At 37.5% G+C, this 137,274-nt stretch overlaps 18 protein-coding genes and 1 non-coding gene across 40 annotated transcripts; 12 read left to right on the top strand and 7 right to left on the bottom strand.

Moving 5' to 3' along the window:
• The first annotated feature begins 468 nt into the window (after window positions 1-468).
• LOC116206261 (DNA primase small subunit) lies at window positions 469-5,969 on the top strand. Of its 6 annotated transcripts, XR_004156651.1 has the most exons (18): window positions 469-771; window positions 949-1,084; window positions 1,165-1,215; window positions 1,304-1,479; window positions 1,772-1,849; window positions 1,936-2,047; window positions 2,541-2,625; window positions 2,712-2,763; window positions 2,844-2,905; window positions 2,981-3,096; window positions 3,198-3,316; window positions 3,807-3,875; window positions 4,036-4,093; window positions 4,296-4,369; window positions 4,725-4,773; window positions 4,867-4,946; window positions 5,335-5,571; window positions 5,786-5,969. XR_004156651.1 is itself a non-coding variant. In XM_031539081.1 (17 exons), exons 1-17 carry the CDS (start codon window positions 484-486, stop codon window positions 5,395-5,397), a joined length of 1,668 nt encoding a protein of 555 aa, XP_031394941.1. In that variant the 5' UTR covers window positions 469-483; the 3' UTR covers window positions 5,398-5,604. The 6 variants fall into 6 exon arrangements, 5 of the variants coding, with proteins under 5 accessions (XP_031394941.1, XP_031394942.1, XP_031394943.1 ...); XM_031539081.1 differs by lacking the exon at window positions 5,786-5,969 and having other exon boundaries at window positions 5,335-5,604; XM_031539082.1 differs by lacking the exon at window positions 5,786-5,969 and having other exon boundaries at window positions 4,842-4,946; window positions 5,335-5,604.
• Window positions 5,970-6,113: 144 nt separating this feature from the next.
• LOC116206263 (ethylene-responsive transcription factor ERF061-like) lies at window positions 6,114-7,673 on the bottom strand. The gene has a single exon (XM_031539087.1). It carries the CDS (start codon window positions 7,355-7,357, stop codon window positions 6,434-6,436), a length of 924 nt encoding a protein of 307 aa, XP_031394947.1. The 5' UTR covers window positions 7,358-7,673; the 3' UTR covers window positions 6,114-6,433.
• Window positions 7,674-24,103: 16,430 nt separating this feature from the next.
• LOC116205279 lies at window positions 24,104-28,257 on the top strand. Of its 6 annotated transcripts, XR_004156488.1 has the most exons (7): window positions 24,107-24,347; window positions 24,451-24,549; window positions 24,660-25,074; window positions 25,916-26,043; window positions 26,263-26,882; window positions 27,684-27,821; window positions 27,983-28,257. XR_004156488.1 is itself a non-coding variant. In XM_031537829.1 (6 exons), the coding sequence occupies exons 2-6, from the start codon at window positions 24,472-24,474 to the stop codon at window positions 26,731-26,733; spliced, it is 1,011 nt and encodes a 336-aa protein (XP_031393689.1). In that variant the 5' UTR covers window positions 24,106-24,347; window positions 24,451-24,471; the 3' UTR covers window positions 26,734-27,202. The 6 variants fall into 6 exon arrangements, 3 of the variants coding, with proteins under 3 accessions (XP_031393690.1, XP_031393689.1, XP_031393688.1); XM_031537829.1 differs by lacking the exons at window positions 27,684-27,821; window positions 27,983-28,257 and having other exon boundaries at window positions 24,106-24,347; window positions 26,263-26,451; window positions 26,533-27,202; XR_004156486.1 differs by lacking the exon at window positions 27,684-27,821.
• Window positions 28,258-44,324: 16,067 nt separating this feature from the next.
• On the top strand, window positions 44,325-49,957 carry LOC116205609 (endoglucanase 6-like). Its single transcript, XM_031538241.1, has 9 exons — window positions 44,325-44,728; window positions 45,146-45,358; window positions 45,659-45,859; window positions 46,822-46,911; window positions 47,272-47,436; window positions 47,622-47,906; window positions 48,022-48,370; window positions 48,688-48,738; window positions 49,071-49,957. Exons 1-9 carry the CDS (start codon window positions 44,516-44,518, stop codon window positions 49,370-49,372), a joined length of 1,869 nt encoding a protein of 622 aa, XP_031394101.1. The 5' UTR covers window positions 44,325-44,515; the 3' UTR covers window positions 49,373-49,957.
• Window positions 49,958-53,806: 3,849 nt separating this feature from the next.
• LOC116206476 lies at window positions 53,807-53,908 on the bottom strand. Its single transcript, XR_004156706.1, has one exon. It is a non-coding gene; the product is annotated as a U6 spliceosomal RNA (small nuclear RNA).
• A 2,717-nt stretch (window positions 53,909-56,625) lies between these two features.
• LOC116202781 (protein phosphatase 2C 51-like) lies at window positions 56,626-60,912 on the bottom strand. Of its 2 annotated transcripts, XM_031534398.1 has the most exons (4): window positions 59,413-60,912; window positions 57,859-57,964; window positions 57,654-57,713; window positions 57,023-57,153 (listed from the first exon to the last, which is right to left on the bottom strand). In XM_031534398.1, exons 1-3 carry the CDS (start codon window positions 60,190-60,192, stop codon window positions 57,664-57,666), a joined length of 936 nt encoding a protein of 311 aa, XP_031390258.1. In that variant the 5' UTR covers window positions 60,193-60,912; the 3' UTR covers window positions 57,023-57,153; window positions 57,654-57,663. The 2 variants fall into 2 exon arrangements, with proteins under 2 accessions (XP_031390257.1, XP_031390258.1); XM_031534397.1 differs by lacking the exon at window positions 57,654-57,713 and having other exon boundaries at window positions 56,626-57,153; window positions 59,413-60,907.
• Window positions 60,913-67,065: 6,153 nt separating this feature from the next.
• Window positions 67,066-70,751, top strand: LOC116203492. The gene is made up of 6 exons (XM_031535238.1): window positions 67,066-67,342; window positions 67,881-68,035; window positions 68,263-68,480; window positions 68,994-69,603; window positions 69,718-70,227; window positions 70,310-70,751. The coding sequence occupies exons 1-6, from the start codon at window positions 67,167-67,169 to the stop codon at window positions 70,414-70,416; spliced, it is 1,776 nt and encodes a 591-aa protein (XP_031391098.1). The 5' UTR covers window positions 67,066-67,166; the 3' UTR covers window positions 70,417-70,751.
• Window positions 70,752-70,911: 160 nt separating this feature from the next.
• Window positions 70,912-75,336, bottom strand: LOC116203493 (mitochondrial inner membrane protein OXA1-like). The gene is made up of 7 exons (XM_031535239.1): window positions 75,180-75,336; window positions 74,334-75,032; window positions 73,667-73,742; window positions 73,444-73,575; window positions 72,574-72,681; window positions 71,684-71,738; window positions 70,912-71,574 (listed from the first exon to the last, which is right to left on the bottom strand). Exons 2-7 carry the CDS (start codon window positions 75,005-75,007, stop codon window positions 71,315-71,317), a joined length of 1,305 nt encoding a protein of 434 aa, XP_031391099.1. The 5' UTR covers window positions 75,008-75,032; window positions 75,180-75,336; the 3' UTR covers window positions 70,912-71,314.
• Window positions 75,337-76,171: 835 nt separating this feature from the next.
• On the bottom strand, window positions 76,172-78,359 carry LOC116203495 (mitochondrial inner membrane protein OXA1-like). Its single transcript, XM_031535243.1, has 3 exons — window positions 77,721-78,359; window positions 77,071-77,146; window positions 76,172-76,968 (listed from the first exon to the last, which is right to left on the bottom strand). The coding sequence occupies exons 1-3, from the start codon at window positions 78,251-78,253 to the stop codon at window positions 76,912-76,914; spliced, it is 666 nt and encodes a 221-aa protein (XP_031391103.1). The 5' UTR covers window positions 78,254-78,359; the 3' UTR covers window positions 76,172-76,911.
• A 261-nt stretch (window positions 78,360-78,620) lies between these two features.
• LOC116203494 (putative RING-H2 finger protein ATL21B) lies at window positions 78,621-81,039 on the bottom strand. Of its 3 annotated transcripts, none has more exons than XM_031535240.1 (3): window positions 80,869-81,039; window positions 80,026-80,766; window positions 78,621-79,259 (listed from the first exon to the last, which is right to left on the bottom strand). In XM_031535240.1, the coding sequence occupies exons 1-3, from the start codon at window positions 80,903-80,905 to the stop codon at window positions 78,778-78,780; spliced, it is 1,260 nt and encodes a 419-aa protein (XP_031391100.1). In that variant the 5' UTR covers window positions 80,906-81,039; the 3' UTR covers window positions 78,621-78,777. The 3 variants fall into 3 exon arrangements, with proteins under 3 accessions (XP_031391100.1, XP_031391101.1, XP_031391102.1); XM_031535241.1 differs by having other exon boundaries at window positions 80,038-80,766; window positions 80,869-81,034; XM_031535242.1 differs by lacking the exon at window positions 80,869-81,039 and having other exon boundaries at window positions 80,026-80,858.
• A 7,427-nt stretch (window positions 81,040-88,466) lies between these two features.
• On the top strand, window positions 88,467-92,346 carry LOC116205414 (putative E3 ubiquitin-protein ligase UBR7). Of its 2 annotated transcripts, none has more exons than XM_031538025.1 (6): window positions 88,467-88,621; window positions 88,818-88,974; window positions 89,357-89,515; window positions 90,342-90,602; window positions 91,050-91,718; window positions 91,800-92,346. In XM_031538025.1, exons 2-6 carry the CDS (start codon window positions 88,885-88,887, stop codon window positions 91,884-91,886), a joined length of 1,266 nt encoding a protein of 421 aa, XP_031393885.1. In that variant the 5' UTR covers window positions 88,467-88,621; window positions 88,818-88,884; the 3' UTR covers window positions 91,887-92,346. The 2 variants fall into 2 exon arrangements, with proteins under 2 accessions (XP_031393885.1, XP_031393884.1); XM_031538024.1 differs by having other exon boundaries at window positions 88,501-88,742.
• A 1,172-nt stretch (window positions 92,347-93,518) lies between these two features.
• Window positions 93,519-95,619, top strand: LOC116206060. The gene is made up of 3 exons (XM_031538800.1): window positions 93,519-93,703; window positions 94,383-94,534; window positions 95,398-95,619. Exons 1-3 carry the CDS (start codon window positions 93,634-93,636, stop codon window positions 95,413-95,415), a joined length of 240 nt encoding a protein of 79 aa, XP_031394660.1. The 5' UTR covers window positions 93,519-93,633; the 3' UTR covers window positions 95,416-95,619.
• A 72-nt stretch (window positions 95,620-95,691) lies between these two features.
• LOC116206059 (NAD(P)H-quinone oxidoreductase subunit S, chloroplastic) lies at window positions 95,692-96,629 on the bottom strand. The gene has a single exon (XM_031538799.1). The coding sequence runs from the start codon at window positions 96,567-96,569 to the stop codon at window positions 95,859-95,861; it is 711 nt and encodes a 236-aa protein (XP_031394659.1). The 5' UTR covers window positions 96,570-96,629; the 3' UTR covers window positions 95,692-95,858.
• Window positions 96,630-99,283: 2,654 nt separating this feature from the next.
• Window positions 99,284-102,983, top strand: LOC116203439. 2 transcript variants are annotated; one of them, XM_031535165.1, is made up of 8 exons: window positions 99,284-99,662; window positions 100,408-100,561; window positions 100,658-100,769; window positions 100,858-100,940; window positions 101,328-101,391; window positions 101,545-101,662; window positions 102,201-102,355; window positions 102,689-102,983. In XM_031535165.1, the coding sequence occupies exons 2-8, from the start codon at window positions 100,425-100,427 to the stop codon at window positions 102,770-102,772; spliced, it is 753 nt and encodes a 250-aa protein (XP_031391025.1). In that variant the 5' UTR covers window positions 99,284-99,662; window positions 100,408-100,424; the 3' UTR covers window positions 102,773-102,983. The 2 variants fall into 2 exon arrangements, with proteins under 2 accessions (XP_031391025.1, XP_031391026.1); XM_031535166.1 differs by lacking the exon at window positions 99,284-99,662 and having other exon boundaries at window positions 100,653-100,769.
• A 1,510-nt stretch (window positions 102,984-104,493) lies between these two features.
• Window positions 104,494-108,071, top strand: LOC116203441 (nucleoside diphosphate kinase III, chloroplastic/mitochondrial-like). 3 transcript variants are annotated; one of them, XR_004156255.1, is made up of 8 exons: window positions 104,494-104,736; window positions 105,695-105,844; window positions 106,465-106,502; window positions 106,591-106,641; window positions 106,819-106,986; window positions 107,077-107,183; window positions 107,395-107,617; window positions 107,699-108,071. XR_004156255.1 is itself a non-coding variant. In XM_031535168.1 (7 exons), exons 1-7 carry the CDS (start codon window positions 104,649-104,651, stop codon window positions 107,477-107,479), a joined length of 687 nt encoding a protein of 228 aa, XP_031391028.1. In that variant the 5' UTR covers window positions 104,494-104,648; the 3' UTR covers window positions 107,480-108,068. The 3 variants fall into 3 exon arrangements, 2 of the variants coding, with proteins under 2 accessions (XP_031391028.1, XP_031391029.1); XM_031535168.1 differs by having other exon boundaries at window positions 107,395-108,068; XM_031535169.1 differs by having other exon boundaries at window positions 104,497-104,736; window positions 105,707-105,844; window positions 107,395-108,068.
• Window positions 108,072-109,190: 1,119 nt separating this feature from the next.
• On the top strand, window positions 109,191-112,737 carry LOC116203440 (nucleoside diphosphate kinase 3-like). Its single transcript, XM_031535167.1, has 7 exons — window positions 109,191-109,426; window positions 110,703-110,840; window positions 111,439-111,476; window positions 111,580-111,630; window positions 111,804-111,971; window positions 112,062-112,174; window positions 112,386-112,737. The coding sequence occupies exons 1-7, from the start codon at window positions 109,342-109,344 to the stop codon at window positions 112,507-112,509; spliced, it is 717 nt and encodes a 238-aa protein (XP_031391027.1). The 5' UTR covers window positions 109,191-109,341; the 3' UTR covers window positions 112,510-112,737.
• A 2,666-nt stretch (window positions 112,738-115,403) lies between these two features.
• On the top strand, window positions 115,404-118,723 carry LOC116202547. 5 transcript variants are annotated; one of them, XM_031534131.1, is made up of 7 exons: window positions 115,404-115,768; window positions 116,009-116,075; window positions 116,181-116,239; window positions 116,347-116,436; window positions 116,519-116,658; window positions 117,889-117,946; window positions 118,166-118,723. In XM_031534131.1, the coding sequence occupies exons 2-7, from the start codon at window positions 116,009-116,011 to the stop codon at window positions 118,352-118,354; spliced, it is 603 nt and encodes a 200-aa protein (XP_031389991.1). In that variant the 5' UTR covers window positions 115,404-115,768; the 3' UTR covers window positions 118,355-118,723. The 5 variants fall into 5 exon arrangements, 3 of the variants coding, with proteins under 3 accessions (XP_031389991.1, XP_031389992.1, XP_031389990.1); XR_004156092.1 differs by lacking the exon at window positions 115,404-115,768 and adding an exon at window positions 115,801-115,847 and having other exon boundaries at window positions 116,771-117,946; XR_004156091.1 differs by lacking the exon at window positions 115,404-115,768 and adding an exon at window positions 115,801-115,847 and having other exon boundaries at window positions 116,771-117,946; window positions 118,169-118,331.
• Window positions 118,724-121,705: 2,982 nt separating this feature from the next.
• LOC116202546 (UDP-glucose 4-epimerase GEPI48) lies at window positions 121,706-126,288 on the top strand. The gene is made up of 9 exons (XM_031534129.1): window positions 121,706-122,213; window positions 122,955-123,004; window positions 123,131-123,266; window positions 123,928-124,029; window positions 124,309-124,536; window positions 124,620-124,698; window positions 125,117-125,199; window positions 125,555-125,646; window positions 125,931-126,288. The coding sequence occupies exons 1-9, from the start codon at window positions 122,031-122,033 to the stop codon at window positions 126,022-126,024; spliced, it is 1,047 nt and encodes a 348-aa protein (XP_031389989.1). The 5' UTR covers window positions 121,706-122,030; the 3' UTR covers window positions 126,025-126,288.
• Window positions 126,289-127,109: 821 nt separating this feature from the next.
• LOC116202545 (UDP-glucose 4-epimerase GEPI48-like) lies at window positions 127,110-134,656 on the top strand. The gene is made up of 9 exons (XM_031534128.1): window positions 127,110-127,733; window positions 131,378-131,427; window positions 131,569-131,704; window positions 132,368-132,469; window positions 132,764-132,991; window positions 133,075-133,153; window positions 133,515-133,597; window positions 133,910-134,001; window positions 134,309-134,656. Exons 1-9 carry the CDS (start codon window positions 127,146-127,148, stop codon window positions 134,400-134,402), a joined length of 1,452 nt encoding a protein of 483 aa, XP_031389988.1. The 5' UTR covers window positions 127,110-127,145; the 3' UTR covers window positions 134,403-134,656.
• Window positions 134,657-137,274: the final 2,618 nt, after the last annotated feature.

Below are 137,274 nucleotides of genomic sequence, written 5' to 3'. Positions count from 1 at the left end.
CGTTTTAGTTTCTTTTGTATGAAATCCTGAATGTCATAAAAACAAGTACTTCAAGCATTCACATTACCAAGAGAACCAATAAAAATTGAGCAGCCAATAATCGTGTCGAGTAGTGATGATTAGGGAGAGTAGTTGCCATTTTATTGATCTATTACACGCACGGCACGACATATATATATGATAGATATATATATATAACCTTGCAAAATGTTAGATATGAAATATCATGCACTGGTTACGTTCACAAAAAAAAAATATATATATATTATTGCTATTGGTTAAACATAACTATAACTATTTTCCCAATAATGAAAGAAAGATGTGAAAATTAATCCGAAAAACTGGCGGATCTCCGTTGGAATTGTGGAGGTCTTCCGTGCTCTGGTTTTGTGGACTGAAATTAAAACTTCAGGGACCAAAATGTTCTCTTATAAAATTGAGGGCGCAAACTGCAAAGTGGCCCCCATAGCTCAGTACGTTCTCATGGACCCGGTGCACAGAAGAATTGCCCGGGCTGATATTAGATTAAGGGGTTTCCCGCCAATATTGCTCTATGCTTCTCCCAGTTCGCGCCATGAAATTCCTCTCGTCCAGGTCGTCCCCTCTCTCTCTCTCTCTCTCCCCTCACCTCGGCGATCCCGACCTTTCACTCACTCACTGCTTCCATCTCCTCCCTCTCTCTCTTTCTTCGACTCTCGGCGACCTCTTCATGCGCCGCAGCTGCTCCCGCTACCGAAGCGGCCGTCTAATTGCTTGGCTGAAGTGAAAGAGGTAACGATTTTCCCCCTAGGGTTCTGTAATTTTGTTCACTTCCAGCGTAATTCTTGTGTAATATGTCCAAGCAGGAGAGCAATGCTTGCTATTGTTTCAGTTTAGCGGATTGATTTTAGACTTCTGAGAATCTCAGGCTAGTCAACTGCCCCCATACTTCCTACTGTGTATCCGCAGACAATGACTCGGGAAGAATGCGAGAATGGTCCTGCAGACATGTTGATCGACGGGAACAAGGCGAGAGCTCCTCGAGAGAAGCAAGGGAATTCTGTTCCCGACAAGTTCAACTCCAATTACCTCAAATTCTACTATGGTAATGCCCCTTGAAATAGCTCCTCTAGTTTCGCCTTTGATATTCTGCTGCGTCATAATGAAGGAGTTGATGTTTTGCAGGAAAGCTTTTTCCTTTCTCTGATATCTTCAAATGGATGTCCTATGGAAATGGTAATTTGATCTCTAGATATATTTTGTGTAGCCGAGCACAGCCCAACATGTGCCTTTGTCCTTATCTTGATGTGTTGTTTGTCTTCAGATGGGAAGCATCCTGGCTGTGATCAGACCTACTTCGGGCGTAGAGAGTTCTCTTTTACCTTGGATAATGACATTTACTTGCGTTTCCAGTCCTTCACCAGTGCAGCTGAGCTTGAGAGTTCCATCCAAGAAAAGTGCCCTTTCAAAATAGACATCGGACCAGTTTATAGCGTCGATGTAAGGCATAAGATTCCTCTGGCATTACATTGATACCTATGTTTCAGGGGCGAGGGACTGTCATTATTGAAGTCTTGTTCATTGGAATGTATATAGAGTGTCACATATTCGAGAGTAGCAGCGCTCTTGCAATTCCTAAAATGAAATTTATTGCAAGCAATAATGTGGATATCATTTTGATGAAGTGATAATTGATGCTCTCTTATACAAAATCTTCGAATCTATTTAAATGCTTTTGCTCTCACTTTCTGGTATACCGTTTCTCCTTTTCTGAGTTAGATCTGTTCTGCAGCCTGCTAAGAGGCATGCATATGCACAATCTGGTGATAATGTTTTCACTCCAGTGGAGAGGGAACTCATTTTTGATATAGTAAGGAATTTGCTCTTCAGATTCTTTTTCTAAAAAATCTATCTCAAACTCCAGTTTGCATTCTGAGCTATGCTTGTTCCCTGCAGGATATGTCAGATTACGATGATGTCAGATATTGCTGCTCTGGTGCTGATGTTTGCTTGGAGTGCTGGCCATTGATGACTGTGGCTATTAAAGTAATTGATACTGCCCTGAGAGGTGCGTGTCTCATCTCTCATGCACTTCTGCACTCAAACACTGTCTTAGGTATTTAGTATAATATCATCCTTTGGTAGGATAGAAGATTGTGGTTATTGTATTGAACATAGAACTTGGCTGCAGACTATATAGAACTTAACATCGAACTTCTTCTCATTGCCATCTTTCTGCCTCGGGAAACCATATAGTCTGACTACTTTCTAACTTTCATTGACAAGCCAGTTAATTGTGCCACAATTCTCTCATCTACTGTAGTCTTATTCAGTTCAAGTTGTATTCACTGCACGTACTTGGGAATTCCAATGATATGGACTAATTCTTCGTTGCTATAGATTCTTTTTTTTCTCTGACTAAACTAACCCATGTGCTCCTCCTGATTAGGTAGTTTCAATCAAAAGGAATTCACAAACTCAGGACATTTATATACATGAAAAACTTTCGACTACTGTGACGGTTTCCACTACTAATTTTTAATTTTTAATTCTGACTGTAGATGATTTTGGTTTCAATCACATTCTCTGGGTATATAGTGGCCGACGTGGTGTTCATTGCTGGGTTTGTGATAGAAAAGCAAGAAGGTAACGCTCATATGCGCTGATGCTATTTCTACAGTCCTTTTGATCTAAGATGTGAAGCTCTGATAGTATAGGTGCAAATGATGCAGGTTATCCAATGAACAGAGGGCATCCATCGCCGATTATTTCCGTGTATACAAAGTATAAAACTATCTCAAAAATCTTTTATGTAAGCTTACTTTCATGGGTTTAAGAAGGTACTAAACTTGAAAGTGTTTCAGGGGAATGAAAATAGTGATAAAAAGGTTTCCTTGACCAGTCCTGCTCTGCATCCTTTTCTCGCGTAAGTTGTGAATGTGTTCTTTTTCGCTTCTGGGTCAGATTTTTCTTCCTCTGCTAAATCATTTTTTGTCTACAGGAGGTCATATACTGAGGTACTCGAGGGTATCTTTGAGGAAAAATTGCTTTTAAGCCAAAATATATTAGCAACAGAGGAGAGATATGAGAAGATCCTAGATATGATTCCTGACGAATGTATATGAGTTTGATCAACGCCCTTTACATTTTTACTTCCTTTTACATGGTTCCATTGCATTTCATCCAATTACTGATCAGAAAGCCTATTATCCTTCCAGCTGTTACTGCTGAACTGCGAGGCAAGTGGCAGGAGAAGCGGCAATCATCCATTTCAAATGACATAAATGTGGTTCGCTGGGAGCAGCTTAAACAACTGCTTCAGTCAGGAAAACATAAGGTATGAACTAAATTTTATAAAGCTTGCTGGTGTGTGTTTCAAGACAATTGTTGAAAGTGGATTATTAATGCTAAATGCAATATAGTTTTTGTATGCTGAATACATTTATTCTTAGTATTATGAGCTGGCAGGGAGATTATTCATAACTATACTTAACAATAAAATGCTAGGAAAACCCGACACACGACGAAGATATTTTGTTGCCGTTGGAAAAAGTAGTAGTCCCACTCCTATTAACATAGGAACTGGTAGTGGAATGAAAGGTATAATCCATGAAAATTGATATGTATATTCCATAATAAAAACCAGAATTTTTCATTGTCTCAATTCATGTGTGATGCATTTCACCAGAACTATGTGCATATTTGCAAACTTATCCTCATGTGATCAACTTTCTTTTCTATTCCATGATCCTCCTATTAAGCCACAAAAAGAAGGAAAAACAAAATTGAATGCCCTTCACAATCTCCAAAACTTCCGTGTCTTTCAGGGAAAGGGGCTGCGGAGGTACGTTGAAGAGATTGTCTTCTCCTTCACCTATCCCAGGCTTGATATGGAGGTAGGTGACACTACCCACTTTCTTATTTTTCCATCTTCTAGAAAATTATTTTCCCGGAATATTTTCTTGATTTAGTCTTAGATGATGGCAAGAGTAGTAGAGAAACTGAATTGATCAATGTGTGCTCAATTTTGGACCCTATTTGATGTTTATTTATCAGGTCTCAAAACACATGAACCATTTACTAAAGGCCCCTTTCTGCGTGCATCCAAAAACAGGTAAGCTTTTTGCAGTTGATGATCATATCCATGAAAAATCACAAAGTGCTTAGTGTATAAGGGCATCTCTGTCAGAGATCATTTAATTTTTCAGATGTCTACTGGTATTTTGTTTTTCAGCAAATTTTCACTGGTTTTTCCTCTTCACCACGTGAAAATTCAATACTTAATTCTGATACAACCAAGACTTGTTTGTTCCCAGGTCGCGTTTGTGTTCCTATTGACCCCAATAGTTGTGAAGAGTTCGATCCCACTGCAGTGCCAACCCTTTCCATGGTATATACGCCTTGCTTATTTGTTTGTAAATTATCTTCCATTTCACCAGAATATTCTGTTTCTTATGGGCAGTGCCTAACAACTCATGTAGGTTCAAAGCTCTCCTGAGATGATTTGAGTGTTTGATGCTGGCATAAAACTATTGATGAATTTCATTTTTGACCTTATTGGTGGAGTAATTAATCCCAATGTTTCACCCTCTGGATATGCTTTAGCATATAGATGATATGTAACTATGAATCTCTATGTATAAATTCTGATTTTATTTTATAGGTCACCTTTGGTTCTAGACAGTAAAGGTGTTTTTTGAATCACGCAGTTACATCTCATTCATAATTCTCATGTTTGATTGCAGCTTCTAGAAGAACTCAACCAGGGAGGCGTGAGAGGTGACGTGGGTGATGGTATGTATGCAGTACATACAATCTGGGCAGCATCTTTTTGCACATGACTTATGTTTTATGATTAACAGCTGGCGATTTTCCATTTGACCCCAGATCTGGACAGAACTTCACTTGGAAAGTCAATTAGGTATTTCAGATCATCATTTTTGCAGCCTCTGCTGAAATCTTGCAAGGTATACGTTCTTCTGTCTCAATACTCAATTGTCCCTTGGAACTGTTTTAATGTCTACATTATTCGATCTTTTGTAATGAAAATGCTCAACATTGCCATAAAGTTGTCAATAGGAGAATCTACATTTATTTATATACACCATAAGCCTATTCTCGAAGTATGTATATTATTGCCTTTGAAATTGTTCCTTCTATAAAGTTATAAATTGCTAAATTGAAGCATGCAGACCTCAAATTTTTTTTATATGTAAAATATGTGAAAATTCTCTTTGCTTATGCTTTTTTATGCTGCAAATTCTTCATATTGGCTCATAATTTTCATGTGCCTTGCAATATTGGAAAGGGAAGCAGTGGCTCTGGAGCATTAAACACTTTTACTTAATAATGCAGGAGGAGATGGAGAGTTCTTATAATGCAAAACTACAGCAGATGAAGAATTCTCTGAGTTGGTAGCCTTTCTAAGTTGAGCTATGAACCTGATGAAGCACCATCCTCTCCATTGATGATCATACTAATTAGTAGTAGTAACCTAGTGCTTAATTTATGCGCACTTTGTGATCATCTCAATGTGATGTTTGTCACCGTGATGATTAGACATGGAATTCACTGAACCTTTGTAAGGACAAGGTACTAATCAAAATCATTCGTCTTTGTCTGGAATTTTGAAGCTTGCACAGCATCATATTGATAAGTAATTATTAGCATACATAAATTCAATTGTACCTGGCATAGCTTCATCCCCTATATTCCTTTTTTGTTGTCAGGATCTGGCAATACTCTCCATGGGTGGTATGATAAAAAGGCTTAATCTTGTACCACTTTTGATATATTATTCTTTCAGGAAAGCGAACGGCCTCTGTCAGCAAGAGGTATCGCTGTCTTCCGTTGAACTTGGGACCACGTGTATCGTTGCACGTTGCTTTCTCGCCATAAAGAGTGTGAGGATGTGCTGTCGAAGTGATTGTTAACTTTCGCAATCGAACTGATGAGGTACAAATCCGGCCATGGAATACTTTGAGGTACACATCCTCGTTCACTGATTCTCAAGCCTTTTTCATTAAGTCTCTTTGAACTTTTTTCTTGATCTACTTACCACCTAATTGTTTGGGAGTTTCTTAAGAGTAAAAAAGTGTTGAAAGAGAGCTTGCGGTTTTACAGCTCGCAAAGGATTTGTAGCACAGGACCCTCCCCATAAATTTGGAATTTATTAATAACAAGAACATTCTTACGGTAATCTTAGAACTAGCAGTATGAATTAGATACGATAAAGATATGACTTTAATGCCCTTAATTTAGCTTGATAGGGGAAAAATAAAAGGAAAAAGAAATATGAAGAAGGTAGTTTCAGTGTAAACAAGATAGCATCCTGAATGTTCACTAAAGGTCTGTCTTGTGTACTTTGCCCCACCTAACAAGTAGTTGAGAAATGCCTTGAAGGAGAAGCTTCAGAAACAGTTTAGAGTTCTGATGCTTGGTAGATTTATCAGCCTTAATTTGCAATAACTTCCCAAATCAACTCGGGATCGAAAGATGGCATTTTTGCAAGCGAGCAGCCTTCGGGTCCTGTTTCTTCCCCCATCACCGTTGGACAATCAACAGATACTGAACCAGGTGAATTAGCACTCCTCCAGAACTCATCTTCTGATATAGACTCGGCCATCAACTCACTTCCCCAATCCTCATTAAAAACTGTTTGCTGTGTTGTAGAGGATGAGGATGAAGCCTTGATCTTTGTAGCTCTGTTACTCTCATCCTTGCTGCTCGTACCATTGGTTTTAGCACCTTTTTTTGCCCTCTCCCTCCTCACCTTCTGACAAATAGCTTGAATCTTAGCATCCACAGAGCCCTTGAGAGCGTTCAATCTCGAGCAATCAGTGAACCCAACCTTGCTCAGGTCCTTAAGGTTTGGGAAGTTAAGTCGTGCATACTCTCCCCGTAGCTTGTATGCAGCCCTGTCATAAGCATAAGCAGCGGCTTCGGCCGTGTCGTAAGTTCCCAACCAGACCCTCATCCTGTTCTGGGGCAGCCTAATCTCAGCCACCCACTTGCCCCATTGCCTCTGCCTCACTCCCCGGTAGAGCTTCTTCTTGTGGGGACCATGACCACTCTGCATGTAAGTGCTTGAACAGACTGAGGTCTGAGGCGGGGATGCTGCCAAACAGGAAATACTAGACCATGCATTGCTCTGTCTGTTATTTTCACAGAACTTGCGAAGGAGGTCTCTCTGCAGGAGGTAAACAGAGGAACCGAGCTGCTCGGGATTAGGAGGAGCACCTGAGGAAGGTGCCATGGGGGCACAAAAGGAGAAAATCGAATCTAAGGTGTTGGTGCCACTGGTGATTATGAGCTGTGATAGCGTGGATCCGATGTCAGCAGCAGGTACAGGAGGTGCCTGAAGGTGATTATGTTGCATTCTTTTCGTTTTCTAGTTGTTCAGGGCGAATATCGCTCTATGACTGGAATTAGCAGCGAATAAGGAGGAACGAGGCACCAAAAAAATCCGTCCTCTTCCCGGGGACCTGATTAGAACAAGCTATAGGCGGAAGAATTAGTTTAGGGACAGTCCTCATCAAAGGAAGGATTGAGAAACAGGGAAATGGGCTTTTGCATGGAGGACTCTTGCTTTGGATGGGGAATGAATATTGCGGAAGGTGACCATTTGAGAGAGCGAGAGAAGAAGCACTCGTGATTTGTTTGGCTTCGTCGAGAGGACACAATCTAATTTACCATCTCGGTTGGCTATTTATAGCTGCATAGAACGAGAGAGAGAGAGAGAGAGAGATTTATTGTGGGATGAAAGTGATGGACCCTGTGGTTAATAGGTGGCGTCTCGAGATGGTCTTCCCAGGAAATCCGACACGAAGGAGCAATTTTCTCGGATATTTGACTTATGAACAAGAGCTCGGGGCGTGAGCTCAACTGCATTTCTAGTGCATCCTTATGAAAATTTCCCCAACATTTAGAGTAAACACGCCGAACTGTACCTAGCAATTGGTCGGGATGAATGCTAAAGGCAATATGCATTGTGGAGCAGTTTTAAGATGGACCTTGTCTCTGAAATTTTAGGACCACACATGTTCCTCTATGAGAGCTTTGGCTTGGACCATCCCATTCCACGTCCTGATAGTAAAGTGGACCAATGTAAATTTGCCGGATTATATCTAATTATCACCGTCGAGAAGTCCTAGAAGAAATACCATGCCAATGCGTCGCGATTACCATATCCACGCGATTATGCATCAATTTAAGTAAGTATTTCTCCATTGATCTATTATATTATACTGCCACATAATGAAACGAATGCACGAAACAGACACCATTCGATACCTGTGAAGGTAAAAAACTGGTTTCCATTTTCAAATAATTCGGCTGGGTTTTCACACGCGCGAATCACAATCTGTATCTGGCACGGCCCAGCCGTGGGCGGGGTCCTCCAACTGTCCGTACCCCTCTCTTGCCTTTTTTTCGTTTTATTTTAAAAATTTTAAAAAGTCACGTTTTGTATTTATTGCAAGAGAGAGTCGGCTTTCTCTAGCGAACTTCCACCTATACATCTGCTGCCGTATTATATCTAATTATTATTATTTTCATATCTTTTCCCATTTAAAAAAATCATTGCTTTTTTCATATATATTCCCACTGAAGGGTACCTGTCGTTACACAATCAAAATAATAATAAAAAAGAATTAGAGATGAAACTAAAAAAAAAAAAAACAGTGGTATATAATGTGGGATTAAGAAGTTGAGAGAGGAGAAACCAAAAATAAGACACTTTAATTATTAAAAAAAGTTATTTTCGACTTTGTAATCATTAAGTTGGTCTTTATGAAATCAAACTTCTATTGAAATAATAGTATGTATATATATTGTAAAAAAAAAAATTGTTTCATTTTAAGGTCACTTGCGGGTTCTCCAAAATACACGGTACAATTAGAATTTACTTGACCACCAAAGTTGTTCAATGGGTGGAACGTAAGTATGAACTGATGGTTCGAGATCATGAGTAGCATAAATAACAGGACACAAATAAGATATATATATATATATATATATATATATATATAAAGCACCAAACTGATTCTTAGGACTTCTATTACGTACCATTTTTCGTGTTTTGTAGAATAGCAATTCTATCGCAAGTAACCCCTGAGCTCGCACGAAAATGCCGAGCGCGTAAGGGTCCAAAACCTCATGTGAAAATCGCAAAGTCACTCAGTTTAGCATAAGACTCGGACTGACATAGAAATGCTAATTAATTGAATATGCATTATTAAAAGACGCCTCAAAACATTTTTCTTTGGGGAATGGAATCTAATTAAATTTGGTTCTCCAAATTATTAAATGCTACATCTATAGTAGGACCATACTTCAAATCGCAGCATGGTTGGGTAAATTTCATTTATTCGAAGTCACTAGATTGATTAGGAAAAATAGAAAAAAGAGCCAACGGAATCCACCCCAAGGCATGGAGGACTCGATCCTTTTCTCCTTTTTACATAATATCGGTTAGATATCCGAATCCGCGTTAACAAGTCCTATTCTGATCCAAAAGCGGGCAAAAATCTTGTCCCATGCAAAATTAATGAATAATAAATACAATTTCACATATGTGTACAGGCAAACCTTCTGAACTGTTGGCCAAAATTTGTTTATCAAAGATGGGAGAGAGATGCTACTTTGTCCCTCTCCTAATGTCACCAGGATGTGGGCCGAAAACCCTAAAAACGTTTTATATATATATACACGCACGTACTTTATACCGTACACGCTACTCATTAAGATTCATATCTCATTGGAGTTAGACCGTATAGGAGTAATCCTTTGGATTTCCTAGACCACGTACGGATGACCCACTCATCTCGCAAGGTGGACTAATCGATGTGCAAGCAAATTGGCCTTAACATTACTTCATCGTGTACCAAAGGAAGGAAAAAAAAAATGTACGCTGGCAGAAGCTAAGAACTATTAGGATCAGCTGTCGAAGAGGTTTCACACGGCTTCTCAATTAATGATTAATTTATTCGAAATTTTGGTGAGAGAAAAATAGTAAAAATTTGTAACTTTTGTAACATGTGAGCAGTAGTACTGGTTGACTGATGTAATGCGTAAATGTGACCCCATTCGGTAATCTTGTTTTCCCAACACATGAACGGTTGAAAATCATTGCCAATCCCGGCCCTTTGTCTCATGAACGATTATATATTCATTTGAATCGGGAAAAAATAGATATAAATGGATGTCCACTTCCGTCCATCAACTTCTATAGTGGAAGACGTATCCTAAGAAAATGTTTTCTTGAACTCTTTCTTATCGAAAGCATGTCCTCGAACTGAAAACGATTTCTCCGAAACAAGAGGATATCAAATACTCAAAGCTAGGGCTATTCATGTAGCCTGTGATAACGCCGCTTCATAGGTTAGTACGTACTTATTAACTTTGTATGGGCATGGAAGGAGAGAGGGAGAAAGGCCTTAACAATCAACCACTCATTTGATTACGGCTTTGAGACCTCATTTCTCTTTGTCATCAAAATCTCATGGGTCCCCCATATATATATATATATATATATATCATGAAAAGGAGGAGTAAGAAATTTATGCATATAGATCTTACATTGATCTTTTGTTGGAGGACAGAGCTCGTGAGAGGACACACTGCACTCTTTCAATAATGGAGCAAAAAGACTGACCTTCTTTGTGTAATTTTGCATGTGAGCATACCTAACTCTCTTACGTTGATCTCTCAACTGATCTCTTAGTCAAATTCGGACAGTACGCCACTAGATCTTTTGGATTCGCTTCAAATGGACTCAGATTCGGAATTGAAGATCGGCGAGAGTTATAGTAGGATATACTCTTAATTAGCTCAGATCTCATCCTTTATTGCTAGCTATATGGTTATCGCTACTACACTCAGTAGAAAGTAATAAAGAATACAGCCTTTCGACATAGACCGATTTGGTTGGTTTAACATCTCTTCCTTTTAATTAAGGTTTTGGGTTCGAATTTTGTCAATGGTGACAATTCACCAACTGAAAAGAGTTTTATCCATCAATGGTTCGACTCTATTCAAACATTAATCAGTCGGAACTTATTAACAATTAGAGAATTATAATTTACAATGTCTTTCTTTTTTTGGCCACAATTGCAATAGACAGTTTAACTTGGCCCATAACTCTCAAGCCACAGTCAATATATATATAATCTTATGGATGCGCGACCAGCTGATGTCCAAGCCACTTTGCGCACCTTTGATTAATCAAGCAATCTCGACGAGTCAACAAGTACATTCCGCACTCGAGGTTGGAGAGTTCACAAGGAATAAGTCTTGAACTTGGATGAATTTTTATTTCATCATTCAACCTCTGGGCCAAATCCTTGAAGTTGATGCATGAAGAAAGGATGTCACTCACAAAAGAGAGTGAAACATAGAAAAATGAAAAATAAAAGTTAAGAAGAAAACATTACAAATAATTCTATAGTACTGATTCCTTTTTGAACTGAAGAGATATGATGCAATGATATACGTTTTTCATCCTTTATCCTAGAGGTGACCTTTTATTACACGGTCTAGGTCAAGTATTCGTGATTACATTGCACATGCTCTTTTATTAATTTTCTTATCATTTTATACTAGGCTTATACATCTATTTAGTATATGAAGAAAACTGCTAAGGTACCAATCGTTTATTTAATTATTATTTATATAATAATGATTAAGAAATTGATTGTACCAAGAGGTAATTGGTAATTGATCCCACACTTTTCGATATATTAACTAATAAATACTTAAAAAAAGAGAGAGAAAGATCCTACAAAAAGGAATTATTCGGCAGTACACGGGCTCGGTCGCACTAAAGCATCTCCAAGTCGCCGACTATATCCAAGTGGTCCTATCTCCACAGACTGACACGTAGCCTCTGCTTCCACTCATTTTTCTTCCTTCCTTTGAGCTTACCCACACCCACGTGTCACTTTATCACCGCCTCCCACGAAAAGAAAGATCCTCAAAAATCACGGGATGGAGTATCCTCCCCAGTCAAGCGACAGTGTTTAAGCAGATTTTCTGCTGACGTGTCCGTATATCCCGTGCTGTGCTGTGCTGTGGGTGGACACGTCATCAGGAATCTGCTGTCACCTTATCGCCAGCATGGCGGAACGGGATAAGGGCCAAATGGCCTCATATACGCAGTAGGCCATCTCGCAGGCCCGCCTCATGAATTGTGCTGCATCTTTTTTTTTTAAAAAAAAAAAGAGTAAAAAGAAGTTCACGGTGGCCAGCATAGCAATCACCATAGGGCATAATCATATAAGTCTTAAGTTCATCGCGGAATATTTGATTTGAGTCATAACTACATCAGAAGTCAAAATTTTTATCCTATCATTGCAATCCTAGGATTATCTCCAGTGGCACATTGGTTACGTCTCTCGACGTCATCTGGTGTATAGAGAGCACGCCTCGTCTCTCTACCGTTGGAGACGTCTCCACGCATCTGAAGACGCTTCTCTCTATAGAAAGATTAATCAACGATTAAACGTGGAAGCCGTAGACCCCACACGGCAATTTTTGTCCCCCCTTTTTTTTAAACTTTGGCTCTCTCTCCAACGGATAGAGAGAGATATGGGAGCAGAGGTCAAAGCAAAGAAGTGAGAGAGAGAGAGAGAGAGAGAGAGAGATATGAGAATGTTGATAATCGATGGTGAAGGCGTTCATGTAGAAGGTCAAGATCGACTGAGCTCTCTATCAGCGAAGGAGATGATCGACTGAGATTTACAGTGGAGTTGTGAAGATGATGATGGTGGTTTTGGGTTATGGCGACAGGGGATGGAGAAGGCAAAGATGATGGGGTGATGAGAAGCAAGGGGTGGTGATGACAATGGTGGAGACGATGATGGTAGGAGTAGATGAAAATGATGATGGTGAACAAAGAAGGGGAGGGAAAGTGTTTGTGTCTGGCAGGGGAAGGAGAATTGAATAAGGTGATATTAATTTTAATTATTATTAATATATAATTATATATTATTTATATGTAATATTAGTTATATTTAGGGGTATTTACCTAAAATGACTCATGATTTGCCCGTTTTATCAAATCTATCATATGCTTTTTTTTTGTCAAATTTATCCCATAGTTTACTTTTTGCATCAAATCTATCCCAACGTTATCTTTTCCGTTGACAGCTAACGGCCGTGCTGACGTGGCGCATACGTGGCAAGTGTGGCCCACTATCTCTCCACGTGCCACGTCAACACGGCCATTAGATGTCGACGGAAAAGATAACGCCGGGATAGATTTGATGCAAAAAGTAAACCATGGGATAAATTTGACAAAAAAAACATATGATAGATTTGACAAAACGGAAAAATCATGGGCCATTTTAAGTAAAAACCCCTTATATTTATTTATTTAATATAATATGTATGTGAGTCCTCAACAAAGATTTGAAAAGAAAGACAACCATTGGAGTATGAAGTCTCTTTTTCTTGAGCGTGACTCTGTTTGACGTGGCGCCTAGGTGGCAAAATAGAGCCCACTTCAGAGACTTGGAGGAGTATTGGAGAGAGTGCAATGAAACATCCTCAACCCTGTAGTCATATTCATAGTACTTTTTTTTTAATAAGTAGTCAAATTACTAATTTTATAATTGGGTCGATAATAAATGAAAAAGTATTTTTCTTATTTACTCTTAATCTTGAACCTCTTACTTGACACTTAAAACACTAGTGAGTTACGGCTGATTTACTATATTAGTGAACATTGACTTACCCTGAGATTGATAGCAGAGTCTTGTTATTTTATCATCCATATATATGGTAAAATTGATTCCGCTTTGCATTAAATAGGGTTATGGTTAGTAGGATTGAAATGATCAATATTTATAATTATATGACAATAAAATATTTAATTGGATATTACATAACTTATATTGAAAATAATTAATTGATCATATAGAGGACTAAACTATAAACTCTTGGGCATGTAAAAGAAATTAAAATATATGAAATTGAGTATAAAAATTTATAAATTAGATTTGTAAGAGAAAAAATACTAAATAAGTTAATTAGTCCAACTTCATTGAAATTTATTATTCAAAGATTATTATGTGAAATTTAAAAATTTGTTTGAAATTTTTAATAATGTTATTGTTCTTAAGAAGCAAATTATATTTAATAATGTATACAATTATTATATAAATGATAAAAATGTATGAAATAATGAATCCGAGTATAATACAATGATAGAACACTGAAAAAATTAATTTCTCATACAAAAATTTCTCAAAAAAATTAATAACAAATCACTAATTCTACAAAATTATGACCATATAACTAAAATTGACTCCTATATCAATAAATGATCTCTCATCGGTGAATTTCTTTTTAAGAATTAAAAGAGTTGACGTAATCATGTGAATTTCATTTATTTAATTGGATGTTAACCTAATTTCTGTTATAAGATTAAAATTGTTATTCTCATTATGAACTTATGATAATGTAATAAAAATTTAAACAAAGATGCTACAAAATTTGCATATTTAAAAAATGTGTAATGAAGTAGATGTATAAACTTATTATAAGGATGTCATCTATAACAAATCTCTTCAATGTACTTACTATTATATAATACATTAATTTAGACCGTTTGTTGCAATAGGGCCGACAATTCGTATCGTGTCGTGTTTATACGTGTCGTGTCTAAACGGGTTCGTGTTATCAAAGTCATAACCCGTACACGACACGATTATTAAACGGGTTAGGTTTTGGAAACCCGTACACGACACGGTTATATTCGTGTCAACCCGTACACGACACGTTTAAACCCGTTTATCGAAACGTGTCATAATAGGTACACGAATACACGACACGATTAAACCCGATTACCCGTACACGTTTACATGACCCGTTTATCCGATAAACCCATTTACCCGGACACGTTTACACGACCCATTTACCCATTCAATCCGGTTACCCGGACACGTTATACGACCCGTTTATCCGTTTATTTCCTCCATGCATTGCACAGTTGCACTGCAGCTCAACAAAATTTCAAACACCATCCAAATTATACTGAAAGCCAAACACAAGTCTCATCCATCAAAAACAAGTCCCAGTTCTCAATTATACTCATCCAAATTATATTGAAAGCCAAGCCTATTGCCTCCGAAATTTCGAAATTAGGGTTAACCTAAGGATATTTTCGTAAATTCAGTTAGATAAACGGGTTAATGGGTTACACGATTACAGTAACACGATTAAACACGGTTAAATAAACGGGTTTAATCGTGTATAATCGGGTTACACGGGTTCAACCCGCTAAGACACGTTTATTAATCGTGTCTAAACGGGTTGGACCCGTTTAACCCGAATATCAAAAATACCCAACCCAAACCCGTTTAACTCCGTGTCGTGTCCGTGTCGTGTAATCGTGTCGTATCAAATATTGCCGGCCCTATGTTGCAATATATATATATATATATAATCATGCAAAATCAGTCTAATTTTATTATTTAATGAGAAATAGTGTAGTAATATATGAAAACGAACTTGTGCAACGCACGGGATAGAAAACTTATTTGTCGGGAAAATTTAATCCTTCTTTCAAGTCTTTTTCTTTTTCCTGGCCCACCTTCTTCAAGTTGTTGCTTTCGAATTTTCTAAAGTGATAGAGTAAATTGACCGAATTAGTTTTTGTTTTACGAAAAGAAAAGAGAATTTCATCATGTTATGTCTTTGTTACCCACTAAATTATCGGCTAAATTTGATTACATAATATAAATGTATATGGAAAGTATCAGCGCCTACGGCTCTCAACGTCATGGACTATTAGCTAGGAGTGTTCATACGTCCACTATAGAAGCCAAAATGGCTGTTCTGTTTTGAAAGTTTTGATATATTTACGTTTAGATACCAAATTTTCTCCAAATGTTGATTTTACTGAGACACTCCCTCGTTAAAATTAAAGGTAAGAAATTTACCCAAAAAATGGTAAGCTATTTCCACCCCAAAAAATAAAATAAAATAAAGGTAAGCTAGTAAAGACTGTGTAGGTAAGGTATTGCATATATGTTTATTTCGCATGAGCATGTGGATGATTTTGTGGGTCGTCATGACCATACCTTGAACGAAATCTTAGCTTGCATTTGGTTTTCGACTTGGATAAGTTATCCAACTCAATTTGATTTTGTGCAGTGATTGCAAGTGTTGACAAATATATTGATATATGAGAATATATATATATATATATATGTATATAAAGATGTGAAAGTGGATTAAGAATTTATTATTAAAAATTAATTTTAAAAATGATTAGGAAAAAGTATGAATGAGAAAATATTATTAAATTGAAGTTTAAAAATAATTATGAAAAAATATGAGTGAGAATGTATTATTAAATGGAAGAAAACTAACAAAATAATGATTATTATATTATTAAATTTAGGGAAGAAGATAATTGAGTTGAGTAAAGTTGAATTATAATTTAAAAACCAAAGAAACAAGTCTTCACTTCTTTCTTAGAAAGAGTAAATGGAAAAATATCAAAGAAAAAGATCACAATGAAATCGAAGAAGTGCAAGAAATACATATAGATGACAAACTAAACCAAGCTTAATTAATCTATCATCCTTGGCACATTGAATTGAGAAGAGAGATTTGTGGCCGCATCGACCAAAAGACATGATGGGTGAGAAAAAATAAGTAAAATTCTTTTTTCATACAAATTCATTTCCCGTCTAGCTCTAATAAGCTCATCTATTCATTTGTTATAATTTTATTGACGACTTCTATTTATGTTTCTTTAATGTTTTTTCACGTCATTTGACGAGATAGAATGACAAGATTTCTTAAGTGAGATATATTGCTCACCCAGCTAAATAGGTTGAAAGTTGCAAGACCCAGAACCGGATCGGACCAGTCGGTTTGATCGGCAGATCAAAAACCGATACCATCTCTGGTCCGGCCTACCTAAATACTCAAGTGGCAGAATTGAACCGTTATACCTATTGAATCAGCTGGTTTTTGAGTAAAATTCCATTGAACTAGACAATTCTATGTATTTTATGAGTTTCCTATTTAGTGGCAAAATTGCTAGGTTGTGTAAAGATTTGAATTCATGACCTCTTGCTTCCCATACTAGCATGTTACTAATCAAGCCACCACTACTTTCTTATTTTTTAAACTCTACTTTTAAGTACTTATTAAAATTCAATACTTATTTTGAAGTAAGAAATATTAAATGTAAATATTTTCTTACACTATCCTTATATTTTTTTGAAATTATCATACTTCTATTTTAATTATTAAATTTTTTTAATAATATAAATATTTATTTTATTTTAATTAAACGTGCGGTACGACTCATCAAACTCTCGGTTGGACCCGTAAACCTATGAACCAATACCCATTTCGATTCACCATCCGATGCGACTCAGATAATACTGGTGAGACCCTTTGACCGATTCAAGACCATTTAATTCCAGTCTGGCTATCACCGATCCAAGCTAGAGTTTAGGTTAATCATATAATATATAATTAAATTATATATAAGACAAAGCGCACCCAATCGTTCAATCCGGTAGATGAGATCTTAAATAATAAGGAAGTCAAACATTATATTTGGGAAGAAATTATAGGAGACGATTGGAGCGACGATGAGTCCGAGCACAGGTCTATTGTCTGGTCTCCTTCATATCGTCCCGTCCCGATATATATGAGCTGTCTTTGCAATGAAAATCTTTGAAATCCTTCCTCAAAAGCCTGCGTTGACTCTTAATTACTTCTTAAATAATTATATCATCGGGCAGAGATAGGATTTGACATTAATGAATCTATCTATGGATCCATCGATTTATCCATCCATATATGCATTTCTTTTGATGTGGCATGATCACTTGGTATATTAAATACGACTTATTCTTTGAGGTGGATTTTGAGATGGTTATTCAGTTCGAGACTGTTTGACCATTCTTCTTGAGAACTGGTCAAACAAATGAGAGAGCTTATTTCGTGCAAATGAATGTGATATTGTATAAGCATATATCGAGAAGGAAACTCATGCACTGCATTGATGATTTAGCATCACGAATTCCCACATTCTCTTTAGGTTAGCATATCTTTTTCTCTTTATTTCTTTACTAACGGTTTAGGTTACTTGTTCCTTAGAGATATCAGTAAGGTCTGTGTTTTCTGCCTTTGTACGTAGCAATTAGTTCGCAGCGTCAACTTCGGCCCCTTTTCCACCAGAAAAATAAAAATTGGCATTCATTAAAAAAAACAAAAAAACAAAAATTTGGCTCCTCTGCACCGAATGCAGTTCACAGCGATCTATTTATTCAAGTCACTTTCGGCTATTCGTCAACGGTTTGTGATCACTGATCTAAAATCTGTGGATAATATAGTCGAAAGGTACTAAACAATTCTACTTCTTTTGTGCAAAATTAATTAAAACTATTGTCCAAACATTGATTTCCCGATTTGCCTGGTACCAACCTCAGTCTTATTCGCACAACTGTACGAGCTGATTCATCAAAACTCTCAAGTTTCCACATTCCTCCAAATGATCACCTTTTAAGAGGAGATCGCCCGTATTGAGCTAAACATAATTTTGCGATACGAAATTTTCATGGTACGCCTTGCGGCCTTGGGCATGTTGCGAGCGTAGAGACCCTTCAGCATGTCCAAAGGGTGAAGAAATTAGGTCTTGCTAACATAAACGCTCTACTCTAGCTAGTAATTAACCTCCAACTATGGTATGTGGAGCCAATAACCATTAGAAATCTATAAGCATTTTGTGTATTTCTCTTTGAGTTTCTTTTTTTTTCTTTTTCTTTTGAGTAGTAGGGCCCCACATGATTTCTTGTAACTTGTGATTGGATAATTGTAAAAGGATTGGGGGCGGTTTGACAACTCCTAGGTGTCATTTTCCAAATCTTATCCGAGGCTCGATTTCTAGAAACTCTAGGAATAAGTCTCCGGCCCTCACAATTACGAAGCACAGTTCATACTAAACCTGGAGTATATCCGCCGGTGACAAATTGAGTTATTAGTGAACAAATTTTACTTGCAGTACAAGGATTTAAAATTTATTAGAAGTATTTTGTGAATAACGTTTAAATTATTTAATACTTTTGTGATTACAAAATACTAATAAGTCTTCGCCCTCTCAATTATGAAGCATAGTTTGATCTAGAGTAATCAAAAGCAAACTTTGAGTATATATGGTCCAACGGCAAATTGATTTATCATTGGATGAATTCTACTTGCAGTGCAGAGATTTAAAATCAAATCAATTAGAAATATTTTGTGGACAGGTCGAAATCCACTCCTAAAAGTTATTTAGTGCTTTCGTGATTACAAAGAAATTGGTTGCAACTGAACTGACATGATCTCATTGATTAGTTATCCTCCAATTACGGAGCCCTTTAGTCAATTTGATCATGCACGGGTTCTTCTTGTTAATTCTCCCATTAAAACACTGGATTTGGGGGAAGTTGACAAATTCTTTGTGCATGACCGACTTGCACCGCCGACTGACCCCATGCAGATGCGTCCCTTCTGATCGCGATGCTTCTTAATTAATTACAGGTTATTGTCAGAAAAAAGACATAGTAGAAGCTTCTGTCAGCTAAACAAAAATTTAATGCACAAGATCAATTATTATAATTCGATAATTAAAATGCAAATTACTATATATATACTATATATATAGTTGTATCACATGCAATAAATAGGATCAGAAAAATAAATGTCAATATTATATAAGATTTTAAATGTAAATGTTTAAATAAGATTTGTGGTTAAAGTATCATTTATAGGAAGAATCAGTAAAATTCTTGCATTAAATGTATTAAATAGTAAAACAATTAAAAACTATTTATTAATTATTTTTAGTCATTGTTAGTAAAGAAGTATCGTGTGTGTGTATATATATATATATTTATATGTACATATAATTTTATAATGAGGGTGTCCGAACTTCGTCTGACTAATTTCACGATCTACGTGAACACTTTGCAAGCCCACGGAATAGGTAAGTCCGAGCACAGGCTATGCATAGCCTAATAGGGAGTATTCTCCTACATGACATCCGGGAGGTGATTTGAACCTGAGACTTTATCTTGGTCGTCACACCCTTTAACCATCAGGCTAACCCTATTGGGATTCAATTATAATATGGATTTATAAAAAGTTCTATTTTTTTATCTATTTAATTTTTTATACTACCGAAATACCATGCACTTTTTGTATCTAATAATATTTAGAGTTAAAAAAATACTATAACTATATTTAATATATTTGCAGCAAATCTATATACATACATATAATAAAAGAGAATTGGTATATATATTATGCATTAAATATTTTAGTGCAACTAATTAATCAATTTTAATTTTATTTTCAAGAAACTGCTTTAAGTAAAAGATCTTATATCTTTTACCATGATAATAACCAAAAAATATTTTAGATAAATTTTGTAAATAAGGCTTTTGCTTGTGTGTTATAATTGCAACAATTAAGTATATGTATATATATAACATCAATAATATACTATGATTTAAAAAATGAAAAATCTATTTTCATATTTTTATACAACCTGAAAATCATTAATATGAGATTTATAAAAAGATACAATTTACTTATGAAAACATTTGATGCAAATTGAAATTACAAATATTTATAAAAGAAATCACTTGGTAAAAGAATTAATTATATATTTCTCGCAGTTGAATATTTCATTATTTGAATTCCCAAAATACAATTATATTATGACATAAATCTTTCAATTAGAATTTGTTAATTTGATAATATTTTAACACAAATTTGAGCAAAATAAACACCATTGAATCACCTATGCATTGGACAGAAAAAGTTTAGTATCTATATATTACTAAAATTCACTTGGGTGTATAAAATGAAAGCATAACAAATGCAATAAAAATGGGTGCATAATAAATGCTATAAGAGAAATTAATTAAAATTAATATGAGTGTTTAAGAAATATACATCCCTTACTTTAACTTGGGTGTATAAAATGGGTGCATACTAAATGCAGTAAAATGTGGCATAAGAAATGTACCTCTCTTACTAAATACAAATAAATTTGAGAATGAAAGGAAAATAAATGAATGCATTAAAAACTAAAGAAACGAAAAAATAGTAAGTTCGGTTGAATAAAAGGAAATAGCGAGTAATTAAAATAGTAGTCCTTATAAAAGAAAATAAAAGTCCTTTCAAATTAAATAAATTTGAAAATAAAGATAAAATAATTTCCGGTCGAATACAAAAAGCAAATAGTAAGTAATTAATCATTTAGCTTTGTTTGATTTTCGGATAAAAATTTTTACTCTACCTAACTCAACTTTATTCTTCCCCAAATTCTACACTACAATCATTAATATTTTGTCTTTTTTTTCATTTAATAATAATTTTCTACTCATACTTTTTTAACCATTTTTATAATCAATTTTTAATATAAATTCTTCATTTATTTTCACATCTATACTGACATACATATATATATATTCACACATCCATATATTTGTTAACACTTGTAATCATTACACAAAATTATATTGAGTTGGATAATGATCCAACTCGAAAACTAAACGTAAGCTAATTGAAAAACCAACTCTAATATGCCTTCTTTCAAGGGAAATAATAAATTACTGCCTTATAGAAAATAAAGAAACAAAAAAAATAAATGTTCACCTTCCAAATTGAACAAATTTGAAAATAAAAGGAAAACAAATTCTGGTCGAGTACAATAGTAAATTGAAAGTATTTAATCATTAAATGTCAAAGTGTTATTAATTAAGAAAGAAAATCAACAAATTCCAAACTGCCCATTTCATAAAATAAAAGTAAGAAATTTTAAAGAAAATAAAAGCATGTTGTTCTTTTTCATGGAAAACAATAATAGACTGCCTTATAAAAAACTAAAGAAATGAAAAAAAATAAATGTTCGCTTTTCAAATTGAATAAATTTGAAAATAAAAAGACAATAATTTCCTGCCAAATACAAAAAGTAAATAGTAAGTAATTAATCATTAAATAACACAGTACTATTATTTAAGAAAGACAAACTATGGACGATAATTATTTGGACGAATAACAAAGAAACAAACAATAAATTGCCGCCTTCCAATTTGAATAACTTGTAAAATAAAAAGGAAAAAAATATTATGATCGATTAGAAAAAAACGAATGATAAATGCACGAGTAATAAATGTGTCAACTAAAAAATTAAAAGGAAATAGTAAGTAATAAAGAAACGAAAAAATAGTAATTCCAGTAGAATAAAAGGAAATAGTAAGTAATTAAAATAAAAGTCCTTAAAAAAGGAAAAAAATTTCTTCCAAATTGAATAATATTGAAAATAAAAGATAAATAATTTTTCAGTCAAATACAAAAGTAAATAGTAAGTAATTAATCATTAAATAACAAAGTACTATTAATTAAGAAAGATGAACAGAAATTTTTTGGATGAATAACAAAGAAACAAATAATAAATTGTCGACGGCCGATTTGAATATATTGGAGAACAAAAAAGGAAAAAAATCATGATCAATTAGAAACAACGAACAATAAATGCACGAATAATAAATGCTCACCTTACAATTAAAAAGTCAACTATATATACAGAGGCTCACACTATAAACGAACCCGCATTATATCTAAATTTCGGATTCATATTCGAATTACATCTAAAATTTGCGTTATATCTAATTTTTTGATCAATGGCTTCTGCCATGAAATATCTAAATAAGTGAGTTCTCACTAATTTCAATAAATTTTCAGATTCAATCATGTAGTTTATGTAAGTAATCATCTATCTATATATAATTAAAATTTACCTGGGTGCATAATAAATGTTTAAAAAAAATTAAAAATTATAGAAAAAGAAAATGAAAAAACAAAGATAATATTTAAAAATTTTCAATATATGCAATTAATGTATCTAATCTCCTATTCACTATATAATAATTAAAAGAAAATAAAAAGAATATGGAAAAAATTTTAAACAAAGAATAATAATTAAAAATATTTAACAAATGCAATAAAATGTACCTAAATCTCTTACTAAATGCAATTAAGAAAAAAAATTTGTTGTAATTTCTTAATCCTATATAAATCGTAAATATATATAAACAATTAACCTAACGCAATATTATAAAAATTGAGCCCAGGCTATAGAAATTGATAGAAAAGTTTTGATATTCTTACGAAAATTAATGAAACATATATATGTACAAGCATATTGAAAAATAAAATTTAGAATGTTAAAAATAAGAATCATGAATCATAGAAAATATTATTTTTTAATAAATTCTAAAACAATAAGAATCTATCTATATGTAACTAAAATTTACTTGGGTGCATAATAAATGCTCTAAAGAAAATTTTAAAAGTATGGAATGAGAAAATTAAAAATAAAGATAACAATTAAAAATTTTAATAAATGTAATTAATGTATCTAAATCTCCTACTCACTATATATAATAATTTAAAGAAAATTAAAAGAATATGGAAAAAAATAAATAATAATAAAAGAATATTTAACAAATGCAATTATATGTACCTCCCATTCAGTTAATTCCACGCAATGGCCTTTAAAATATTTCAACCTACGTCTGACATATCTAAAAAGATTAATTTTATAAATTAGATGATTATGATCATTTCAAAATAATCTCATACATACGCTTCAACATGCATGAAATCATGGAGAGCAGTTAAACTTCCATTTCTTTTGATGAAGGAAGATCACGTACCTGGGGGGTAATAACTTACTAATGTCTTCCCGCACGACATATATTGAAAGCTATTCGAATTCGTCAATGGAAATTGCACTAACTTTTCAGTGTTCCAAGTCGAGTTTTCAAGCCAAGTTTCGCGAGTCCAATGCTCTTCTGCAGTTAAGTCAGCATGGTTCAGTTGCACCGTCCCTAGACTGACCTTGTAAGGCCGTAGATGTTCTTCCCGAAGTCGAGAGATAAATGGTTCTGTGAGTCATTGGTGCCGCCGTACCACGGGAAGTTCGCCTAAGGTCAGACAATCGTTTGATAAAAGGGCTAAAAGAAATGGGCCCAATTGGCCCCGACCAAGCCCATCTATTCTGTGCCGTCAACACCTCTACGTCGATGGGGAAGAAGACATGACCCAGGCCTATGTTGACTGTACAGACGACCGTGGAAACTTCGAAGCCGGCAAATTCGAGGAGGCTGCTTCTGCTTCACTCCCCGAGACATGAATCAACGCTTCTTTACTCCCTCCGAACACACTCAATCTTCCACATTTTTTTTTTTAATTTCTTTGTGATAAGAGAGCTGATTTTACCCAAGTTGATAGATATTGTCGGAATCTGTTAACTCCACCGGTGTCTCCAAGGACACTGCTTCATCAATGTAAGTTTATGCAGACCTCTCTTCTTCTCTATCGCCGATCCTGATTCAGTGACAAAGCTTTGTTTTTGTGACCCTTTCTCCCTTAATTTGAACTTGAACGCAGTCCTCCTCGTACTACATAAACATGGCGGCGCTTTGTACCCTGTTGCTGGGTTGTCTTGTGATGGTGCTGCTTACTGGTAGCTCTGCTGCCGACATAGGGGTAAGCAGTACTTATGCCTTGGGAGCTCGCTGTGATCCGGGTTAAGCTAGTTCATGCCTGATTGGTTTGATTGTTCATGTGATGAGATCTAAAGGGGTGTTCTTATTTAGGTGAATAAAGATACTCTAGACCCTAGTTTGCATTCGAAGAAGGCTGTAGCTTCGACTAATGGCACCGATCTATCTGCTGGAGGGGGCAAGGTGCCCAACTCAGATGCCAAGTCTAACAAGGTCAATATAGTCGGAGACACAAATAATGGTAAGGTCAGACCAGAAAATCGAGGTGGGGATTTGGCTTCCGGTGGGAAGTCAAAGGGGAAAGGAGGGGTTGAAAAGAAAGACGAGAAGAAGTTGAGGAGTGGGGCTGGATCGACTGAGGATCCCAAGGGACATGATAGGGAAGGTGATATGGGTTTGGTGACTCTGCCGAGGAAGGAAGGCCCATTGACCGAAGAATGTGACCCTTCTAGTAGGTGCACTGCTGAGAAAGGCAAGCTCGTTGCGTGTTTGAGATTCCCCGGAAATGGTACAGCACATCTTTCAGTCTCATATACTCTTTTTTTTTTTTATGTATTTGCTTCGCTAACAAGAAAACAGGCCTTGCAGTCAATTGCGTTCAATTTTAATGCTAGAAATTGATAATGTCTCTTGTTATATCATTCGGAAAACTTGGACTGTCTTGTTGTTATTAACAGCCAGCCTGTGCCAGACAATAGTTAATTGGGTTCTGAAGGTGCATTGCATTGAAAATCAGATGCACGGCCAGTGCAATTCATAGGGAACTGTGGAGGATGCTGATCCACTTTAGGAGGCACTTTCTATGCTTCAATGATGCTTACTTAGAAGATTTTTAATTCAGTCAGTCATTCAATCTGAGCAATCAGGCACATCAAGATTATGTCTATCTGGTGTTCGCATTTTATAGAATTTGATACTCGCACAAAGGAGTAATTAAAAGCTGGAAACATGTATGGGGGAAATTTGCAATATCTGGGGCATTAAAAATTTGATCAGAACTGGTTCGCCTTCATGCCATGGGACGTATATGTACGTAAGTAATTCCTGTAAATGCATCTTCATGTCATTGCTTCATGGATTTGTCAGTGTTGATTATCTTTCTCGGCTGCTAAGGAAAATAAAGTGCTCTGCATTAGAATGATGTTTGCGTTGAGTCCCGAAACTTGTTCCTTTCTCACACTGATTAATAATACTTTCTGACTAGAAAAGAAGATTTCTACTTTCTGACTGGAAACGAAGGTTTCTATGAGATGCATCGTCTTTTCACTGCAATATGTTACTGCATTTTTTTTCTATATGACTTGGTCTGTGCTTGATTTTAAGGCTAAAACGAGTTTTTGATTTCCCAGATTCTCCGAAACTGTCACTTCTCATTCAGAATAAAGGGAAAGGTCCACTCACAGTTACGATTTCTCCTCCTGATTTGCTTGAGCTCAAGGAAAACAAAGTTCAGATGAAAGAGAAAGAAAATCATGAGGTAATTTTAAGTAAAAACTTTCCCAATGTCTCTTTAAAATACCATTATGGACTAGATAATGTTAGTACATTTGCATTGGCTCAAGCGTGCATGTTCTTAATTAATGAATTATATGATCAATTGAATTAACATTTGTATCTTTGCAAGCCTACATTTTCAGTTGATGATTAAGGTACCAATTCGTGGGAGCCCCGAATGGATGATTGTAATATGATGCAGGTGATGGTTTCTATTGGAAAATTAGGATCTCGAAGCTCAATCTATCTGACAGCAGGAAACGATAACTGCACCCTCGACTTCAAGGACATGATCCTGCATAGTACAAGGAAGGACTTCCATGGGCTCATGAGTTCCCAACCCACCAACTTTCTCAGACAAAAGCCAATGACTGCCTTTATATTTTTTGCGGCACTTATTGTTTTGGCAACAGTCGCAGTATTTATTGGAGTAAGAAAGAAACATTTTCTGAGCGGTGAATCTAAATATCAGAGACTCGATATGATGGAGCTTCCAGTTTCAAATGTGGTTAAACCCGAATCATCAGATTTCAGTGAAGGGTGGGACGAGAGTTGGGGAGATGGTTGGGACGACGAGGAGGTACCCAAGACTCCATCGATGCCAGTTACTCCAAGCGTATCTTCCAAAGGGCTCGCCCCTCGTCGCGCCACCAAGGAAGGTTGGAAAGACTAGAGTTGCCCCAGCCATCACAAGAATTCTGACTGCTGTGTTATATCCTTATGAACCGGCTAAGGTGAAATTGTTGATCAGTGTGGGCACCATCAAAACGAAAATGAGATCATAGGCAACAAGAATCAATGGCCATTCAAAATGTTTTTCAGGTAATAGATGTTGATCTCAGTTTGAGTATGTCGGTCTCAGTTTGTAGCGAAAATGTTATTTGGATTTACAGTTTACACATGGCGGTGATAAGTCTGCAGCTTGTTATCTTTACTGATATAGTGAGTCTTCTAAATTAAGTTGATAGTTATACTCCCACTCATGAGAGGGGATATTTCTTTACTGATATAGTGAGTCTTCTAATCTCTTTGGAAACATTTGATGCAATGTTCTGACCATAATACTTTGAGGCCGCCTCCTACTTTCATTTTTTTGCTCCTGTATTTGCTGGTACAGCCTTATTACTTAAGCATGTTCAGTGTCACCCCGCACTATTCAACGTCTCGACTGAAAATGAAAATGTGTTCTCTTTTTCTTATTCCGGAATCAGATTTCTCGTCATAGAACTTGGGACGCCGTTCCTTTGATGGTGTGCTTCGCTAGATGACTTGGGCATCAGTCTTGTTAAATTTAAGTTTTGATTCTGAGTCCCTTACCTGTACGAACCAGCACTGGAAGTGTTACTGCTGCATATATATATTTATCCTTTGGTTTACTTTAGATGATATTTTCAGAGTCTCCCCGTATTTTTTCAAGTTTTATCCTTCTTTACGGTTCTTTCTACTCCTATTCGATACTTGTCACTGATCATTCTCAAAATCTAACCTGGGAAGCTCCGGATGCATCCTGTGTTAGCTATTTTTTGGTATTCATTGTTGATTTCTGTCGAAAAGTCTATGAAGAGAACTATAGAAAGCATAACCATGTTTCCCGCCATTGCGCCCCTGTATTTCATGGCATAGGTTGTGGAAGGCATCTCGCATGGTCCTCTTATCTCTATACACCAGCTAAATATATTTGTTGCGTTGTCGACCCGTGAAATTTTGTTTCCCGCAAATGTGAGCTACGATTGATCCCTGCATTTCGGTTTTAGTCTGAAGGTGAGTTTGTTGAATATCTGGAATTGGTGCGATGTGGTCACGGGTCTCCATTTTTGTTGTCGTTACTGATGGAAGCTTAAGAATGATTGGGCAGCTTCATTAATTTAAGCCAAATGTAATTTGGTTTTACTTGGTGATCTTGGTATTTGTTCACATTTCAGATTCTTCCATGATTATGTCCTTCACATCAGGATCCATTTGGGGGTTCCGCAGGTCGTTGCCACCATTGGCGTCCGGAGAATTAAGCTACTAGAATTTGTGTACTTTCGTGTTTCACTCTCCTTAACTTTAAAATCTCATATCCACATTAGTTCGGATTCGGTCGATTAGAACTGCATTTCAACTCATCCTGATTAAGATATAATTATTGCAGCTGAGTTGTTACTCATATTGTGTTTGATTACTCCAAATAATTAATGAATTTAAAATTTCAGTACTTAATTGGATTAAGCTTGTTTGATAAATACAAAATAAAAGTAACTTAGCTTAATGAGTAAGTCAAAGAAGTGCTAAATGAGTAAGTAAATGAGAATTTGATCATTCAGTGGTTTTTTTTAGGCTAAATTGCTCGACTGAGGGCAATTTTATCATATTTATGGTGGTGTTCTCGAACTTTTTCATAATTTGCAAAATCAGTCCATTCGCATTTTCTCAGTTGTGGGGGGCGGTCACCCGGGGCTTGAAGAGAGGGAAGGAGGGAAATCGAAACAGTAATGGCCTCGATCTTGGCCACCACCGCTACAGAGGAGGTAGTCGGCGTCCTCTGTGCACGCCGGCGGCCTCCTCTGTGGAGGTGGTAGCCGGCGATGGAGCCGCCAGCACCTCGGCCCTCTCCAATCCGAAACCCTCGATCAATTTTATTTTTTTTTGCAATTTTCAATTTTAAAATTTTTTGAATTTAAAAAGTGAAAATAAAATGTGGGCAAAAGGGAAAAGATTTCAAAGTATTGGGCATTTATGTAAATATAATTTTAGCCATAATAATTTTTACCCAATCAAACACTCTTCACTTAATGAATTAAGAATTTATTCTATTTAGATCTTAAATTTTCAGTATTTAATTTTTAGTACTTAAAATTAAGTCCGATCAAATATGTTAAGTCCGATCAAATATGATCTCAGTCTATACTTTTTGCCGACGTTACCCATCGTCGTCAAAATTCATTTTCAAGGAGTTTTCTGCAAATTAATAATGAAAATTGTTTGTGATAGTGACTGTCAGGATGATGAAGTAGACATTGCCATAAACTGGGGGAGGACCCAACCCAAGTGGACCTACTATGGGCAATTGCCCCCCCAGTCTTCAATATAATAGCTTGCTATTAAATATTAATTAGATGAAAAACTTTAAGAATTTATTCTATTCTTTGCCCAATTTCCGTAAAAAGGAATTTATGAATCATCACACGTTAATTAAGATGCCCCCGCGAGCTTTAGTGCGGTTCACTTTCATACTCAAATAATTGTACCAAAAATAATTAGTGATGTTTTGAAATCGTATATCATGTGAACGCTTATCATCTCCTATGATCGGATGAACCTATGCATGCATGTTGGAATAAGTGATTTTGTTAGCGAACCTTAAGTGGAAGAGATGTAATTCGAATAGTAATATATATATTGGTAAATCATTAGCGATTCAAATAGCTGAGTTCGAACTATTGCGAAGGCGCATGTCTCTCATTTAATTAACTCAATGCGATGAGCTTTAATAATAAAAATAAAAAAGTATTCCAAGCTGTGGCACAAAGTTTCAAATATTTGATATTATTAGAAAAATTTAGCAAAGTTAATAAACTTACTCAATAAATAACAACCAACTCCATATGACAAACTAATGCAAATCATCAATTCACAAAAGCTTGAATTATTTTCCAGGCTCCTACTCACTTTTTCCTATGCGGGTGCCATCCTCGAGGACCGATCCCAACCTTCTGCAATCAGCAATTTTTTTTTTTAAATACATTGTGGGTTATGTGAATTGAAATTGATTAATCCCTAAAATAAACCAAAATCGGGAACACGCACGCCGCTCTATTAATTTTTACATTCAATAGTCTTTAAAAAAATTTCTGCCTAGCTCATAAGAATCATTAATAAGAACATTCCAAATGTCATTTTCCAACTTAAAAAATGCAATCAACTTCACACCCCAACATGCCCCTGCTGCCTATGCCATGAGATCGATAAGGCACCCCCATGGAACCTCGAGAATATCACAACATGCATCGAGCATAATAATCATCATGTAACGTCAAAAGGTGGTCTTCCCTCCCATGATACCCCAAATACTATTATTACCTTATCCCACACTTATTCTCCTTTTTTTTCATATATATATATATATATACCGTAGGCTTGGTTGTATGAAGACAAAGCTGCATTGCATCTTCTCAATAAAATCTTATAATTCCAATTCCAGTGTGTTTATATTCCTCTACGTTGTCTTTTCCCACTGAATTATGTCTTTTTATTTTTTTGGAAAGTTAATTTGCCCTCCACTGCCAAATTATGAACGTCCAGCAAATCAGGGAAGAGAAAATGGCGAAGCCTGCTACTTGGATAATAATTAACATCCCACAATCATATTACTACATGTGCAATTATATAACAGGTGGATGTTATACCTATTTGGTCCAATATACATTGTCATAAGGTATAAAGGGATGCATAAAATAATTATACGTGAGGAAGACTCGAGATGATAACGCTAGATGTAGGACACATTATTATTCAAATATAATCGTCCTTCTCAACACAAACGTTATACTCCAATGGAATTCTTGTTGATAGGATTCCATTCATTATCATCATCGCTCTTCGGAGGGGAGTTGATGAATTTAAAGTGCAGTACGAAATTCTTCAGTGAAATTCATACTTTGTCATTTTCACTGTTCTAAAAGATCGGTTAATCTTATAAGATCAAGGTGTGATTCATCATTTATTATTCAGAACTTTCCTCACACATAGATATGGAATAAGATCACGATTTTTTTTTTTTGGAAAGACGAACTTAAACACCGATTGTTGGAACTGCTCTTTGATATTGTCTAAAATTGTGGGATTGATAAACCCTACTCACCGTGCAAATAAAATAAGCTTTATCATATATGAACTCGTCGTTTGTTATTCTTTTTCCGACGTTATGAAATCGGCGTAATTTTATTTGAAGGATGATTATAAAAGGAATGGAACAATAATCCCTTTTGCGAATAAAGCCAAATTTCAGCCGGTGGTTAGGAGCATGTGAGGCGCAGGGCTCCAGACCCACGGCGTGGCGAAATATGAGTGGACCACGTCGACGAAGCACGTGCGACTCCTTGCGCTTTTTTCTCTCAATTAAGCTGATGTTATAGGAGATGTTTGGTTGGGAAGGACACGTGGTGGGCCCGGCGGAAGAAAGAGAAAAGGCTTGTCAGAGGACGCACGAGCAATCACATGACCGAGATTTTAATGCTCCCTCCCGGAACGGGGAACTCTGTCCCCACACCTCCGGATTTTGCGGGCCGAAGATCACCGTCGATTGACATCAGACCGGCCGGGTCCCACTCTCCGGAGGCCCAAAGCAAGACTTGCGGACGGATGATTGACGGCTGAGATCTGCCGTTGCTCGACATTCTTTCTTTTACCGTATCTTCGAGTTCTATTCGGCCGCTAATTGCTAGCATCAGCACAGGGTAGTTAATCTCCTAAAATCCTTTTTTTATTTCTTTTACAGTTCTTGTCGGCCGACATGGATGACCTCTTGTCCGGATACCACGTGTCATAGTCATCAGCTATCGGATGATTGTGATTTAAGTTTTAATATTAGATAATAAAAAAAATTATTTAACAACAATATGTTAACGGTTCACAATAATTGTGAATGTATAACATAAAGAAGTTGGAGAATCTTTCATGCATGTATTCACTACTTACCCATGCATAAAGTTAAAGATGTTATTAATTCGACTTCACAATAATATTGGTTAATCAAGCATAAGATTTCTTGGGCTTAAACATAACGGCTGGCAGTTTACTAGTAAAGATAATTAGATTATACTTCTGAAATATAGCCTAGCAACCAAACCCGACTAAGAAGTCACTTGTCTTGAACTCCCTCTTCTTGATCAAATGGCAAGTAGCAAAGAACACACTACAACATGAATGTCATCAAAGTACAGTTTTGAGTCGCTTTTTGATTGTCTTTCGTTGTTTTTTTTGTTTTTTTGTTTTTTTTCGGATGGGTCTTCATAATGCCATAAGTTAGCCCGTCATGATCAACAGCAAATGAAGGATAAAGGAAAAAAGAAGAGCATAATTTATTCAGTTTGGCAAGTTGCACAAAAGTTACAAAAGGAGGGGTTGGGGCCCGAAATCCGTTTGCAGTTAGTGTTGGAAGTTAAGATTAGGGGGATCTTTGTGTCGGCATTTGGATCTTCGGTTTTCCATCATAAATCAGTCTTTATCTTATTTACCGTCCTTAACTTATCATGGCTAAAAAAAGGTCCACCACAAGACGGGAAAATTTCGTTAAATTACCACGAAGAAAACGACAGAGGAAATTTGTGCAAAATATATATATATTATATAACGAGGACAAATGTGATGGGGCTCGAGGAATGGGTGGGTTAATGCCCGGGAGTTTCAGTTAAACTTTGGGGACTGTATCTCTCGGGATAAATGACTTGACGATGCGAGAGTTCAACTTTGAGCGGCAGGTGTAATGTATTCGGTGAAAAATCCACATAATTTTGCTCACCTATATATATATATATATATATAATTTTGAGGAAATAGGAGGACACATCTATTTGCTTCATCGATACATTTTTTAATTTCGATCCATTTTCACAAGTTTTCAATTTTGACCCCTTTTTATATAACAAGATACATATGTTATATGTACCCACGTACTTCTGACTTGAGGGTAATTTTACGACCCCAACAGAAATTATTCTGGATGCTCGTAATATGGAATTAATTAAATGGGGTGCATGGTATTTTGAAATTACACTATAATGTTGTATTACATTTTTGAATCATTACGACCTTTTGCTTTATATGGTTGGACTTGATCGATAAATAGTAAAATGAGGTTTGTATTATTTTGAAATACCCTTGTATAAACATATAATTTATCTTTTATTTCAATGTTCTTTTTAGGACTAGAACATCGATATCAAACATTGTTTACCATGCGTATTGAGGAATTTAACACTTATTCATGGATACTCACAGTGACATGAGCTAAAATTAGCAGTGCACTATAATTTCTAAATTTTATTTGTTTCTCAAATGAAAAAGGAGACGAAAAGAAGTTGCCAACTCTTTTTTTTTATTCGCATTCTTATATTGAAATGTCCAATAATTCTTAACTAATTTATGCTCGAATTAAATTGATCTATTTTGAAATAAAACTTTTTCAATGGCGAAATTTTTTTCTTTTCACAGTTGTCAAATCGGAGCCTTCATTTAAAGAGGAGTCTCAAATCAACCCATATATATTGACTTACTCTTAACTTTATGGTTGGATGCCAAATGCATGAGAACGTTTGTTGGATTTTAAATGGAGAGGGGGAGGCCACCTGTCGCTCTCCATGGTATGGTTCTCTTGTCACTGAATCCGTCGCAAATTGGGACAAATAAGTAGACGTGAAAATCAAGTGCGGTTCATACATTCTTGTATAAGTGTGATGATTCATAGTTGGACATTTATCTAGAACACTTTCACTGTACAGAACTTTCGCATAAAAGATGGCAATTGTGCATTTAATTTTTTTTTGGGTGAATATTATGCATTCATTAGTCTAATAGTACTTCTTCAAAATATGCACATATATCTAACATGAAAATGCATAACGAACGCCTAGAATCTTATGAGACTTAATTCGATCTGTACTTTCTTTATTTTCATTTACTAGTTCATTAAGTTATTCTTACATAATTTGTACCTCAACATATTACGCACAGACTGCTCAAAATTCATTGGCCTAAATTTTTCCTGATTGTTTCCTTAAACAACTTAAAAGATGTTCAGAAACTGCGAGTTCAAGTATAATTGACGGGGATTACCATCTAAGTTACAGTTCAACCTGCTTGTTATGGCCGGTGTAAATCTTAATACTTAGAAAAAGAAAATATACAATCTGGTAAAAGAGGATTAAAATAAAAATAAAAAGATGAGGAACATGTAAAGTGTCAAAGAGATATTCTTTTTTTCTTTTTTAGGTGTACGGCCACTTAATGTATATTCAAAAGTCTAATAAAGAGGAATAATTGTGAATTTTCTCAATTTATAAGACTCAAATCTGATAAATAAATTTTTCATCTATAAGATAATTCTATTCCTTTTCAAAATATATGAAAAACAAATTATGAAAGAAAATTACTGTTGTTCCAAATAAATAACGTGAAAGCTGGCTGCAGCTGATCAAATTCCAGCTCTCTTGGAGTAGGAAAATTCAATACACTAGAAAACAAAAAAGAATGATGGAGTTTGTCTATAAAACAAAATTCCTAAATTAAATAGTTGCATAAGTTTTTTAGATTATTTGGTTCGAATATGGTTAGATTATATGGAATGTGAAGATCGGAGGAAAAGTTTAACTATAAAATTTTTTTCTTCGATTAAAAGTTGAAATGTAAAATTATTGTATTTGGTAAATTATATTGAATTATAAGAAACATTGGTGATAATATAATATATGATTTATTTTTATGGAGATTATTATGTGTCTCATGATCGTAATCTCTATTGTAATCTAACAACTCTATTTGTTTTGAATGCAAAGTCTTTACCAACCACGACTATAAAATTCTATCTCGAGCAAATGATTATAATGATTAACTTTTACAACCTCTATAAACAAACGCCGTAAAATCCTATATAAAATTCGAACTTTATATAGAAACAAATGCTCCCTAAAAATATAGATTTAATCTCTTCTATTCCTAATCAAAGTGATTGTGGGAATTTCATTTATTTTAGTTGGAAAAATTTACCACAGATCACGCTGTTGTATGGAGAAAATGAAAAGATGAAATAGAAAGATTAGAGAAGAGGAATTCAATCATTGAGTTTAACCGATAGGACTTGGCCATTGGATTGCAAAACTTGTATATCGCGTATGAAAGTAGTCGTCGTCGTCGTCATAGATTCACTCTTCAATATTGAGAAGCTCCCATGATAGTTTTTCAATTAAAAAAATCGGTTGACTCCTTAGTGAAAGAATTTCACCGACCAACAATTTTGAGTTGTCACGCGGCTTCACCAATGATATGCCACATAAAGATTTTAGCTGAAACTAATTATATAAAGAAACCACAATTTGCTCCACATTAGTTTCAATGTAACCTAAGAATCTTTGTACTATTTTACCAGGCAAAGAAATTAATCCCGGTTCTAATTTCACATTTACTAGATTGTCTATATCATTATTGATAAAGGCTATTATTAATACTTTAAACATAGACATATAGAAATTGTCAAGACAGTTTCAAAACTTAAAGACCGGGTGAATACGTCGGCAAATTTGACTATATTTTCTAAAATTTTTTGGAGAAAAATGTTAAACAAGGAGTAATCATTTGCATTTGTGGACCGAGGAGGAAAAACAAAACCAAGAGTTGGATTATAGAGAAGAAAAAACAATGACAACGTAAATCCTTCATAAGAAATTGAACTATTATCAAAAAGATAAAACAACAATGTCATTTGATTCAAGTGAACTGAATACGAATATTGTAAATAGAGAAAATCCTCGTTATGAGATTTTTACGATGCGTTTGAATTTAGAGTTAAAATCATTTTGATTTTGATTATGGAAAAGGACAAATGAGTTGGGATTATAAATTTGACTTGAGAAACGTGTGTTTTGTTATATAATGTGTTGAGTTAAAGTTAAAATTTAAATTTTTGACTCGGAAAATGTGTATTTTTGTTGTGTAGTGTGTTAAGTTAAAGTTAAAGGGCCTGTTTGGTTTCGCAATTGTATTTTAGAATCACAATTCTAATTTAATTCTACCCACTACAAAATAAAATAACTCATACAAAGTCAAAGAGTGGGTCCTATTTTTATCACTTTTTCTCACAACAAAACAACATAACTCATACAAAGTCAAAGGGTGGGCCCCATTTATACCACTCAAAATCAAAATCAAAATCTGATTTTAAAATCCTACTATGAAACCAAACACCACCAAAGTTAAAATCAAAGTGATTTTAACTTTCAAAACAAACAAGTCATTTAGTGAGTCAATACAGCTCAATTATGTATTAGTCAAGGCCGACTGGATATTATAATATCGGATAGTTCATGCTCAAAAGGAAGGGGTTAGGAGTTGGTGAAAAGTTAAAGAAGGATGAGAAAATAGGTATATATGTAGACACACACAAACCTACTTCATAAAATTGGTTAATCCTCTTACTTGAAAGGAAAAAAAAGAAGCATCCATTGGAATAGATACATTCACAACTTTCTGTCAAACCTGATCACATATTTAACCCCAGACGACATGACATAGAGAGAAAAATGTGTCAAGGGTAATGTTCTGTCACGCGTGGACAGCAAATCAACAGCCTTTTCCCCTTTTAATGTCTGGAAAATTAATTTTAATTACTATTATTATTATTGATCTAATGATTGCTCAGCAGCTCAAGTAAAGTATATGATATATCAGTCCTTTCTCTTGTCTTCAGTTTCGATGTCATGCGGATTAGTTGTTTTTGTCGAAAGAAATCGAGAACTTAGTTAAAAGCTGATTGATGATAATCATGACCCACGTGCCCCAAGACCAATGTTTCTGCTCATCTAAGCATTGCAAAAGAAAATTAAAAGGAAATGAAAATTTCCTTATAGATCTGGAATTAAAATGATTATAAATGACATTTCTCAAATCATTTTATTTCGTTTGCTCCTATATTTTTATTATATGTTAGATCCATAAATTTCCTTTAATAATAATAAAAAATAAAACTCAGGGTATTTATTTCTCCATGCATTCAATTATTGTGTAATTATTATCATATCGTTTTTTCAGCTAATTATCTTTTTCTATTGAATAACCAAAATTCATAATGCAAATATAATAAACTTTTTAAGCATTTTCAAGCACGGTTCTGCCAATCTTCTGAAAGAAAAATTCGACCTTAACAAGTATTCCGAGGCACTATTTTTTTTTTGAGGAAGTCTTCCTTTTTTTTTTCTAATTAGTGGCTATATTTAATGAGGTAAAGCTGCGTTGCAAATTCAATTTAATTTGTTAAATATTTCTATTTATAATATATCACTTCCTTGGAGCACATTAACTTAACCCGTTTTAATTCCATTAAGTTTATTTTCCATTAATCGCTTAGTCATCTATGAGAAGCTTGGATAGGACAAAGATTGCTATATTATTTCCACAGACAAGAAGACATATCACACTGCAACAAATGGAAGAACCAGCTGCTCGCACCCAAAGTCTCGGATTAAAAAAAAATCTCTAATTAAAAAGTTGCCACACAAATGGCTATAATTAATATATATATATATATACACATATATATTAGATCAATAGTGTCATTTTGATCTTTTAATTGAGATTAATTCTCATTCAATCGATTAATTATTCTCGTATGTCTGCCTCTCTCTTCATTAAATTGTCGCTGCCAAATTCCTTAATAAATTACGAAATCAATAACACCGAAAAATTTTTATGAAGTTAACTTGCAATAAATAATAACCAGTGACAGGTTGCTATATTAATTGCTCCATATTAATTTTCTTCTCAGCTTAGAACCAGAGAGTATGTACTATATACATGGCAGTTTCCTCTCCATTGCGTATAGACAGAAACTCCCTGTGACAATTCTGAGTACCTCTGATTACATGCATAAATATATGTGTACTATATAACACGTGTATGTGTAGGTAAACGTGTATTATACGTATATGTGCATGCAGTTTTAAGTCTACAGGCTATACAAATCTAGCTGTCAGGTAGTCAGTCCATTGATGCATGGATGAGTGTTTCTCAAGAACCTCTTATTATTATTATTATTATTATTATTTTCCGAAAAGGGCAATTTCAGCCTCCAAGAAATTGAAATTCAATTTATTTTGCAGCCTTAAATCAGTCATTTAAGTACTTCAATCGCAAGCATAACCAAGCAGTGAGGCATCAGATCTCAGCAATTAGATCTCTGATCATCCTCAGAAAGGAAAGATTCCCCCTCTCTTAATCAGAGCTTAGTCACCGTGTTTAATTAATTAATATTACGCGCCTTCTCATTTCACTAAATCACATGTATTTATGTTCACCGGAAAAAAATGCATATATTTCTTTTTATTTTACGTACCTGAAAATTTAGTTTAGAATGATATAGACGATTCCATATTTTGCTTCAGCTCGAATGGTTCTAATTAGTAGATTCATGTTATATATTCGTTCCTAATATATAATAAATGAGCGATTTCATCAATGTTTATCGGGTGTCATATTCTCATCATAATTCTCATCAACAGAATTACCGATGATTGAAAATGCTATCTTAATTAGAATCATCGACTCAAGCAGCAAAATTAGGCTTGCGAAGTCTTCGCAATGAATTATATAGAGGGCTGCTGTATTTTGGATCTGGATCAATGAAGTCGCAGTTAAATCTGTCCGGTAGTATAATTAGACAGTTTGGCTGCTGCCCTTGGACGTTAGTCTTATTAATTGTTAATCAATTATATGCATATAGATAATCACCATATAATTCATTAGTGGCGCTCTTCTAGTTGATAATTGATTAAGATCCGGTAATTTAACTGGCCAACTCACGTCTATGCTTCGTGTGTTGTGGGAGCATATCTACTGATAAGCAACCGAATAATTCCCTACACCCTAAGATTTTATTTTTCAAGATTTCTTATTCTAATTTTATAAATATAGAAAATGCACGATTGACGAAGTTTTGCTCCTTATTGGATCGATCGAGCTCGAACATCAATTAGTCATGGTTCATTTGGACATTCACATATGTCAAGTGACATTTGTCAATTGAAGTATCACATCACGTGCAATTGCTCAAAAGCGGGACGTCCCTAAGCAATATCAGCACTAATTATTTGACTTCATTCACGTGGTGTGTGAACTCTCCCTTTCCACATTGTAGTCATACAACATTAGATTGCGCGAAATCAGGGATGAACCTAGGTACAGACAGAAGTCGTTGCCCCCTAAAATTTCAATATGGTATGAGAATTTATCTATTGTTCTTCAATTTTTAAAAAAGAAATCCATTTTTTTTATTGGACAACTTACCTCCTATTGCCCCAAAGCCTCTGCCTCCTCAACTCAATTTTAGGGCATCTCCTGCCTAAACTTAAATCTACAAAATACAATTAAAGAAAAACATGTAAACTAAAGATAATTAAAGTAGAAAAGTAGAACACTCGGATTCTTTGGCTTTTATATGAAACATCATCGCTTCATTGGTTTCTTGATTTGGTCGTGTTCTACCAATCCCTTTAAATAAAAAATCAAACTAAAACCATTTTCTGGATAAAAATCACGGTGTGGTAAAATTTATTTTTTTATTGAATATTCTTTTAGTAATAGAAAATATTTAATGAGATTGACACATATGTAAGCGTTTAGATTAAAGAAATATGTAAAATTTTCAATGTGAAATTTAATTTTAAGAATTTCTTTTCCATTGATGAATTAGAAATTTCTTCAATAACGGAATTCGAAAAGCAGTTTTTGCCTTATTATTAAGAGGAGGAGGAGGAGGAGAAGAAAAATAGAAAAAGCGGCTGGGCTTATATTATTGATAATTTAGGTTTTCACCTATTATATTATTGATAATTTAGGTTTTCACCTATGAGGGTGGGATATGGGGGACCCCCGACAGCCGGTGACTGAATCGGGGCGGGAATACTGCCGTGGCCGTCACAAAACCGGAGCCAGCCGGTCGTCACGGAACTTTGTCAGTTTGACCATGATGTCGTGTCGAGATCTCCTTTTTTCATTCAACTACAAAATAATCAAAAAATTATATTCTTTCTGATATTGATTTCTTATTATATTTATTTTAATCAAATGAGATAAGACAGTATAAATAAATAAATAAATAAATAAATAAACAAACAGTTAAAAAAAAAGTGGGGATTCATCTATTGAGTCTTCTCTTTTTCGGCGAATACCGTTGATTGCGGTTGGAAACAGAGAAGTCTGACATCGGACCCATCTTTTTGACCGCATCTTCTTCACTTTGTCTTTTCTCACTTTTTCCTTTTTTAATTTTATCAGGCGTGGAAGAAAATGGCCGTTCAGACCGACCCACATTTCTCACCGGAATCGCATCCGTGCCACTGAAGTTTGACCTTCCGGCTCGGCTCCGGTTAGGTAAAAAAAAAAAAAACTTCTACTGGCGTGCCGTCGGTGGGCTTTATAAATGAACGAAAGATTTTCATTTCTGTTAAAGGTTGTCAGTGCGGCCTTGTCGGGTTGTCGGGTTCCACCATTCCCATTTGTAACAGGTCAATCTGTGTGGCATTGTCCCATGAGAAGCTTCATCCCATCAGGTGTAGGGCAGGGGGAAAAAGCACAATAATTAATTTAAAAACAATCATTCGGAATTGTTTCCGAAAGAGTTAACATTTACTGAAACAAACACTTGTTTCTAAGGTTGCCGTCAACTTTCGTTCATGCATATTACAGTTTGGCAGTTATATACCTAAAAAGTCCCAAAAAAGGGATATAGATTATCAAATCATATCGATAATCAACACAGGTAATCAATGGTGTGCTAGATGCAGTTTCCGAACGCAGCTTGGTAAATAAATATGCATTGTTTTCTTTTGCTTTGTGGAACTTTTGCTACATATATAAGAACGAACCAAATGGGAATGCGGTCATGACTATTGGATGCACTTAGGACCTGATCGATATCAATTTTTTTTTATCCATTAAATTTCTTTTCCCTCCACTCCATGTAATCGAGGATCCAAAGGGAAAGCATGCAACACGTGTTCTTTTTGGTTGACTTATTTTATGTATTACCCATTATTGTTCAGTTTAATTCACCTTCTTCCATGTGTGTCGACTCCCCCACCATTCCTTTTTTTTTTCAAGACATATATAAATTTATCATCTAAAATTGATCCATGCTTGACGTCAACATGTTCTATTTACAAAGTTATTTTCGTGAGTTTCTAATCCTATATGTAACATAGGTAAAACCAGTAAGGTTTACTCGACTGCACCACATATGGTTTTTCCCTTTCTCTAATTTATTCATTTCTCTTGCAATTTCTTGTTTGATTTAATAAAACCATTTTTTCCAAATACAATCCACAGTTATAGAAAACTTGATTTGACGTAGAATTTTGAATGAATATGAACCGCTTGATTTCACTGAGTTTTTTTTATAAATCCCGTCATAAATTTGAGAATTTTGTAAAACTACATGCCCTTTTTGGGGAATTTATCCAGTCCCAGGATGGAACTAGTCCAGTTGAACATAGTCGAATGAAAATGTAACATAATCGACTAGAGTAAAGTGCAATCGACTATGTCATTCAATTTCTAAAAGAAAGACGCCTTAAGCCAATTGTTGTTTCTCGACCTCTAAAGTCAAATTGCTGAAGTCGATTTTTTTCTCCTATGGTCATTGGGCAAAAGAAACGCATGTGGATTCATGCTTATTGTCGGGCTTAGGAGCCCCAACCGTCGTCAATTCAATCAGATGCTTATAACTCAAATGTCGAAGTTTGCTCGTGCAAGACAAGCATTTTGCCGCGCTACATACTCATCTTGAGGGGGGAAATTAGAGATATTATTTGGTTATTTAGTATATAGGATTTTATATTAAAATCGTATCAATTTTGTTAGGTAACTTAGATTTTATAAATTCAGTTATTATGCATTTTTTATATCCAATTCCAATTATATGTAGCTTATAAATAGCTGAGTTCTCTATGTTATTAATGAGTCGTTCTGTGCAGTCAATATTCTTTACTCCAATGGTTTCTGCATTCGGACTACCATGTACAATCTTATCTCCTTCTTCTTCATTCTTCAAGATATAAAATTTGTCAGTAAATATAGATGATCCTAACGACAAAAATGTGGCTTAATAGTAAATTAAATTTTCAATGGATAAACTTTATTTGCAATACATGATTCAAAATTCGCTAAAAATACCTTGTGACTAAAGCTAAAACTACACCTGAATGATTAGTTTTAATAATTAATTGAGGAAATCTGTCATCTCACTAAAAAGAAATACAAATGATTCTAAATGTACTTTTGTATATACATTTCACAACATATAATTTTATTCGCACATACATTTTAAAATATTTATTACCTTCATATTGAAAATAGTTATCGATTGCGCACCTTCTACTTAAAAATAGTTTTAAATACTCAGCATCAACATTGTAATAATCTTTTCTGATAATTAAGTTTGTTTAATGATTAAGAGCTTGCTTACACAGGATAGTCTCGTACCTCTGTGTCCTCTAGTTCTGAGAAGACAAGAACCTAAGTTCTTTCAATGATTGAAAAAAAAGAAAAAGTCAGTTATGTGTTACTTATTGATACAAGTATTTATGGAAAAAAATAGATATAAACTATGTGTTAATAAAATTTCGTTTTTTTTAAACATTATGCTGCATAATAACAAGCATTCTGTTTGAGAATAAAAAACTAATTAAGCAAATAAGTTTATTATAAATTGCGGGAAATATTATTCTCGTAATTTCGAGAGATTGAGTATTAATTAAAAGTTATTTTGTCTCTCAACAAATGCGATTTCTGATACTCAAACCTTTTTCTACCGAAAAGAAAAAATAGTCCCATAGCTAATAATGTACTATTTTGCGCTTAATTGATAGTACTTAATCAAAGAGTCCATGATTCACATACTCAAAAAAAATATTAAAAATTAAAAACAAGTTCATCATCAAGTCAACAATATCGACCTAGAGGACATGGAACCGATCGAAGTCAATAGTTAAATATGCACCATGTCCATGAGAGATTCAAACAAAACATAGAAAAAGAAGAAAATTGGCCAAAACATCAAAATATTCTTCGGAATAAAGAAGGTCTGACCAAGAATTAAGTTGGGTACAATCGGATTGTGATTAGGCAACCACCCTGCATGTCCTGCGGGGAGGACGCACAATACATCAATGAGACTGCTTTCAATTGTGACTTTGGAAGTTTATAACTGGGCAGTCGCAAATTACGGACATGGGGGCTAATGACATGGTCAATACTCAAGCCCCTTCCAAATTTGGTATTTAAGCACCCTTAAGCCCTCGTCCCCAATATATCAGATTACTTTAGAACATCAAACACAAACAACTAATACATCACCTGCCTTTTACCCGACATATACCTCATGAATTAAATATCAGATGCCGTTTTAAGGTCATTACAAGTCATCTCTAAATTGAATGCATCAGTTATTTCTTTTCTTTTCTTTTTTTGGTAGGCGAAGGAGGCAAACGCCTAGTACAACAGAGAAAATCACGTACAAATAATGAAAAGAAAATTATGTACATATAAATATAATGAAAAGAAGAAGAAGAAAAAGTATAAATAGAATAAGAGATTTTAATGAAGTGGTACAAGGAGTCGAACCAAGATGGCTCATGTACTTCTTTATTTCGCTTTATTTTTTATCTTTGCACTAGATTTATAGGCATCTCTTTTGATCTAAAAAAAAAAATAATAATAACACTAAACATTTTGCTCAATTCATAAAGAAATTCATTAAGCAGGGGGAGTTTTCCCGACCCGGAAATGATTCATCATCCTAGAAAACACGTCTAGAAAAACTCCTACCACTATCATATGATATATACCTTTGGGTATTGATCAAATTACAATCTATGTCATTGTGATTGATTTATAAACTCGTCTCTGATAAGATCAGACTCAGTTCTGCGTTCGCAGCTCATTTCACCCTTTCTCCTTTAGGTGATCCTCAAGCCTCGAAGCCTAGCCTACATTGAAATCGACCTATATCCTCCCTTATCTTTGTCAAGTCAGTACTTAGAAACCTAGTTGATCAAAACACTAGCACGAGCCAATACAAAATAATGAACATATATCCTCAAAATAAATTTTTTTACATAGTTTATTTATTGCACTTACCATTATTAATGGGACGAGAAGAGAACAACTGCCTCTGTTTTTTTTTTTAATTGTTTTATTTATTTATTTATTTTTGGGTTATGAACACATTAAATCCGCACCGACTCCTCCTGTGAGAAGAGCCATCACATGGGCTCTTCCCTCTTCTGCTCTCAACCGTTTTCACTTTCAGCCCTCCAAAAGAGAAATTATTTCCTACCCTAAATAAAAAAAAAACAACTAAATAATAAATAACAAAAATAAACCTCAACCCAAAAATTATTAAAGAAAAAGAAAAGAAAAAACATCGCAAATTGCATTAATTGTTTCTTGCCAAATTGTGGCCTCTTGGGACCTTCCTCTTCCTCTACCTCCCCGCCACTATAAAAGAACCTCTTCATCTCCCCCGACTCTTCACTCCCACCACTACCCTCCCTCTCCCCTTTCTTAACAACAAACAGAACAGAGTCCTCTGTTTCTTCTTCTTCTTCTTCTTTGGTGGGTTTGTCAGACCTTTTAGCCGATAAATCTAACCCGACATTGCCTTCCACTTCCGTCCTACCAAAACCCCTCGTTTTGGTTTCTTTGTTAATATGGAGATCTCAGCTCCATTCATTTCGAGAATGGCTCCTCTGTTTTTGCTTGTCTCGCTTCTTCCTTGCCTGGCCATGGCGGGTCATGACTACATTCAGGCCCTGAGTAAGAGCATTCTCTTCTTCGAAGCTCAGAGGTCCGGCGTCCTGCCCACCACCCAGAGAGTCTCCTGGAGGGCCAATTCCGGCCTTAATGACGGCAAAGCCAGCGGGGTAAGTCTTGTCTCTGCGCCTTGCCCCTTTAGGTAAAATGTCGATTGAGATAGACCTCGGTGTGTCCGATCACGTCCCGAGTTTCGCTTGCTTTCCCATTATGCTGGTTCGCGTCTCTTGACATTTCTTAACACAACCGGCACATCGTGTGTCGTGGAAATTGTTTATGTCGGACCTTTGGGGTTGATGGTGAAAGCGTCAATTCATATAACATGGTACGAACTTATGATATATCCGCATCACATTATTGTCCTATTTATGAAATGTGTCTTGCTAGTTTCAATGACGTACCTCTTGGTGGCAAAAACACGACTGCGAAGAGTCTGTTGTCGCGTTATACATCGTTAAATTTATGCCGGGAAATTATCCGCTCCGTGTGCTCGAGTTCACGTTCAATTTCGCACGAATGATGTGTAGGTGGATCTAGTGGGCGGATACTACGATGCCGGGGACAATGTGAAGTTTGGTCTGCCCATGGCTTTCACCGTGACGATGATGTCGTGGAGCATACTGGAGTACGGCAAACAGATGGCCACCAGCGGCGAGCTCAGCCATGCCATGGACGCCGTTAAGTGGGGCACCGACTACTTCATCAAGGCCCATCCCGAGCCTTACGTCCTTTACGGAGAGGTATCCACCCCTTCGTCCCCCCTTTTATTTATTTTTCTTTCATTAATTAGTTTATTGTCCACAAAATTGCAAATTAATTAAAAATATTTTTTTTGGATGTTTTATATATGTGTGATTTATTTTAAAGGATGTCCCTTGCTTCCTGTCCCTTTCAATGGGCTTACTTATGTTGCCTCTTTTAACTCCATTGTTAATTATTAAGTAATTATAAGTAACCAATTGATGATTATGTAATTTTCATATAAATTTAAGATTTTAATTTTCGTCCGTGGTTAATTTTTTTTTTTTTTTAAATTTCAGGTGGGAGATGGGAACACCGACCATTACTGCTGGCAGAGGCCGGAGGACATGACAACCGACCGGAAGGCCTACAGGATCGACCCGAGCAACCCCGGGTCGGATCTTGCTGGAGAGACAGCCGCTGCCATGGCCGCCGCCTCCATGGTCTTCCGCAGCCACAATCCCGCCTACTCCGCCGAGCTCCTCCGCCACGCCGAGCAGGTCCGTATCTGCTGTCTTAACCGTATAAACTACCATTGCGCATTATATTTTACGAAAATGCCACTGAAGCACATGTGCACAGAGCCACCCGGCGCACCTTAGTACAGTGCCTCACTGTGGGGCTGACAGTAATGCGTAGTCGCAGGCTTTTAGAGCGCCGCCGTCATGGGGGGCAGTAGTTTTTACGTTACCCGCTGGTTTTAATTGAGTTTAGACAGTTGCGGATGGGACATTGAGTATCGTTTTACGTGTCAGCCCCGGTCGGTCAAAGGAACGTGGTAAAATTTAATGCCCGGCCACGATAAAAGCTGTAACATCAGAAATTCACTTGGCCACATCATTAATTACGAATATCAATTGATGGAAAAAAAAAATTTATGCTGTCCCATTTCCTGGCCTTGGACTTCTGCATCACAAACACTGAAGGACCTCCGGAGCGGTCCCGATCAGACCGAGAGGTCCCCGGTATTGACTGAATTACATATCGAAATCGTTGAAGAAAAAAGAAGCATATGCAGATTCTTTACTTCATATTGATAGTGAGAGTCTGCATAGGGAAACGACAAAGATTTTAGCAATTAATTAAAGGAGAAATTTCGTGGTCTCTCCTTCCAAATAAAAAATATTTTTGTATCTTTTGTAATTTTGAATTTTTTTTTCCGGTAGGATTTGTGATTTTGAAATTAGAAAAATCTTTGAAAACATTGATCGGCGCATATTTAGGATCGGGGGAGAAGCAGACTTGCGACTATCTCGCCGTCGGACTGCTGACCGTACGGACTCTTGTTGGTGCCACTTTGCCACATGACAGCCGTCCACGTGTCAGGATCTGCTGGTCACGTGAGGTGGTACTGTCGGTGGCACCTCTCTGACTAGAATGCCCTCGGGCTTTCCGTGGAATTACCGTTTTTGTGATGCAACTTCAAGGGCCTACCTGACATGAGATGGATTTTGTTTTGCAGCTGTTTGAGTTTGCGGACAAATACAGGGGCAAATACGACGGCAGCATCACCGTGGCCCAAAAGTACTACCGATCCGTCAGCGGGTATAATGTACGTGATCTTAATTCGTAACTCTTTAACTTATATATCGTACTTAATTCTTGATTTAAATACGCACAGATTCACATGATCACCTTTGATAATGCTGGACATGTTAACTGAGAAATATTACATTTGTTATTGCTAAATTCATCTAGATTGACCAACGCTAAGTGTCTTGTCCGACTCCTGGCTACTTTCGTTGTATCTGCTCATTTCATGTTAGGATAGGACATAGCCTACCCTGCTCTTGGGTCCAGATGCATACTAAGAATATGATGTCCATGTTAGATTGGACATAACGTAGCATATTGATCGTGATCTTACGGTTGTAATAACATTAACTTGGTAACGTATGTTTGTTGAACTCAGGATGAGTTGCTGTGGGCAGCAGCATGGATGTATCAGGCAACCAACAACAAGTACTACTTGGACTACCTCGGAAATAATGGTGACTCATTAGGCGCCACTGGTTGGACAATGACCGAGTTCGGATGGGACGTCAAGTATGCTGGTGTTCAAACTCTTGGAGCAAAGGTACCTGTCATGGTTTGACCATTGGATCAAAACCGATAAACAAGAGCATCTAGAATTATATGTTTTTGACAGGAAAACTATAGTTTATTGCATACAAGCATTGGACTGCTACTGACCTTATTCCAATTTTCCTTCAACTGGCAATTTCAAGAAATGACGAAACCGTTTTCTTTGTTTCCGCGCAGTTCTTGATGCAGGGCAAGGTAGGTGAGCATGCCTTAGTCTTTGAGAAGTACCACCAGAATGCAGAGTACTTCATGTGTTCTTGCATCGGAAAGGGCACTAAGAATGCCCAGAGAACCCCTGGTGGACTAATTTTCCGGCAGAGGTGGAACAACATGCAATTTGTCACGAGTTCTTCGTTCCTCCTAACGGTTTATTCGGATTATCTTGCTTCTGCTGGGAAAAGCCTCAACTGCGCTTCAGGCAATGTCCAGCCCCCTGAGCTACTCTCCTTCGCCAAATCTCAGGTACTTCCAATATGCAATGTACTTCGTTTTCATTAACCAATACAAGCCAATCTCTTGAGGATCACATTTAGTATTTTTAATCCTAAAGAATATTTCCGAACTTATGTTTTTGCAGGTGGACTACATTCTAGGAGATAACCCAAGAGCAACCAGTTACATGGTCGGATATGGCAACAACTACCCGAGACAAGTCCACCACAGGGCAGCCTCGATCGTGTCCTACAAGGAGGACAGCTCTTTCGTGAGTTGCCGAGGAGGATATGCCACCTGGTTCAGCAGGAAAGCAAGCGATCCCAATCTTCTCGCTGGTGCGCTCGTGGGTGGGCCTGATGCATATGATAACTTTGCGGATCAGAGGGACAATTACGAGCAGACTGAGCCCGCAACCTACAACAACGCTCCTCTTCTGGGCATACTAGCTCGGTTGGGTGGGGGTCACAGTGGATATAACCAGCTCCTTCCAGGTATATATTTTGTCCTCGTTGTCACACTGCCTCAGGTTCAAAATGGCAAATGTGTTTTGGATTGTGGCAAAATGGTTTATGTTTCTTAAAAAGCAAACCAAGAAAGTCAACGTAATAAGGCTGCAAGGATTTCCGATGAATGCATTTTCTTGATAAAAGCATAAACTTCTTTCTGTTTTTTGTAAACCTCGAAGAAAAACGTATTGTTCAAATATAGTAAGGGGTAAGTGGAGATGACTATCCAAATATAACAGAGCATTGTGTATAAGCGTATCTTTAGGAGTAAGAGATTGATCCAAGTGTACGTTTTCTTGCAGTGGTTCTTCCAACAGCCAAACAAGTCGTGACCAAACCAACTCCGGCTCCAGGTACATCTTCCTCTTTGTCCTACAGAACAGTTAGTTTTCACGGGAAACTGGAAACGTCTTTCCTTGTGCTCCATCAGTGCCACATTTTAGAAACATTGGTGAACAAAGTGAAATTATGTCTTCCGTGCATGAAACAACCCCATTGCTTAGAATTAATTCACCACAAAGATCTTTTTTGATCTAAATCCCGTCTGAGACCAGAGCATGTTTTCCTAGAACATTACAGATACAACCTTTGGTTGCTGATATAACCCAAGCATTTTGATTTAATAATCACAAGAAACTTGGGCATTGAATATCTGATCTAAAACTGAGAGCTTTTTGGTGCACAGCTGCCACTACCGCCAGTCCCATCTCCTTAGAGCAGAAGCTATCAGCTTCATGGAATGCCAACGGGAAGACCTACTTCAGATACTCGACTATGGTGACTAACAAATCGGACAAGGCCCTGAAATCCCTCAGCCTCTATATTTCCAAGCTCTATGGTCCAATCTGGGGCTTGACCAAGACAGGCGATTCATACAGCTTCCCACCATGGATCCAATCTTTACCTGCTGGGAAAAGCCTCGAGTTCGTTTACATCCACGCTTCACCTCAAGCGGAAGTCTCAGTTTCCAGCTACACACTCGCCTAGAAAGTTCTACAGGAAAGTTAAAGATACGCGATATCTAGGTAATTTTGAAGTGTACAAAGTTGTGCGGGTACATGGAAATGCCATCTCCGGGAAGCCCCCTTCTTTCTTTTTCGAAGAACTTTCATCCTTACTAGTTGATTTCGATGTGGGAACTTCGGTCTTGTTTGAGGATTTGTAGGATCAAGCAAGACTGATTACGTTTTCAATAAGGAGGTTGAAGCTTTGGAGGGTGAAAGGAGTGAAGAGACGAACTGTAAAACAAAGGAAGTGCTCATCCTCTTTCTCCTCCACTTCAACCTTTGATGTTACATAGACAATGGTTGACCATGTCTTAAGACTTGTGTAAAGAGGAGGAAGATGTCTTTAGAGAGGGAAGATAATGGCTTTCCCTTTATTAGTTTTTAGGGCCTGCACTTTCCCCACCTTTGTTTGAGTTTTTCTGTTTTTCATGATCTTTCTAAGTTGTCTGCTTTAGTGTTGCAAACTTTGCAGCATTTCTCGATTTCCTCGATATGATTATATAGTTTGTTCAGTTGCAGTAACAGTGCACCTTTCGGCTCATCTTATATTGGTGTTTTCCAATGAGTTGGGTTTCCAGTGAGTATCGTCTATATTTCTTAGAGACGGCTGCATTTGATACACGAAAGCAATGGAATGAAATCGGGTATCCCGACTTGTGAAAGTCAGAGATCTTGTAGAAATTATCAAGCCATTACATATTTAAATGCCTTCTCGCACAGTTCTGTGTCACCAGCAAACTCAAAACCAAAGCCACATCCTCCAAATCCTTAATTGAGCATTTTAATGTGCCATTGCTTGCCAAAATGAACCATGTCACGCACTTAAACATGCAAACACACCAACAACTTATTCCTGCCCAAACCAAAATATCTCGAATCAAAATAACACAGTATGAGTAAATAAAGAAAGTACTTCAAGAGTTACTGCCGCTCAACTTCTTGAATTCGACCACCATGATCACGCTTATGTTGTCCTGGCTGTCACGAGCCATTCTGAGCTCAATGAGTATTACTGCTGCATCAGCAGCTCCGCTGGAACTGCGCTCCTTCTCAGAGCTCCACCTGATTCGCCCCTCGAGGCACCTCCTTAATACAGAGCAGGCCACTTCGTTCGAGATCACCTCCCTTAGTCCTTTGCTCGCTATCACAAGGGGGTTGTGCAATTCAGCCCTCTTGTTGACAGTGACTTCCGGCTCTCTTTGTGAACTGCTGGCACAACTCCGTAATACATTCCTACAACATACCGACACCATGTTCGATCATGTTCGGCGATCGACAGCCTCTTGCGTGTGCTTTGGCTTTCGATATAGGATATGGTGACCTGTGATACGAACCGTACGTGCATGCATTGAATTGAATCTTATTCCAATCCATGTACGTTCTTCAAAAGCAATGAGTCATGGCCGTAGGATATATGCATGAAAGGTGCCCGCACTCCTCGTGGACATGGTAGCAGTCTGCCTTGGACTCTAAGGTACACGTGGACGGACGGGGTATAAGGCATAGAGAGAGGCACACCCAGAAAAGGCATTGGGAGGAGACTACGTGGCACGTAGATCTCAAAACAAGTGGGTAAAGAGTTAGACGAGTACTGTGCTTTCCCGCCTGCGAGCGAAAATATATTGTAATTACTAATGAAAATACATATATGGGCGTTGGTAGATTCATTATGAGCCTTGTTTACCACTTACATGTATTTTTATTTGTTGGATAATACTAATTCAAGTGATTGAGTAATACTAATCGAATATTTGCTCCAAGTGAATATGAGAGAGACGTTTTTTCATATCACTAAAAAGATGTACGAGTCTTTCGGAGAACAAGGAAAAATATTAAAAAAAATATAGTGCAGTGACATTCGTTTTTGCTTATTAATTAAGAGGTTTCAGATTAGATAATCGTTGTGAAACTACGTGCGCTCTTTATTATCTATTGGGAATTTTATTTCATCACACTATTCATGAGTGTAGCTAGTAACTCAGAAAAAAAATAATGAAAAAATGGGAGAAATTCTTGTGATCGATTTCCATTTTAATTTGTCCAGTGTAGCTAGTTGAAAGTATGTCATAAATGCACCCAATTAAGTCGGGTTTCTGACCCCATGATAAGAGGTTGAATCCTGCAGCGACATCGTCCTTGATTCAAATAATTAACGTTCCGAGTTTAATTTTCACTTGTGAGATTCTTATGCGCGTTTATTTCTACTTTTTCTATCTATCTTAAGTCACAAGCGTCCTTTGCACGAAAGTAAAAAGAATTCTATTCACATTGAATAGAACTAGACGCATATTGACGACCCTATTCATATCAAGATATAAATATATATGAGATTCGTATCAGTTGTAACATATGACGTAAATATATATATGATTGAGCAGTGTCTTCTGTAGCTTTTTTGCAATCAAAGGGGTCTCGGGAAAGTCGATGTTTGTGGATGGATGGACATGTTGTACGTTGACCTTTCGAAGCAGCAAAAGGTTAATCCAGGGCATGCACTTGGGCTTCGATCCCATATTTTAATTTTAAGGGAGGCAAAGAAAAAAAGAGAGTTCGATAAAAGGGGGAGAGAAAGGAAATGGATCAATGAAGATCCCGCAAAAAAAGAAATGAATCAATGAAGTGCAACGGACGCCATCTTATCACGTAAAATATATATCATAAAAATCACAGTAATGGATGAACGAATTCATTAGCACCAAATTAGTTAGCCACATTTTTTTGTCATTCGATTTTATTGATTCCTTTTAGTTCTCATGCCATCGTGAAGAAACTAGAAAGAATCATTGTTTGATATTTTTCTCAGAAAATGGTGGGCCGCACCCCGTTTTGCTCCCTTGTTGTGGCCGGTTTTGCCTGCAACTCTTTCCAGAGCTTCGGTGTCTGATTACACCATAATCTATATTTATTTATTTATGAAAACAACTCCTTCTCAGTTCTCACGCTTATATCATTAAAAATAAGAAATTGATGTCTCTCATTTTATCACGTCATTACTTTTATAAATATATGCATATATATCACCATAAGAAGATATTACTTTTATGAATATATGCATATATAGGGGAAGCAAAAGGGATAGCAAAACCAAACACATATGTATCTCTATATATAATTCTAATCCTCATTTCCCCCCTCATTCTCCAACTTTTTGTTTTTCTTGGTTGAATTTTAATTTGTTGAATGATTTTTTTAATGCAAATTCTAAGTTGATTGTTTCGATATTGATTTTCTTGACATGATCTCTATTCCAGTTTCACTATAGACATTGCTTCAGTAATTGTAAGATGATTCTGATTTATATACCTTGAATGTTTATTTTTTTCCCCTTCTTCTCTAATTTTTTCTTTTTCTCGGTTGAATTTTGAATTTTTTAATGCCAATTTGAATTTGATTATTTCAATATTGACTGTTTTAACAGGATCCCTATTCCAATTTCATTATAGACGTCGCTTCAGTAACTGTAAGACTTTTCCGATTTATATATCTTGAATTTTTTATTTCATAATTTAATAGAAATACTTTCTCCATGAACTTCAAGCTCAATAACTTTATTTATTTATTCTTATTCATTGATTGAATTTTGATTTGTAGAATAAACTTTCTAATGCAAATTTCAAATTAATTGTTTCGATATTAATTGTTTTAATTAATAGAACTTTTTTTTCAATTTTACTACGCTGTTACTTTACTAATTGAAGATCCTTCAATATTTATTTTTTTATTTTTATTTTATAATAATTTAATTGAGATCTTTCTTTCATCCATTTTAAGTTTGATATTTTTATTTATTTATTTTTATTAAGTTTGATTTGAGTAGTCATAACAATGATAATGTTAATATTGATTTTTACCATCAATAATCTACTTCATTTGTAAGTGTATATTTTTAGTTTCACCTCCCTTTATTTGATACGTGATCCAATAATTATCTTAGATTGTATAATATTGAGAAAATATATTAAGTATATTTGTACTTATATATATATATATATTTATATGTATATTAGTAAAAGTCATAAAGGAATATACTTAATGTATATTAGTTTCTCATATTTTATGCAGGTATTCCTACTTTATAAGAATTAAAACTTCATTTTTTTTAACTTTCTTATCATAAATCATTTTTATGCATGCTCATACTAAATTAATTTATATAATTTAATGTTATTTTTTCTCAATTCCTAATTTTACATCAAATTCAATCATATATAATTTATATATGTTCATATATAGATCAAATTTTATATTATTTAATAATACAAATAAATTTTAGTATTGCAAGATTTCTATTTTTAAGTTTCTTAATCATCGCCCGTACAACGCGCGGGTCGTCAACTAGTTTCTATCTCTAATCAAGACCATTTTTGGTCTTCGTTTTCCTTTTTTTTTTTCCCCTTTCGATAATTAACAAGTAAAAAATCTGGACCACTTGTCATTTGTACTTGTCATCCTTGTACAGGGTCCACGCTAGTCTTGTTCGCATGGTTCCAATATTATCGAATGTCTCCAAAGAGACCCTAGCCTCCATCTGTACGGTGTACTAGACTTCATGCATCATCTATACATATCACTCAATATATAGATTATTAATTTATGTTCTCCGGTATCGTGAGGTGAGGGACTTCTATTCTATCAATAGGAGCCTTTCACATAAATTTCTTGAGCAAGTTCCTAAGCTTATTGTTAAACGACTCTTCTCATACCCCTACATTAATTAATACGTTATGTGAATATTTAGGATGACTTTATAATATGATAAACGACTAGGTTAATGCCACTGTGATGAACGGCTCTTAAATATATTTATTCCGTTTACATTTGTAATAAAATAATTTTAAGATGAATATCATAATTGAAGTGTTTGCTTTTATTTTAATTCATATTTCAATAGTTTTAATAAAAATAAAAATTGTATGCGGAAATTAAGTCTTAAAATTTTTGTAAAAAAATCGCATATATGGCCTGGTAAAATTACTTCTAGTTTTTTTTACCAAATGATTCTCTAAGGCGTTCACATGATGTTAAATTGGAAATTAAAACATATTTGCATAACTAAATCAATTATCATATAAGTTATTTGTTTTAACTTTTAAATAAATATCACAATACATATAAGATATACATAATAATTTTTTTCTAAAATTGATTTCTTCCAATAATCAATGATTACAATACAATAATATTTATCTATGTAGAAATGTAATTTCTAAAAATTTGGGGATCGTATACTTACTAGAAATTTTAATGAACATTACACTCAATACTCAAATAACCTCTCATATATAAAGTTTGCTACTAAAAAATTAAAAATATTTAAATTTTCTACGATGATAAAGACAAAATTGAATAAATCATAATACATACGTGTTTCTCAGTATTACATTATTGATGAAAAACTAATATATTTACATATACTTAAACTGATACAATATAAATAAGAGCATAGCCTCCATACAACATCTTTTTAGAATATTTTAAGCGTAAAATTCTATTACAAAAATTTATATTTTTTTGTGTTGATAAATTTCAATATTTTTTATATGAATAATTTTTTATAGGACAAAATTGGAAATGGATAACTTTTTATAAAAACAAATCTAATTATTAATCGACACGAATGCATAATAATTTATCAAATAATATAAATGCGTAGTAAATATATTCATGGTTATACATGTCATTGAAAAATAGATTATAGATTTACTAGACTAGAGAAGGAGAAATTCTTTTTTCTCTCACTACTTCTCCCTCTCCGACACTTTCTCTCTCCCCATCTCTCACCCTTTCTTGATGTGGCTCAAGAGAAATTTGGAAAATTCTTATCAGATATTCTGGCTTTTTCTCTGTTGTGATAATCTTTTATTTATGTTTCTGCCAAGAGTTGAAAATTTTTATGTTTTCACACAAATGATCAGTCCAAGTCTTTCGAGTCGCGTAACTTGGAATTCTTATCTTCCCACGGCTCTTCAATTTTTAGTTCTGAATTTGTATCCTATCAATTTTCATGACTTTCATTTTTTTGAAATATTAATTGAAAATATAAAATGCAAACACAGCGCAATGCGTGGACGATATAACTAGTTAATTATAATATATAAAGCCAGAGTGAAAGGAGAATGTTCCACGTGGCCTAAATTATGAAATCCTCAACTTCATGTTGAATTAGGTACAGACCTGTGCATTATGCGAATGAGTATGAGAATAAACTATATTGTAATTTACTCAATATATCAAGAAAATTTTAGTTTATCAATATTTTTTTAAAAAAACTTTATTTATCGAGATTTACCAGATAATAGTAAGCGTTAATTATTTGCTTAAATTAAAGTAGACAAAAATCTAAAGAATTTAAAGAGGTAAGGATTAACTGATTGATGGAAAAGGTTCATAATATAATTTATCACATTATATTTTGATATTCATATTTCTTTTTATATATGTACACAATCTTTAACAGAAAATAATTGTGAAAATGTATTATTTGTGTATACTGATATCTTGAATCTTATATTGAAATAAAAATAAAATTTTCACTTTAAAAAATAGTCAAATTTTGTCTAGTGAAATTATACCTATCTCAAAATTCAATTTTCATTCTTTTTTTTTTGTTACAAGGGAGGTCCATGGGTCTAGTACGAAAAATAGAAATCCTAAATAAGTAATAAAAGTGCACGAGTAGTCCTACGTAAGTATCGATCAAGAAACCTCTTAGTTATTAGACGAGAACATGTGCCGTTACGTTATACCCTCTTTTGATAATTCAATTTTCGCTTAGTGTATTAGTTGGTAACAAATATTTATTTGGTGAAACTACTGTTTGGTGTATACAAGGGCAAATACAAAAGCAGCATCACCATGACCCAAAAGTACTACTGATCCGTCAGTGGTTATAGTGTACGTGATCATAATTAGAAACTCATCAACCTACTTATGTATTGTATTTAGGGCCCGCTCTTTCCCCTTTGTTTTGAGGTTTCTCTGTTTTTCATGATCTTCCTATCTTCAATGTAGCAACCTTTGCAGCATTTCTCCATTTCTTTAATGATTGTATAGTTTGTATAATTGCAGTAACACTGTACCTTTCAGCTCATCTTATACTGATTTTTTTTTCCCTGATGATCTGGGCTTCAAAGATTATCGTCCCCACATTTCCTAAAGACGGCTGCATTTGATACAGAATAATGGAATAATGAAATCGGCTATCACGATTTAAAAGTCAGTGAGCTCTTCAAAGAAATTGGCAAGCCATTACATATTTACATTCGTCTTGGTAAAATAAATCACCCCTTGGACGAGAACACTCGATCAGTTCCAAGCACATCGGCATACTCAAACTAAAACAACATCGTAAATCCATGCTGCTATGCTGGGATCACGGGACAAATGCAACAGACTATGGACAGAGAAAACACGGCATGAGTGAAAAAAAAGAAAAGAAAAGGAAAGTACTTCAAGAGCTACTGCTGCTCGACTTCTTGAGATCGACCACAATGACGCTTATGTTGTCCTTGCTACCTCGAGCAATTGCCAGCTCAATGAGCATGGCCGCCCCGTCCGCAGCTCTGTTACAGCTACACTCCCTCTCGGATCTCCACCTAATTCGCCCCTCGAGGCACCTCTTTACAACCAAGCAGGCCACTTCGCTTGAGACCACGTCCCAGAGTCCGTCACTTGCTATCACAAGGAAATTATCCACTTCAGTCCTCTTGTTGACCGTCACTTCCGGTACCGATATCACATACGGCTCCAAGTAACGGTCACCTACAAAATATAGATCCACCTCTTTTATTCAAAAAATTTTATCACCACAAGAATGTCCACTGTGTAGACAAGAATCGACAGGTTATAAAGAAATACTCTGATTCAAAGATATTAATATTAGTGGTTTGGCACAAAAATGGTTGAATCCTCCCGATAATAAGTGAGGTAGGATGTATTGAGATTATATAGAAACTGTACAAATATACAGAAAGGGAAATACATAAATTGTATATACTCATGCCTAAAATGCTGTGACTATACAAGGCAAGCCAAGATTTCTTGTTGTCTTCTCTATTAAATATCATGGTTGCCATGTTATGAAATCCAACCATTATTGAAAGTAAAATGGATACCTTGCTTTCATAATTGGATTTCCATCCAAGAAACATGTTTACGTTTGAAATTTGAATCAAGGAATTAATGCCGGTCACAGTCGACTGTTAATACACATCTAGCTTTATACTCCCATGGGTGTGCAATTCAACTAATAAAATGTGTACCTTGCTTTCCTTATTGGATTTTCATCCAAGAACCTAAGATGAACCCAAGTGAGCTATAGGCTGCGAATGCAGGAAACCAAAAAATTTGCACGTTTTAACTATCAAGTCTTGTTCGGTATAAAAGAATGAAAACCCAATGAAAGCATGCAACTATCTCATATTGCGACAGGTACGTGGTTATCAGTCAAGAAGACTAGTCACATACCAATCGATCTTGAAGTAGCCAAAACACCTAAAACACGGGAACCATTCCAGTTTATGACACTTCCTCCTGCTGCTTCAATTCTATTCCTTTCATCAGGCCTGTCGGGCTGCGTGCTCAAGAAGGTCAGTATGAATTCGGAGCTAAGATGTGCATATAAGCATATGATATATATAAACAACAGCGCGCAGCATCAAAAGACAGTGCAGAGATGTGCATGGCATAAAAATAGAATGTTCCACAGGAACTTCATCGGACATTCGGTCATAATACATTAATACCCGATGCCCTCGATGTAGTATATGGAAACGAACCCTGGAGCTTTTAGAATGTGCCCTCAATCTAGATGACGTACAACAGGATGGCGGATCTCCCGGAATATCTGGTTAAGAACATTGATAGTATTGAAAATTTTCCCACAAGTCACGGGAGGTCTAGCTGGGGCCTCCCGGCCGTTGGATATGATCTTCCAAATACTGGAAGAAGAAGGCCCAATAGTGAAAATCCAACTGTTAAGAAGGGTGACTTGACCTCTCATGACTCGACCGAAATATTTTTCAGCACGGAATCTCCGCCAATCATTGAACCATTAAGAGAACTCTTGCTACGTCTTTAGGTTTGATTATCATAAGTAGAATTTATTGTACACTTTTACGCTCTATTTCTCTTTATTGGGCTTATAGACCCAAAAAAGATAATTCACGACAAATGATTTAAAAAGGGAAAAGTAAAAACCTCAATTGTGATTTAAGTTTAAGACAAATTGGACCATGTGATTTTTCGAGTGACAAATAACACCCCGTGATTCATTTCGTGAAACATAATGGATCTCACCGTTAATTTTTTCATCACTTTTGCCATTATTACCCTCAAACTTTCAATTTTTTTTTCAATTTGGTCCTAAAATTCAAAAAAAAAAAGAAGGGAAGGGGCCAGGGCCGTCGGTCGGCGACCCCGACCCCACCACCGAGGTCTCATGCACCCACAGAAGATGTCGACAACCAAGAAGGTGAGGTCAGGGCTACAGATTGGCGAACCTGCCTCGGAATCGATCGGGATCTCGAACTTGAGATCCCGGTCAATTTGGGGGGCTAGGGGCACCAATTGGAGATCTCGACCCCCCTGTCGAGGTTTCTGGCATCTTCTGTGGGTGTCGACAACCTTGGTGGTAGGGTCGGGGTCGCCGACCGGCAACCCAAGCCCCTTCCCCTTTTTGTTCTCCCGAATTTTAGGATCAAATTGCAAAAAAAGTTGAAAGTTTGAGAGTAATAATGATAAAAAGAAAAGCTTGAGGACCAAATGTGATGAAAAAAATTAATGGTGAGATTTATTATGTCTCACGATGAATCAAATAGTGTTATTTGTCCATAAAAAAATCATGATCCAATTTGCCTCAAATGGGATTTTTTTTTTTGTACTTTTTCGCTTTAAAAATAATAATGGGGGAATGACTAGAGTCACGGTAATGACATTGCCACCTCCATATTAAGACAGACAAGCATTGGTATCGATAACATTGCAAAATCACCCAAAAGAGCTTAACAAGAATCACCTCACCTTATGATCGCGAGACAATGGAACAGCATCGTCCCCCCGACACAGAACTGCCCTTGAGTCGCCGCAGTTCGCCACTACGATCTCCTCCTTTCCAACCACTGCCACTACCGCTGTGCACCCCACTGTCGCCTCTGGCGATGAGCGACCATCCACCTCTGTCACACTGGCAATGTCCTGGCTGTCACCACCACTGAGTCTGACCTCCTCGTCCATCTTCTGGAAGCACGCCGCCATCACCTTGCTCCAGTCAACCAGCCCTCCTCCTCCACGATCCGGGCTGCACTCCTCCGTCTCGCGGGACAGCAGCTTGTGCATACGATCGCGGCACAAGTCCGCCACACTGGAACCCCCGTGGCCATCGTAAACAGCAAAGAAATCATAAGAGCTCAGGCCCCAGGTCACCGCCTCCGGCACCACCATAACTGCATCCTCCATCACCCTCTGCCGCCCCATGACCGAGATCGACCCGTGTGACACGCAAGTTGACTCTCTCCGCTCGTTCTCCTCCTCCTTTACGCCGACCTCCTGCTCCCTGATACCAGTCTCTTCTCTCTCGGCCCCAGGGGTGCCGGCATCATCTGCACACGCTCCATCAACCAACTTCTCGGTCGAATCATCAGCAGAATGCTCCCGAGGGGCGGCCGGGTGCTCATCTGCATCTCTCTTCCACATCTTCGTGAATTGCCGACTTCGTAACTGCAGAGTACATTCCGACAACATACTATCACCGTGTTCCATCATCTTCCGGGCGACCCTTCTGCGTCTGCTTTCGCTTTCCATAGAGGATGTGGTGAAAGTTACGTGACGACTTGTGGCATGAACTGCGTCCGCTGAATCTAATTCCTCCTTCGAGAAAGGAACAAGGATGCAGGACGGGTGTCCACACTCCACGTGAAAAATTGGTGGGTCCCCCTTCAGTGGCTTGGGTTTGGGGAGGCAGCTCTGACTTGGACTCAACTGTAAGGGGAGACGTGGATGGCCTGGGAATAGAAGGCGATGGCCGATGGGTGATTACGTGGCGCGTGGATCTCAAAACAAGTGAGAAGAAGAAGGATGCTGTGCTCTTAGTCTTATACGGCTTTTGACGGGAGATGCCAGCACGATAGAAGGAGGCTGGACGCCAGAGCCGGAACCCCCGAGAAAGGCGCTTTTTCTTGTTAATGGGGAGCAATATGACTGTACGAGGGAATACGAAAATAATGAAAATAAAAGAGTACCGGAAATATACGAAAGAAGAAAAAACAGATTGTCTCCCGATGCTAGGTGAGCTTTATCCTGATCTCTAAAAAATTGCAAAATAAATAAATCGAAATTTGGCCGGAATTTGATCAAAATGGCAAAGTGCCTATTTTTTATAGAGGTTGAGGGGTTAAGTGTAACTTTTTAAAGGTTGAGGGGAAAAGATTGTTCATCGCAAAATGCTTTTTTTTCTATGTAGATGATGTGGTTCGCAATCGCAATTTATCCGATATAGTTTATAAGAATTAATGCCAAAGACCATTATTAAAGCTAGAGAAATGAATACCAAAAAAAGCTAGAGAAATGAAGGTTCACCAAAAAAATAAAAGTAAAATAAAAAGCTAGAGAAATGGAGTTTGTACGGTAGTGACGGTAATCAATAATTCTAAGTTTGATTCTTACTAATGAAATTCTCCATATCTTTATACTTTTCACCTCTTATAATCCTTTCTCCATAGATCTTTAGGAATTAAGTCAAGGAAGGGGCAAAACCGTAAAGCCGGGAGGGAGCGTGAAAAGAGAATAATTTCATGGGAGAAAATGATATAAGTTCGACAAAATGTATGTACTAGAAATTTTGGCATTTTTCTCCGAATAAAAAAGGAGCGACCGGACCTTACTGCCCCCTAAATCCATCTTTGCTTCAAGGTCCATGAATTTCAATTGTAACCAGAGAAAAAGAAAAAAATTAAATTCGGATGTTAATTAGCACAGGCAAGCTTGGGAAAATTCTATAATACATTATATGCTTAAAATGCATGTGTTGGATTTGGATAAACAAAAATGGGAAGAAAGAAGAAAATATCTAAAGAAAGAGAACAAGGATTCCGTTTTCAAGGCAGGCAGGACAAAGATAGTTTTTCAAATATTTTATTTCGTAGCATGACGTGAAGAAAATATTAATAAGATGATATAGTTGAATGAGTTATTACATATGAACAATAAATCATGTAAATATTTTATATGTTATATATATATATATATATATTTTGTTCTCACTACTTCCATTGCGCCGTTGTGGCCGGCTTTGCTGCAAATCTTTCTAGCTCCACAGTTACCCAACCTGGTGTGTTTAGTTTTAAAGTTAAGTAGAATTGAGTTTTGATTTTAATTGAATTGTAATGATTGTATTGTTAAATTATGAGAAAAAATGTTAAAAAAATAATGAATAGTTGAGAGAAAATAACGATTGTATTGTATTGTTGAATTCTGAAAAAAGTAATAGATAGTTGAAAGAATTTAATATTAAAAATTAAATTGAATGGTTAAAAAATTTTTTAAAAAAAAGAAAAAAGTAATAATTATGGTGTTGATTTTTATTGTGTAGTGAGTAGAGTTAAAATTAGAGTTAAAATTTTAAAAATTTAATTGTGAAATCAAACGAGGTGTTAGGATTTTGGGTTTGGGTTAGGCTTTTGGGTTTTAGCCTATATAATTAAGGCTATTTTTGGGCCTTCCATCTTAGGGAGTACTAGAGTTCATCATATATTATCTACAATACACATTAGTCGAAGTTCTAATTGGCCTTCCATCAAGAGGAAGATGTCACCTAGGACCAACGAATCTAAGTTCTAATTGACTTTTCGAGTCACAGTTCATGAAAATTTAACAAATGATACAGTATTATTGAGAAAAAAAAAAACAAATGACACAATATTATAGTGTTACATCATTCATGCATGAAGTCTCCTGTCTTGTGAAAGTGAAAAAGTCATTAAAGTATGGAATTCCAAAAAACCTTAATTCATATGAAGTTCAAAAATTTATAATTCGCCCGGATTTCCAAAAACTCTCCAACTCAGAAATTAAATCCCTATATATAGTAAATACTTATCTCCACAGATATATATTTTATCTGCAAATTTTCATAATTATGAGCCTATTCCTGAGGATTTTGTACCTAAGATGATGTGGTGTCAGCGAAATTCTGAGCAACAGAAAGGTGATAAGGTTAAGATTTGTTTTGAATTTTTAGTCCACGGTCCAAATGATTTGGCTGGGAGAAGTGAGATGACGGTAATGAATTTCTCTATTGTTGTTGTTAAATACAGTAACTGTGTGGCATGTTTGAGTTTGTTTGTTGGGATTATTGATGCATTATTACGTTATTATGTACAAGTGATAAAATAATTTAAAATTTGTATATGATATTTATTTTAATTGTTCAATTTCATTTACACTAACCGGGTGAAGTTATTGATAGGGTATGATTCCAATTATTACATCATCTACCCTCCCTATATTATACATCCCACGTTACCGATAGTAGTTTTCGGTTATCTCATTGTCATAATAACTCTTATCAATAACTCTGACCCGTGTCTGCACGTTGGTCTTGGTCTAGTTTCTCTCAGACCTCAAAGATCTATAACTATGGTATCGTCTACTGAAATGCACACTTTGGTTTGATGTCTCTTGAAGTCGACCTACCTAGGAGGAGATTTAACTGGATTTTGACATGGACAAAATCAATTCAATGCTTCGCTTTCGATCTGAAATCAAACTGTTTTGTATTGGATTTTCAACCGTAGAACTTCTTGTGTTTTGCTTTCTCCATCCCTATCGCTCGATAGATAGGCTCATGAATCTCTGTTAATATTCAAAAGATTTGGTTTGAAAGACATTCTCCACATCAAGTAAAGGCACAAAGACAACAAAATTCTCCGGGCAGACGTGGTATGTTAGAATCCAAGCTAGTGACATGATAACCGTTAAAATTTCAATGTTTGGATTACAAAGGATGACTTTTATTGGGGCCGGAGTCCCAACGCAAGGAGAGGAGAGCTATACGTACTCGCCCAGGAACTATAGTCGTCCAGCTCGGTTGGTCTGATGAGGCTCAATCGATGTAGTTATCCTATATCCGACTTATACCGCCGGATATGTTAGTACTGTATGTACAGGAACTCTTCCATGGCCAAGTTAGCCAGTTTTGTCGATGACGGTTCTAGGTGATCACCAAGATAGATCCGCTTATACTGCGCGATTTCTGTCCACAAGCTAGGACAACTCACAGTCCCCAAAAATATTTCAGTACTCCTGCGGTTGCATTGAACGACTCCTTGCTACCAAACTTGCGGCCGTCTTATAGCCAAAACTGTATGCGAATGGAACTGAGGCGGCCTTCAATTTCATTTCACGCCAGACACAGCTGGGAGATGATCAAAAGAACAGCCAAAGCAGAGGTCATCCTACAATAATATAAGTTAGGATGAAGACAATTTAAGAACAGCCAAAGCAGAAGTAATCCTACAATAATAAAAGTTAGGTTGAAGACAATTTAAAGGAAAAATTCACTCCTCATACAAAAAATTTTAAAAAATTTCCCGATTGGTACAAAAAAATTTTCTTTCCCACTAGAGATATAAAAAGTTTTGAAAACATAACTCGTCCGTACATTTTGTCATTTTTGCATTAACGCTGTTAATTTGTGACTACGTGGCAACTGACGTGTCTCTTACCATCCAACATGGCAATAATAATATAATAAAAAAATTTATATTCTAAATTTTCAATTAAAATAAAAAAAATAAAAAATCATTTTTAAAAAAATACACTCTTCTCTCTTGATTGCTCCCATCTCTCTCCTCTCTCGTCTGTTTCCACTCTCCTTTCTTTCTCTCTCCTTCCTCTCAGATCTTTTCTCTCTGTCACGTCTACATGTCTCTCTCTCATCGTAAAAATTGTTTTTTTCTAAATTTTTAATTAAAATAATAAAATAAAATCCATTTTCTCTTCTGTCTCTCCTCTCTTTCTATCTCACATCTCTTTTTCCGGATATTAAATAAAAATTTTAAATGAAGATGAACAGACTCCCCATGGCACCAAACGGTTCATAGGATGGCAAGATCAATCGGACCCAGCCTTAACATTCCATTTGCATCGCTTCAAAGCTTTATCGGAATTGGCACTATTCTGGCCCCAACCCCTGATCGAGCCACATGAACCCTAAAATCACGTCGAGTCTCTCTCTAAGAACCTATGCCTCCTAAGCTTGGGTTCGTCGATTCGGGGGCTCGAGAACCCCCGAGCTGGGTTCTCGACCCCAACGCGAGCCCACCCGTGGGTCTCGCGAGCCCTGGGTGGGTTAGGTGCCTAGGGACTCACGATTCCCCGTGTACTGTTCATTTTCTTCATTTGAAGAAGATGAACAGTGTTTTCCTTTTAAAAAAATTTTATTTACTATATTATTTTCATGTATCTGAAAAGAGATATGTAAGGAGACGAGAGAGATACATGAAGGAGAGAGAAAGAGAGGAGAGAGCTTTTTTAATTTGATTTTTATTTTATTTATTTTAATTCAAAATTTTTTGAAAATGAATCTTTTATTTTTTGTGCCACGTCGGATGGCAAGTGACGCGCCATCTGCACGTAGTTCGGAACTGACGGCGTCAATACAAATTTGACGAAATGTACGAATAAGTTACGATTTTTAAACTTTTTATACCTCTTGTGAGGAAAGAAAACTTTTTGTACCAAATATATCATTTATTTTTTATTCCGTCACAATTTCTAACGTGATAACTAATGGCTATCGACATGGCTAATGAAATTTTAAGCTCTAATAGAATGATGAAACGGGGACCTACAATCCCACTTCCATTTAAAAAAAAATCCATATATTTCTTTTACTCAAATTTTGGCCCTAGAATATTTTGAAAAATCAAGGGAAAAGGGAGGGGGCATGACTCAGTTGGGGGCCCTCGCCGGCCCTCGACCCCTTGGGCAAGGTGGTCGAGGGCCGACGAGGGAGCCCCTAGCCGGGTCGGAGCCCCTCCTCCCTTTATTTTTCGGATTCAAAAACAAAGGGAAATGAGAAGGGGCTTGACCTAATTGAGGGTTCCCCTGCTGACCAACCCTCAATCGCTCAAGTGAGGTGGCCTGACTCCAACCAACTCGCCCGGGAGGTTGAGGGCCAGCGAGGGAACCCCGAATCGAGTCGGGCCCACTCTCCCTCTATTTTTCGGGAGGGGGGGCCCGACCTTGTTGGGGTCTCCCCCGCCGACCCTCGATCGCTTGGCCGAGGTGGCCCGATCCCTTCCCTCTCCATTTGTTTTTCGGATTCAAAAACTAAGCCGTCAATTGACGTTTGTCAATTCTGTCAATTTCTTGAATTGTATATGCTATGAATTTCCATTAATCTTTAGCAGAAGGCCGTTTCAGTTTCTTGTATTGTAAACTTTGAGAAACCAACTTAAAGAAGAAGAAGGTATAGACTCAAGAGAGCGGAGCAAAAAGAAGCCCCGTCTACTCCTCGTATATAAACTTCCATGAATTTTTTCCAATATGCTGTTTTATCACTTTTGATTACTTTGTTTGGTCCTTAGGTGCTTTTGCTTTGTTTTGTTTTGCTTCTTGATTTTGGAGATTCAACTATTGGATGGATCTGGCTGTGTCCATGGCCTTGTTTCCTTTTTACACATACTTAGGAGTATCGTCATCCTGCTCGATTTAGCTGAGTGTTTCAGGAAGGAAGGAAGAGATTATTTGACTCGTGGAAGGTTCATGACTCCAAGATGCTGGAAAAATGGCTTTCAGAAGCATGGATGCATGGAATGAATCTCATGGAATTAGCTTGGAAAAATGGCTGCTTCAGACCTGCATCGAGGATTTGATCAGGTCGAGGCCAACCGTATGTAATTGGTACAGTTGATAAGTAATTGGCGTCCACGTGTCATCATTCTATTGGAGCTTAAAATTCCATTAGTCACGTCAGTAACCGTTAATTGCCAGATCAAAAATCGCGACGGAATTGGAAGCATATGATATATTTGGTCTAACGTTAGTAACATGCTGGTAGATTTGGAAAAATTGAGAGTTGATGCTAGATTTGAGAAGACAACGTAAGTTTATGATTTTCGACGTGGTTAACCCTTCATGTAGAATTTTAAATATTAATTTAAGCACCATAAGCTCGCTTCTTGTTAATTTTGTTTTGTGTCATATCCTCTGCTTTTGTCAACTCCTTTTACGTGCACTGAACTCATTATTATCAAACACTCGAAAAAAGCTCTTAAAATTTTAAGGAGCGTTTGGATTCAGAGTTAAAATTATTTTGATTTTAATTTTGATTGTGAAAAATGACAAATGAGATGTGATTATAAATTTGACCTGGAAAACATGTGTTTTTGTTGTGTAATGTGTTGAGTTAAAATTAAAGTTAAAATTTTTGAATTGAAAAATATGTATTTTTATTGTGTAGTGTGTTGAGTTGAAATTAAAATTAAAATTAAAATTAATTATTTTTGAATCCAAACGGGACATTAGAATTTTATATTTTTACTTTTAATGACTAGTCAACTCACAATAAAAGCTTATATATCTTATGGACTAGTGTATAAATATGAATTTATTTAGGAAAAATAATAGAAACTCGACTTTATCGAGTCAAAAATGAAAGGTTAAACAATAGAAACTATATTTCATGGTTTGTTGATTACATTTACTTGTAAGAAGAGAAGAATCTGTTCCTCCCTACGGATCAGATCACCGCTTCCGCCATAGAAAGAGAGAAAATGGAGTTGGATAGCGTACTGGTTCGCCTGTGCATTGAATCGGCCTGCAGCAGTCGCGATAGCGTGGAGAGGTGGCGGATGCAGCGGCGGACCCTCCAACGCTTGCCCCCTCAGCTCGCCTCCGCCCTCCTCCGCCGCCTCCTCCAGCGCCGCCTCCTCTCTCCCTCCCTCCTCGAGTAAGTCTCTCCTCTCCTCTCCTCAAAAAATCAAAAATGCATAAGCTGCTGCTGCTGCTCTGGATGTCCGATTGCCTTTGATTTAGCTAGTGGCCTGCTGAAAGACGCGATTGAATTGAACTGAGTTGACTTACTCTGATCTCTTTTTTGTCTGGAGAATTCATTTGATTTGCGACTTTAATCCTGTCAAAATTTTCTGTACCGTGTAGTTTTGGACTTTGATGCAGAAGGGTGAACTTGAAATGAATCATTACATAGTTTAGGGTCATTGAAGCTTGAGATTCATCTTTGGGTCATGCATTGCGGCCTCCACCAATTTCATCGTGTACGTGCAGCTCCTGCATCACCCATTGATCGAATGAATCTCTTAGAAGACCGAGACATGAAGTTGTAAAATTATATTTCGTTTAGTGTAACTAGGAATTGTATTTGGCGCTTGAAGCTTTTGTTGTTTGACGTTGCAGTGACCAGCATTTTCCCTGTGCGTGTTTGTTTACTTTTTGTCATAGGCTCTACTAATGAAGAATTGCTTGTGCAGGGCTTTCAAATACTGTGTCGATGAGGTTGACCTTAGAGGTGAGACCTCTGTGGATGCAGAGTGGATGGCATACTTGGGGGGGTTCCGTTATCTCCACTACTTGAACGTTGCAGATTGCCATAGAGTTACCAGTTCGGCTCTTTGGCCTATTGCAGGTTTGTATGAATCTGCAATTCATACTAAATAGAGTATTTGACGTTCAGTCATATGATCCTTTTTTGACCTTTCTTCCGCTTTGGGAGCATCTTTTCCGTTCTTCTTTTGTGGACTGTTTTATTGGTATATAAGGTTAGATGATCAATGTGTCTGCTGGGATATTCATTAAAAACTGAAAGATGGAGCTTCTTTCTTCTGCATTATGAACGTTTGTTTTGGCTTCTAGGTATGACTCACTTAAAGGAGTTGGATCTTACCAGATGTGTCAAGTTTACCGATGCTGGCATTAAGCATCTTTTGTCAATTTCAACCTTGGAAAAGTTATTTCTCTCAGAGACTCACCTCACAGCAGCAGGAGTTGCTCTTCTTGCTTCTCTTTCAAACTTGTCTGTTTTGGACCTTGGTGGTTTACCAGTCACTGATCAGGCTTTGAGGTCTCTTCAGGTACTCCAATTCGCGATCGCATCTATTTTTAAAAAAATTGTTTCAAAAAGCAACATCTTTAACCTATGGAAATTGAGCTGACGTATGCTCAAATATATCTGTCATAGCATGTGTTGTTATGACTAAGAATATTGCCCTTCATTCTTGACAAACAAAAGATCACCCTGTAACTTATTCCATGTCATCCCCGATTGACCAAGCATTCCCTTATTTTCAGATTCAGTTATATGAAATGAAAGTACGAGAATTAGAAGTTGGGTCAAGTTGTAGGAGTGCTTCTTCCTATTCTAGTTGCTTAGTATCAATGCTTTAAATTTATAGTCACTGCAGCAATCTGGATATATTTCTTGTCTACAGACACATTCTGTCAGCTGAACTTCTTAGTGTTGGACACACTAGCTTTGTCTAATTAGATCCATTTTCTGAATCTTACTGTGGAGAATTTTATTTACCACTTCACGCCAAACCCTTGAGACATGCCAGTACCCAATAATTGTCTCTCCATATGTTCAGGTTCTGACAAAGCTGCAGTGCCTTGACCTATGGGGGAGCAAAGTATCAGATAATGGTGTTGCTGCTCTTCAAATGTTCCCAAAGTTGAGCTATTTGAATTTAGCTTGGACAAGTGTGTCGTTGTTACCATATTTTGCATCTCTTGAGTCTCTAAATATGAGTAATTGTATTATTAATTCTGTATTCAAATACCATGGTGATAAACCTCATCTATCAGAGCTACGCATTGCGGGGGCCACTTTAGAAAATGAGGCTGAAGCCTTTGAGCATATTGAGAAAAGTTTCCTGACCTGTTTAGATGCAGCTAGGAGTTCTCTTAGCAGATTCGGCTTCTTATCTTGTATGGTAGGACTCAAATATTTGGATCTTAGTTCTACTGGGTTAGGTGATGAATCTGTGGAACACATTGCAAGAATAGGGATGAACTTGAGAAATCTTAACCTCAGCAATACAAGAGTCTCTTCTGCAGGGGTTGAGGCCCTCGCTGGATGTGTTCCAAATCTTGAAAACCTGTCATTATCTTACACACAGATTGATGATTTTGCCGTGTTATATATCAGCACGATGCCGGCACTCAAAGCTATTGACTTGAGTCACACAAGTATAAAAGGTATTGCTGCTTTTTGGAATTGTGATTTGTGAAAAAAGAAATTTTGCAGTGCTGCTGTTGTCATTGGATTTCTTTCACATATAGGTCACATTTCATGATAATTTTCCCTTGCAGGTTTCATTCCGAAAGTGGGTGATGAATCAGATCAGGCGCTCTCACTGACAGCTCTGGAAAGTCATCATTTGGAAAAGCTCAATTTGGAGAATACCCTGGTGGAAGATGATTCCCTCTTCCCATTATCTAAGCTACAGCAGTTGCGGCAATTGTCTCTTCGAAATTGTTCTCTGACAGATATCTCTCTGCACCGGTTGTCACCCCTCACTGAGCTAAAGAGTCTTTGCTTTTGCGACGTTGTTCTGACAAATCACGGGCTCGATTCGTTCAAACCTCCAGCGACCCTGGAGATGCTCGACATTAGAGGATGCTGGCTTCTAACTGAGGATGCGATATCATCATTTCATGAAAAGTACCCTCAAGTCGTTGTGAGGCACGAACTTGTTCCTGTCTTACCACAAGAAAGTGAGTCGTCCTCTTCCTGTACGCCTCCATCAAGAATAACTTCAAAGTCGAAGCAAGTGACGAGTCAAACTCCGGAAAAACTGCAATTGTCTGCTAACTTTTTAGGTATGCATCTCCAATTTATAAGCGAGTTTGATTTGACTGCTTTGGTTTCTCTTCTAACTTAATGTTTGCTTTTCTTCATCAGATCAGAGGTTGAAATATAACAGAGAAGAGCTACTTGCCCTAAGGTACTCATCATTATCTCTTGCTCCGAACAATGGAGACAATGTACCGAAGATCCAATTAGATTAGTCTTGAGTTTTCTCTCGTAATTATCATGGTCCGACTACCTCACCAATCGCCAGGGCTCATGATGTTTTATTTGTCTACATTGGATGTGCTGATCTGATTTGTCCCAAAGAAAAAACTCGCCATATTCCTCCAATCTTGGATTGCATTAATCAAAGTTGTTCTGTGTGGCTTTCTTTGAATTCAACAAGTGATCGCAGATAGGAGCTTAACATACGACAGCTTCAATTTCTGGCAATGTCATCGGGAAGAGTAAAGGGGAATCAACAATTTCAGATTTCATATGTACTCTTTGCCGTGCTGTGTTAGAAGGAGAATTGAGATACAAATTTGTAACACTTGTTCTCAGGGAAATTAAGCCATTGCCAAGATCCGTTATTAAACACACTGAAGTTACGACGAGCAGGCTGATTGGGGTAAAACCTATAATAGGAGAGTTTCTCAAGATTAAGGCCTTGATACCACAAAAACGTCAGATAATTCTCCATATCCCAAGTCTAATAATATCAGTTACAACTGTATGTCATACAAATTTATTTGGGCAAATATTACAATCTTATTACAAGAGATATTTTCCTGTTATGGTGGGCACATTAAACCCGTTCAGCTATTTATATCTATCTCGCCTTACTAGCGAAACTCAAAGTTGAATCTACTTAATGCAAAATTTCCAGTGGCCATGCCGAATTACCGATAACAGAAACTCCTGAATTGAATAAATACCACCGTCTTTTTCACCCTGGACCTGCACAGTGAGTGAGGCCAGAGGTGGCAGCAATAACTGAAGATGTTATATAATCCTAAACCTCGAAAAAAATCTTTTCTGAACTCTCGGACCACCTAAAATCGCGTAATTTAGTAAACTATAGTAATCCTCCAGACTTTTGGAGGAAAACCGAGTTCACCTCTTCTTATTCTTCTTTCTTCCCTTCACCTCTTTCTCTAGACTTCTCAGCCTCTGACTAAGGACAGCAGAAGAAGAGACTTTTCGGTCGGCAAGTTTGGACGGAGTAGTGGGTACCGATAAGGACTGCTCAGTCATTGGTGTGGGCTGTTTGAGTACCGAAAACACAGAGAAGGCGGGTTTCGAAGTAGTGGTTGGTGGGGTCACAGGGATCTCAGGGATGCCCAGGTACTTCTTTAGACCAGATTTCTTGAGAACTAGAAAAAGCATATACATAAATCAGATACCTTAAGACTGAAACAGGAAGGAGCCCAAATGAAGTGGGGCAATGTAAGCACCATGGAAAAAGAAAATCACGGGACTCACCGTATCCGTAGACTAGTGAAAATAAGTTGGATGTAACCCAGTAACAGAATATTGCCTGCACAAGCGTGACCATGTCAATATCCAGGCTTGGAAAGTAAGACTAGTATTAACAAGTGGGAAAAAGAATAACAGCACAGAAAAACAAATATATTACATCATCGAATGTTAAACCATTTCAGATCACAAAATTAAGCAAATATTAAGAAAAGGAAGTCTTGGAGAGATCTACGAAAAAGAGATATCTCAAGCTACTGAATAAGGAATATAAGGAGCTCCAAGCAATGAAAACCTTATTTGAACAGACATTATGCCATTGAGAATAATGAGAAGTCTTCCTTTTAACCGGTGATAAGCTTGCAGTGAAACTGTGAAATGTAGCTAATACGAAGTTGTGGCAATTGGCAAAATGAAAGAACTACGTCAATAAATTGCATATTGACAAATACTCTTGCTCTAGAGGTGACTTTGGGAAAGATAACCTTCCATGTTGGGTTCTCACCCATCTGTAGATTACTCTCGCCTTAGAGGTTGATATAGTGCAATGATATGATTTTAGAAGACAATTAGATGCTTCATGGTCCCAGAGATTAAATTAGATGCTTCAAGGTCCCAGAGATTAAATCAGATGCCTTTCTTTTGTCCACAGAGAACAATTCTAACAGTTGGCAACACCATACCAGTCCTATCCCATGAGAATTACAAAATGATCCGTGCATGGGAAGATGTAGATTGCAATAGAAGAAAACTATGCAACACATGATCAAACATATTAGGATCTTAGAAATAGACGCCACAGAACCAACTAAAGTTCAACCTATGGTGCTAAAAGGTGGATATCAGTTGGACTTCATTGTGTAGGCAAGAAAAAGTAAATGATGTCAAAATGTTACCTTCGGGAAACTCATGGTAAGCGGTACAGTAAGAACAGCAAAGACCCTAGACACATTCTTGATTGTACCTGCGGAAGGATTACCTTCCATGCCCTCCTGCATGTTGAACTGAGAAAAGGCCAGAAAGTGAGCTAAACCAGAAGATGACAGAAAGTACAGAAGCTGGTAATGAGTTTTTCATGCATGACACAAGAAGCATGAAGACAGAGAGAACTTAGCAGCTTCCTGGTATAACTAACAGTATAAGGAGTTATAGAGAAAAATATATAAATAAAAGGAAAGGCTGACTACAGTGGATCGAACATAAGGAAACTTCCTGATGTGATCAAAGAGACCATTGTTAAAATTAAAGATCAGATATAGAGTGATTATTTGGAGATCTCAGTGTTTTGGCATAAAATAATTAAGGGCAAGCAAGAAAGCTGCTATGGAATGTTATTAGTCAATTAGTGTTTCCATATGACAACCTACCAACCAATTTTATGTGCAACGTCTAAGATAACCAAGCATACCCAATCAGCGACATTTCATACATAAATCGTAATATTAGGCGATGAAATTATTGTTCAGCATAGTTATGTTGCTCTTGTAACATGAGGGAAGGATTTCCGCATTGTAATGCTTGAAAGTCCAAAACAAGGAGATTATGTCTGATCACAGATTCAACAGATGGCCAGCTATTTTTAGGAATACACGGAAGAATAAGCCTTTTTCTCATCATTCCATTTCAATCTGAAATAAAAGGGGACTAATGAAAGGAGTCAATTTTTACAATCATTTCTACCGTACCTGACCATGTCTATAATTCCCCCCAAAGTATCCTATTTTGTGCTATAAAGTGTACCCGGAAAACCTTCAAGAAGTGCTTACCTCCACCGTAATTAGGAACGACAACGCTGTCAAAATTGGGAGGATGTAGAGACTATCGGGAGTGGTGAGATCAGTGAACCAGTAGGCACCTCCATTTTTGAAAGATGGAACCTTTTCAGCCATGTTTGTTACCTGCAAAAGGGAACATAAGAAAGAAATCTGAATAGAAGAAAGGCCTGAAGCAGCCTAGGAAGGTCTAGAAGAAGCAAGGTCTATAACTTACAGCAAGGAAAAAACTGATGAAGACAGGGGCCTGAATAAAAATTCCCTTCAGCGGTGTAAATGGACTAACGCCAGACCTGCAGATTGCCGTAGATTAAAATACTGATGCATTGAGAAAATTTGCAGGCCACCGACTGATTAAGACAAACATGTGGACGTGTTACCAGAAATTGACATTTTCCGAAAATTTCAACAAAAATAATATGTCAATGACATTGATGAAGAAGCTATAAGCTGGAAATGATTTTCTACTGCATGCAGTAGTGAGTCCCACTTTAATTTGGAATTAATCCCAGAACCTGGATAAAAGTAGAATAGACGACTTCTAAATCTCAGCATCAATATACCAAGTGAACAACATTCCTGTTTTCCGTTTTACGTTTCTTGAAAATTGCAATAAATCAAAGAAAGTGTCAAGTGGCACTTGAAGATATATGTTTTTTTTTAATGAAAACATGAATAATTGTTCTTCTAAAACAGAAGAATTCACTCACATTTTGCAGACATGAGCACTGAAAATACGAGAAATTTGTTGCAATCCTAAATCACAAATCACATTAACTGCATCAAGAATTACTTTAACTGACTGTCATCGAGAATTGTGGTGCCGCGACAAACAGCAGAAAAGATTCCTATAACCAGCTTTCTGCAAGGGAAAAGTTGCTTACTCTGTGAACAGTTGCTGCAACTTCCTCTGACCTTCAGTCACAGCCGTAGGATCCATGCTTTTCTCCTGCATCTCATTTTTTATCTCCTCCATACGGGGGCGAATAATGGCGAGTTTCGAAGTTGCTTTCAGTTGGTTTATCAAAAGCGGGAGGGTCAATCCTCGAATCAAAAGAGTGGTCAACACAATGGATGCCCACCAGTTCAAGCCACTAAGCTGATGAACATAATCGATAAAGTACTGCAAGTACATGACCGGATAATACGAATCCGCAGCAGCAATAGCAACTTCATTCACCATGGGTGCCTGAGAAGCAACCGCTTGCACGGTTGTGTCTGTGAGGACATCCGCAACGTCGCTAATCAGATCGATGTTGTCTGCGTTTCCGCCGACAGTGGTGGACATATACCGGCAGTATGGGGAGCCACTGCTTGGAGACAAAGAGAAGCCCAAGCAGCCTCTGCCCCGGACAGCAGCACTGAAACCGGCAGAGCTGTTGAGGGTACTGAGAAAAGATCTTTGCTGGAGAAAGGGGTTGAGTTTCTCCTGACATGGCCTTTCTTCGAAGGAGTTATCTCGGCGGTCTTCGCCATTATGAAGGAGGTAACTGAGTGAGGGGTGGTATCTCCGAGCAATTAGGCTTGCCCGCGTAGAGAGAGTACGCCTATAAGCCATTGATAAGCAAAGGTTTAAGCTTTATCTGCGAACATAGGGTGAAATTGCCAAATCAGAGGTTGAAAAGCTCAGGGACTAGCAACAATACAGGGACTGAGATTTCGGATTTGATAACATTGCAATGCAAAAAATTAGAGAGAGTATTGCTTCGGCCATCAGAGAAGAAAATTACCACTTTTATCACTTCCGGCGGCGGCTGAAGAGGCGGAGGGAAGTTGGGTTGCAGAGCAGAGATCGCCGGAGAATGAGGCGACAGTGGAGAGGCGGAGCTCAGCTGGGGGATGACTTGATCAGCGGAGGAGAGAAACTTCAGGAAAGGCGAGAGAGAAACCCAAACCCCGAAGGAGGCTCGACCGGTTCAGGCTAAACCCCTTCGAACCGGAATGTTCTCCTTGAACCCATCCGAACCGGAATGGTCTGTCCGGTTCGATTGTGCTAACCTCTTGATTAGAGCTTTCCTTTTGTGAAATAATTTTGAATTTTCTGATTTGCCCCGTACCACCGATCTTGGATTGCATTTATCGAGTTGTTCCGATGTCACTCCTTTCAAGACCAACGAGTGGCGCCACGAATTATTTTTTTCGGTTACAATAGAATGTTCATAGCCTAGTACAAAAAAGCGGCATGAATTATTTTGTTTTGACTATAAACATAAGTTAAACTCATGATAGCATCGATTTCCGATGGACAACGGCGATATATATAGAAGTGTCGTTTCAGATTTATGAATCAGCAAAATAAAAAGGTATTTACATGAGCCGTGCAAAATAATTGGGTGAGCTCATATACACCTCTTTATGGAGAAAACAAAAGGAGATTTCAGTTAAAAGTGAATGTATAATAAATCGGCCAAAAATAAAAATAAAAAAGTGGATGTACCAAAAATTATGCCTAGTTATAAACAGAGAAACGGAGATGCTATTACTAAGGAGTAAGGACGAGATATTCCAACAAAAATTTATTGTATATATAGTCATACAAAAATCAATTCGGGCAGATATTACAATTTTCATACGAGAGATGCAGATTGCATTCTCCTTTAATCCTCGGGTTCGGAATATATTCTCCTGTAATTATCGGGTTCAGTAAATCAATTCGGCTTCCAAATTCACCTGGCCTTACTAGTTAAACTGAAAAAATGAATCTACTTAGATGCAAATATCTCCTATAAATACCATTATTATTATTTTTTTCCATTCTAGCGATATGTAAGCACGTGATTAATCCTAAACATCGAATAAAATCTCATGTTAACTCTAAGGCTAGCGAAAATCTGATGAAAGTATCCTTCAGGACTTCCCGGAGGCATATCTGGTCACCTCTTCTTATTCTTCTTTCTTCCCTTGACCTCCTCCTCTAGACATTGTAGCCTCTGGCGAAGGACAGCGGAAGAAGAGATTTTTCGATCGGCAAGCTTGGATGGAGCAGTGGGTACCACTGAGGGCTCCTCAGTCATTGGCGTGGTTCGTTGGAGTATGAGGAGTTATAGAGAATGTATAGCAATAACAGGAAAGGCTACTAAGCAGATCGAACAGAGAAAGCATTATTGCCGTGATCGAGGAGACCAGTGTTAGCATTAAAGAACAGGTATATAAACCAATTCCATGCCCAACAAGTCTGAGATCGCGAAGCGTATACAAGCAGCGCCATTTTGACCACTGATCTTAATATAAGGTGAAATAATCATCAGAATCTTCATGTTGCACTCGTAACATGAGGGAAGGATTTCTGGATTGTAATGCTTGAAAGTCCACAACAATGAGATGATGTCTGATCATAGATTCAACTGATGGCAAGGTATCTTTACAAATAAGAGCTCCTCTTTCTCATCATTCCACTTCAATCTGAAATAAAGGGGGGCTAAGGAAAGGAGTCGGTTTTCCCAGAGTCATTTCTATGAGAGATCAGTGAGCAAGTAGGCTCTTGACAATTTTTGAAAGATTGAAAGCCATGTTCGTTATCTGCAATGCAAAAAATGGAACATAAGTAAGGAATATGAATGCTGAGGAAAGGCTATGTAGCACGCGTAGGAAGGTCTAGAAGAAGCAAGTTCTACAACTTACAGCAAGTAAAAAACTGATGAAGACAGGGCCCTGAATAACCATTCCCTTTAGCACTGTAAATGGACCGATGCCAGACCTGCGGGATTGCCATAGATTAAAAAGTACTATGCATTGAAAAAATTTGCAGGCCACCTACTCATTAAGACGAACATTTGGATGTGTTACAAGAAATCGACATTTTCTGAAAATTTTGACGAATATGATAAGTGGATGACATTGATGAACAAGCTATAAGCTGCGCAAGATTTCCTACAACGTGAGGTAGGTGTTCTCAGTCAGCCAGTTCAGAAACTTATGCCAGAACTTGGCTCTAAGTAGAATAACTTGCAAATCCAGCATCCATATAGCAAGTGAATACTAATCTACCTTTCTATTTTCCTTTTCTTGAAGATTGCAATAAAGCAAACCGATAAAGTGTCAAACTGCATTTGAAGGTATATATATATATATTCCGATGAAAATGTCGCCCCCTGTCCTTTTACAACAGAAGAGTTCGATCGCATTTTGCACACGGGATAATCTGGAATCTGGGAAACGGAGTTCCATTTGAAACCGAAAACTACAGATCGCGTTAACTGCATCAAGGATTACTTAAATTCAATATCATCAATTTCTACAACCCGGCTTGTTGCAAGGGAAAAGTTGCTTACTCTTTGAACAGTTGCTGCAACTTCCTCTGACATTCGGCCACAGCCATAGAATCCATGCCTTTCTCCCGCATCTCATTGCTTATCTCTTCCATACAGGGCCAAATGATGGCGAGTTTGGAAGAGTGTTTCAGTTGGTTTATTACGAGAAGGAGGGTCAGTCCTCGAATCAAAAGAGTCGTCAAAACAATGGAGGCCCACCAGTTCAAGCCACTAAACTGATGCACATAATCGATCACGTACTGCAAGCACATGACCAGGAAATAGGAATCAGCAGCGGCAATAGCAACTTCGTTCAACGTAGCTGCGTGAGAAGCAACAGCTTGCACGTTCGTGTTTGTGAGGATGTCAGTAACTAGACCGACATTGTCTGCATTTTTGCCATCAGCGGTGGACAGATAAGGCAGTAGGAGGAGCCGCCGATTGGCGACAAAGAGAAGCTGGAGCAGCTTCTGTCCCAGAAAGCAGCGACTGAGCTGTTGAGGGTACTGAGAAAGGATCTTTGCTGGAGAAAAGGGTTGAGTTTCTCCTGACATGGCCTTTCTTCGAAGGAGTTATCTCGGCGGTCTTCGCTACGATGAAGACAGGTAACTGAGTGAGGGGTGGTATCTCCGAACAATTGGGCAATTTAGGCTTGCCCGCGTAGAGAGGGACGCCTATAAGCCATTGATGAGCAAAGGCTCAAGCTTTATATGCGAACAGAGGGTGAAATTGCCAAATGAGAGATTGAAAAGCGCGGGAAATATGATGAGTTTTTTTTATCCATTCAAATTGTTAGATGGTCCGACATGATCATACGAAGATCATACGGCCATTTGTAATTTCTTGAAATAGCCCGAAGTGCATGAAAAGTGTGTTGCATCATTAACTTAAGGTACACAGTGTAGTTCATAGACTAAAATATAAAAATAAGTGTCTCGTGAATATTTTTTATAATCGAAAAAATATATATGATGAAATTTATCCGAAAGATTACATATAATGAAACATAATCCTTCCTCAACCAGCTCAACCAAAATACTCAGTATATACAAATCATATGTATGATTAATCCGCCTAATTAAACCATCAACCGCGAGGATGATGATGTCGATGTAGAAGTAGATTCAGAAGGTGTCATCGCAGCAGATGCACAGGGTGAATTTCGACAAAGCGGGCAGGTCGAGTTCATTTTGAGCCATTGGTCGATGCAGTCGGCATGGAAGTAGTGGCTGCACTCCGGAATAGTCCTCAGTGTCTCCTTGGACCGATACTCGCTCAGGCATATCGGGCATGTGTTATCATTGGGCTTGGGTAGCCGCCGGCTCTCTCCAAGAAGAGTCTTTGGGTACGACTCTATTGTCGGCCCATCCAAACCCCGAGTGGAATGGAGCTCTAGCGGTCGAGCCACTGGGGCAGAGTGGTCTGGATAATCTGCACGCTGGTGCCATCGGGCATAGGCACTAACTCTGCCTCCAATGTAGCACGCAAACCCGATGAGACACAGTAATCCCGGTATGCCCACGCCTATGATGATGCCATACTTGGCGCTTCTTGGAAGACCTGCAGGGAATCAATGAATATTATCATCTTCATAACTCGACATGGCGGGTAAACATCATATCATATGTATCGAGCCAATCATATTACGCGCAACGAGCATGATCAATGCTATACCAACACGACCCGGGGTGACCAAGGGCCATGAATCTCGTATCCTGAACTTGATTCGATCGATATATGCACATGCCGAACTGCCGGTTAACATGTTAGCTTAATAATTCAGTCTGAATTATAAAGTATATTCCGAGCCGCCGATTTTGAAGATTTTGACTATATAAGATAAGTTCATACACCTGATGATGATTCCACTTGACTTGACAGAGGCATCTGAAACCAAACATATCTGAGTCATCGACCGCGCAATGTATCCCACAGGAATCGGAGACTTTCGTACGATTTCCGACAAAATCTTTCTCATTCTTTATCTTTAACGTGGTCCTTTTGAATTTTAAGGGAGGGTTGACTCTGACGATGCTTGTTCACTTTTCCCATGTGGTCTGATTTATTTTTAGTCCCCTTTGTCAAATTCCTCCTATAGCACCATCATTTCAAGCGAAAAGCCGAAAGCAATATTGAACCCGAACGTTCATGTCGAAAGAGAAATGCGATACCAGAAATAAGATTTCTACTAAGCATGTATAGACAGTTGCCCGTCCTGACTTTATGAAAAAGAATGGTTCTTGGCTTTCTGGGATGGGATGCTGCATAGAAATTGAATTATATATGTGTCGACTGGTTAAGGTGATGTATACGAGTCATGTCATACCTATTAAATTACCTTGGCTCTTGATATTGGTGCATCCGATCTCCAAGTTAGATCCGCTCTTCCGCCCGCAAACACCTCCACGAGCCAGGCAGGACTTGCAGTTGGGCGTGTCCCACTTCAGAAGAACACCCTCGCCAAGATCCGAACCAGACTCCAGTGGGACCGGAACCATGACTGTCCCCAGTTCCTCGCACCCCCCCATGTAGGACCAGTTATGAATCCTGCTGGTCAGGGCATACACAACCGTGTAGTTCTGCCCCTCTCGGCAAGGCACTGGTCTCACCGGCGGAGAAATGGCGCCATTTGGCAAGGAGGAGCAATTGAGAAAGGTGAAGCTCCGGGGAGCATGGGCTTCCCTTAACGGGGAGCCGGAGAGGCTGAAGTTGAGGAGCCGTCCGGGGAGGCAGCCATAGGGGTCGTTCAGCCAGACCGTCTGGGCCTTGTAGTCGATGTGCTGGACAGAGAAGTCGCCAGAGCCAGGGAGGTTGAGGAGTGTCTGGCTTTGGTTGTTGCAAGAGAGTCCAAAAGCGGGGAAGCCGCACCGTGGTCCTTGGCCGAGGCGGCTGGTCATCAGGCGGAAGGGGAAGTGCACCGGCTGGGAGTCGACGGAGCAGGACAAAGGCGGGCACGTTATGACGCTCGATTCGATACGAGGAAGTTCAAGGAGGAAGCATATTGAGAGGAGGAGGAAGAGATGATAGTAATGAGAATCCATGTGTGTTATTGTGGAGGATGGAAGTTCTGCAGTGGAAGGAAGATTTCTGAGACTGGGGAGCGGTCAGTCCTCCGATGAAATTAGTGCAATTAAATTAATTGAAGTTTGTCTAATATGAAAACTCTGACCTTTTCGTAGAAAATTAATAAATCGGCATAGCCACATAAGTCCATGGAGCACTCGAGCTCATATTGGGGCTTGGCTGCTCCACCGGCCAACCACCTCCAACTAAAATAGAAACTCATACAAAACTTACGTTAAATATTGCAAAGGAGTGATAGAAATCATATAATCATGTTGACATCAATGCGAGACACATTACGATGAAGATTATTTCAATTAGAACTCGCAAATATATCGGTATGGTTTCATGGGATTGAGCAGGTATAGCTCGATGTGGACTGATCTTGACATGAATTGATCGTTTACCTCGTCAAATTTGGAATTGATCTTGACATGAATTGATCGTTTACCGCGTCAAATTTGGAATTGCCAAATCATATCATATATGTGCTTGCAACAAGGACAGGCTATTTTATATGTGTCTCAAACTGAAGATGGCCGGCTGTATTTGTCGGCAGGTGCGAGTCGCGAGTGGATACTATACTACTGTGAACCCCCTACATAGTAAAGTCAATGCAGAATTATAACTCCAGACTGAGGCATTGTTGGACTAACAATAAGACATACCGTACCGACATACGTTGGTTCCAGTGATTAAGTCCCTATTTCGCTTAATTTAGAGTGCGTTTGATTTTAGAGTTAAGTATAGTTGAATTTTGATTTTAATTGAATTGTAATGATTGTGTCGTTGAATTATAAGAAAAAGTGTGAAAAAAGTAATGAATAATTGAAAAAATTTAGTATTAAAAATTAAATCGAATTTTTAAAAAATTTTAAAAAAGTGAAAAAATAATAATTGTGTTGTTGATATTTGTTGTGTAGTGGATAAAGTTAAAATTATAGTTAAAATTTTAAAAATCACTCCTAAAACCAAACGAGCTCTAATTCTCGATCTCGAATTTTGTAAATAAAAAAATTATGATCAAAAGAATTTCATTCTTTAATGGACCGACCGGTTCAAATTTAATTTAGTTAGGAATCAATTAGTTCTTTGGATATTAGATAATTTAGCCCCCCACAAAAGAAAAAAGAGAGACACTGTCTTGAACATTAGATAAGTCATAATATTTTTCTGGATGCATATCTTGGCTAAACCATCCATAAAATGCTTGTACACGTGGATTTATGAGATATTTATGTGTCCGAGAAAAATAAATTCCTCATCAATTGATTTTTTTTTTTAGGATATAATGAAAAATATTCGCATTTTGTCCGACTAATTCCCCGAGTCCGAACAATAATAAATCTGAAAATCAAAATGCTTTACAAATAAGATGGTTTGATTGATTCTAGTTGACTTGGAAGAAATTCCGAAGTATGGGTTGTACTCTCGATCGAAGTACTTTTGAGTCTACTACCCTCCCAAAGTCATGAAGAAGCTTCCTTCTCATTCGGCACTCCAAAGAATTCAGTAATAAGAAAAAGTCGTACCGTTTAACGTTGCCATTACGAAAACTTGGTATAGTCAAGCTTCGAATTTTTCCCTTTTATATCTTTTCGTTTAGATATCAAAATCAGAACCTGAAACTAGCTGGCAACTTGAATTTCACGCCAAACTATATTCATTTCTAATAACTTATTTGGTTTGCAAATATGATTTTAAAATCATAATTTTAACATAATTTAACCAACAACAAAATAAAATAATTCATACAAAATCAAAGAGTGGACCCCATTTATACCACTATTTTTCAATAACAAAATAAAATAACTCATATAAAGTCAAAAGGTATGCTCCATTTATACTACTATTTTTTAAAAATTAAAATCTGATTTTAAAATTCTATTTTGAAACCAAACGCAGCATAAAGTTCCTTCCGAAGAAGTAATATCGTGACAGGCAGAGCGTACAACGGAAAAAACAAAAGAGCAATAACAATTACAGCATGATTTGAGAAAGATTTCAAATCAGGCGCATATCGTGTAGAAATAATCATACAATGAGGATATTTACGCAGCTATTGGATTTTGATGGCTTGTTTAATTTCAAAGTAGGATTTTAAAATATTACTTTAACTTAATTCTATCAACAATAAAATAAAATAATTTATACAAAGTTAAAAGATGGACTTCATTTATACAATTCTTTTTCCATAACAAAACAAAATAACTCATACAAAGTTAAAGTGTGAGCTCCATTTATACTACTCCTTTTAAAAATTAAAATCTAATTTTAAAATTTTACTTTGAAATCAAACGCAGCATGAAATTATGCAAATGTGAGATAGTCTCTCTTTATTTGGAAAATTCATGGACTTTTCAATTTCTTTGGAGGATTACATACAGATTCCCAATTTATTTAACTTTAGATTCACTTCTCTCTTTTTTTTCAGTGAGATTATGGAGTATTCGCAATCAATTAAGATTAATTGGACAAAAAAATAAAGAAAAAAAGATTAATCCCAATTTGGCATCGATTTGGTCCCAGGAACGAGGAAGATCCACCAATTTTATTTCACATGATTAAGAAAAATTTATTGGCATGTGTTATGCAGTAGGGCCCGGTCTCCATGCTTTGCCCGATCAATATTCACCACTCACTAGAGCCCTAAAGACAAGTGCCAGTGCCATGACGAGCTCCAACCTTGAATGTTGATTCTTACCATTGCTAGGAGGTCGGCATGGACTAAGATATAAGACAGAAACATAATTCTAGAAACTAAGGGAGTTGTTCTTGCAATTGATCGAAAATTCTCCGAGAAAGGACCGACGTTACCGATTGATATAAGGACTAAAGCATTACATACAAGCATAAAGATGAACAGCCGAAATGCAAGAAGAATGTTGTACATGCTTTCCCATCACTAGAACTTAGAAGAGAAGATTACAAAGATCGGCAATTACAATGTAACCGAGCAATCATTCGATTAAAATCGATTTATTATCAAGAAACTCGTAGTTCCTAAAGTTAGGAAATTGTTGTTGTATTAAGTATACAAAAAAGAAAAAAGAAAAAAAAAGGACAACGGTTAAATTTTTTCTAAAATTTTAACCTCCAAAAGATTTTCCAATAAAACTAATCTAAAATTAAAATTAATTTTCTGGCAATAGAACTACCCCTAATCATCTAGCCAATTAATTTATCTCGCGTTTTCCTTAAGCATGATTAGATTTTTTTCCTAATAAACACAGGGAAATGTCAATCGAAAAATTAACACAACAACAATGAGTCATGATACATACTAAAGTGACTTCAATCAATAGTAGGTGGTAGTGGCAGTTGACGTTTGAGTAAATTATTTACCCTCATCGGGACATAAATGGAAATGAAAATGATATGGCGACTTCTGAGGATGCTTGATGTATTATTGGATAGGTTATTCATCTATTATCGCGTTTCACTAATTATGGTGTAATGATGGACATCTATCTATCATTAAGACCCGAATGACGTGCTAGCCAGAAACAGGGGGATATATTACTTGTGGTTGATCTAAATTTCTTCGAGAAAGGGACCAGAGAAAACATAGTCGTTTATGGAAATTACACATTAGATGTAGGAAAGTTTATATGGAGAATCCGATTCAAATTAGGAAGTTTCTTGACTTGCAAGATATTAAGGAAATCTAATTAACTTGATTCGGATTAGGAAATCTACAGTCCGTTGCATTGTTCGTTGGTCGTCGATTAGGAAAGTGCTAATTTAGGAGATCGATCTGATTCGGATTAGGAAATTTGCTGGTGATGCTGACAGAACAGGCAGTTCCTTCCTCTGTTCATTGCCTATCATTGGATATCAACTTAATGTTCAACTGATCAATCTATGTAACAACAATTGTGATACTACAAAAAAAAAAAAAAGGAATGAAAACTAAACCAAGTTCAGGAAATTGAAAAATCATTTAACGAATTGCCCGTAATAAATGAATCGATAAATCTCTATTTTAAATGCAAGTGAATGTCAATCGAACACCATCATTCATGTTACAAACCAAAGTCATAAGAATTAGTTACGATCGTATAGAATCAATTGACTCGAAAGAGATTCATACATTTCGTCATTCGACCCAAAATTAAACATGCAAAAGAATCACCATAAGAAATGTACGTAATTTTTGTAATTATATAAGTTAAGCAGAAATTTCCAACTTGCAGCTCAATAAACACACTTTATGCATGCCGTCCACAACCTTTAGGAAAATCTCGAATCACATCGAACCGACGTCGCAATAATCATGCACCAAGATCCTTGGAAACGGCCTCATCACCATCGTCCAATGCTGTACTCATCATCACTACAAATACTCTGATCAGCCTCGATGGAGTTGTCTGCTTGATCCAGAATCTCTCGATGATCCACTGTCTTAGAAAAACCAGCCGAGCGTGTGCAGCTTTTGTTACTCCCGCTCGAGGGCTTGAAGCTGTTATTCGTTGGGCAATTATCCTCTGCACGTGGTCCGCAACCTTTAGGAAAATCTCGAATCACATCGAACCGACGTTGCAAGAAGCACGCACCAAGATCTTTGGAAGCTCCCCCATCACCATCGTCCTCGTCATATTCTTCAATGCTGTACTCAACATCGCTACATATCGTCTGATCAACCTCGATGGAGTTGTCTGTTTGATCCAGAATCTCTTGATGATCCACCGTCTTGGAAAGGCCATCCGACAGTTTGCGGCTCTTGATGCTCCCGATCGAGGGCTCAAGTGTGTGGTCCGTTGGGCAATTATCCTTTGCACACTCGTTCCAGTTCATCCCCTGGCAATTGTCAGTGGTCTCGCAGCTCGGAGGGTTCAAGAACGTCGTCCCTGCAGGGTTGGTATAAAGCACAGGATGTTCTTTCTCGAACACAACCGCTAATGGTTGTACATCTAAAACAAAGCAGAGGACCCCATCGATATAAGCGATATCATAGATATCCTGACACCAATCGACGCCTTGCTCGACACGGCAACGCTTGGAGTAGGGCTCGGGCAAAAACCTAGTGAGTGGACGTTTAGAAGTGAAACATTTGTTGTTGCTCTTGCTCTCCATTGATCGTATTTCTGCGAGTGGGAAGGATACACACGGGAGAGAGAGAGCTTGTCCACATATATAGAAAAATAAGACGACAAAGATTTCCTATTTTGTTAAAGCGCAAAAAAAAAGAATAAGAAGAAGAAGAAGAAGAAGAAGAAGAAGAAAGATTTCGTATCTTGAAAAAGGCTTATGGTTAAGAAAACTTCTTGAATAATAATCTCAGATAAAATCTTGAATTAGAAATAGCCGTTTCTTCTTAATATTACTTACCATAATCGAATTTCGGCGTGTCCGTATATGGATTTTACTTTGGGTTGCTGGGATCCTTCTCCCTGCGGCCTGTTAACAAAATTTTCTTTTTTCGGTGTGCACCATAATATTCGAAAACCTAATTATACTTCGACTAATCCAATTTAACGGGATCGATCCACTAAAGAGTAAAATTTTTCTAGTGTGGATTTTCTCTAGACTCTAGTAATAAAAAAAATTTGTTTAATTTTATGCTACCCTTTCGGTTTGTAGGTTAATTCGATATACTGATTATTTTTAACTCCCTCAGTCGGGCTATGTGGATTTACTTCAACTGGGAAATTAGAGGCCTTGAGAGGTCAAATTCCCCTTTAGATATTAGATAACAACTAAAAAAAAAAATTTGAATTCCCTATTTTGTTTTTATATAAATACGGTAAAGTACGTGATCCTATCAGACTACTAGCTAGGAGAAGGTGGTTCCACCAACAAATGTGATGGTTTAGTTGTTATAAATTTACTTTTATATCATTTGGTAACTCAAAGGTCCTTATTTGAATCTTCTTTATATATTTGTGTCAAAACATTTATTAAAAGTGTACTCTTCGCTTCGGCTTGAAAGACACCGACTTCTATGAACTATACTAGATTTTTTGTGATACTACGCCGATGAGGCTAGCGCATGAGCAAGTCTGATATGTTTAAGTTGTTGAACACAAGAGTTCGAATTTTGCATAGTGGCTGACGGTAAAATTGTCATCATTGCTGCCCATCATTCTTCCACATATAGGAATTCAATTAAATCGTCGAAACAGAGGTAATTCTACTTTGTGACTGATCTGTATTTCTCCGATAAGGGAACAACATCAACGATCAATATAAGAACTGAGCATTACATAAAGCATAAAAAACAATCAAAGTCGAAATTATATTTATGAGAAGAGATTACAAAACCCAAGTATACGATCAGCAATTAAACTCTTGGAAACAAAACAGGAAACTGTGCCAACCAATCATTCTATAAAAATCGAGTCATCAAAAACTTGTATTCGCTCAAGATATTAACGCCGACAAAGGTCTGGATCAAGCTACAACTCGATCAACTGAAACCTACGTTCAATCACTTTTTAACACTGAATCTTGAGGACCAAACGTAGCTTTTTTTTAAAAAAAAATAATTTAATTTCCCTTAATTATATATAATAAATAAATATATTATATTCCCCATCTCTTTGTCAAACAAATCTTTTATCGCGTTTGGTTTATTGAAATGAAATTTGGGGGAATAGAATTGAAAAGACGTGGGAATTTGAATTATGAGAATTGAGATTTTAATTCAAAAACTTGTTCTTTTACACTTTGGAATTGGGTACGAATAAAATAATAAAATAATATTATTTATATTTCCTTACCCAGTTGTCGCCACTATTGTCACCGCCACCACCGTCGTCACTGATCCGCTGCCCATCGACCTTGGCTGTTGGACCTCTGATCGACCTCTTCGGGCCAGTCTCAGCATGACAATGCCAGATTTGGCCTCGCTGTGGCCATCTCTCACCGGCACAGTGAGCTGTAGGCTCGCGAAGCTCACGGAAACCTGCGAGCTGCGATAGCTCTGTGAGGGTCGTCAAGACTCGGAGACCCTTGCCGTGGGCCCTAACAACCTCGAGGCTGAGGCTGAGGCTAGGAAGGCTCACGAGCCTAGGGCGAGCCTTACGAGTCGTCGGGCTGGCTCTGCCAGTGGAGGCTCGCGAAGCGAGGGTTTCATGAACCCAAGGGCGGTTCAAGCAATATTACATGAGAAAATTAATTAAATCTATACTTTAAAAAAAATGATGATAAAAATTTGAAGGAATGCACATATTACGAAACAACTTCATATTAAGTCCATATAAATTATTAACTATCTTACTAAGACGGAGGTAATTAACTAAATTTTTTTTATCTTCATCTATATAATGATTAAATCAAAACCCTCTCATTATGAAAACACACTCCCATGGTATCTTATCAAACTCTCGGATCTTGTACGTATTTTCTTCCAAGTTTTCAGGATATTTTTTTATCATTTTTAAACCCATAAATGTTCATAAATTCAACTTAGAGAAGATCGACCAAAAACGCCTGCGCAACACGCGAGGCTATGTGACTAGTTCTTTATAAGATCATCAACCTATTTTATCCAAAAAATGAAAAAAGAGAGAGAGAGAGAGAGATCACCAACCCCGAGGGCCAGAAAAGCCGTCTGGAGTCTCTGGGAGTTATGGGCCTGGGCTCAAAGGCCCAAAATACAAGCCCAATTCTTCCCAGGACCATTTTCTCTTGGCATAATTAAAAAATAAAAAATAAATAAATTTGCTGGGCCTCTGGGGGGAGAAAAAGAATGTATGATGGCGGGAAAAGGAATTGTCATTACAGTCCCCACCTTCCCGTACATATCACGGAGAGAGAGAGACTGTCCTAATAAATTCCCTCCCCTCACGCTCTGCTACTTCCCCGTTTCTTCATCACTCTCCCTATCCCTCCTCACTCTCTTCGTCGCTTTCAAGGTTTTGATCCATGTCTTCTGTGCTCTCTCCATTAGCTTCGCTTCTCCATTTCCTTGGATAACTTCTCTCGCGAAACCTTTTCTCTCCTTGCTGTGTGGAATCTAGGGTTTCCTGTTGTTAGGTACCGTTTCTTGGCCTTCTCTTTGATTTCTGACGAGTGTTCTGATTTTAAGTGGCTGAAAATTTTGAAAACCAGGTACGGGCCGCGGGGATTTGACTGAGGCGAGTCTGCAGCTGCTCCGGTGGGCTGACGGGCAGTGATAATGGCGGAAGTGGACGGTGGGTTCGAGGATGAAGCTGAGCCGACCATCTCGATACAGGAGTACCTCAAGGATGTCGAGGAGCAAGAACTGGTGAGACTCTGTTCTTCTGTACGAGTTCCCGTTCTGTTTTTTGGGGTTGAAATTGATTTTAGGGATTGTAGTTTGTCAGTGTGGTGGAGTTTGTTTGGTTGCGATCTCGCAGAAGCCACCATGCATGTAGAGATAATAGATTCATGCTCTGGGACTTGACGGAAAATTGGGAATTAGTCAAAGACGGATTTTTGTGTGTGTCATTTTATAGAATATCATAGACACTGCAGCTGTAACCGTAGCTTCAGTCCTTACCGTGAGTAGCATAAGGATGAGATGTTACAGTTATCGCAACTTAAAATTTTGAATGCTCGTGTTTTTTGTTTTTCCATTGTGTGAATGCCGTCTAGTGATTGATAATATATGATGCTTGATTTTAAAGGAAGCGGATTTGGTTTTGGGCGGCGACGATGGGAAGGAGTGTACCTTTTCGAAAGGTTATTTAAAGAGGCAGGCGATATTCTCCTGCTTGACCTGCACCCCTGATGGGAATGCTGGAGTTTGCACAGCTTGCAGCTTGTCATGCCACGATGGTCATGAGGTAACTGTTTTTCCTGATATTCTCCTTTGGGATTCAAGTCTTTTAACAACTTCCCCCCAGTGGGCTTAGATATGTGACTCATTAATATTTTCTTTTAGGTTTCTATTTTTCAGTGATTCCATTCTCATTATGAGAATGATGCCATTAATATTTATGTACACAATATTACAACTTAAATTTTTTCATCAGTGACATTAATGCATTTCTTTCTCCCTTCACCATCTTATGATCCTTTGAGTCAATGGAGATTTTGTAATCAAATTCTATTTGTTTAAGAAACTTGAATTTATTACGTTCATTTGTATATGGGCTTTATTGGCAAACGCTTAATGTTTATAATGTAGCGGTTAAGGCTGAAAATATATATTTTACATTTACTTGTGCGTTTGAGTGGACTATGGTAACGTGGTCAATGTTTCTAGACATTCAGGCTCAAATTTTTCGTTTTCTTCCTCATAGTTTTCCCGCTGCCTTCTAGCGTTTAATAATTGGAATTTCATGGACTATTATGTTGGCTTTGGCTATCATGTTATCCTAACTAATGGTAACTAAGCTGCAAGCAAGTAAATGGAGCATGTGCTTGAAAGGAATTATATGTCCGAGATTGCAAATGAAAGTGGCTTTTGATTGAGACAACTTCTAGCAATTGGTGTGATTTCTATGAGGTTTTGAAAGTGGAGCTCTTCATTTGTTTTATCACTCGCGCAATACGCAGAAGTGGCATTTTAAAAGACTTCCTTTTTCCTTTTCTTATTTGTCATTTTAGCAACATATCATATCATATTTGCTTCGCTATGATCTCAGTTTCTTGTTGCTAATTGACCAGATCGTGGAGCTCTGGACCAAAAGAAACTTTAGGTGTGATTGTGGAAACTCAAAGTTTGGGGAGTTCTTCTGCAAGCTCTTCCCGAATAAAGATACTGAAAATGTTCAGAATTCATATAATCACAATTTTAAGGGTTTGTACTGTACTTGCGGTCGCCCATATCCTGATCCAGATCTTGAAGATCAAGTAGAGATGATACAATGCTGCCTATGTGAAGACTGGTTCCACGAGGAGCATCTTGGTCTCGATCCATCTGATGAGGTGGGTACCTCTGTCGGTTCGTATGTAATTTATATCCATTTTAGGCCTCTGCAGAAATTGACTTCCATATCTTAGCTCATTCCTAGTGAAACATTTGGATTTCCACGTACTTTTTGGATTATGGATTGCTTATGTTACATAAATATATATGGATTGAAGTATTTCCACATAAATCCCTGTCTTCTCTCGAGCCTCTCTTCACGGAAAAATATATATATATATATGTATGTATGTATGTATGTAACTGCTTTTTCCTTACTTTAATCTTTCATTTTGTGGTGCCATAGCGAAGACTAATTTTATGGGAAAATGAACTGAGTACAAATTGGATACCTGATCAATCAAATATGAATTATGATCTTTTCTCGAAATGAGCTTATTTGTCTATTCCATTTAACTCATATTTACTCACTGTGAGCCACACTCATTTTCCTCTGATACTTCCAGATCCCGCGGGATGAGGAAGGAGAACCTCTATACGAGGATTTCATATGCCAGACATGTGCAGCATCTTGCTCATTCTTAAACCGGTATCCTCCTACAATACTCTCTAGTAAGAAGCAAGGTGGTTCCACACCAAGCAAAAACAAAGGCATTATGGAAGAAATGCCTCTTGCTGATGGATCAGACAAAACTGTGAATGGGGGCCTTGCGAATAACTTCCATAAAATGGATAATGTGACAGCCAGTGATAGTTCTCATCGCAGCTGTGAAGAAAATGGTATTTCTACCGGTGAAACTTCTGCCACTGGAATGGGGTTAGCTGATAATCAAAAGGAAAGTGCTGCACAGAATACCTGTGCTCTTGCAACTAATGCAGTGGATAACCCTGCAGTCAAAGACAGTGAGCCAATATTTCTCTTGAAAAATTGGAGGGATGCCCTTTGTAGGTGTGAGAAATGCATGGATATGTACAGTCATAAGGGCATCGGTTTCCTGCTTGATAAAGAGGACACCATTATGGAGTATGAAAAGGTGGCCAAGGAAAAGAGGGAAGAAAAGTTGCAGCAACAGGAGGGCGTTGAGTTAAGTTTATTGAACAACATGGGTCATGTGCAGAAGATGGAGATCTTGAATGGAATAGCAGACATGAAAGATGAAATCCGCACATTCCTGGTATGTTTGTTTCTTTTATTTATGATCCTTTGTCTCAGTTCTAGACTTCATGAATTGGTAACAGTCACCAACTTTTGGCAGGAATCGTTTGACTCATCAAAGCCAATCACATCTGCTGATGTCCACCAAGTTTTCGAGAACCTTGCTAAGAAGAGGAGGCGCGATTAGTGGTACTTCATTCCCAAAGTTCTCTCGTTTTCTCTGGCAGGCTAAATGCTGTTTTGAAGTTTAAGCCAGTTTGGTAGCTATGTACTTGTCGACTTGAGTTAGAGACATGCTCTCCTGATGTGATTAACTTTGTAACAGGTAGGATTTGTTTCCTAAGTATGACTTGTTAGATTCACGTGCTATTCCATATTTAACTGCTGGTGTGGAACCTCGTAGAGGTAGCTGTGGAGGATCAATATAAAGCTCGTTAGAGCATTCCCTTGCCATTGCAGATATAATCACTTATATATGCTCAACGACACACTACTTTTTGACCCTGAGAAAGCTCTCTTCAACATGTTATTGCAACTCATGTACTTTCATAATCACCGTTCACACTTCACATCAGATGTATAGATTTGGCGCAAATGTTAAAGCACTATGATATTTTGTATTGAATTATCTTGTATGTCGCATAATATTTCCATCTGTGCATGGTTTAGCTGGATATGGGAAGGAATGTAATTATGGATACAGAGATGAAAGAGCCTGTTTGAGAATAAAAAATGCAACAATTTTGTCTCGCTGTCAGCGGGGAAGATGTTCTGTTTTCCATGAAGCCCAACAATTCCACTTTCATAGTATTATTTTTATCTCCCTTTCCTTATCATGGCGCGCTTGTCCCTCCTGCAATGGGAAACTCTATGAAGACTTGCGGGCAATTACTGGTGAATGGAGAGAACCTGAAAGGAATGTAATGCCAGAAAGCGGCGAACAGGGAGGTGAATGGCTGTGCAATGAAGGTCATTTGTACCCGACACACTTGAGTCTGGTGAACCTTGTACATTCACATTCAAACTGGTCGGTAGTGGAAACGATCTAAGCGAGGGAGCCAGGATTTTAAGGTAACATCACTGGATTTGCAATGAGAGCAGTTCTAGCGAAGGCCGCACGAGGGTTAAGATCGTGATAAGAAAGCAGCCGTTCCTACAGTTGCTACGGCAACTAAATGGCGAAGAAGCGAGCAGTAGGAGAGGGAAAGCTGAAGGATGGAGGCCTTCTCTCAAAAGCATGAAGGAAGGCCCCGAAATAGATACGACGAATAATACTTCTTAACCAGACAGAAAGTCTCTCTTCTTGTTGGCAAGTCCACCTCTTTTATGAGGGCATAGTTCTATCGATAAGGGTAGTCGTAATTCATCCTCTGGGTTCCTAATTTCTTTTCAGTTTATGTGCGGCAGAGGCAAGAGGCATAACATATGAAATCGAATGGAAATGGCTCCCGCTTGATGTTTTTCAGTAAGACTTGATCGTATTTGCTGGCCAATATTCGCTAACCAATAACGGCTTAATAACTACTCACAACAAACAAAAATTTGCATGTCTCGAGTATTAGTCGAAGCTGTATAAGCAGTTAAGATATCTGAGTGTTCGTGGATTACTAATAATACCAATCTATAAACCCAAATTCCGAATATGAATTTTTGCATAAATGAACCAGAGAGTACAGAGCGAGGGCCATTGCGTAATTAACCGAAACTTTGTGCCTCCTTTCCCAATTTCCCGAAAGTACGATCTTGGGGCGAATTTTAGTTATGCAATAGTTTAGGTCTCATGGTGGAAAAACCTAGAAATAGAAAAAATGCCGGGAAGAAGAGAATCAAGTATCAACCCTCCCTTTCGCGACCTTTCTCTTTTCTTCTTTTGACTTCCGTCGTCGTCGTCTTCTTCATCGTCTTGAGAGAGAGGGCGAGAGAGATATAGAGAAATGGCGGGCGCTCAGCTGTTGAAGAGAATCCCACGGATCAAGTTCCCGCAGAGGCACCCCAAGCCCTCAGGTTAGCTTCGATTCCATGGTTTTCATCTACGAATCCGTGCCTTCTTCTCCGAATACCGGCGCTGAAGTGGATGCATTGCTCGTTTTGACGGCGAGAGCGCATTCTATTAGATTTACGAGTTGATTGATAGATTTTCCGATTTTGAGCTCATTCTAGAGATTGGCCAGTCTGCGCGTTGATTCCATGGTTTCCGGGAGCTTGCTTGAGATTTAAGCATTGAGCCGTGGAAGCTGCCAACGATGATCTAGACGCTTGTTTCGAGTTAGTCTATAGCTTACCGCTCACAAAACAACTCTTAAAACGTCGAAGGACGGTTTTGCTATATGGTGAAGAAGCTTCCTGTTTCACGAATATTGGATCTTTCTGAAGATTGTTTTGTGTCTCTCTTGTTTGAAAGATTCTCAAACGGTTTGATTAGATTGAAACCAAACCTGACAATGACACATATTTATTGTATCGTTATCTGTCCTCACTCATATGTCCTTTAACTTTCTTCTCAAGAATGATGGATTTTGTTTGAGAATGACTTCCCCATTGCTCCTCATAGACTCATGGTCGATGTTGATCCTATATTGAAAGCAATCAGTTAATTCTGTGAATAAGAGTTTAAAGGCCGTATCTCGTTTTCGATTTACTTCCACAGTCCTGTGAGTTTTGGGATATTGAAATTGTTCTGCAGATGGAGCATCCCAACTACCGGCATCATCTACTTCTATTGGTGTTGACCAAGGTTTCTTTATGAAGTCTACAGCATCAACATCTTTGGGAGGAAAGGCTTCTCTGCAGCCTAAAAGGATGGCTGTCTCGCAGGAAGAGATTGAAGCTATTTTGGTACGTAGAGCTCATTAATTGCTCTTCTAGGATCTTTAAGCTTTGGATATCTGGTGACCCTTTTAGTTATTGTCTCTTGCATACTAACCTCTTTACTGGGAGTACAGAATATGGAACCCATGAGTATATATTGATTGCCCTGAAACAACAATTATGGAAGTTGCGTTTTTAGAAAAATATGGTATTATCAATGACATGCAGTAAGTTTTTTACTTATTGAACGAATGGTGCATGTAATGGAAATCAACATCTGCTCTACTGCTGTCAATAAGTATGGCTAAGGCATGAACTTTCTTTGCACTTTTCTTTAGCAGAAGCTTCTATCTCTTTTGGCAAAGAAACAGTGCTCTTCTGCCCCCTCTATTTCTTTGCTAGCTTAGAAGAAAAACATATAGTGATTGCTGAGGCCTACTTCAATATCACCTCTCGATATAGGCATCCTGAGGCTTTAGGAAAGTCTTATGACTTTCATTATGAGAGCAGTCTTCAAAACTGATTATCTGGCTGATAAATTTGAATTTTCACGCATCTTGTTCTCCCCTTTCCTGATTATTAATAGAGGCATAAATTGAATAGTTCATGGCCTAGGATCATCTTTATCTAGCTGACAGTAACACGTGATGTCCATTTTCCTGGCAAGATGCTATTGATTGATTTTTTTGGGGAAAAATCTTGGATCAAGTGATTGCAAGTTTTATCCCTTCAGTTTACCATGAAAACATATGCCTTGCATAGTTTCCTGCAATTGCATTGCACTCAATGACATTGAAATAAATATTTGTCCTACACTGGTAAATTATATTTGACCTGCTGTGCCTGTGCCCGGATTTCATTAATTGATTCTCCTCTTCTTGTTTTGGCAGTTGGGTGGCAGCTTCTGATTCTTGTTGAAGAACCCAGACAAGTGATTATGGGCTTCATTCATTCTTTACTTCTCAAGATTTTATCTCGTCTTACTGTACCATTTTTTGGGGATGTTTTAGTTTGACTGACTGAATATGATTCTCATACTGGAGGATACATCATTTGCTGAGAAATACTGATTCATCGGGAGAACGAATAAACTTTTCTCAATGTTGCATCTATATATTGGGGAATATTCTTGAAGCATTCTATGATCGAGAACAGGGTAATGATCCATTACACTAGATCTGGCATTAGCACACCTACAAAGGGAAATCGAAATTCTTGTTGAAGTCTGAGCATGAAGTTAACATTATTTCTTCGTTGAAAATGTACAAAACTGCACATAAGCATTTGCATACAAATCTACTTTTTACTTATGAAGTAATACAGAGGAAGTGCGGAGAACACATTATAGAACTCACGGTTCCTTTTTGAGAAGTTCTTCAAGAACAGCAGATTTTGGGTTCTTCATGGGCGGGCCCTTCTCCCTTCGCTCGAGCTCCTCAAGCCGAAAGGTAATCAACCTGTCCCAGTTCCCTCCTTCGAATAGAACCCCAGCCTTCCCATCAGTGATCCTCTGGACGATCCCGCAGTACATGTAGAATGGGTTGTTGGGGTTCTTGACAATAGCAATCATCCCGGGCATCAGCAGGGGCAGCTCGGGTGGCTTCGGCTTTGAGCTTGGAATGATAGAGGCTGCTGTTGAAGCTTCTGGCTTCTTAGGTGGCGGAGGGTTCTTCTCAATGAACAGCTCGAGTCCCTTCTCACCGCCTGGGAATCCGCCCGTTAGTCCCATCAGTTCCTTCTCGAATGCATCTTCGGGGACAGAAATCTCAGAGCCCGAAGCTTCGGGGACAACTTCATCTGTCTCTCGATTCTCAGCACTCGGAGGCGATTCCTCGGTGATGTTCCTCTTCAGCTCGATCTCCACGCCTTTCTCTCCATTGCAGAGTCCCCTGCCTCCAAGGAGTTCGGACAGGTTGAACTTCGCAGAGGGCCTAAGGCAGATGTTCGGTGGCGAGTGGTGGTGGCCGGGGACGGCAGCCGGCCGGTGATGGCGGAGGACTGAGCGACCGAGGAATGAGGATTTCAGCCCAGGACCCTGGAGGTTGGGGACTGTTGAAGCCATTGCTATGCAGAGAGAAGAAAAGGGGCTAAACCATTAAGGCCACATACAATTCTATAGATTTTGAGCTTGTGATTCAAATAGCCTCTTATTCGGCAAAGGGTCCTTATCCTTGACTGCCCTGTAGAGGGTCAACCTGGGCGGCTGTGGGCCCCACTGATTTCTGGCCTTCTGGACTCCGTGGGCTGGTTGGCCTCTTTCCAAGTTCGGTTGATTGGGCTCTTTGCGCTGTTAACATAATGAGTTCATTGATTCCTACGTGATGCCTTGCCTACAATTCGTTCGTTCGTTCGTTCGTTCGTTCGTCGTTCTGTTATAGCTCGCATTCATACGCGCAGCGAGTACGAGACTCTAGTCCAAAGATGGCTCAAGAGATGTCTGCGAGCTTGTTATATGATGATTGTACGTGTAAGTCGGTGTAATAACAAAGAATATGAGGAGATGATCAAATAAATATCGATGACGAGTGGGGGATCTTGCACCATTCGATCTCGTGACAACGCAATCCAATGATGAAGGGATAAAGAGTCACCGTAATCTTATGTCATTGTAAAAACATTCCCAGAGTTTGAACAGTGTAATTAGAAGGTTCCAAAGTACATAAAAGAAGTTTAGTTTCATTGCAAATGCAACATTAGGTCCTTAGCTCGATGGGGATTATAAAATCGGATCAGATCCTTCTTATCTTCTTATTAATGTCCCACGCAATAAAATTGAATGAAGCAATCTTATTGGAGGATTAGTAGAAAGTCTCGATTTTATTGATAAAATACTAGTCGAGTATTTTCTGAATATTTTCCGTCGTTGCGAAAATAAAATAAGATGATATACATATTATCTCTCGCTCTATTAGGAGACCGTGGGTGGGCTTTCCTAATCCAATCATTCCATTCAATAATGCCATCATTATCTTTTTCATCTTATTCTTTTGGGTTATCCTTTCCCTACTCCATCAAACATGCTTTATTTCTGTCCTCTTTTACATCTTCATCGTCCCTTTCTTATACTCCATAAAATATTCGATTTCTTTATTTATTTCTCTGAAAATGTGATGAATTGATTTAGTAAAATATTTCATCTTTATTGTAAAAAAAGATGCGTGCTTCGATGGCTTACCTTTGCAGTTAAATCTGACAAGACACAAAACTATTGTCATTGGACTCGGATACACGCAAGGTTGTCAAAATTAGAAGTGTACGGATTCGAGCATCCTCATTTTTACAATATTTGGATCAGGGACACGTTTCAAGATTTATCGAATCTTATCATATTGAGTTCTGAAATTGAAACCTTCCTGAAACATGTATTACATCATAAGTTTCAAATCACTTGTTCAAACTTGTAATTTTTTTTTATCTCGTCAAATAAAATCGAAAAGTCTCATTCATAATTAATAATCGCGTAAAATAAAATGTAACATAAATTTAAAATTTTTAATTAATGACTATATTTTTTAAATATAGGAATATTTGAATATAACTATATATATATATATAATGAGGAAAATTATTATCCAGATATGCATAACAGTTACAATTCTGGTACCCCATATGCAAGAATCAAAATCGGAATCGATTTTCACCTATTTTTTATTTTAATACACGAACTCTACCTTATTTTCAATACGAGTTACTCGAAACCTACCTTAACGGGTAGTTTCCGATCGGTTACGGGTATACCCAGTATCCGTGCACATCCCTAGTTAGAATCACGACTCTACCTAGAATCGATTGAGGGTTGTGAATTGTGAATCGTAGAATCGAATCATAAATCGTAATATTTTAATTTCTACACGTAATTAAAAAAATAATATATATATATATATATGTATTATACTTTCGTGAGCAAAAAAGATCAATACTTATATGTAAAAGCGCATGACGTCGTTACAAATTACCAAAAAAACAAATCATAGTTCATAAATTAAAGTCTCGAAATAGAAATAAAAGACTAACAACATAACATAGGATGAACAAACAAATCAAATCTCATCCAAATCTTCATCGCCAATACCAACATCATCAATGCACAATAGAACAACAACGGAGAGCTCAAAGTAGACAACAACACACAGCAGTGCTCGAAGGACGTCAATTACAATCAACAGTTTCAACCAAATGAGGAAGGAGGACGATTACAATCAGCAATTTGAACGGGAATGAAGGCAATTTCAATAGGAGAATGCAAGATTTGAGCAATGAGAGAAGTTAGGGCTTCAATCTTTTCTTTCTTCAGGACTTCGACAGAACTCGAAAATCAGGAGTCGATTCTCCATTCGTTCGTTGATCAGTAGAAGTGGAAAAAAAATCCAATCGGATTGCTCTATGGGCTGAACAACTGGACTGAGTTTGGTCTAATTTTTAGTTTTGAGCCTAATGTAGGATCAATAGAATCACACTGATCCTACAATTTTACGACTTTGAATGCGATCACACCACAATTCTAAAATTTCGATCCCCAAGGTGAAATCGATATCGCTAGTCTCCGTAAATCGTAGAATCATGCGATTTTACGTCTCGACTGGCGAGTCTAACAAGCATGGATGCACGAACCTAGACCAAAACGAAAGCTTGGACAATCAACAACTCAAGTAGCTAGTGATGACTCGTAAAATATTTTTGTTATGTAGATAAATGACTTGAAGGGGGAATGGGGTTGGGGGGCATAGATGTCTTTTAACGCCAACCAATAGGAAATACGAGTAAACTACTACCGAACAGTCAGAGGGACGAGCTCTTCTCTTCGTCCATTCATGGACGAGAAGAGTCAAACCATTTTTCTTCCGTGAAGAGATCGTAAAACAGTTCCCTTTTCAGCTCAATCTTCTCCTTCCTCCCAATAAAAACAGTCCCTTTCCAGCACCCTCTTCTCTTCTCTTCTCTCGTACGAGTCTCCCCTTATCCGATTCAATCCTCCGTTCCCTTCCCTCATAAGAAAAGGGAAAGATTCTTTCCAGCGTCAGCCCCTTTTCAATCTCGTACTCTGCTCTGTTTTCGCTTGCTGGAAGCTGTCGGTAATTTGCTTCATACCCGTTGAGTGGATCAGCTGCCGATGTTCGAGCTGTGTCGCAGTGCTACGGCGATCTGATCGGGTTCCGTGAGTGTTTCCTTCTTCGGCTTGTTGCTTTTTAGCTGATTTTGAGCTGTCGAATGATGACCCTCTTGGTGATTTGTGAATTACTAGGTGGGTGGAGGGGAAGGGTGGGAAGGGAATTCACCGTTTTAAGAATTGGTAGTTCTTTTAGGGACATGTGAAGGAAAGGATGTTTGATCATCAGTTGTGTCTGATGTGGTTTGACTTCTTTAGCTGGTGCAAGCGGGTGCATTCGGATGCAGTCGAGCGCGAGCGGTTGATCTGGTTGCTTTTCGGGATTGTTAGAATTGTTCCATATACCAGGAAGCATAATTTATCACCGTTGTTCAGAAAGTGCAATTTGCCGTAGAATTGTGTTCTGTTGCATTTCGCCATGCGCTGAGTGACTCTGTGTTTGCTGATAACGCCCCTTGTTTCCCTCTGCCCCTGGTCTATGTTGGTGAATAAATGATAATTCAAGTCGTATTCTGAAAGGCTAACCTCGTCCGCTGGTAATAAAAACGAGTTCCTAAGCTTAGAACCATCTCCTTCAATGCTATCGTTCTCCATTAAGTTATAATTCAACATGAAGTTTTCTATGCATTAGAGAGGACTTAAATTTTGTGTATCTAGGGAAACTCCATGTACTGGAAGATATGCTGTGCTTATATGCCTTAAATTCTTAGCTAGTATTTGACATGCATTTTGCTATATTAATGCAAGGCCTTCCGCTCTGTCTTATCTATTTGTTTTGATTGCCCCTTACTAGGAATTGAACTTTTCTTCATGGATGATGGTCTTGGGAACATAAAGGTTATCCCAGATCACTTCAGTGTTTCAAGTGCCGAAGACTCTCCTCTCCCAAGCAGCAGTGTTTCGAGCTCAGAATCACTGCCAACTGCAGATAGTAAACATTGTTTGAGGTACTTCTTAACTTGAATTTCAACAGGACCATATGGGATATGGTTGAGATAACTCTTGGGGCTCAACATTAAAGTACTTGTTTTGGTGTAGCATAGGTTTCACAGCAAATCGTGGGCAAGAAGGAAACTCAGACGTTCTTCATTCATGATGAATTTATTTACTCTCCGGGGGTTGCCATGGACCTCCGGTTCAGATGGTCAAGAAAAGGTTAGCAAATCAGTTCCATGTATTCTTTGCTAATGCACATTGTTGAATTTTCCACTTTGCTAACTATGCAAGTGTGCTTGATTTGCAGATTGAGCTGACTGTTGCTGAAGTTGAATCACTTAAAGCAGAACTTTCTGGTTTAGAAGAGAGGAATGCACATTTAAAAGCCCAGTAAGTATGCCTTTGTATCAGCCGAAATTCTTCCCTACCTTAATTTATAGAATATCCTAATTCATGATCAAGTGACCCTCTCGAGTATATATTTTCTTTATATCAAACTCATATAAGATCTAGACACAACATTCCCAAAGAATTGAAAAGTTTAGGAGTTGATAACCTTTTTCCTCCGGTGCTAACGTGCTTGGTGCCATTTTAAACCTGAATTATTCTAAGAGATCTTGACCGGAAGCAAATTTGAGTTATTGTTAAACCTGACTAGAAGCTATATATATCTATCTATTTTCAAACATGCAGATGCTGTAATTTTATACTGATGAGATCACGCTGACTATATGCCCTTCCTTTGTATCGAAGCTTAAGTTTATATGTTCTCTGCAGGTTAGAACAAGTGGATGAAATATTGCGTTCTTCATGTTTGTCTGGCTACTTGTACATCCGAACAGTAAGGACAATTCCACAAAACCGGATTTACTTTCAATAGATTCTGCACTGCTAGGGATGTCCTGTACTGCAACAAATTCAGTAGTTCTTTCTGGATTATATTGATTTCATTAATGGATTGCTTCTTCTTTTGTTTTGTTGCCCTAATATACAGAGGTGGACAGCACTTCCTGGAGAGCCTCCTCCTATTGATGATACTGACGTTGATGACTGGCTTCCCCGTTTTGTTGTTCTCCATGGTCCTTGTCTCTTCTTATATTTACTCTGCACAGGTATAATTGCCTTGCCTTTATTCCATGTATAGTCTTGGTGGTTTGGTCACAATGAGCCCGTTTGGGCTTGAGTTTGTCACATTCTGTTTCTTATTTGCCTTTATTTTTATTGGTAAAACGATAATAATTTGTATTCAAAAGTCACTGAGAAGCTGCAGACACATACACAAAAGGTTCTACAGCCAAATGTGCAAAACAAAAGCAAAGTCAGAGAGTAGCCAAATGCTCATTTACATCGATAAGTAGGCTAGAATTCAGAAAGGTCTAGATACAGGTTTATTTACATTGGTAAAAACAAATGCATATATTTACCTTTCTTTCTTTAAGCAGATTAATAGCATCTTGTCTTTTTTATCCTTGCCGTACCTAGGAATATGGAAATGTCAAGATCTCTTGATTCAGTTGTATATCTTGGGCCTTGGTTGTACACTGCTTGGAAGTATTATTCATGTAGAAATTGCAGACCTTTTCACCAAATGGCTGCTATTTGGAGATAGGATTACAGTGTGCTAACTATCTTTGAGGAAACATTATGCAGATCTAAGTCCTCTAGATTCCACTCTACTATCAGATATCACTGAAATAGGCTCCTTGCCAAGCTTTACCCGTGAAGATGAAGAGACAAGATATTGCTTCTATATATTAACTCGGCAAGGCCTGCGATATGAGTGCTCAAGCATCTCAAAGATACAGGTATGTCCTTTTCTCATTGATTAACATACATGGATCTTGAACATATCATTTGTTCTTGGTTTTAGGTTGTTTTATGGAAATTGTTGTAATTCGTTTGGTATATAAAATTGGTTTCGATTTCAAGAGTGCCTTGATTTAATTAGGAGACTACTATTGTAGCAACTACTATTACCTGCTGTATTGCCAGTAAAAGACATACATGCCCTCATACTTATGAGGTTATTTGACATACTGAAGGAATATATGAGCTGCTTTGCCTGCTAAAAGCAATAGCATGCGCAGCAGTGGATGACAATCTATCTTTAATTAATCATTCTCCCGTTGTGTTGGCAGGTCGACTCTTGGGTGAAGGCGCTCCATGAAGAATGCAAAATCAAATCCGATACAGAAGTTCCCAATGGCTCCGCTGCAACATGAAAAAACATCTCTTTTCTAACCTTAAGCTGTAAATGGATTGACTGGTCAGTAGGTTTTGCATAATGACTTATGATTAGTTAGTTATGCTGCATTCACAAATTTATTCATTTCTGTTACTGTACATAAACTGGCAATTCTTTTCACCCTGTATGAGCAAGCAAGGTGGCCATAAAGGTGCATTCTGATTCATTAACGAGCAGCTTTATATCGACGAGAACCTACTCGGATTCATTTCCCCTAATATAGAAGCAGCTTACTTTCTTTTCGACCATTGAATTGCAATTCCGCAGGGCTAAAGAGAAAGCTCCCCTTTAATTGTCTGATCATTTCGTGAATCTGCGAGGTCCCTTTCCTTTGGCTCGGAGCACTTTAGCTTTCTTTATTAATAAAGAAAAGTTCCCTTACGTGAAACGCTCTCGCCCTCTTAAATTTGGAATCATAGTTATCACCAACTGCTATGAAACATAGGGGACCTTCTATGGTGTCGGGAACTCTGCTCACAGCCGTCCGATCACCCGAATGAGAGGGAAGTGAAAGAAAGTGGGGCGATCCGACGGTTGTGAAGCGGGGGCACAATGTCCTCGGCACCATTGATGTTTTTCTTTCTTGCTCCTCATTTAGCAGCTACAAAGCCCTTTTCTGATTCCTTTCTTAACCTTAATTGGATTTCATAGAATTGCCCGCTTGGAGAAGTTTAATATTTTGATGTTCTACGTGATAGAGATAGAACACGAGAAAGCAATATCATCTCGATCTAAAATGATAAATTTTGTATTCAATTCTCATCAACGGAGCGTATCACTTTTATTTCCTCTTTTCTTCTATCCTTCCTTCTTAGCCTATGAATTTTGTTCGTAACCAAATAAAAAGAAAAAGGGCAATGAAAAAAACACGCACGAGCTGGGCAAGGAAGCTTCTTTTCATTACCCAAAAGAAAAGAAAAAAGGAAGCTTCTTTTTATGTGATAAAATGCATAGTTGGCCCTCAAACTTGCACCGAAAATAATTTTTCATCCTTTTACTTAACCAAATTGGACATTTTGGTCCTTGGATTTAGTAATTAAGTAGAATTGAGTCCTTTTATTCTGACGAGAGACGAGGCTCGCCCTTGGAATCTTTGTTTATGACGTATCTCATTTTTACCAAAACTAGCATATGGTCGCTCGTTGTTCATGCATTGTCACAGAGCCATGTAAGAGAATATTCATAAGTTTTTAGCATAATAATTCTTTTAATCGCCTAAAGTATAAAATATCATTTTCTACATTATGAAGATAACATACTGATAAAGCATATTACATGTGTGATTGAGACTAGAGAGTAAATTCCCCTAATCCTAATCATTGTATCCACTTGACTGGACGGGCATGCCCCGACAATGACGATTAGTTCTACAACTGTGAGGCAGTTAATAATGCAGGTGGTTAGGGGCTCAGCCCAACAAGCACCTTGGTTTTCTTGCATATTTCCGTTCTCTTCTTTATCAATTATTTGGAGTATTGTTTTTTATTTTGTCCAACTTTTTTCTTCTTTAATAATTTCAAGAATTATATACTAAAAGGACTTTGATACAGTTGATTAACAAGTCGGAGGACCAAAATGTCTGTGTTTCGAAGATGAAGGATGCAAGTTCATTCTTTTGTGCAAGTCGAAGATCAATCATATCAGTTGTAATGAATGTTGTCCCCTCTCTTACAAGGAATTGAAGGAGCTTCAGAAATGTCCATTCTATCCTCCCCCATTGTCATCATCACTCTCTCTCTCTCTCTCTCTCTCTCTCTCTCTCTCTCTCTCTATCTGTAGCTTTGCTTGCTCACACTCGGAGCCATTTCAGTCTCTGAGCTGCTTCGGAGCTCAGCTTAACCGAATCTCAAACAATGAGCTCCCAGATTTTCAGATCCGCCTCCAGAAACGCCAGGTCCTTCCTCTCCGCCGCCGCCGCCAAGAACTCCCGCTTGTACTCCGGTAATCTCCCCCCTTCTCTTTATCTTTTTGGTTCCTTCTTGCTGCGATGCTATGCTCTGTGTTTCTGTTTGATTGATCCTGTGTCTCGAGTTTCTCTACCTTTGCTGTTCTCCTAATTTGTTGGAGCTAAAACAAAACAGATAAGGCTATCTGATATCTGCGTATGTGTACCATTGCTGGTGCAAATCCATGTTTCCGTTGGATCTCTCCCGATTTTGGTTTTTCATAGGATAGAGAGCTTTTGGTATTGGATGGGTCAAGATTCAAGTGTGGTGAAATGATCCCTGCTCAATCGCGTCCCTCTTTCATGGGAAACAGAGCCAGTACTCGTTTTGTTGGACCGTTGTGATTTGAAATGAATTACGGTGCTGTTGCGGTGAGTTCCTTCTTCAATGCGCATTCTGCTGTAGTGGCTGAAGCTGGATCACCAGTCGGTGTTATTTTGTGACGTTTGCTGGCAATTGCTGAAAAGTGTGTGACGTTGTTGTATTTCCCGAGATGTAATCTAATCAAAATTTCTTGATGTTAAAGGAATTAGATTTTTGTCCCTTCCTCAAAGTCATGCATTCTGAAGTAAATCTAATAAGAGTAACGGAGAACAACTAGCTGCAATAGTCTCCTCCATAGCGCATAATGCACACCGAATGTTAAATGTCCTCTGTTTAGGAATGGAGTGGAGTTTTCACTCCAACTCCAAATATTTATATTTATTTGAGGTTGTAATGATTGTGTCGTTGAATTATGAGAAAAAGTGGAAAAAAGTAATAAATAGTTGTGAGAAAGTAATGATTTTGTTGTTGAATTGTGGAAAAAATAATGAATAGTTGAGAGAATTTAGTATTAAAAATTGAATTAAATGGTAGTTGAAGAAAAAGGGAAAAAGTAATAATTGTGTCGTTGAATCGAAGATTATTGGAGTTAAAAGTGGAGTATGCCAATTGATTTTACTGATTTGTAGTCCCTCTTGCAGAAGGAAGAGCTGTAGCTTCAGCTGCAGCAGTTACATTCAGCGGCAGGTCATCACTTTTATTATCAAACTTTGCCAAAGCTGGCTCTGAAAATGCATCAAGGGGATGGATTTCAGGAGCCCTTGCACTGCCTGCTGCAGGTAACTCACTTTATAACTAGCTCTTTGGTTTCTCTTACTCCCGTTGCTTGTACTAACATAAATACAACTAGATCTACTGGTACGTAATTCTTGTCGTGAAAATACTAACTTTTTAAGTTGTCCCGGGTAGCATACATTCATAATTGCTTATTGAATCTAGGGAGTGCTGAAGTTGCATAAATGCTTTCAATCTGTCTTGGCTGGTACTACAAATGACATAAGAATTTTTTAACTTTGTACATTTTTGTATAAATAATAATCATGTGAGAAAGTAGATTTTGCTGGACACAGTTGATAAATTATGAGCAAGGACCAGCCATTCCCAAGTTAGGTTTACAAGAAGAGGAGCCTTGTCCATTGCTGAAGTTTTAGCATTGTGGCATCCGGAGGCTCTTCTACAGTAATTATACTGTGTCAAGCATGACAGCAGGAGGAAAAAATTGGGCTTGCGTACACTGTTGAGCCCATGAGTTTGAAATCCTCCTGACACTACGAAGAAGCAATTTCACCCTAAACAGTTTGCTGATCTCTCTCCCGCTCGTTCTCTCTCTCTCTCTCTCTCTCTCTATCTCAGCGGAGTAAATTATTCATCTCTAATACCTAGTTTTCTATGTATACAGTTTACATGCTTCAGGAGCAGGAGGTACATGCTGCTGAGGTAAAGTAATGAGGACTTATTATATCTGTACCATTTAGTTGCGGCTTGCTGAGTTTTATTTTACATGAATTCGGTAAATTCCATGCAGATGGAACTCACTTTCATCGCTATCAAACCTGATGGAGTGCAGAGGGGTCTGGTAAGTATTGATCTGAACTGTACTAACTACTCTGTTTTTCTTTGGCATCTCATTTGGCATTCTTTAATATCTTTTTGCTGTTTATATGGAGCTGTATGTGTTACTTGATGAGAATTGCCCCCTTTTTCATGACTTAACTGTGACACGGGACTTTTTTTTTTTTTTTTCATTTCCGAGATTTCAGAGATCATTTCTCGCTTTGAAAGAAAAGGATTTAAGCTTGTCGCGATTAAGATTGTTGTTCCCTCGAAGGACTTTGCCCAGAAGCACTATCATGATCTCAAGGAAAGACCATTCTTCAATAGACTGTGCGACTCCTTCAGCTCCGGCCCAGTTGTTGCCATGGTTGGCACTGATCTCCCATCTTTACCTATTTGACCTAATTCTAATCAACGTAGTCTAATCATGCTGGACTTATTTCTGTAACTTTTATAGGTCTGGGAAGGAGAGGGAGTAATAAAATATGGTAGGAAACTTATTGGAGTCACTGATCCTCAGAAATCAGAACCCGGAACAATCAGAGGCGATCTAGCAGTAAGAAGGTTTGACTCTTGCATTGGACATCCTTTTAAGCCCACACCTCACCGGGCTCACCTGCACGCATACGCGCAGATTTATGCTTTGTAGATTACCACTTTATGGAATCACAATCCCACTGCAATCCCGTGGCGTTTGGGCAATAGCATATCTAGTGCATTCATTTGATCTATTATTGCTTCAATCAACAGTGCATGACTCGTCTTCTGCGTGCAGGAATATTATCCACGGGAGTGATGGCCCAGACTCTGCAAAGGATGAAATCAACTTGTGGTTCAAACCCGAAGAATTGGTCACCTAGATCAGCAACGCTGAGAAGTGGATCTATGGAAATAACTGATTATACTTCGGCATTTTCTTTAGATCCCACATGAAAACTCTAGAGTGGGCTTAGAGTCGTCACAAAAGTTGTTAGGATGAACTTTCATTTTATCCTGAGGTGAGCTTTTGGAGCGCTTTAGCTTTCTTTATTAATTGCCTCACGTGAAACGCTCTCACCCTCTTAAATTTGGAATCACAGTTATCACCAAATGCTATTAAACATTGGGGACCTTCTATAGTGTTGGGAACTCTGGTCACAGCCGTCCGATCGCCCTAACAAGAGGGAAGTGAAAGGAAGTGCGGCGATCCGACAGGTGGGAAGCGGGGGCACAATGGCCTCGGCACCATTCATGTTTTCTTTCTTGCTCCTCATTTATCAACTACAAATCCCTTTTCTGACTCCTTTCTTAACCTTAATTCGATTTCATAGAATTGCCCACTTGGAGAAGTTTTAATATTTTGATCTCCTACGTGATAGAGATAGAACACAAGAAAGCAATATCATTCCGATCTGAAATGATAAATTTTGTATTCAATTCTCATCAATAGAGGGCACCCCTTTTATTTCCTCTTTTCTTCTATCCTTCCTTCTTATCTATGAATTTTGTTCGTAACCAAATAAAAAGAAAAAAGAAAAAAACACGCACGAGCTGGAAAAGGAAGCTTCTTTTCATTACCCAAAAGAAACGAAAAAAGGAAGCTTCTTTTTATGTGACAAAATGCATAGTCGGCCCTCAAACTTGCACCCAAAATAATTTTTCATCCTTTCACTTAACCAAATTGGACATTTGGTCCTTGGATTTGGTAATTAAGTAGAATTGAGTCCTTTTATTCTGATGAGGGACGAGGGTCGCCATCGGAATCTTTGTTTAAGACGTATCTCATTTTTACCAAAACTAGCATATGGTCACTCATTGCTCATACATTGTCAAGGAGTCATGTAAGAGAATATTATTCATAAGTTTTTAGCATAATAATTCTTTTGATCGCCTAAAATATCAAATATCATTATCTACTTTATGAAGATAACATAAAGATAAAGTATATTACATGTGTGATTGAGACTAGAGAGAGCGAATTCCCCTAATCCTAACCGCTATATCCACTTGACTGGACGGGCATGCCCCGACAACGGTGGCTTGTTCTACGACTATGAGGCAGTTAATAACCCAGGTGGTTGGGGGCTTAGGCCAACCAGTACCTTGGTTTTCTTGCATATTTTCGTTCTCTTCTTTATCAATTATTTGGAATATTGTTTTTTATTTTGTTCAACTTTTTCTTCTTTAAAAATTTCAAGAATCACGTGATAAGTGTCATCTATCATGTAATGAGCACTCCACTTCCAGAGGACAAACACAGAAAAGTACGGTGATTGTTTGGAGATTAGCTAATTAATCATATTGGCAAAAGTTCTGACTCGTACAGCAAGCTCGACCCGTAGCTCATACAGTGAGCTACGTCGAAACCCGAGTACACCACGAGTAGATCGGCTCGCTTGCACTCCGGCCCGATAGAACAAAATAACGAGCACCTAAACTTCAAGCCGGAAGCGGGCAGTTAGTTCTGCCCTCCCGGGTGGTTGCGGTCTTATCAGCACGGCATTGGCTCATCTTCCAAGAGGTTCGGTTAGGGTTTGACTAAACCGCAGAAAGTTGGGAATCATTATTATATAAAAGGCAGGCAGGAGGACCACTCTCCATTTTGCATCTTTTCCATTCTATTCTCTCCCCCATTTTCATCATCGCTCTCTCTCTCTCTCTCTCTCTGTAGCTTTGCTTGCTCACACTCGTAGCCATTTCAGTCTGAGCTGCTTCGGAGCTCAGCTTAACCGAATCTCAAACAATGAGCTCCCAGATTTTCAGATCCGCCTCCAGAAACGCCAGGTCCTTCCTCTCCGCCGCCGCCAAGAACTCCCGCTTTTACTCCGGTAATATCCCCCCTCCTCTTCATCCATTTGGTTCCTTCATGCTGCGATGCCATGCTCTGTGTTTCTGTTTGATTGATCCTGTGTCTCGAGTTTTTCTACCTTCGCTGTTCTCCCAATTTGTTGGAGCTAAAACAAAACAGATAAGGCTATCTGATATCTGCGTATGTGTACCATTGCTGGTGCAAATCCATGTTTCCGTTGGATCTCTCCCGATTTTGGTTTTTCATAGGATGGAGTGCCTTTGGTATTGGATGGGTCAAGATTCAAGTGTGGTGAAATGATTCCTGCTCAATCGCGTCCCTCTTTCATGGGAAACAGAGCCAGTATTCGTTTTGTTGGACCGTTTGTGATTTGAAATGAATTACGGTGCTGTTGCAGCGAGTTCCTTCTTCAATGTGCATTCTGCCGTAGTGGCTGAAGCTGGATCACCAGTCGGTGTTATTTTGTGACGTTTGCCTGCAATTGCTGAAAAATGTTTGGCGTTGTTGTATTTCCCGAGATGTAATTTAATCAACATTTCTTGATGTTAAAGGAATTAGATTTTTTGTCCCTTCCTCAAAGCTATGCATTCCGAAGTAAATCTAATACGTTAAATAACGGAGAACAACTAGCTGCAATAGTCTCCTCCATAGCTGCATAATGCACACACGGCCTTCTTTGGATTCAAATTTTTTTTTAACTCAACTCAACTTCATTCAATTCTATTTATTTTCAATTCAATAACACAATTATCACTTTTTCCTTTTTCTTCAATTTTTTAACTATTCAATTCAATTTTTAATACTAAATTCTCTAAACTATTTATTACTTTTTCTATAATTCAACAATACAATCATTACTTTCTCTTAACTATCCATTATTTTTTCACGTTTTTTTCTCATAATTTAACAACACAATCATTACAAACCAATTAAAATCATAACTCAACTCAGCTCAATTCTAAAACTAAACACATGGTAAATGTCAGGGTGTATTTGTTTTTTTTAAAATTTTCAACTCAACTCCACTTATCTTCAATTCAACAACACAATCATTACTTTTTTTAATTTTTTAATTTTTTTAATCATTCAATTCAATTTTGAATATTAAATTCTCTTAACTATTCATCACTTTTTCACACTTTTTTTCATAATTCAACAATACAATTATTACAGACTAATTAAAATAAAAACTCAACTCAACTAAACTCTAGATCCAAAGGCACTCTTAAAGTTCTTCTTCTTCTTTTTTTTTTTTTACCCCAATTGATTTTACTGATTTTTGGTCCCTCTTGCAGAAGGAAGAGCTGTAGCCTCAGCTACAGCAGTTACATTCAGCGGCAGGTCATCACTTTTATTATCAAACTTTGCCAAAGCCGGTTCTGAAAATGCATCAAGGGGATGGATTTCAGGAGCCCTTGCACTGCCTGCTGCAGGTAACTCACTTATAGCTAGCTCTTTGGTTTCTCTTACTCCCGTTGCTTGTACTAACATAAATACAACTAGATCTACTGGTACGTAATTCTTGTCGTGGAAATACAAACTTTTTAAGTTGTCCCGGGTAGCATACATTCAAAATTGCTTATTAAATCTAGAGAGTGCAGAAGTTGCATAAATGTTTTCAATCTGTCTTGGCTGGTACTACGAATGACATAAGAATTTTTAACTTCGTACATTTTTTGTATAAATAATAATCATGTGAAAAACTAGATTTCGCTGGACACAGTCAATAAATTCTGAGCAAGGACCAGCCATTCCCAAGTTAGGTTTACAAGAAGGGGAGCCTTGTCCATTGCTGAAGTTTTAGCATTGTGGCATCCGGAGCCTCTTCTACAGTAATTATACTGTGCTCAAGCATGACAGCAGGAGTGAAAAATTGGGCTTGCGTACACTGTTGAGCCCATGGGTTTGAAATTCTCCTGACACTATGAAGAAGCAATTTCACTCTGAACAGTTTGCTGATCTCTCTCTCTCTCTCTCTATCTCGGTGGAGTAAATTATTCATCTCTAATACCTAGTTTTCTATGTATACAGTTTACATGCTTCAGGAGCAGGAGGTACATGCTGCTGAGGTAATGTAATGAGGACTTATTACAGGTCTTCTTCCCATATCTGTACCATTTAGTTGTTGCTTGCTGAGTTTTATTTGACATGAATTCCGTAAATTCCATGCAGATGGAACGCACTTTCATTGCTATCAAACCTGATGGAGTGCAGAGGGGTCTGGTAAGTATTGATCTGAACTGTACTAATTACTCTGTCTTTCTTTGGCATCTCATTTGGTCATTCTTCAATATCTCTTTGCTGTTTATATGGAGCTGTATGTGTTACTTGATGAGAATTGCCCCCTTTTTCATGACTTGACTGTGACACGGGACTTTTTTTTTTTCATTTTCCAGATCTCAGAGATCATTTCTCGCTTTGAAAGAAAAGGATTTAAGCTTGTCGCGATTAAGATTGTTCTTCCCTCAAAGGAATTTGCCCAGAAGCACTATCATGATCTCAAGGAAAGACCATTCTTCAATGGACTGTGCGACTTCCTCAGCTCCGGCCCAGTTGTTGCCATGGTTGGCACTGATCTCCCATCTTTACCTATTTGACTTAATTCTAATCAACGTGGTCTAATCATGCCGAACTTATTTCTGTAACTTTTACAGGTCTGGGAAGGAGAGGGAGTCATAAAATATGGTAGGAAACTTATTGGAGCCACTGATCCTCAGAAATCAGAACCTGGAACAATCAGAGGTGATCTAGCAGTTGTTGTTGGAAGGTATGATTCTTGCATTGGACATTCTTTTAAGCCCAGACCTCACCAGGCTCACCTGCACATATACGCGCAGATTTGTGCTTTGTAGATTACCACTTCATGGAATCACAATCCCACTGCAATCCGTGACGTTTGGGCAATAGCATATTTAGTATATTCATTCGATCTATTATTACTTTAATTAACCGTGGATGACTCGTCTTCTGCGTTGCAGGAATATTATCCACGGGAGTGATGGCCCAGAGACTGCAAAGGATGAAATCAACTTGTGGTTCAAACCCGAAGAATTGGTCGCCTACATCAGCAACGCCGAGAAGTGGATCTATGGAAATAACTGATTATACTTCGGCATTATCTTTAGATCCCACATGAAAACTCTAGAGTGGGGTTAGAGTCGTCATAAAAATTGTTACAATAAACTTTCATTTTATCCTGAAGTGAGCTTTTAGAACTGCTCCTTGAGGTTGAGGGACAACTCGGCAGGAACACAAGCACTGGCAATAATGTGTACTCACCTCTTCTCCAACATTATTCAAAATAAAACAGTTTTTGCAAATTGCAACTTACCGTACTCTTCTTAATTATATTTCGTGTCATGCACGATAAGGGAAAACTATACATTTAATCTTCTAAATTTGGATACTTTTTTGTTTAGTCCTTTTCTATTTTTTTATCGTTTACATTCTATACTTTTGAATGTTTTTTTGTTTTAATTTTTTTCCTTTTTCTTAGTTCAATTTCATCCAATATCTTTGATTATTTTTATATTTAGATACTTTTATCAATATAATTATTAAGAAAAAATTTAATTTTGGTCCTCAATCCTTTTTTACTATTCCTTTTGTCGTAGTTCTTTTTTCTTCATCAAATATTGCCTCAATGTTAAACGTCTTACCAACATGATATATGTTGAAATAAAAATTACTTTTTCATTCTTTTTAGTCCACCAAAAACAACTACTTGTTAAAAAAAAAATAATTAAAATAATAAAGTGAAGTATATGAATCTACTCGAAGCTTGAGATATAAATAACTTTAACTCGGGTGGTACTAACAATTAAACAAATGATGTAACTTGAGAAGGAGAGAGGTGATGGTAGGGGACAGCGCTAAGCACCACTGTCCTAAGACATGTCACCATAGGCATATAGATTTATCAACGTTTCTCTTTGTAATCACAATCATCATTGCGCTTTACGGCATCATTCATTGCATCACAAGCATAATTGGTGGCTATCGAGGCACAATTGTCTCTATTTTTTTCTATATTTTTCCGTTTCTTTGCTTGCAAATTCGGGTACTGATGGTTTTAATGCAAACTGCCCCGCCAAGATTGCTTACAACCTAAATGCTCGCTCCCTTTCATTAATTCAAATAAGTTCATGATTTTACTTTTATTATTTTAATTTATTTTAAAAAAAATTTTAAAAATTATTTTATTTCTAAAATGTCGTGTTAGCATTTTTATGGAAAACTAAGCGGTAGAATTATAAGAATAAAACATCTAATATTAAGAAAAAGATGAACTAAAAAAAGAATTAGGATAAAAAAAAGTAGTTATGAGTGATTAAGGACTAAAATTAAAAATTCCTTCAATAAAAAATTTGATAAAAGGATGAAAACGAAAAAGTAAGTAAATGAATTGGATGAAAACAAACCAAGAAAAAGAAAAAGGACTGTAACAAAAAAACATTCAAAACTATATGATTACAATAAAAGAAATAGAAAAACGACTAAAATAGAAAAACAAGCAAACTTAAATAACGAAATGTATAGTTTTCCCTGCACGATAACAATGAAATAATATGTCGTAGATTTGATATTTAGAGATATCGATATGAACCCTTTCATTGCGGTGTTTATGTGATAATGTGTAATGGTGGCGGTTGCATGATAATGTCCAACATCAGAGAAAGAAAACTGATGTAAAATATATTCTTATCAGTTTGATATTCGATGATAAGGAGACGGCCTGTCCAATCATAATGAGATGGCGTGATCCGTAGCATAACGGAATGCACTGCCCTAGGGAGAATCCTTAAGTGCACATAATTACATATAAGGTAACAATTATAAGAGAACTACGAAGAGAACCTTTTAAAAAGTGGAACACTTATTCTTAGTTGAATTAATATTCCCAAGGATAAGGGTTTCTGATACATAATGCAGAATAAATGTATTACTTCCACCGAAAAAAAAGGGAAAAAGATAAAAACTCCACTTGTGGTTTGGGATCGAGACAAATCGCATAATGTTCTTTTATTTGGGACAATTAGCCACTTAGTGGTTTGCTCCGTTAAATATAGGGGGTTACATCGTTAATTTTTTTCTTTTTCCAATCATCAATATTTAGCCTTTTAATCATTTTAGTTATAAATTTTTTTCTTTTATCATTCATATCATAAACTTTCCATTTTAGTCCTAAAAGAAAATCGAAAGGGGAGGAGGGGTCGAGGCCGCCAATCGGCGACCCCGACCCCTCCACCGAGGTAGCCGGTACCCACGGAGGACGCGGACGACCTCAGTGGAGAGGTCGGGATCGCCGATTGGCGGCCCCAACCCCGAATCGACTGGGGATTCTGAGTAGGAGGTCCCCGGTAGATTCAGGGTCTGGGCCGCCAATCGGCGACCCCGACCCCTCCACAGAGGTCGCTGGTACCCACGGAGGACACCAGCGACCTCGGTGGAGGGGTCGGAGTGGCCAATTGGTGGTCCCGACCCCTCATTCCCTTTCGATTTTCTTTTAGGACTAAAATGAAAAGTTTAGGATATGAATGATAAAAGAAAAAGATTTAGAATCAAAATGATTAATAGACTAAAAGATTAAGAATTGAAAATAAAATAAAATTAATTCCGTAATTTCGTATGTTTAACGGAGTAAATCACATGGGGACTAATTGTCCTAAACAAAAGAACAATGTGCGATTTGTCCCGACCCCAAATCACAATGAGATTTTTTTCTTTTTTCCAAAAAAAGAAAGAGAAGAGAAACTAAAAGAATTGCTAATTCTAGAATTGCATATATATTTTCGAGTCACCTACACAACGTGTATTGACTTCTTGTTTATGATGTACCACGAAATTAATCGAGCGAAACTCTGACACTTCGGTTATAAAAAAAATAATAATAATAATTTGCTGGACCCAAAGAAAAGCTTTTTTTTTCCCCTCGATTCTTTTCCCAGCGAAACAAAGAGAAAATTAATATTAATATATTATTAAAAAAAAAACACACGAAGATGTTTCGGTAGTCCGGTCAGGTGCTTCCCGGCGGCGGTCGGACTGGAGCTCACTTTTTTGATTTGTTTGGAGCTCTGAAAGCATTCGGATTCATTGGCTGCGAAGTCAGCCGCCTTCCTCCTCCTCCTTCTTCTACAGTCGGCTGTTCCTTCCTTCTCACTTTCCTTCCCACTCTCCCCTTGGGCCCAAAACCTCAACCTCAACCTCAATCTCAATCTCGGCCCAGTTTCGCGCGATCACGACAGTGTTGTCGTCCACCGAAATCCCTAAACCCCCCATTATCGTCTGTGAAGTTTGTTGTCGGTTCTTACCTCTGTCGGTTTCGGCGTCATCGGTTAATCTCCTTGCTGCAAAATCGGTAAGCTTTCCGGTCTTCTAGTTGTGGTTCTTGGCGTTGCAAAATTGGTGGCCGAAGCATCTGATGGAGCGCAAAAATGGTGAAACTGTTGTTGTCTCTCGCTGTAATTGACACTGTGTACTTGCGACATGCGACTCATATTGCAAACAATCATCCGTCCTTGTCGGGCATGTGGTTTCAGAATATGCATTACTCCTTTTTGCAGTCTCTTTTGACATGAGTTTTCTCGTGCTCTCTTAGATGGAAGCTAAACCGCTGACTAAGGAGGCCCTCGCTCTTACAGAGAAGAAGATGGACATGGCGTTAGGTCAGTTGTCAATAACCAGGACAGAGTTTCATGATTCTTTTCCGTTGTCCTTTTGGATTTTTAGCAACTAACGCGGTGATGTTGGCCGATTTCCTTAATGTGCAGACGACATAATCAAAATGTCTAAGAACAAGCCAGCTAAAGGAAAGAGGGCTAGAGTTCCTGTAAGTGTTTTTTTCGCAGAACCTCTACTTCATTTACTACTTAATTGATGTTGTTCTTCATTTTTCCAACTTACAATGACAGTGTCTTCTCATGGTGATTGTTATAGAATAAAAGCCAGAGAGCTTATAACAATGCTGCTCAAGATAAATCCATGAAGCTGCAGCGTTTTATGAACTCGAGATCGTCGCTCAGACAGGTTCCATATTGTGGATGTTGAAATTCTTGCATTTCCGTTTTTGGCCCATCTGTGTACTCACATTTTCGCTATTGGTTTTCAGGGAGTTCTTGCACAGAAAAGGTCGAATTTTCAGGGAAACCAATTTCCTCTTGCGAAAGAGGCTGCCAGGAAGGCTGCAGTTGTTCCCTTTCGCAGTAGAGCTCCTCCTCGTGACAGGACAGTGAACTCAAACAGAACCAGGTACATTTAGTGTCATTAACTTCAATAGTGTTCACAGGTATTGCTGGTGTTGGTATTTTACCTGCATTTTTATTTCCAAACTGTTGATTATACTTTGTCAATGGATTTACAGGTAAAATTGGTTCCTTTGAAATTAGTAATGCAGTTTGCTTCTGATTAACATGTACAAGCTCGCCGTGTGGTTATGACAGTGGTTATTTGGAAAGGGTAACTGGTTTTGGACATTTCTTTTGAGCACTTGGAAATTGTGCCTTCATTCTTCATCTTAGTAATGACTAAGGCAAGAAAGTTGATAATAATAGATTGAGGATCGTGTTGCACGGTTAAGGTTAGTTGTGTTGATTGTTACTGTGAATGGGCGTTGTGGGTTTTCGCTGAAGTAATGGATTTTCGCCTGTTTTTCTTGTGGGAGCTTCTAGTGCCATGAGAGACTATGGTTTGTTATTGCTATCCGGAAGCATGGCACTTGTTGATCTTTGCCTGTCGAGAATCGGCATGCACACTACTGCTATGGTTGTGTTGGTGTCTGGATGGCTGGAAATTCTACTACTGAAGTCCCTAGTTTCCATATTTTTGAGATTAAAGTTCGAGGGCCTTTCGTAAGACATGGGGGTCTTAGTTATTGTGCTGTTGATGGCTGGGGAAGATATTGCCCTTTTGCAAGTTGGCATCTGATGCAGTGACCATGGTTTTGGTGTTAAACTTAAGTTGAAGATTTGAGTAGATCCAGAATTCCAGTAGAATTTTGTTTGGTGAGCTACAGCTAGAATTCCATTTCATTCTAGTGCTGTTGAGCAGGAAGTCACTCATCTGAAAAGAAGATAGAAAGATGGATTTACCGATTATTGGACGATAGGAGGATGAAGAGGTTTGTCTCTTGGGCTGGTCAGATCAGAGAAAGATTAATAAAAGATATATACGTCACCTTCAGCAGAGGCGTTTCTGATCAGAGATTGTTCCCTCAAGTTTTGATTTGTTGTGTCCCGCTCTAGTTTGTCTTGAAATTTCACTCTTTCTTTTTTTTATAATTAAGAGCTTATGTTGGTAAGTCACCGAGCTTATGATGGTAAGTCACCGAGCTTATGATGGTAAGTCACCTAAACTCGACTCCTTTGGATTCCTAGTTCTTTGCTTCCCATAGTGAGTGGCTGGCGCCCAGTAATTATGTATTAATCATTGAGCTGTACATGCAAGCCTTTTACAATCACGTGTCTACTCTCATTGTTTCAGGGCTGGGGCTCCATTGGCAATGAACAGATCATCAAAAAATACAAGTGGTGCTTCCAAGGTATTTATAATATTTAGAATAGATAGTATCCATCTTTGGAAGAGGGTATTTTTGTTATGATTCTGCTCGCTTGGTTTGTGGAGTAAATTCTTCATTAGACTCATCACTGCTTTTCTCTAGATTAGAGAACGTTAAAGTATAGTTGGATGTTGTAAGGGAATGCTGTATTATACCTATGTGGGCTACGGATTAACATCTTTCTCTCTTGTTGGGCCACAGCAGCAGCATCAAGGTGAAGGGAATGGCGGCTCCAAGCAGCGGCCACAGACACTGGATGCACGCTTTGCGAACTTGAAGGAGCAGAGAGAGAAGGTATCGGTCTTGCCCCGCCCCGACAATTTCACCGCCAGAAGGAATGGAGGAGGAACCCGCAAACAGATTCCCCCTTGGACTCGATTCCCGAAGTAAACCCCTCCAACACCTGTAGTGGCTCCATTTGCTTGCACGTCTTGGGTAGTAGACAACGAGAGCGCAGCTGCCCATCATCAAGAGGCTGCAGTCACAGCTTTCCAGTGGTTATGACTCTGTCTAAGATCCGTCAAATCATCTTATAAGGCGATTTGCGTGTTTTGTGGATCCCTGCGTCTCTGACGAGATATTTACACAGGTTTCCAGTTTCCAGATTCCAGATTCGCTTGTGCCAAAGTATGTATAGGTGTTTTCTTCTCATGACATGTCATAGTCATACACTATGGAATCTTTTGATCAAACTTACTGGAATTTCTATATTCAACCTCTAGAGATCGAAACTTGAGATTATGGTGTTTTCTCATTTCAGTTCCAGCACTTCCTGCTGTTGCAAATTTGCACTTCTAGCTGTACTGTTATCCGCTTTCGTCAACAAGTTTCCCATTGATCTATAGTTTGTCGACGAGCTCTGGCATATGCTTTTCCTAGCGAAAAATGAGAGTACTTTCTATATCTTTTCCTTCACTTTGATTTTCCCCCTGTTCTTCCAGGATCTCGTGGTTTTGTAGTTGGACATCTGTATAGTTGGTGCAATCTTTCTCATGAATGACCGATCACGACACAATTCTGACTGCGAAAGAGCACTTCTTAATCCCGAATCTGTATCTTCTAAGATTTTTCTTGTTTCGGGGATGCAACTATGGAGCACGATCTTGTGGATCGAATGGAATAAAGGACATTGATTCAAAGCAAGCATCGAATACGAATACGAGTGCCGATTCATTTCATCTGAAAAAGCATACTGCTTTATGTAGAATCTTTCCATTCTTTGCCCTTTTCAAGTCTTGGTGGTACTCGGCAGTATAGCTGATAACATCCGTCACTTTGCTTTCCATCTTTCGTTTATTCCATGTAAAGATTCTGCTCCCTTTTCCCCTTCTTTCCTTTGGCCGCTGCTTCCCTTATACAACTAGTCCTTTAACCCGCATTTTGCGCGGATGAAACGCGCGGATCACGTTTCAGTTAATATTTTTGTAAACAATTGATAAAAAAAAAAAAACTCGGCAGAGCCAAGCCCGGCAACAAATTAGTAAGGCAATAATTGAATAAATAACTCCAGCAACCCTTGATAAGGAAATCTAGAATCGATTCTCTCTATTTTTTAGCATTTTATCACTTTTTCTTTTATGAAAATAACACTGTATTATTTGTGCAGTTTACATTTCTAATAATTCAAGTTTACCATATATAACAATCTCATATTTCAACTCTTTCGATTTATTAACTAACCCACATCTTCGTACCATTGTAAAATGAAAATTTTACAGTTCAATAGCTTGATAGCAATTTTGAATCCACATGATTAACCCAATCCACCAATATTAGACAATTTTGTTCTCCTATATAAAAAAAGTGAGTAAATTCACGCAATTAATCCATTGCGAAAAGCAATCTCTTAATTGTAGTGTTAATTCAAATTACATTGCCATAGTACCATCCATGAAAGCTGAAAGAACCAAAGAATGGGAACAACGATCCAAAAGGAGCTCAATCAACGTTGTCGGCGTGGTCGCACTTCACCCCGAGGGAGGCCTTCTTTTGGATGAGCATGTTGTGGATGTTCGGCAGAATGCCATCTTTCGCGATCATCACCTCGTTGTTCCTCAACCAAATGTGCCTCGATACGATCCGCGTCTTCATGTTACCCTCGCCATGTTCCCTACCAACTTCGGGACCTTGCGGCCGTTGCCGCCACCTCCACCTCGATCTCGATCCGAGAATCAATCAAATCATCAATCTCAAATTGAAATCTACGCAAAAAGATTGAAATTAAATTATCAAAAGTGAAGAATATCAATCCTTACCTTAGCGGCAAAAAACTAGAGGAGGACGGCAAGGTAGACAAAAGCCCTGACGTTGATTCGCTCTGTGTACTTCTTGGCCTCGAGGAATCAACTGGAGGGTTTGGTGACTAATTAGGTGCTTTAATTGCGTTAAATAGTGAGATTTCATGAAAATGATTTATAGATAGTTGAGATAGGAGGGATGCGAGGGCCAATAAGGAAAGAATTCTAGAGATGAAAAGATAGTAGAATTAATTTATTACAATAAATAGATATATTGATTGATATTTTTTATTGTAATAAATTTATTTGTTTAAATTTACTAATTTAGTTGCATCCGAAAGGACATTCTATGAGAAAACTAGAAAATACTAAAAAATATGATGTGGCAGCCTCTCATGAAATGAACGGAGCTCTCATTACTCGAGCGCGATGAGTCAATTTTAATATAATATAAATAGATTCGTTTGTTAAATCCTGGGAGATTTATGTTTGCTTGAAGTAGACTATCACCGAGAGGACGGCCGCCAATTCGACATGATCCGATTCCCTTTGGGCTCTCTTTTATCGGTATAATCGTGCGTGTGTCGAGATAACTGTAGGGACTTCCAATGCATTACAAAATAATGTCGACGAGGGTGGAAAATTCACTCCCCCCATTGCGGTTAAAAAAAAAGGAAAAGACGGTGGATCGCTTGTGGTGTTTGAACCTGAATAGGCAGGTTCAGATTCAGGTTTTATCCACGAGACTTGTGCAATGAGCCGTGAATTTATGTAGTCTGTAATAATTTTGTTAGTTTTTCCTCGTAAGAATTTTACGAGCAAATATAATGAAAACTTTCAATCCTATTAGATTAGTTTTGATATAATATCGTCTGATCAAAAGTAACTGCGCCATGAGACCACGTAAAAGAAAACATTCGCGCAAGGACGTCGTCGACATTTGGATATATTGTGTGAGAGAATCTATTGATAGTGAACATTCGCGAGTGATGCATGACCAAGCATTCAGACCCGGCTAGTGCATGTTCTTGTCTTTTATCTTGTGACCGCAATAAAGGTCCTTTGCCACGGGATAAAAAGATGGAGAAAAGGAAGAAGACGGGAGACGACAAAGAGAGAAAGAGAAGTAGAAACCGGAAAAGGACTTATGTCTCGTACGTTCTAGTTTTTTGTTTTTTGATGAATTTATGTCTTGTAGGTTCAATGACTCACAAAGAAAACCCAAAAATTCTCAAAATAAATCGATTCAAACGGTTCGACGTTTATTCTGTTTAAGCAAGATTTTCGATTTGAGTGTTTGTGAATATAGAAAATTCAAGTTGTAAGAATTTTATCCCTTAATGGATCGACTCATTTTAACTGGATTAATCGGAGTCCAATTGATCTATTGAATACCAAGATTCATATCGAAAAAAATAAAATAAAAATCATCACCGGAACAAAACCCTAAAATAAATAACTAAATACATGGGTTGGATATTCTTAAGGTGCGTTAATTAATGATAACCATTATATTTATTCCCCCGCCATTTCTGCAACAGAGAATCTACAGGCGACCCGCCGCCCCACAGGAACGCCACTTGGCCCGGCCTCTCCGCCGTCCCTCTCCACCGTCCATAAAGCCACCCGATCATCTCTCCTCCTCTCTCATCCACCCTCCCCCCCAGCCCATTAAATTTCCATCCAAATTATATATCTCCTGCTCCGATCTTCGTTTACCTCCGCTACTTATCCTTCCCGTTTCCTGGCCATTCACTGTCGTGCCTTCGAGCTGCCCCGGTGATCCCCCGTACTGCTTTGCTTCTTGACAGAAAAGGGATTAGCTGGAAATGGCCCCGAGCATATTGGTGACCGGAGGCGCCGGCTACATTGGGAGTCACACGGTGCTCCAGCTCCTTCTCGGTGGTTTCAGGGTCGTCGTAGTCGATAACCTGGACAACGCCTCCGAAATCGCCATTCACCGCGTCAAGGAGCTCGCGGGCGGGTTTGGCGGTAATCTCTCCTTCCACAAGGTACCCTTGCTTCCCAAGTTTTTTCTTTCCCTCCTTATCAGGGTCATCTTCTCCGGCCAAAATCTGAGCTGCTGCATACCCAAGCGAGTGTTATTTTTTTGTTTTTTCCTCCTCTTTTGTCGTTGCTCTTCAACGTGTCTGATCGTCAGAAAGTTTCTTCCTGCCTTTCTCCGCTTTTCTTATCTTTTTCTTTTCTTCGGGAAATTTCCTTTCTCTACCATCGTCAATTGCCCTGTATGACCAGTGTTGGTTTAGTCATTTAGTAATGCAGGCCTTGTGTATGAATAATTGCCTCGTCTGAACAATCCTTCATTTGATCACGTTGGAGCATTTGATTTTGCATCGATTTTAGCTATTCATTCTTACGGAGATCGATTGAAAAATGTGATTTTTACTCTCTAATGCAATGATTTCTCGAACCCCTCACGTGGGTTATTTTTAGACTGGCATATGTCAGAAATATCTTGCTTTAATTGTGCCTTATGTTTCAACTTTCGGCTTTGCGCTTTCTTGTAAAATAGTCGTAATTCAGTTATTGTCCTTGCTTATCGAGGCTGCCTCCGATATTGTGCTTTGAAGATGTTCTAACCGAGATGGCGATGGTTCGGTATGGACCATAGCAATGAGAAATGATCATAGCCTGTATCTTGAAAGAAATTGATTTTTTTTTTAACAGTTGGTTTCGGAATTGAAAGAAATTGATAGTTGCCCTTACCCGTCAGTTTCTGCTCTCTCTTGCAGTTGGACCTTCGCGACAGACCAGCTTTGGAGAAATTGTTTTCGTGCTCAAAGTATGCTGCTTCCCTACATCTTATTGGCTGTTGAGATTTATGTGTTGAGGGAAAAAAATATGTTCTTGTCAAGTCCAAATCGCGTTTTCCTTTGATAGGCACCCTATCTCTTTATTGAACTTGCAGGTTTGATGCTGTCATTCACTTTGCTGGACTGAAAGCAGTTGGTGAAAGTGTTCAAAAACCATTGCTGTACTTTGATAACAACCTGGTTGGGACGATAACCCTGTTGGAAGTTATGGCTGCCCATGGATGCAAGAAGGTCCTCTTCCTTATTTTTTTTATATCATAGAAAGCAAATTCCTTGCAGCTGGTAAAACATGCCACTATAAATGAACTAGTGCCCTGTCTTCAAAAGCGCTCGCGCGCAAATACATGGATAAAAGCATACACTAGTTATGTGGAGGTTTCTTCTGGTGTTAGAGTAGCAATCTACTCCTTCGTTGGTGCTCTTTAACTTTTTTTAAGAATGAATCTTGTGGTACTCCTATTAAATCATTGCCCTTGATTCAGGCCATGCCATTATTTTGTTCTTGCCTGTCAGGACTTTGATTCCTATTTCTTAAATTTTTCAGTCTTTATTCCCAGTACCAGTTCTTCTATTTGTAAATCAAATTTGTTGGTCCAGTGACTCTAACGACATTTTAAGTTGGAAAGTGCTAATCTTAAAGTAGGTGCAGGAGCCATTTAGGTTTAATTTATGTAGCTTTTGATTTTCTGTCAGCTGGAATAACAGCTCCATTTGTATATGATTTGATGATGAGAAGTAGATTGCTGGACAAGAGAGAGCTCTGAACTGGGGTTTTCTGTTTACCTAGCGGTCCAAGAGCTAACTTTACTTTATTATTTCTGCTATTCTATGTGGCAATTCTCGTATCCATAACCTTTTACTTGCACCTGACTTGATAATTTGATTATTTCAGCTTGTATTTTCCTCATCAGCCACTGTTTATGGTTGGCCAAAGGAGGTTCCATGTACAGAAGAGTTCCCACTTTGTGCAACGAATCCATATGGACGAACAAAGGTATGAGAATGGCCGCTCCTAATTGGTTAGCTAATTGCTAATATATTATGGATCCTAGGAACTTAGAAATTTGGCCAATCCTTTTGGGTTGGCCTAAGGTTGTAGTACAGTTCCAAAATGGAATATGCGGGTTTATTATAAATTGTAAATAATTGAATAAAGGAAAAAAAAAAAACGATGCAGTCTTCATGGATTGGTTAAGTTGCAGTCTTCTAACAACATGAGCTGAAGAGGCTTTAAATTTTCACTCCTTCCTGACCTGGTTTCTTACCTCTCCAGCTTTTCATTGAAGAAATATGCCGGGATGTCTACCAGTCTGACCCTGGATGGAAGATCATATTGCTTAGATACTTCAACCCAGTTGGAGCGCATCCTAGTGGCTACATTGGGGAGGACCCGCGTGGAATCCCAAACAATCTGATGCCATTTGTGCAGCAAGTTGCCGTTGGCAGGCGACCTGCCCTGACAGTTTATGGAAACGACTATTCAACAAAGGATGGAACTGGGGTATGTGGCTCTTGACGCTTGCATATACATCTGCATCAAGCTTGGGTGTGTGTCCATGTCCTCATGGTCTGTTGTCTTTTCAGGTACGTGATTATATCCACGTCATTGACTTAGCAGATGGGCACATTGCTGCATTGCGCAAATTGGATGAATCTGGTATAGGTAAGGGTCATCCTCCTTATATTTTTTGGGTGTTGTTGCCTCATCCCAGTAGGAACCTGTGAAAAGTAAGTAATATATTATTGTTCTATGAATTTACACATACCATGTGTACGTAGAGTTACTTATAGTTGCAAATATATGTTTCAATTTTCTCGAAACACATGATGGACATACATTGCTGTTTACTTAATTCACCCGGAGCCACTATACTTTGGGTCCTGGAGTCAGTTTATAACTTTAACTAGGTCTGAACATTTGATGTGGTAATAGTCCACTAGGGTAACTCTGGTCTTGACTTGCAATCTGGATGAGACTGGACTGTTTATGCTTTCCGGTCTAAAGAATTTCCTTCTCATGTTGTTTTTAAATTAAGTTGTGTCCAGCTTCATTAGATAATAATCTACCTGCACATCCACAGGCTGTGAAGTGTATAACCTTGGGACAGGGAAGGGAACATCAGTCCTCGAGATGGTTACAGCATTTGAAAAGGCATCTGGGAAGGTACTTCTTTCATTGTTTGAAGACACCAAACTTCTAACCTTGAGTCAGAATCATTGATCTTGTCAGCATGCTTATTACCTGTAATTATGATCAAGTAATTCAATGATACTGATGTTTTTTGTCCAATTGACATATATTAACTTTTAACGCAATTACTGATTGTATCGGAGACACATAGATTAAGCCCTGTATACTGGTGATAGTACTTCTTCGAGTTGACCGAAGTTTGTGCATATTCTTTTTGATTGCTCCCCAGACATGTATGAGATAGAATAATTATCAGAATCTCCTATTCTAAGTTTTACTCTTTAAGTTTTTTCTCTTTTTAATTCATCTGTTTGCTCAAATGCACCAGAAAATTCCACTTGTTATGGCTGGAAGGCGGCCCGGTGATGCAGAAATCGTGTATGCATCAACAGAGAAGGCTGAGAGCGAATTGAACTGGAAGTAAGTACCGTTTCCATAAACTATAAAAATGTAGTATGTAATATTTCTATAAACCAATGTTTGAATTAGCACGAATTGCTTTGTGGACATTTTGCTTGTTCGTATGTGTAAGCACAATTTACCTCTCACCGTAGTCTTTATGCTCTGAGTGAACTTTATGCAGATGACATGCCATTTAACCTGTACAACAATTCCTGTTCTGGCTCGGTTTTTCAGAGGCTTGATGTTAGATCTCATTTTTCCGTATGATGTCCGTCTTCTTATTGGGATGTTTGGATGAACAGGGCAAAGTATGGAATAGAGGAGATGTGCAGGGACCAATGGAACTGGGCCAGCAAAAACCCTTATGGCTACGAATCTCCAGAGCACTCCAAGTGAAGACTTGAGTCGATAAAACTCGGAGTTCTAACTATTGATTAAGAAAAACAAGGGGAAAGCTCCCAGCTGTACTTTGTATTATCAGTGTCTTGGAATAGTAGGCATAAATAATTGCTGCCTAAATAATTGATAATGCATCTGACCGGAGAAGTCGGGTTGTGTAGGGCATTATGGTCTTGCTGATAGATTAATCCGGAGTTGGTTAATTACTACATTTACTGTACCAGTTGATGGACTTCGTACAATGCGAGCATTTCACTGATAGCTCTCTGTAGATGCAAACAGCAACCTTGATTCTTTGTAATCAAAGGAAATGGGAAATGTTAGGAAAATAGAAGAAGAACATAAGAAATTAATCACTTATGTTGGAAATTTGAACAATATTAATAAAAGTTTATTTTATTTATGAAATTATGTATTGTAATTTATATAAACCAATTTTTAGCTGTATTATATTTATGTATATCTACATATTAAATTCTACATAGAAACTGATTTCTACATTTATTATAATTTCTTAATAATTTTCTAAATTGTATTAGCTGGAGAGAGTTTGCTCTTACATACATTAAATAGGGTAATTTACTCTATACAGATGTGGATATATGGCCACAACAATTAAATTAAACTATAAATTTGTAACTATATAAGCAATTTCAAATTATATTGCATCTCAAACCTTTATAATATAAAATACAGTGGCTAAAATAATAGAAAATTATAAACTTTTTTTTCAGATTTTAAAATAACATAAGCAATTTTACAAAAATCATTTATTGATAAAGAAAATTGACGATCCTAGCCTTATTAAGTATAATCATATTAATTGTTTTTACGAGTCAATTTTACTTATATAATATCAATATAAATATAGATTAGGCGTCCGATATGCACGGTTCATCGCGTGTATCTGTGTGTGTGGAATTCCCGATAGGCCGAGTGACTCCTCAATAAAAAATCCGACTTCCATGGTCGCAATCAAGATTTATCAGTTATTTTATGGTAGATTTAACTCGATAACGCCATGTCTTTGAATCTAATTATTATATCTATATAAAATAAATTATCTTTACATTGTAATGGATTAGTTTTTCTTCGCCCCTGTCTGTGATGTCGACAAAATGCTCAAGTTTCTCCCCAGCCACCTACTTGCTGCAACAGAGAATGTAGAGCCGCCCCCGCCGCCCTCACAGTTCCGCCACGTGTCCCAGACCAGCCGCCGTCCCCGTCGACTTGTCCATAAAGCCCCGATCGTCCCCCCAACCCCTCCTACCTCACCCTTTAAATTTCCACCCAAATTTTATCTTCACAAATCCGTCACTTCCCCTTCTCCTCTCCATAAAGCTCCGATCTCCCGTTGTTCTCCGCTGCTTCTCCTTCTCATTTCCCCACAGTTCACCCCCGAGCCCTCGGGTTGCCACAGTGATCCCACCGTGCCGGCTTTGAGGACTGGCTACTTTGCTTCTCACTGGTGCTCCCTCGCTCGCTCGTGCTTCTCGACGAAGATAAGGAATAGCAGCTGGAAAATGGCCCCGAGCATATTGGTGACCGGAGGCGCCGGCTACATTGGGAGCCACACGGTGCTCCAGCTCCTTCTAGTCGGTTTCAAGGTCACTGTGGTTGATATCCCGAACGACGCCTCCGAAGTCGTCATTCACCGCGTCAAGGAGCTAGCGGGCGAGTTTGGCGGTAATCTCTCCTTCCACAAGGTGTGCTTGCTCCCCAAGTTTTCTTCTTTAATATATCGAGGTCATCTTCTCCGGTTAAATTCCCCAAGTTTGTAGTCGATCCAAAAACTGGACTGGCGGGTTGAACCGGCCGGTCGAACCAGTCAGGCATATTAAAAAAGCAAAAAAGAAAAAAGGATTCGAGAGGACGAACAGAGGACGGCTCCACCGCCCCGCCACTCTCTCAGACGCCAGAGGCCGCCGACGTTCTTGTCTGGGCAACGGTGGCCGGCGTCGGCGCCACCGCCGATTCAAGTTTGTAAACCTATTGAAATATAACGAGTTCGTTCTTACTTCGGCCTTCTTAGGGGCAAGGAAAGTAAAAAACACTTCATTCCACAAATTCAGAGCAACAACTTTCTTTTCATATCCATTAAAAGCGTCAGGCCGATACTTTCAAATTGGTTTTTGATTTCCGTTATTTTATTTTCAAAACTGCACTTTGAAAATCGTTTGAAGGATTGACCTCCACGACTAACTTGTCAGCATCCGAGGGTGAGGACAAAGGTGGCAAATCCTTCACATTTTTCTTTTACCTTCTTTACCGCTCGAGTATAATGTACTTCACACCTGGATCAGATTATTTACAGATTCGGATTAATTACACCTTGATCAGTTTTGTAATCCAAGAATGGTAAGAAGGAGTCTCATATTAGTAGCAAAAATGTGCTTCGCACATGGATCGGATTCGTAATCATACTCCCAAGAGTCGTCAGTGTAATCGGAATTATGATAAGAACTACAATTCTACCTAGTCGTCATCCTTTATCCTACTATTTAATGCTGCTACCATGCACTTCTTTATTCCAATCTCTATGTTATTTTCACAAAAATAGTTATAAAAGTACTCTCTAAACACTTCACTCTTTTCCAAGCACAAAAAAATTACTCTCATATATGCAGTATGTCCATTACGCATATAAGCTGAGTCCTCTTAATTAAGCTGCATAATAAGCATATTATCAGCTTATCTAGTATAGGCAATCACAAAAATTATTGTATGTATAATCTAGTTGATGTATGCAATATGTATAACCTAAAAGATGCATGCAATATTCTCAAAGAAATTTCGTGAAGTTATTCCCTCTTTTTTTTTCTTTTTTTTTTTCCTTCCCGAATATTGAGTTGATTTTCAAAGATCAAGATTAATATTCCAATTTCTGCCAAGAGTGCCCAACGAGGTCCTTGGTTTAGCAATCTGGTTATGACGCATAAATAAGAGCAAATTTCTTGATTTTCATGCTAATCCATATGATATTAAACAAAATTCTAGATATCCTATAATATCCCTGATTTATGGAGAGAGCTACTCATGTAGATGGTCGTGGAGATAACTTAATGCTTCTTGAAAACTTTGGGGCTTTAATGAAACAAAAATACTCTTTATGGATTTAATGAGAAAAAAAGGTTCTTTTTCAATGGGGACTCCTTCTCCACTTCGCGAATCTATATATAGTTATTAATCAACATATAATTTCTTTGTCATGAAGCAGACTCAACCACGTCTTCCCATTTGGCCGAGCAGAAGCATCTCGTGCATTTTTTACTGTTTAATGACAATATTTAATATTTTTTAATGGTTATATTTAATCTATTAGTTAATATTTCTTAATTAATAATTAACAATATTCAATTACAATGCATTCGAATTGTTTACTTACAATTTATTATTTATTTAATATTTTTAATGGCTATATTCTATATGTTACTTAAAATTTATTGATTAGTAATTAATATTATTTAGCAATTGATAATTTGTCGTGCATTTGTAACTGTTATATAATGATATTATATATTTGATATTATTAATGAATACATTTTGATGTTTAATGAATCTATATATAATACATATTTTTTTTGTCCATAAGCAGTCTACATCACATACTCCCGTTTGGTAGGATGGAAGTGCCTCGTGCATTTGTAACTGTTAAATTATAATTATATATTTAATATTTCTTAATGACTATATTTAAGCTGTTATTTTGTGCATCATGGATCTCTTATGTTTTTATTTGTCTGTTTCACTGTTATACAGTTGACAAATTGCTTGATTTCGAAAAACTCAAAAGCGAGTTTCAACTTTTCATTATTCTCTCTTACAAAACCAAAGGAAAGGATAGAACAATCGTGTACAATAACACATCGAGATGTTTTCTTTTATTGGACACGTCAAGTGTGTTTTGAATTAAAAAAATAATTATTAAAAATCATAAAACTTGAAATAATTTACCGCATATACTTCACTATCTTATATACATATATATATATATATATATTTATCGAATTTCAACTTAGTATATTAGAGTGAAACAAAAAATTAAGTTAATATTGAATTAAGTTTCTCAAAACTAATTGCTTCCTAGAAAATGTAAAAAGGCTTTTAGGAAATTCAATAACATAATCAATTTCCATATAAAAACAAAAAGCACATTGAAAAAAAGAAAGCTCATCCTTATAAGATTGAGTAATTTTAATACAATTATAAGTAAATTTCAATTATTTTAATTCAAAATTTTTAATTTATATGATTGGTTTATTATTATTTACAAGATATAAGATCTAGAAATTGAAATAACTTTTATAATATTAATAACATTTAAAAGTCCTTTTAAAATGTAAAAGTATCTAATTAGTTACATTATTTTGATCATCAAAATAAAATTATAAATTAGATTATCCAAATTTTATCTAGAAATATATAAATTTAGTGTTTTTATTTAATAAATTATTTTAACAAAGTTAATTTAATGTTATGTATTTAATAAATATTTCATGTTCATTGTTAACTTGGAAGATTATTAAAAAGTAAATTCTATAATCATAAATTATTATTTTTACACCAAATTAAATAATACAATATCCTAAAATTGGTCACAAATAACAATTCCACACAAAGTTGGGTGCATTGACTAGTATTAGTTGATTCTCACACATCCACTTAGATATGTGAAACTCAACCAATATTTTTTCACCAAAGCGAGTTCCTTTTTTCTGTTTTAATTTTCTTTTGTCACTGTTTTTTTTTTTCGGTGGAACTTTTGTCATTGCTTTTCAATGTGATCGTCAAGTCCCTTCCTACCTTTCTCCGCTTTTCTTATCTTCTTTTTTCTTTCTTTTTGGGAGTTTTCCTGTCTGTCACCCAATTTTCTACCATGGCCAATTGGCCTGTTTGATTAGTGTTGGTTCAGTAATTTAATGATGCTGGATTTGTGTTTGATTAATTACCTTTAGCAATCCTTCATTTGATCACGTTGAAGCATTTGATTCGCAAGGATTCTAGATATTGATCCTTATGGAGATCGATTGAAAATTGTGATTTTTACGCTTTGGTACAATGATTTTTCGAATGCTTTATGTACGTTATTTTCAGATTGGCATATGTCAGAAATATCTCATTTTAACTGTCTTGTATCTCAACTTTCAGAGTTGGTGGTTTCATGTATAATAATAGCCATAATTTGATTACTGGCCGTGCTTACCGGGGCTCACTCCCATATTGTGGTTTGTAGTAGTTCGAATCAAGAGGGTGATGGTTCGATATGGACCATTAACAATGAGAAAGTGATCATAGCTAGTTTTAAAAGATATTGATCGTTGCCCTCACTTATCTCTGCTCTCTCTTGCAGTTGGACCACCGTGACAGACTGGCTTTGGACAAATTGTTTTCGTCCACAAAGTATGCTGTTTCCTTTTTTGTTGGCTGTTGAGATTTACGGATTTGTATCTGGTTGAGAGGAGGAAAAAAAAAAAATTTCTTGTCAAATCCGAATCCTATTATCCTTTGATGGGGACCTCATATTTTTAAATGAACTTGCAGGTTTGATGCTGTTATTCACTTTGCTGGACTGAAAGCAGTCGGCGAAAGTGTTCAAAAACCATTGCTGTACTTCAATAACAACCTTATTGGGACGATAACCATGTTGGAAGTTATGGCTGCCCATGGATGCAAGAAGGTCCTTTGCCCTACTTATTTATTTCATATAAAGCAAATTTCTTGCAGCTGGTAAAATGTGCGACTATAAATAAAGTAGTGCCCTATCTTGAAAGTGCATATGCGCGCTCGCACATACATGCTAGTTACGTGGAGGTTTCTTTTCTGGCATTAGAGTAATAGTCTATTTGCCTTCGCTGGTGCTATAAACTTTCCTTAAGAATGAATCTTGTGGTGCTCCTCTTAAATCATTGCCCTTGATTCAGGCCATGCCATTATTTTGCGCTCTTGCCTGTCAGGATTTTGATCCCTATTTTCTGCAAGGATTAAACTTTTACGTCTTTATTTCTTGTACCAGTTATTCTTGTTGAGTCATTTGTCTAGTGACACTAATTGACATTTTAAGTTGGAAAGTGGTAATCCTAAAGTAGGTGCAGACGCCATTTAAGTTAAGTTATGTAGCCTTTCATTTTCTGTAAGCTGGAATAACAGGTCCGTTTGTATATGATTTGATGATGAGAAGTAGATTGCTGGACAAGAGAAAGCTCTGAACTGGGGCTTTTTGTTTACCTAATGATCCAAGAGCTAACTTTACTGTTAATTTATTACTTCTGCTTTTCTATGTGGCAAATTTCGTATCTCTGACCTTTTACTTCCATCTAACTTGGTAATTCGATAATTTCAGCTTGTATTTTCCTCATCGGCCACTGTTTATGGTTGGCCAAAGGAGGTTCCATGTACAGAAGAGTTCCCACTTTGTGCAATGAATCCATATGGACGAACCAAGGTATGAGAATGGACGCTTCTAGTTGGTTTCTAATTGCTAATATAATGTGGATCCCAGGAACTTACATATTTGGACAATCCTTTTGTAGCTGGGAGGTCAGTCTAAGGTTGTAGTACAGTTCTGAAACGGAGAATGCGTGTTTAATTATAAATTGTAAATTATGAAATAAAGGGAAAAAGAAAAAAGATCGAAGTAGTTTTCATTGATCGGTTAATATTGCAAGTCTTTTAACAACATGAGCTGAAAAAGCTTTAAATTTTCATTCCTTCCTGATCCGGTTTCTTACCTCTCCAGCTTTTCATCGAAGAAATATGTCGGGATGTCTCTCGGTCTGACCCCGAATGGAAGATCATATTGCTAAGATATTTCAACCCAGTTGGAGCGCATCCTAGTGGCTACATTGGAGAGGACCCGCGTGGAATCCCAAACAATCTGATGCCGTTTCTGCAGCAAGTTGCCGTTGGCAGGCGACCTGCCCTGACGGTTTATGGAACCGACTATTCAACAAAGGATGGAACTGGGGTATGTGGCTCTTGGCCCTTGCATATACATCTGCAGGCAAGCTTGGTTTGTGTTCGTGTCCTCATGGTCTGCTGTCTTTTCAGGTACGTGATTATATGCACGTCATTGACTTAGCAGATGGGCACATTGCTGCATTGCGCAAATTAGATGAATCTGGTATAGGTAAGAATGATCCTTCTTATATCTTTTGGGTCTTGTTGCTTCATCCCAGTAGTAGAATCTACGAAAAGTAAGAGATATATTGTGGTTCTCCTCTGCATTTACATATACCATGTGTAAATAGAATTGCTGATAGTTGAGGATATCTATTCCTAATGTTCTCGAAGCACGTGATGGACGTACTTTAACTAGGTCTGAATATTCGATGTGGTAATAGTCCACCGGGGTAACTCTGGTCTTGACTTGCGATCTGGATGAGACTGGACTGTTTGTGCTTTCTAGTCTGAAGAATTTCCTTTCTAGTGTTAGTAGATTAAGCCGTGTCCAGATTTCTTTAGCTAATAATCTGTCTGCACATCCTCAGGCTACGAAGTATATAACCTTGGGAGAGGGAAAGGAACATCAGTTCTCGAGATGGTTACGGCGTTTGAAAAGGCATCTGGAAAGGTACTTCTTTCAGTGTCTGAAGACACCTAACATGTAACTTTGAGGCAGAATCATTGATCTTTTGGGCATGCTTATTACCTGTAATTATGATTAATTAGTTCAGCGATAGTGATGCTTTTAGCCAAAATGAATATTAATCCCCGTATACGGGTGATAGTACTTCTTCGAGTTGACCGAAATTTGGCTAGTTTGCGTATTTTTTGGTGCTGCTCCAACATGTATGAGATAGAATACTAAAGATTCCCCTGTTCTAAGTTACGCTGAGTTTTTTTTTTCTCTTTTTAATTTAATTGTTTTGCTTAAATGCGCCAGAAAATTCCACTTGTTATGGCTGGAAGGCGGCCCGGTGATGCAGAAATCGTGTATGCATCAACAGAGAAGGCTGAGCGCGAATTAAACTGGAAGTGAGTATCATCTCCCAAAACTATAAGAATCTTATCTGTATTATTTATATGCACCAATGTTTCAAACTTTGAATTAGCATGACTGTTTTATGGATATTTTCCTTGTTCGTATGGGCGAACACAATTTACCTATCATTGTAGTTTCTATGCTCTGGGGGAAGTTTATGCAGATGAACATGCCTCGTAACATGCAGAGCGATTCATGTTCCAGCTCGATTTTCACTTTTTTCCGTCCCAAACATGATGTTGGATCTCAATTTTTTCCGTATGATGTCCGTCTTCTTATTGGGATGTTTTGGATGAACAGGGCAAAGTATGGGATCGAGGAGATGTGCAGGGATCAATGGAACTGGGCCAGCAAAAACCCTTATGGCTATGGATCCCTGAAGGACACCAATTGAAGGCTTTAGTTGATAAAACTCGGAGTTTTAACTATTCAATAAGAAAAACAAGAGGAAAGCTCCCCCTTGTACTCTGTATAATCAGTGTCTTGGAGTAGGCTTGTCGGACAATGTTGTATGTATGGATCTTTTAATCTGATAGGATGAGATCCTTTTGATAAGAAAAATGGTGGGCATCAGTAGTGCAGGTAATGGCAATTTATCATCTGATGGGATGACATCCTTATTTAGCTTTATTTGTTTATGGAGTAAAAGATCCTTATCTAATCTGTTTGTTTTACAAAGTTCGTTTATGGATTATAATTTTACTCAACTTAACTGTATTTTACTTTTTCCTTAATTAAACAATACAATCATTACTTTTTTTAAATTCAATTTAATAATAAATTTTTTCACGTACTTTTTATTAATCATTATTAGAATTAATTTTTTAATACTAAATTATAACTATTTATTACTTTTTTCTCAATTTAATAACACAATCATTATATTTTTTTATCTTATTCATAAAAAAATATGTTACATACTTTTTCTTAACCATTACTACAATCAATTTTTTAATAATAAATTCACCCAATTACTTTTGTTTTTATTTCGTGGTTAAGTAAAATTATACTCCACTCTATTACCGAACACTGCCTAATGTCAAAAAAAAAAAAGCATTGATCCCCCACCTTTGTAGTGCAGGCTAAACAATTGGCAATGCATTCAACGTAGAAGTCAGGTTGGGCGGGCCATTGGCGGTCCTGCTAATAGTTTTTTTTTTTTTTTGCAAACTCGGAGCGTCCAGGCTTTACTCGACTATTTCCCAGTCCTGTCGATAGTTTAATGAGGAGTTGATAACTACTACGTACATTTAATTCAACGGTTGATAGATCTTAGCACAATGCGAGCATTTCTCACTGGCAGCTCTCTGTAGAATGTAGATGTAGATGGCAACTTAATTAAGTTTGCTTGGAGTCGGCATGAAAATTCCTACTCAATAATAGGAAGGCCCGATAATACATTATGGTGATCGAAGTAAAATCCAAAACAGAAAAATCGAGTTCGTTTGGTTTCGGAATTGGAATTTTACTCTACGTCATTCCAGCCTAATGGAGACAAAAGTATATAATATATATATATATATAATATATAAAGAATTTATTATTAAATAATTAATTGTAATAATGATTAGAAAAAATAGACGAGGCCAATTATTATTAAATGGGAGAAAATATATATGAATGTAAAAATAGATTAAAAAATTATTATTAAAAAAATAATTATAATAATAGTTAAAAAAAAGTATGAGTGATAATTTATTATTAATATGAGAGGAAAAAATAAAAAAAGTAAATGAAATGGAGTAGAATATTGATTTTGAAATCAAACACCACCGATATCTTCATTGTCGCCGGAGCTGGTCAGGGCAGAACATTGTGCCGTAATACTCTCCCTAGAGAACTCAGCCGGCTAAAGGGTCCTTTTGTGCCGTTGAGAATTGTCTTATGTTTGATCATTTGGGGGGTTAGCTAGTGGGTCCTCTCTAATCTATTCGCTTGTCTCCAGGGAATCGGTCCAGTTCAAAATTCAAAAAACAAGCCAGTAAGAGTTAAAGGGCACCTTCTCTTTAAGCCCATGATGATGTGACCATGAGAATAATCATTTAAATATCCAGGGAAAAAGAAAGAAGAAGAGAATTAATCATTTAAATATTATATATATTATTATATTTCTCGATACAATTGGAAATCAATAAGAAATAACCGGCACAGGAGTTGGAAAAAAGCTAACAATGCAATCACTTTGTTGATTATAGATTGAAATTACCGATCGTTGTGTTTGATAAATATGATAAATTATTGGGAATATGGATAGTAATATAATTACTTTTTTATTTTTTTTTATTTTTTAGAGATAGAGGTTGGATTTATAATCGTAATATGATAATATCAAGTATTTCGCATGTAATCACATGACCAATCACACCGATAAAGTTTTAATCCGAAAAAGCAACTGTGGCGATTCATTTTACACATAAATATAGTAATGAACGACGCAAAATCGAAATTTTCCTGAAAAAGTGGGTTCAATTCGGCAAACCGAACATCCTCTACGTACATGTAAATTCAAAGTTCCCTTCACTTTGGATTCGGAGTTTCCACTTTCCAAGGGAAGTTCATAGGGCAACAGAGAATAACAAGTTTAGATAAATTTCAGTAATAGGAAGTTAATTAAGAACATCTTCATGTTACATGTTGAGAGCGAATCTAGCTGTACTAACCTTTCTTTCTTTTGATAGTGAACTTTTTGAGGAATAAGAAAAGAGGGTTTTGAAATAATATTTTACCCCAATTGTCTGGTTTAATTTTTATTTTGCAAGCAATGGCTTGGTTTAATTCTGGCATTTGACAAAAAAATTACCTTACTGGAATGGTAAAATTTGACTCATTAACCAGACTCGACACAAATTCATTTGTTGGACCATCACTTGGCTCAGCTGACTCTTCTCCATGGCCAGTGAACCCTTTGTCAAAACAGTTTCAAGCTGTTATAAATGTCAGAAAAAAAAGAAAAAGAAAAAAATCTCCCCATTTGTGGATCAACTTCTATGGCATACTCGATGACTTCAAGAACCGATCCAATGGCTACAAAGTGTATTAGCAATCGATCTTTAATAACTTATTTGGGCCGGAAAAATCGGAAAAAGAAGAAGAAGAGGAATTTGGAAGAAAAAGAGAGGAAAATTATTCAAAATGAATATTATTATGAAAAAAAATTTCATTTAATTGCCATTTTTATATAAAATTAATATTTTCATCATAATTAGACTAATGGCTTCCCAATTTAAATGGAAGGATGTCAAGAAATTATTTTCACATTCCGGGTC

Source organism: Punica granatum, chromosome 4 (assembly GCF_007655135.1).
Source record: "Punica granatum isolate Tunisia-2019 chromosome 4, ASM765513v2, whole genome shotgun sequence".
In the NCBI taxonomy this organism is placed as follows: domain Eukaryota; kingdom Viridiplantae; phylum Streptophyta; class Magnoliopsida; order Myrtales; family Lythraceae; genus Punica; species Punica granatum.
Note: the sequence above shows the minus strand (reverse complement) of the source record. Positions and strands in the feature narration are given on the sequence as shown.

Excerpts from the sequence above, each read along its gene's own strand:
- LOC116206261 (XM_031539081.1), top strand. The coding sequence starts at position 484 with ATGGACCCGGTGCACAGAAGAATTGCCCGGGCTGATATTAGATTAAGG. Across the intron at positions 2,626-2,711 it reads TGTGATAGAAAAGCAAGAAG|GTTATCCAATGAACAGAGGG; the intron begins GTAACGCTCATA and ends CAAATGATGCAG. Across the intron at positions 4,094-4,295 it reads CTGCGTGCATCCAAAAACAG|GTCGCGTTTGTGTTCCTATT; the intron begins GTAAGCTTTTTG and ends GTTTGTTCCCAG.
- LOC116206263 (XM_031539087.1), bottom strand. The coding sequence starts at position 7,357 with ATGCAACATAATCACCTTCAGGCACCTCCTGTACCTGCTGCTGACATC.
- LOC116205279 (XM_031537828.1), top strand. The coding sequence starts at position 24,472 with ATGGCGGCGCTTTGTACCCTGTTGCTGGGTTGTCTTGTGATGGTGCTG. Across the intron at positions 24,550-24,659 it reads GCTCTGCTGCCGACATAGGG|GTGAATAAAGATACTCTAGA; the intron begins GTAAGCAGTACT and ends GTTCTTATTTAG. Across the intron at positions 25,075-25,915 it reads TTTGAGATTCCCCGGAAATG|ATTCTCCGAAACTGTCACTT; the intron begins GTACAGCACATC and ends TTGATTTCCCAG.
- LOC116205609 (XM_031538241.1), top strand. The coding sequence starts at position 44,516 with ATGGAGATCTCAGCTCCATTCATTTCGAGAATGGCTCCTCTGTTTTTG. Across the intron at positions 44,729-45,145 it reads ATGACGGCAAAGCCAGCGGG|GTGGATCTAGTGGGCGGATA; the intron begins GTAAGTCTTGTC and ends AATGATGTGTAG. Across the intron at positions 47,907-48,021 it reads TCTCCTTCGCCAAATCTCAG|GTGGACTACATTCTAGGAGA; the intron begins GTACTTCCAATA and ends ATGTTTTTGCAG.
- LOC116202781 (XM_031534397.1), bottom strand. The coding sequence starts at position 60,192 with ATGGAAAGCGAAAGCAGACGCAGAAGGGTCGCCCGGAAGATGATGGAA. Across the intron at positions 57,965-59,412 it reads CATTGTCTCGCGATCATAAG|CCCGACAGGCCTGATGAAAG; the intron begins GTGAGGTGATTC and ends TTGAGCACGCAG. Across the intron at positions 57,154-57,858 it reads GGCTACTTCAAGATCGATTG|GTGACCGTTACTTGGAGCCG; the intron begins GTATGTGACTAG and ends TATATTTTGTAG.
- LOC116203492 (XM_031535238.1), top strand. The coding sequence starts at position 67,167 with ATGGAGTTGGATAGCGTACTGGTTCGCCTGTGCATTGAATCGGCCTGC. Across the intron at positions 68,481-68,993 it reads AGGCTTTGAGGTCTCTTCAG|GTTCTGACAAAGCTGCAGTG; the intron begins GTACTCCAATTC and ends CCATATGTTCAG. Across the intron at positions 70,228-70,309 it reads ATTGTCTGCTAACTTTTTAG|ATCAGAGGTTGAAATATAAC; the intron begins GTATGCATCTCC and ends TTTCTTCATCAG.
- LOC116203493 (XM_031535239.1), bottom strand. The coding sequence starts at position 75,007 with ATGGCTTATAGGCGTACTCTCTCTACGCGGGCAAGCCTAATTGCTCGG. Across the intron at positions 71,739-72,573 it reads TTACCATGAGTTTCCCGAAG|GCAATATTCTGTTACTGGGT; the intron begins GTAACATTTTGA and ends ACGCTTGTGCAG. Across the intron at positions 71,575-71,683 it reads TTCACTAGTCTACGGATACG|TTCTCAAGAAATCTGGTCTA; the intron begins GTGAGTCCCGTG and ends TGCTTTTTCTAG.
- LOC116203495 (XM_031535243.1), bottom strand. The coding sequence starts at position 78,253 with ATGTCAGGAGAAACTCAACCCTTTTCTCCAGCAAAGATCCTTTCTCAG. Across the intron at positions 77,147-77,720 it reads TTGCAGCAACTGTTCAAAGA|GTCTGGCATCGGTCCATTTA; the intron begins GTAAGCAACTTT and ends GCAATCCCGCAG. Across the intron at positions 76,969-77,070 it reads TCATCAGTTTTTTACTTGCT|ATAACGAACATGGCTTTCAA; the intron begins GTAAGTTGTAGA and ends TTTGCATTGCAG.
- LOC116203494 (XM_031535240.1), bottom strand. The coding sequence starts at position 80,905 with ATGTGGCTATGCCGATTTATTAATTTTCTACGAAAAG. Across the intron at positions 80,767-80,868 it reads TATTAATTTTCTACGAAAAG|AACTTCCATCCTCCACAATA; the intron begins GTCAGAGTTTTC and ends CTTCCACTGCAG. Across the intron at positions 79,260-80,025 it reads GAGCCAAGGTAATTTAATAG|GTCTTCCAAGAAGCGCCAAG; the intron begins GTATGACATGAC and ends GATTCCCTGCAG.
- LOC116205414 (XM_031538025.1), top strand. The coding sequence starts at position 88,885 with ATGGCGGAAGTGGACGGTGGGTTCGAGGATGAAGCTGAGCCGACCATC. Across the intron at positions 88,975-89,356 it reads ATGTCGAGGAGCAAGAACTG|GAAGCGGATTTGGTTTTGGG; the intron begins GTGAGACTCTGT and ends TTGATTTTAAAG. Across the intron at positions 90,603-91,049 it reads GTCTCGATCCATCTGATGAG|ATCCCGCGGGATGAGGAAGG; the intron begins GTGGGTACCTCT and ends TGATACTTCCAG.
- LOC116206060 (XM_031538800.1), top strand. The coding sequence starts at position 93,634 with ATGGCGGGCGCTCAGCTGTTGAAGAGAATCCCACGGATCAAGTTCCCG. Across the intron at positions 93,704-94,382 it reads GAGGCACCCCAAGCCCTCAG|ATGGAGCATCCCAACTACCG; the intron begins GTTAGCTTCGAT and ends ATTGTTCTGCAG.
- LOC116206059 (XM_031538799.1), bottom strand. The coding sequence starts at position 96,569 with ATGGCTTCAACAGTCCCCAACCTCCAGGGTCCTGGGCTGAAATCCTCA.
- LOC116203439 (XM_031535165.1), top strand. The coding sequence starts at position 100,425 with ATGGATGATGGTCTTGGGAACATAAAGGTTATCCCAGATCACTTCAGT. Across the intron at positions 101,392-101,544 it reads GCTACTTGTACATCCGAACA|AGGTGGACAGCACTTCCTGG; the intron begins GTAAGGACAATT and ends CCTAATATACAG. Across the intron at positions 101,663-102,200 it reads CTTATATTTACTCTGCACAG|ATCTAAGTCCTCTAGATTCC; the intron begins GTATAATTGCCT and ends AACATTATGCAG.
- LOC116203441 (XM_031535168.1), top strand. The coding sequence starts at position 104,649 with ATGAGCTCCCAGATTTTCAGATCCGCCTCCAGAAACGCCAGGTCCTTC. Across the intron at positions 106,503-106,590 it reads AGGAGGTACATGCTGCTGAG|ATGGAACTCACTTTCATCGC; the intron begins GTAAAGTAATGA and ends AATTCCATGCAG. Across the intron at positions 107,184-107,394 it reads GGCGATCTAGCAGTAAGAAG|GAATATTATCCACGGGAGTG; the intron begins GTTTGACTCTTG and ends TTCTGCGTGCAG.
- LOC116203440 (XM_031535167.1), top strand. The coding sequence starts at position 109,342 with ATGAGCTCCCAGATTTTCAGATCCGCCTCCAGAAACGCCAGGTCCTTC. Across the intron at positions 111,477-111,579 it reads AGGAGGTACATGCTGCTGAG|ATGGAACGCACTTTCATTGC; the intron begins GTAATGTAATGA and ends AATTCCATGCAG. Across the intron at positions 112,175-112,385 it reads CTAGCAGTTGTTGTTGGAAG|GAATATTATCCACGGGAGTG; the intron begins GTATGATTCTTG and ends TCTGCGTTGCAG.
- LOC116202547 (XM_031534130.1), top strand. Across the intron at positions 116,240-116,346 it reads GAAAGAGGGCTAGAGTTCCT|AATAAAAGCCAGAGAGCTTA; the intron begins GTAAGTGTTTTT and ends TGATTGTTATAG. Across the intron at positions 116,437-116,518 it reads CGAGATCGTCGCTCAGACAG|GGAGTTCTTGCACAGAAAAG; the intron begins GTTCCATATTGT and ends ATTGGTTTTCAG.
- LOC116202546 (XM_031534129.1), top strand. The coding sequence starts at position 122,031 with ATGGCCCCGAGCATATTGGTGACCGGAGGCGCCGGCTACATTGGGAGT. Across the intron at positions 123,267-123,927 it reads CTGCCCATGGATGCAAGAAG|CTTGTATTTTCCTCATCAGC; the intron begins GTCCTCTTCCTT and ends TGATTATTTCAG. Across the intron at positions 124,699-125,116 it reads ATTGGATGAATCTGGTATAG|GCTGTGAAGTGTATAACCTT; the intron begins GTAAGGGTCATC and ends GCACATCCACAG.
- LOC116202545 (XM_031534128.1), top strand. The coding sequence starts at position 127,146 with ATGCTCAAGTTTCTCCCCAGCCACCTACTTGCTGCAACAGAGAATGTA. Across the intron at positions 132,470-132,763 it reads ATCCATATGGACGAACCAAG|CTTTTCATCGAAGAAATATG; the intron begins GTATGAGAATGG and ends TTACCTCTCCAG. Across the intron at positions 133,598-133,909 it reads TTGAAAAGGCATCTGGAAAG|AAAATTCCACTTGTTATGGC; the intron begins GTACTTCTTTCA and ends TAAATGCGCCAG.